This window comes from Carcharodon carcharias, chromosome 20 (assembly GCF_017639515.1).
Source record: "Carcharodon carcharias isolate sCarCar2 chromosome 20, sCarCar2.pri, whole genome shotgun sequence".
Lineage (NCBI taxonomy): Eukaryota > Metazoa > Chordata > Chondrichthyes > Lamniformes > Lamnidae > Carcharodon > Carcharodon carcharias.
This window is the reverse complement of record NC_054486.1, coordinates 86538490-86682668: the sequence shown is the minus strand read 5'-3', so window position 1 is coordinate 86682668 and position 144179 is coordinate 86538490. Positions and strand designations below refer to the sequence as shown.

Here is a 144179-nt window from a genome sequence, read left to right as displayed (position 1 = left end):
ATCAGCAAACAGCTAACATCATAGAGGGAGTGGTTTACTCATGGAGGAAATTGAGAGTTGGTTTAAAAACCTGCACATTGCCAAACGATGCACACACAAAACTGAAGATCTAACATACCTGCTGGATATTGACTGCCTAAAGGTACCTGGAGGACAAAACAATCAACTAGTTGCTGTTTCATGTTCTAACCACTGTGTCCGTGTGTACAATAAACAGACACTGACTCTAGTTCAACAGTTCCAGGGCCACTCTGCTCCTATTAGTGGCATTAGGTTTGCACAAACCAGTGACCAGTTGTTGTTCTCTGCATCGTGTGATGGAACAGTGAAGTGTTGGGATGTGCGTTCATCTAGCACAGACACAGTTCAGACTTATAAAGGATATCCTAATAACGCCTTTATCAGCTTTGATATTAGCTGTAATGATTTGGTTATCTGTGCCGGAACAGAAAAGGTTGAAGAAGATACTTTTATGGTTTTCTGGGATGCTCGAAGTGGGACAAACATGATTAGCCCTGAAGGTCGGGAACCACTTGGAGTTTATTCAGAGACTCACAACAACGACATCACCCAAGTGCGTTTTCACCCCTCAAATCCCAACATGGTGGCATCAGGGTCAACTGATGGATTGGTCAACATATTTGACATCAGCCAAGAAACAGAAGATGATGCTCTTCTTGCAACTTGCAACTCTGATTCCTCAGTCAGTTTTGTTGGCTGGTCTGGTAGGGAGCTGAAGCAGATTTTTTGCATGACCTATGACGAGGGTTTCTATCTGTGGGACCTTGCCCACCTGCACAATGAAGAGCCCATCACACTCGTGAAAATGCAGGACGCCAGAGAAAGCTTGCAGCTTGACAGTGGCAACCTGGACTACCTGATTGGGGGCTTTTACCATGAGAAAGCTGAAAAGCTGTTTGTATTAGGTGGTACACATACGGGAAAGCTTCACTTTTTAAACTGTGATGCTGGTGGCCTCACCCACCTTTACACACTGCACGACAGACACTCGGCTATAGTTCGTGCTTTTTACTGGGATTCTGAGGACCATTCTTTGCTGACATGTGGGGAAGATGCTCAGTTGTTTTTATGGAAACCAAACGCCACAGAATTAACTACAGAAAAGAAAACATCAATGAAATTTCCGTCGGATGTGCATAGAAAAATGAGAGTTCACAGCAAAAATGCTTACAAAAGCAAGAAGTAAGATGTGTAGACAACTCACACTTGCCGACAGCTGAGTTCCATTGAGATTGATTTCCGTTTTGCTGAGAGGAAAACAAATTTTCCTGTCTGTCAGGAATTCAGTCGTTCAACAGCTACTAATTGACTCCAGATCTGTATTGCTTCTAAACAATATGGCTTTAATTGGGGAAACCTAGAAAGTGAAACATAATAACATTTCTAAAAGATACAGCAAGAGCTGCCTGTTCAGAATTGGGATTTTATTCCGATGGCTCTTTTTTTTTCTTTTACTGTGGCAATATTTAAATAAACATTTTTTAGTGCCTTTGGAAGGACTAGAGAAAACATTTTGCAAATGTGGTCTATTGGAATTAATTTCTTAAGTTATATAAATTTAAAGGTATAGATGTACTGATGAAAGACTTAAAGTGAATTGTTTGGTTATAGAAGACATTGGTTTATTTTCTTTTGTAAATTGCTCTATACATTTGTGTTGAAGATTGTCACCCTGGTGTGACTTTTGTGTTCAAAATGGTCTTGTTATACACCTTTTAACTAAAACCATGTACATGTCTGGTGCTCTATTGTGCAGGCAGATCCTACATCACTGTGCTTTTAACTCTTAATCTTTCAAATATAGTTTTTCTGCACTGGAAGAGGTCAGATAAGCTGCTGATAATTTTGAGGAATGAGTGGGGTCATTTTGACTTGGGGCGAAATCAGTTTAGCTGCACATTATAATACATCTCCCGAGTTTTCATTTCTTTTGTCTAAAATGCACTTAGTAGAAGGACATTCCCTCTTTCCATTGTTTATTACAATGCTAAATTGTTTAGATACCTTTTAGATTAGGGCACTTGGAGTTGCAGCAGGGTCCTGGCATCTGTGATGTCAGACAAAGATTTTTCGAACGTTAATAAGCGTCCTATTTCTAAAAAGATTGGTTGGTGTAGTAACTATTAAAGTCTTCAAGTAAATGAGGAACAGGAATAGGTATTCAGCTCATTGAGCCATTCAGTTGAATCATGGCTGATCTGAACCTCCACTTGTTTGTTCCACATCCCTTGATATCTTTACCTAACAAAAATCTGTTGATCCCAGTCTTACATTTCAATGGACCCAACATCCACAACCTTTTGGGGGAGTGAGTTCCAGATTTCCACAACCGACTGCAGTACTTCCTAATTTCACTCCTAAATGGCCTTGCTCTAGTTTTAAGATTAAGCTTTCTTTTGGATTCCCCTACTGGAGGAAATTATTTCTCTGTACCTACTCTATCAAATCTAATTACCAATTAAACACATCAATTAAATTACTCTTCATCCATCTAAACTCCAAGGAGTACAAGCCAAATTTATTGAACCTGTCCCCATACTTTGGATTTAATGTGCTAAATTATCATTCTGTTGAATTTTTTTATTTATTGTGTCATGGAATGTGGGTATTGCTGGCAAGGCCAACATTTGTTGCCCATCCCTAGCTTCTCTTGTGACTGCAAGACAGAGTGGCTTGCTAGGCCACTTAAGAGGGCAATTAGGAGTCAACCACATTGCTGTGGGCCTGGAATCAGATGTAGGCCAGGCCAGGTAAGGACTGCAGATTTTCTTCCCTAAAAGGCATTTGTGAGCTAGATGGGTTTTTACAAGAATCGATGATAATTTCATGGTCACCATTTCTGAGACTAACTTTATATTCCAGATTTATTAATTGAATTCAAATTGCATCAGCTCCTGTGGTGGAATTTGAACCCATGTCCCCAGATCATTGGTCTGGGCTTCTGGATTACTAGTCCCATGACATTACTGCTACAACACCATGTGCCTCTTCCAAGGCTAATCAATATAACTTTGCAGAGCTTCAGTATCCAGAATTGGATGCAATGCTCCTGCTGGGGTCTGACCAAGACTTTGTAAAGCTGAAGCATCACTTGCTCACTTTGGGATTCCAAACCCCTGGCATAAAGTACAATATTCCATTCGTCTTTTTGCACTTACCATTTAGAAAATAATCTGAATTGCCTTTCTTAGATCAAAAATGAATGACCTCACTCTTCCCTAATATTGAACTCTATTTGCCATAATTTTGGCTGGTCAATTAGTCTGTGTGTCCCTTTGTAACTTTCTGCTTCTACCCACATAACCTACTGTGCTTCCTCAAGCTACCAAGCTATTTGCATATTACAGCAAGAGATGTCTCCATTTCAAGAGTTGAAGAACAATGGACTCTTGTAAGTGGTTGTATGATGTACAGTGCAGGTATTGAGTCTGTACCTTTGCTTCTGTAAATCATTAAATTTTTCTCTTAAGTTTAGCTTGGACAAATGGGCTAATAACTCAGATGTTTGATTCAAATTCTAGCCTGGTAAAGTGTGAACTTGAATTAAAATAAAACTTAATAATTTGTGGGCTGGCACTAAAAAATGACCATGAAAGTTACATGAATGTTAAAAACCTTTGGCAATGTTCTTTACGGCAGATGACTTGCCATGCCTACCTGGCTTACGTGTGACTCCTGTTCCAGACTACATGGTTGACTCTATGTCCTCGATGGACTTAAGAGTGTACAATAAATACTGCCTTTCCAGGATTACCCACATCTTAAACAAAATAGTGTTGCCATAGTCTGATTTCATGTTTAATATATTATTGAATATAAAATCCAATAAGCAATGATCAGGGTTAATTATTAGAACTGGACTATTGAGTCAATAAAATAGAAAGTAAATGTTACAGGTTTCATTTATAAGGGCCACATTCTGCTTGTTAAATCAGTTGAGTTTCAGCCTAAACATTTTGCCATGAATCATACAGCACAGGAGGAGGTCATTTGGCCTATTGTGCCTATGCTGACTCTTTGAGAGAGCTATCCAATTAGACTCTCGCCCAGCTCTTTCCACATAGCACAGGAAATTTTTCACTACAATACAATGCTGAAGCTATCCAGTGGTCTGGTCAGGCCACATTTTGAGAACTGTATTCCTTTCTGGTCACTGAGCTGCTAGGAAAATATCCAAGTCCTGAAAGCCACACAGGAAAGACAACAAGGCAGAATCACAGAATCTTTACAGTGCAGACGGTGGCCATTAGGCCCATCGAGTCTGTACTGGCTCACTGAAAGGGCAATCTCCCAATCCTAATCAGGCCCCTAGTTTCAGAGGATTGAGTTATGAGGAAATGTTACAAAAATGCAGACTTGGGCTTTGAAAAGATTTGAATGACGAATTTTATAGAGGGCTATAATTTACTGGACACAAAAATATACACCCAAATTAGCTTAGTGAATGTTTAGGTCAGGTGAGAGCACGTGGGGTAGAAAATAGGATGGGATCCAATGTTGGCAGGTTCCAGTTCCACTTGCTTAATGCTGGGAGTGGGGATGGATGCTTCTTGCAACTTTCCTATTGAATCCCAGTGTCGCAGATGGGGCCAGGAGGATAATATAATTCACAAATCCCGCCTCCATGGCCCTTCAAGTTGAAGCAGATGTACACAATGTGCCAAGGACTTAATTGTGCTTGAGTTGGGGCCCATAATGTTTTGAAGAGCCAGCTGCATTACAAGTAAACAATCACTTTGGAAATTAAATGCTTTTTTAGTTTTAAATATTTGCAAAATCTTTGCCTGGGATCACTGTAGCTCCAATTTGATAGCAGGGCCCATCAGTCAGGGTTTTGAAGTGAAAGAAGAATATAAAGAAATATGTGGGGTAAATGAAGGAATCAGCTAAGGAAAAGAAGTAAGAACAAAATGAGAAGAGAAAATGTACATTAGATTTAAAAAGTTGTTTAATGCACAAATATGTACCCACAAAGAAAAAATGCAAACCTTGTGTTATGACCAAGTATATGTAGAGGAAGCTGGTTGCTTGGGCTGTTTCAGAAATGTTATCTTGTATAAATAACATTCCTCAGAAATTTTGGATTGTGTTAGGCAGAGATCGTGACTGTGACAAGGTTGATGGGCCAAATGGCCTTTTTAAGCCTCGTGGTTTCTTATGAAACATATTATTTTGGCACTTTTTTTTCTTTTTATATATAAGCCTGTCCATAGAAAAGAGTTTCTGCTTTAATATGGTACCGTTCAGAATCTCAGAAAAGAGGTCTTGTGGCATAGTATGGATAGTGCCCCTAAGTCTGGACCAGAAGCTCTGGGTTCAATTCCCACACCAGGACTTGTTGGCCATGGAAGGAATGTTCATGACACAGTTCAACGCAGTCCAGGAATCCTTCCACAGCCTCCCCACTATTCCCAAAGGGTCCAAAAGTGTGTGTGCGTGTTATGCTTGAAAAAAAAACCTCAGGACAACCCACTATTTCACAGTCACTGAAGTACTTTTGAAGCGTTGTCATTGTGCAACCAGAATTTCCACAAAGCAAGTTTCCATAAGCAACAATGAGAAAATGACCAATCTGTTTTTAATGATGTTGTGGTCAGATAATTGGGCTTTTTGTTTATTTTTTCCTGGGACCTGGGCATCACTGGCTAGGCCAGTATTTATTGCCCATTCCTAATTTCCCTTAAGGAGGTGGTGATGAGCCACTTTTTTGAACTGCTGCAGTCCATCTGGAGCTGGTACATCCACAGAGTTCCAGGATTTTGTCCCAGCAACAGCGAAGGAACGGCTGATATAGTTTCAGGTCAGAATGGTGTGTAGCTTGGAGGGGAACTTGCAGGTGTTGGTGTTCCCATACGCCTGCTGCCCTTGTCCTTCTAAGTAGTAGAGGTCGTGAGTTTGGAAGATGCTGTCCAAGGAGCCTTGGTGAGTCTTGTAGATACTATACAATGCTGCCACTGTGTTTTGGTGGTGGAGGGAATGAATGTTTAAGGTGGTGGATGGGATGCCAATCAAGTGGGCTACTTTTTTCTGAATGGTATCAAGTTTCCTGAGTCTTGTTGGAGCTGCACTCACCTGGGCAAGGGGAGACTTCCATCACACTCCTGACATGTACCTTGTAGATGGTGGACAGGCTTTGGGGAGTTAATTGCCTCAGAATTCCCAGCTTCCAATCTGCTCTTGTATATTCATATGGCTGGTCCAGTTCAGTTTCTGGTCAATGGTAACCCCCAAGATGTTGATAGTGGTGGATTCAGCAATGATAACTCTATTGAATATCAAGGGGAGATGGTTTGATTCTCTCTTGTTGGAGATGGTCATTGCCTGGCTCTTGTGTGGTGTGGATATTAGCATGGAGAGTTTCAGTATCTGAGTAGCTATCAATGGTATTCTTCATTGTGCAATCAATAGTGAAAGTCCCCACTTCTGATCTTGCAATGGAAGGATGCAGCTAAATATGGTTGGGCCTAGGACACTACCCTGAGGAACTTCTTCAGCAATGTCCTGGGACTGAGATAATTGGCCTCCAATGACCACAACCATCTTTCTTTGTGCTAGGTGTGATTCCAACTAATGGGGAGTTTTCTTCTCATTCCCGTTGACATCAATTGTGCCAACTTGTTGCTACACTCAGTCAAATGTTCCCCTCTTGAGTTCAGCTCTTTTGTTCATGTTTGGACCAAGACTGTAACGAGGCCCTGGCAGAACTGAAACTCGGCATTAATGAACAAATTAATGCTGTGTGTATGCCACTTGATAGCATTGTCAACGATGCCTTCCACCACTTTGATCAAGGGGAGACTCATCAGGTGGTAATTGGCCCAATTGGTAAAAACAAAAAACTGCGGAAGCTGGAAATCCAAAACAAAAACAAAAATACCTGGAAAAACTCAGCAGGTCTGGCAGCATTGGCAGAGAAGAGCAAAGTTGATGTTTCGAGTCCTCATGACCCTTCAACAGAATTATGTAAAAATAGGGAAGGGGGTGAAATATAAGCTGGTTTAAGGGGGTAGGTGGGGGGGTTGTTGGGACAAGCAAGCAGTGATAGGAGGAAATAACCAAAAGATGTCATAGACAGAAGAACAAAGAGGCGTTGGAAGGTTCAACACCTTTGTTCTTTTGTCTGTGATATCTTTTGGTTATCTCCTCCTATCACTGCTTGCTTGTCGGAACAACACGGCCACCACCACCCCCCCCACCCCCCTTAAACCAGCTTATATTTCACCCCCTTCCCTATTTTTACATAGTTCTGTTGAAGGGTCATGAGGACTTGAAACATCAACTTTGCTCTTCTCCGCCGATGCTGCCAGACCCGCTGAGTTTTTCCAGGTATTTCTGTTTTTGCAATGGCCAGATTGGATTTTTCCTGCCTTTTGTGGACAGGGCATACCTATGCAATTTTCCACATTGTCAGGTAGAAGCCAGTGTTGTAGCTGTACTGGAACAGCTTGGCTAGTGGTGCGGCTAGTTCTGGAGCACCAGTCTTCAGTACTATTGCCAGAATGTTGTCAGGACCCATAGCCTTTGCAGTATCCAATACATTCAGTCATTTTTTTTAATATCACATGGAGTGAATCGAATTAGCTGAAAACTGGCATCTGTGATGGTGAGGATTTCACCTGCTTGTGTAGGCAGGTACACGTCAGGGGATGAATTGGGGAAGAAAATTTGTTGCTGCAAGCCTCTGCAGTAGGTAGCGGAAGTAGCAACCTGTGAAGCAATTGATGAGTCTTTTTAAGTTAAGGCATAGGGAGTGTAATTGATTGCTTTACAAACTATTACATTCTCTCAGGGCCATTAAAATTTAAACCCCTCCCCCCACTTCCACCAAACTTCCTAGCCATAGTAATGCAATATAGCAGGAAAACGTGTCATCCAGCATTGTATTTCTCATCACATGTGTCATAACAATGTATAACCTCTTGCCTTCATTGGCATTTCATTATAACATGCCCACCCAGCATGTTTCGAGGAAGATCTACACCAAACTTGTAAAATCCAGGATGGCCAAAGGTGATGCAACTGTAATAGAACCCCAAGCAGCAACAATGATAACATGAACTGCTAGTTCTGCAGACGTCTATGTTGATCTCACAGTCATGAGAGGACCCACAGAAGACAAAGATGTCACTTACAGCTTGGACTATTCAAATAACGAGGAATCTTATCACCAAACTAGTTCACAAAAATGCAAAAACAGCTTTCAATTGAGCAATGTCTAAAAATTGTGATTTTGGTATTGGGCTATTTTTATGAAGAATTAGAGGCATTTGCCCCGTTTCTCATTCTATCTGATCCTCCTACTCAGCTTGGGTTCTGCTATATTGATGAGATGGGGAAATCTTTCCTCTAATTTGAAATAGAAAATTCTGGAAATACAACACATCAGCCAGTAGTAAAAAAGCACGATTGGTCAGCTATTCAAATGTATACCCTCTAATGGAACTGAAGACTAAAACAAAAGCAGGCAAGTTAGTTAAGTTGGGAAACGTAGAGAAGACAGATGAGGGAGAGGATCAAATGCACAGCCACAAATAGGGCAAGGGAATAACACAGCAAGGGGCAAATGAAAATCATAACAGAGGGAACAGGGCAACTTTAAGGCTGGTATTTCTGAAAGAGAAATGCCAGTAAAGCAAACTACAAATAAAAAGGAAAAACATTCTGAAAGTGCTGGATATCTAAAATTAAAAGACGATGCTGGAAATAGTAGTGGCGCTTGTAGCCACTAGATGGTACCAACAATTCGGACGACAGTCTTAGTCTATCAAGTTGCAGTTGAAAGAAGTTCTGGAAAACATCAGGCATGAAAAACTAATGACGCCAGCAGATTTACACTTTGAGTCTATGTATTGGTTCTATTAGTGTACACTCTGGTGCTCTTTTCACTTAGGTCACCTTTACTCCTGAATTTAATATCCTGTATTCTACTGAAAACAATGTAGTACTACCCTGTCATATAAATCATTCAGCAACACAATTGAGATTCTGCAGCCTGCCCTGAAAATTGCAAGAAACGTACGAACTTAAGTGAAAATACTAGCTAGCTAATTAAAAATTCAACACAGTACAGCATCCGTTACTTTGCAAAATGTTAGGGGCACCAAGACCAGTTGTGGTGTCCCTGACTCTCCCGTGACAGTGATCAGCTAACCCAACATAGATCAGAGATGGAACCTGGACAGCTGAGCCACTCACTGGATAAGATTGCTGAGTTAATAGGGAGCGCCTTAGAGTTCAAAATTGCTACATTAGACATTGTATAAAATATATTCCAGGCTTTCAAAGAAAGTTTCACATCAGCAGAAAGCTGAGGTCAATTACACACTGGACAAACTCACTGAACCATCAGTCTCCTCAAGAACCATTTGCAATAGGTAAACATTTAGAGCTGTTAAACCAGAATTAATCATGAGAGGATTGAGGGCACATATACAGGATGTAGCACAGACAGCATTGCCATAGTACCAATCAGTGTCTGTTATCTTGGAGGCACAGCCCTCATTTATCAGCCCTTGTGATTCAGTTACAGGATTTATTTTAAAAACAAAAAACTTATTCCCTGTTGTGTTCTAGAACTGGGCAGTGTCCTGTTCCAGCCAATTACTATGGAGTTTCTGTTTTTATTGAGTGTGCAAAGTTAACCATTCTCAACAACACAGTCAGAAGCTCAGGAAGAATTGGTGGCCCCTGCTATGATGTTGTATGAGGCAGATAACTTATAGTAGTAGTTCACTGGCTTAGAGAAATTAGATTTCTTTTTCACTTTACCATTTTTTGGTGACCATAGATGCTTCATTCCGTTATCTTGCAACAAGGCAGCAAGAGTAGATACGACCTTGCCAAACATGTCATCTTTAGGTACACAAGATAGATAACTACAGTCAACAAGTGTAAGTAAATTTAAAATATTTTACATTTAATAATGTTTGTTCCTTTCTTTTAAACAAACTTTCCCAAAAACAGTTCTTGGGGACTACTAAAGTTGCAGGTTAGATGCCAGAAATTAGGTGTTTTTCATCTTTTCTTAAGAAGGCATCTCAAGGTATTACTCATCTTCAAGCTGATCTTTTCCACCTCAAAGAGTTTTGTAGCTACAAAACAGAGAATGTTGCCTCCTAAAGGATGATATGTTCAGAGTGATTCCGGCTCCATCTATTTCTTGGAGTGAGAGGGCAGAACTTTAGATTAAAAATATTTCTCCTTTCTGAGAGCATTTGTACTATTTTGCACTTGATTAAATTCTGCTTCTTGGGAGAGAAAGTCTTTGTCTTAAAATTCCTAATACAAAGATTAAAACTGCCCTAGTATATACTGTATCTGTAATTTCATAGATGGTGTGTTCACCTCTACAAAGAAAGTGTCTTTTCATTTTATGCCATTTTCTTTAGACTCAAGGGCCCCAAATTTCCTGGATCATGTTTATATAACATTATGTAAAATTTATGGCAATTTCTGTGCTGATTCTACTGATGGGAACTTAAACTGAAATTTCCCAAGTAGCTCATTTGCCTGGGTTGGAATGTAAAACCTAGCATGAAACTAGCACTAATCCAACACCACCAGTTGCCCATTTATGTGAGCATAATTGATGCTTTTATTTTAAAATGGTGAATTCCCCATAAAGCATAAAGGCTTCCTGTGTGTACCTATTGTTACAATCCCAGCTAATATTACTACTGGAGAGAGTGAAATCTGGCTTGATAGATCCTAACTTTTAGAAACTGTGGAGGTAAGTTACTGGACAAATTCACAGGAGTCTGCTGATACACTTTTAATAAAAAGAATAAAACATTTATCAAACAAGAGAAATGAACTGTATTACACCAAAAAGGTTGGAAAGATCTCAATACCAACACAAGAAAATTATTCAAATATTCACGATTCCTTCACCCTAGCTATATCTTTACTGATGCGTGCAAATTCAGAAAGATAAGATATAGACATATCTATTTTATACTCCTAATATTCAGGGTAAGTATGCGGTAGGTGTGAACCAACTGGCAAACTGTGGTCAGACACATCACACTCCAAAGACAGATATGACCAAAGCAGATTCTATGGATTTCTCAACAACCTACCCAGATGCTTGTCACGTGAATCAATCGCTCTCACTGAAACTCTGTCTTTCTTACAAGGGTTTTCAATTTCCACATTTGAAGAACTCGCCTTGGAATTCTCTCCAGAAGTCACTCCAACTTTGATGGTTTCAACAAGGATCCCCCTCCCGAGTTCCAATCTCACCTGAGATTCCTTTCCTCTAGACCTCCGCGTACACTCAAGCTTCACCCTCCAAGCACAATTTCAGATCTTCAGCTACACCAAGTAGAATACCAGTGTGCCAAAGGGTACCTTTGGCTGCCATCTCAGATCTTCAGGGCTTCTTTTGAGCCCACTTCACTTCAAGTCTGCTCCTCACAGCTCTTCTTTAACTTGGAGTGTTTTCCTCTGCTCCTTTCTCTCAACTTTCCTTAACAGGATCCGTTTCTGATCTCTGCCCTTCTCCCGTACCTGGGACTGCCTTCTGGGACCTCCTTTCTGTCCCACTCCCTTGTTTGGGATCATCGTCTTTGTTTGGGACCTTCTCTCTGTCCCCTTCCCTGTGTCCTACTTCTCAGGACAACTTGTCTTCAATGGCACTCCACTTCAGGTCACCTGACCTGAAGTTTCATGCTGTTTCACTTTTCTTCTGCGCATATGCACAGGTCCAGTTCCTGGCCTAAAGAAATAAAAAAGAATGAGCTGAGCGTGTGTGCAAGGCTGTTTCCCGGTCTGAAGACATGAAAGACACCAATTGCACACGTGCGACCATTTCCTGGCTGGCACGTATGTGAAGGTCCTGCGGGCTGCCAGGACCTGTAGTTCTTAGCTTCCAAACTCCTGATCTCCGATTTCTAGCTAAATTCCTCAGAGTTTGTCACACTGTATAATTGTTTAGTGGAGTTTATTTTTGGTAAAATCGTGATTCTTGCGTGTGTGGAATATGAAAGAAAACACTGATGCTTCGCAGCAGCAGCGCTGCTTTATTTAGTAGTCTGAGCAAGTTTGGTGCTTCATGCCAATGTGAGGATGGAAGTATGCATCAGGGTTATGACTGGGTTTGATCTCTCAGTTGTCCACCTGAGATCTCTGACATTTTATCATCAGGCATAATGGAGAGAAGCCTATTTCTGTTTTAGCCTCCCATTTCTATAAGCAACCAAAAAGGCAGTGGTTCCATTACTATGCAGAGTAACACAGATTGATTTGCATACCTTCACTGTGGTGTCAATTTGGAAATTTTGGGAAACTTCCAGCATTAGTGTAATAAAGTCATTGTTATCTTCTGAATTATTCAGAATTACCATAAGGGGAGCATCCCCAGGTCGATATATTTTCATATTTGAGTGATACTGGCTGGAAAATTTCTCAGCGCTTCTGTTTTGCTGGCATTGTTTCACTGAACTGCAGCAAGAAGCCCACTTGCACGTGCAAATGGATATACCGATGCTGCCAGACCTGCTGAGTTTTTCCAGGTAATTCTATTTTTGTTTTGGATATACTGCCACTGTTCTGGTGAAATCATTCCAACAGACTGGGAGCAGCTGTGAGGAATTACCCAGCCATTGTATTGCTGTGCTAGTGATATCACTGTCCGTGCTTTCTGCAACGGTGAACTCAGAACATCTTATCTCTACTGTTCTTGGAAGTATTGTGATCTGTGAGGAGGATACTGTAGGACATAGTCAGGTTTATGAGATCAATGGACAAATGGCAGATGAAAATTTAATGCAGAGAAGAGTGAAGTAATTTGTTTTGGTAGGAAGAACGGAGAGAGAAAATTTGCATGTGATATAAAACTTGGAAGTATAGCAAACTGAGGAGATCAGTGTAGAACTGAAAAGGAGATAGACAGGTTGGTGGAACGGGCGATCAGTGACAGATGAAATTTAATGTACAAGTGTAGGAAGAACAGAGAGAGAGAGAGAGACAATATAAATTAAAGGGCACAATTCTTATGGGAGTGCAGGATCAGAGAAACCTGTGTGTATAAATCATTGAAGGTGGTAGGACAGGTTGAGAGAGTGGCTAATAAAGCATATGGCATTCTGGGCTACATCAATAGGGATATATGAGTACAAAAGCAAAGAAGTTATGTTAAACCTATGTTTTCTTTTTAACTGTTCAGCCACAACTGGAGTATTGTGTCCACATTTGGGCACCACATTTTAGGAAGAATGTGAAGGCATTATAGAGAGTGCAGAAAGGTACATGAGAATGGTTCCAGGAATGAGGAACTTCGGTTACGTAGATAGAGATAGATTGGAGAAGTTGGGACTGTTCTCCTTGGAGAAGTGAAGGTTAAGAGCAGATCTGATAGAGGTATTCAAAATCATAAGAGAAACTGTTCCCATTTGTTCTCACCGGAGGGCACTGATTTAAGCTAATTGGCAAAAGAGGCAATGGTGACTTGAGGAAAAACTCCTAAATGTTGAGCAGCAATACTCTGTTATTGGGTAGACCAGGGCAAGTGAAGCAGTGCAGAGTGTTACCTACACTATGCAACACCCAGCACACTATGCACTGAGACTGAAAACACTTTGGTCAAGTATATTTATTGCAGGTCACAGTAAAGAAATATGGTGGGGGTGGGTCGGGCAGGGGGGTGGTGGGGCGGGGGGGAACAAGGAAAAGATCACTATCAAACTCCAGGAACCTCAGTTACATCAAACCCAGGTGACTGGATCAAATTGTGCTTATAGTTCTAAGTGTAGATCCATGTCAGCAAATCCAGGAAATTCCTATGCACTGGTCTTTTACATCGGGGTGGGGTTATGTAAATGAGTAACCAAGGTTTCGATAGACAGAAACGGTGCAAATTACTGAGAAAATTCACACACGCTGTTGTTTCAGTGTAAAATTGGCATAAGTCTGTTACAGATGAATTTCCCTATTTTACCCTCCACTAGAATTATGTTGAAAAGTTAGGAAATTCTGGGCCAAGGTATGACCCATCTATTCAGTGTACCAGAAGTGAAGAAAAAAGGCAAAATGTGACAATTTGAATTTAACAATGAATTTGAAAATGCATCTGTGTAAAGTCTTTAACTAGGCAGCAGTTGCTAAAATTTTATATGTTACAAGTAATATGAAGTATTCTGCGCAGCACCTTCCTATCCACCATTCCTGGACAGCAATCTCCGAAGTTCGAATTGAAGCACATGACCCCTATTTAAATATTTTCACGAGGCCAACAATCATTTCAGATGGCCACCTGGGATGCCAAATGAGCACTTTAAACAATGTGGTGATACTGCACAATGGGTGGAATCTCCTGGTCACGTAGAGGCAAGTTGGGAGGTGGGACTGGGAGTAAGATTGGGAATTAGTGTGTGAGGTCTTCTACCCAAAGCTTTCTGCCTCTGTGCGTTCTTGCCGGAGGTGGAAATAAATAGTTCTTTGCACTCTATGGGTACATTCATAAATATTCATATAGTTGCTATTGATAGAACTAAATGAATGCTAATGCTATATTTCGCACAGGGCTGTACTTGTTTTGACAATCTATTTGCACGTTAGAAGTTACCATATTCTCAAAACAACAAAAAAAATTGCTTGCACCAATAGTTCTACACATGGTGAAAATTATGCCGATACAAGCCATGTTTTACCATGTGGAGATTATTACTCAGTTTAGAAGTCTAACAGGAACAGAGTGGAATTTTGGCAGGCTATCAAATTTAATGCCCAGTTAACTCAACCAGTCACCATAACAAATGAATTTATACTCTTGCAAAGAATCATTATGTTGATTTGATCACTGCTTATGGCTCACAAATCAGTCATTCGTATAGACTGCACCCTGAAAAGGTTCACAATTTAATTATGGGCATTCCTAGCAGATGATTGTAGTGTTGCAAAACTATTCATAGTTATCCTTTAGATTCACTGGAACAGTTTGCATTTAGATAAAATTACTCCACAGATTGTCAGTAGCAAACAGATTTAGAACATGCAATTAAAGTATTAACCACGTACACACTGTGAATATTTTTATGCTCTAGAGTGTGGAAAAACATTTGAAGAAAAGAAATGCTCCAAGGCAATAATGGCATTAATATAATTAAGTGCATTGTGAAACCTTACTTATTTATAGTGTAACTAATTACAGTAATGTCACCAGTGGCAATCCTACTGAATAGACAGTTTCCCACAAAATTACATTGAACTTACAGGACAGAAACAGGCCATTCAGCCCCACTGGTCTATACTGGTCTTTCTGCTGCATACAAGCCTCCTCTCACCTTATTTCATCTAACCCTATCTGCATATACCCCTACTCCTTTCTCCATTATGTACTTATCTAGTTTCCCCTTAAAGGTAGCCATGCTATCTTCCCCAACTGTACAATAGGTTCCACTCATAAAACCAGTTGTAATTTCAACATACAGTGACTAATTATCTTATATTTATGGCCTCTAATTTTGGAGTCTCCCACAAGTGGAAACATCTTCTTTATACCTGCCAGTTCAAATATTAAAATTACAAAATAAAGTCTTTGTTCCTTGGCAGTGTTTGATTATACCGGCATTATTAATACACTGCACTGAGCATTGAAGCCAATTTTAACAGGCCTACCACTGTCCCAGTTGAGGCCAACTAACATAGCACAGACTGAGAGTGACCGCTTTATGACGCAGAATCTTCATTTGGCAGGAATGTGCCCACCAGCAACATACAGGCTGGGAAGTGGTGCGTAAGTGAATTTCGCTGGCTTGCTGTTCATTATGTACTGTGTCTTATGTTCCATATCAACAATATTAATCATTCTTGTAGATAGCCTGCAACTGCTTAACAAATCCTCAATTTTATGTAATATAGGATTATAATGCATCTTTGTGCGAAATCTTGAACATTGCAGGAATTGTGCAATGTATTCAGCTTTCCATTGGGAAACATGGCCTGAGCTTTCAGGTGGATTACTGTAGTTTTGGTTGAGCATTCAAAATTGAATTAATGACTTCTCTCAAGCACTTTGGAGGTAGGACAGAGAGAAAAAAAAAATGTGAGAGGTTTGCTGACGCCTAAATCTCATTGTCTGTTACAAGACACACAACCTTGTCAGCCAAAGAGCTCTAACAATGCAAGAAGATGATGTGGGTCAGATCAGAAAACTGGCAATGACCCTGACAATGTTGCCACTAGACCGTCTTTACAACAGCACAGAAGGAAGGCATTTGACTCACCATGCCTGTTGGTGGAGCTAGTCCCAATATCTCATTTTTCCCCATAACCCTGCAATTTTTTTCTCTTCGAATATTAATCTAATTCCAACCAGCCAATGCTTGCAAAACTTAGAACATATGTCTAACATTAGATGTGATTCCATGACTGGACAGCACTTACTGAACAATCCTGGGTGTGCTAAGAATTACACCAACAACCAATTTAAGATTATCAGTCGGGCTCACTGTGGCTTAATTATGCTTGCTAAAAGCTACATATATTCATACACAGGAAGCTGTCCTCTGCAGGCAATATGAATATGTACAGGCATTGCACATATTTTGAATTATACAGAAGTGTGGGGGACAACAGTTCCCTAGTTTATTCTTCATGGTAATGTCACATCCAACTTGCTAACTAACCAGGACCCTTTTCTCACGCAGGATAAATTGTTGCTCTCTTTGAAATTTGGTATTCCTGCGACTGTCCTGATGAGTGCAAGACAAAAAGCTTCAACAGCATATCTCTTTTTTCAGCAATACTCAAGTTCTGTACTACTAACTGAATATCAAATTCCCCTTTGCTTCGACCACACCTTTAGACAATGCATACCAAATCACTTGCTGTGTAAAAGAATGTCGCCACTGGTTCTTTTGCCAGTCTGTTTCCTCTGGTCACTGATGTTAGTGCTGCTGGAAACAGTTTCATCTTATTTACTCTCAATCTCAATGACTTTGAGTAGGGTCTCTTCAAAGGACTCAACTTGAAACTGTTGGATCCTCCTCCTGTGTAGATCTTCTCCTTTCATGTTTGTGCCACATGGCCTAAATGCAAAGAAGATCCAAGATATTGGATGTGTCAGGATCACATTAGTAACCTCTAATTCCCAATCCTCTAGCCGAACATAAACAGCATGGCATCATAGTTTTTGTTGGAAGAAATGTTTGTGTGTGCATCTTAAAGAGGAAAGTATGATAATGATTCCAGTTGCAAGTTAGGGCTGCAAACTGTTCTCACTGTGGTATGGTTATGCATGATAAGCAGTTGAACAACTATCCCCACCCACTTTCCAATCCCCCTTATTCCAATAATTTATAACTTTTTACAACTATATATTTTTTTCGTTTCCCTCCTATTTTTAAATTTAATTCAATCTATTGTTTTATCTCCACCTTTTAGCCCATTTCGATCCCTGCCCCCCCCCCCCCCCCCCCCCCCCCACCCCCACCTGTACTAGGGCCATCTGCAACTAGCTTGCTTCCCTTAATGCCTATTAGCACATCCTTTAGATAATATCACCACCATCAACACTCCTTTGTCCTTTTGTCTATGAAATCTTTGGCAGTCTCTTCTTGGCCTCCACCAATCACTGGCCCCCTATCGAGCTCTCCTGACCCACCCCCTTCTACCAGTTTATATTTCATCTTATTTCTATATGTCTTAGTTCTGATGAAGGGTCATACGGACTTGAAACGTCAACTGTATCCCTCTCTGCAGATGCTATCCGACCTGTTGAGTTTTTCCAGGTATTTTTGTTTTTGTTCTGGATTTCCAGCATCCACAGTATTTTGCTTTTGAACAACGATAAGGTTGTCTTGCGTTCTTTTCTTGAGGCACAAATTAATATATAACAGGTTGCCATAAAACACTTTGTGGCATGTTTCCCTTGCTGTTCTGAAAAGTGCTTTTGGGAACCCTTACTTCAGCATATAATCCCAAGTATGACAAAGTTTGTCCTCATCTGCTCCCATTCCTTTCAGTGTTGTAGATGGTATTTACTCTTTCTGGTATCTATTCTTAGATACCGTACAACACTTTTAGCTAGTTAGTTAGTTAGTTAGTTAGTTAGAGAGTCTCCTGTTCCTGTAGGCACATGAAGCAACCCATTTCTTTCATCCAATCCGGATTTTTCCTGGAATACTGTCTTTTCAGCTGGAGCAGCTTCTTCAGTGAAGTAGACTTGTACTTCATGGGTGCTTCTGCATTAGTTTGCCAGAAACAGTTTTCAGACTTTCCTCTGTTTTGACTTGCCAAAAGAAGACTGGTGTTTAAGTAGGTGTAGCAAGACAGAAGATCCTGCTTACCCACTGTTTCGGCGATAGGTGGATTGAAACTGGCAATTTGCTATAAATGATCCTAATTCCAGGAGTTTTCAGGAATGGCTTTGCTGGACACAGACAGGTGGTAATTCATTTTACTCAGTTCCAGTGGCCAGAGTCCCACCAGTGGAAAGTCCATTAATATTTGTTCCTTAAGGTAAAAGGTGTCATAATGCTGTGGAATAAATGTTTTCACTCAGTGCTTTGATTATGCCACATTGCCTAGCCTCAAGCAGATGCAAGCCTCATAATTTTAGGTAAACCGACGCAAGAACATAAGGATATTAAACACATGTTGTTAAGTCCCATATGTCTGACTTCACTTTAAACACCACTTGACAGATTTATTACTGTGTTCTCAACAGTGAAGGTGTTAGCACCCAAGAATTTTTTTTTAATAAATACAACAAACCCAGCTGAAATTCTCAGAGATTCAAGTACATCACTTTCACAGGACACAAAACTATGCCTACTTTTCTAAACAACTAGTACAACTTACTTTCCTTTGGTTTGGGATACAAAATATATAGTAATTTAAATAGAGGCACAATCATGAGCTTCAAAGTATTTTAAGATGTTACTGTCCTAGTATGATATCCCAATACTCCATCATTTTACAACAATGTCTCTCACTGCATCCTGTATTTTGCAGAGTAATTGGCCTGGACTTATTCTTTTGCATGCATTCATATTCCTAAACTGTGGGTGGAAGTATTACCTTTATTCTTTTTATAATCATAGCCACAGAAGTTTCATGAAATTTGTTGGTATTTAAATTATTTAAGAATCAGCCAATGTGATCTATTGTTATGTGACCTTGTCAAAATAGGATCACAAATTCTTCCGTCATACCTAAGAAACCTATGCACTGATTTCATTGAATGCTGCAGCTGGTCAACCAGTTATTGCCACCCAGTGTAGCACTAAGCCATGCAGACAAAAATGACATGAGTTCAATTCTTGGCCGATGCTAAGTTAGCTTAGTATCTCAGTGATCCTGGGCTAGAGAGGAGAAACGTCAGCCTGTGTCCTTGTGACTCATTTTTAGATACTGATCCTTGTTATAAAGTGAGTGTGTCAGGGAGGACAATATAAGAATCAGCACTGGTGCCCTACATAGCCAAATAGTCCTTAAATGCCCAATAACTGAGTTCACACCTAAAAGGAATGGCCACTTAGCCAAGGAGCCTAAGGCAGATGGCTCCCTTGGAACCATATTACACAAGCAAGAATCAGCATCCATAGCAGAGGACAGAAATTTGAGAACAACACTGTAACCATAGGAATGACATGAAGGCTTTGAAGAGGTTTGAAGAGAGTTCCAAGGCTGAGGGATTACAATTATATGGAAAGATGGGAGAAGCTACGGCTGTTCTCCTTAGATCAGAGAAGGTAAAGAGGACATTTGTAGAGGTGTTTAAAATCATGACGTGTTTAGATAGAATAAATAAAATTTGTCTCCAATGGTTGAAGAGCCAATAACTAGGGGGTACAGATTGAAGGTGATCGATAAAAGAACCAGAGGAGACATAAAGAAAAATGTTGTTATGCAACGACTGGTAAGGATTTGGACTGCACTGTCTAATAGGGTGGTGGAAACAGATTCAACAGTGGCCTTCAAAATGGAATTGGATAAATGCTTGAAGGAGGAAAAAACAGCATGAAAATGGGGAAAGAACTAGAGAGTGGGATTAACTGGATCGCTCTTCGAAAGAGCTGGCACAATTATTGGGCTGAATGGCCTCATTCAGTGCTGTATTATTATTATTTAGCAAATGCAAATCCCCAAAGCCAAGCGATAGCCTCCTAATTTGCTGAGTCTAAGGTGATTAGTCCTTTACTTAGTCTGGACAGAGACACTCCTCGGTTAGTGTCTTTCCAGTTTGTATGGAGGCCCTAGCGGTAAGAACCACTATCACCGTGCATTTCAAAGCTGGGATTTGTCTCAAGGAACTTGTTAGTGACTTCCTGTGTTTCCCTTTCCTTGATCCAAAGGATGTCTGCTGTTAGGTCTTGCTCAGGAAGAGTGTTCCATGTGGAATGCCAAGATGGAAGGCGGGCAGCAATTGGGTTGACCAGGCCATCATGGAGAGGCAAGCGAGATGCAGAACAGATGGTTTCAAGCAACTTGGGGGTTTTTGTCAGTTGGTGGATGTGTATGGGAGTGATGTTTGCAAGGACAGGAAGCCAGGGGAGGGTTCCAGTTAAGATGTGCATTGTTGCATTCAACTGAGTGTAAACAAGATGTGTGTGTGATGACCTTTGTTAGACAGGTGCACTGTACTCTGCTGTGGAGCATGATAGGGCAAATGCTGAGGTCTGAAGTGTTGTGGCAGCAGCATCCCATGTAAGCTTAGCAGGTTTGATTATTTAATCATTTAGTTTTAGTTAAGTCAGTGCTGTAGATTCTATGATTGTATGAACAATGCACTGAGGAACAAATGGCTACCCAACAGGAAACAGTAGAGGTTGTAAGAATATGAGAGTAGTAGTTGCAGGAGATTTTATAATCAGGGTGGTAAATAGTTTCTGGACATAAGCCAGACACCTAATTTTTTTTAGATTCATTCATGGGATGTGGGTGTTGCTGGCTCGGCCAACATTTATTGCCCATCCCTAATTGCCCTTGTTCAGGAGGCAGTTAAGAGTCAACCACATTGCTGTGGGTCTGGAGTCACATGTAGGCCAGACCAGGTAAGGACAGCAGATTTCCTTCCCTTAAGGGCATTAGTGAACCAGATGGGATTTTAACAACAATTGACAAAGGTTTCATGGTCATCATTTTTTTTTTAAATTCAAATTTCAAATTTGAAATTGGGATTTGAACCTGAGTCCCACAGCATTACTCTGAGTCTCTGGAATATCAGTTCAGTGACAATATCACTATGCTACTGCCTCCCCCCTTCAATGGTATGTCATTTACCAAATGCCAGTGTCTGGGAAGGAATATCAGCAAAGTAAGTTGAAACGAGTGAGAAAAAGACTAGTAGGATATATGAAAAGTATGAGGCAGTTACCTTAAGAGAACTCTGCATAAATATAAAAGCAAAATATAAATATACGTAGCACTGGAAATAAAACAAGTGAGCCATAAACACAAATCAGTTTAAAGAGTATGAATTAGTAGCCTGATAGAGACCTGGCTACAAGTCAGACATGATTGGGAGATAAATCTTCCAGACTATAGGATTCTTAGGAAGGTTGGAAAATTTGGGAAAGGATGGAGAGTAGCAAAATTAGTAAAATACATCCTATAGTAATGGAAAAGAATGGACTTCAGTAGGCAGTGGGAACACTGTAGATAGAGTTAAGGAACATCAGAGCAAACAAACTTTGTTAGGAATTGTCTATAGACTTCCTGATAGTAATGATGTGGTGGTGGTGGGGGTGGCATTGATGGTGGTGTATACAAACACAGATTAGGGAAGCATCTAGCAAAAACAATGTGGTTATAATGGGAGATTTTTGATTATCACATAGATTGAGAGAAGCAAAACAGATCTTTTTTAAAATTCGTTTATGGGATGTGGGCATTGCTGGCGAGGCCAGCATTGATTGTCTATCCCTAATTGCCCTTGAGAAGGTGGTGGTAAGCCGTCTTCTTGAACTGCTGCAGTCCATGTGGTGTGAGTACACCCAGAATGCTGTTAGGTAAGGAGTTCCAGGATTTTGACTCAGCGACAGTGAAGGAACAGCAATATAGTTCCAAGTCAGGATGCTGTGTGGCTTGGAGGGAATCTTGCAGGTGGTGGTGTTCCCATTGTATCTGCTGCCCTTGTCCTTCCAGGACAAGATGTTGCTCCTGGCATGCCCTCCTGCACTCTTCTTTGAATTAGTAAAGGTAACGCATTTCTAGAATATATTTAGGACAGTATTCTGCAACATTCTTTTTTTAGAACTGGAAAACCAGAATTAGTTAGCAACAGTTTAGAAGTAGTAACTATAGTATGAATTTGATATTAGTTTTGAGAAGGAGAGTCAAAGAAGAAGGTTTTTAAATTTTAGTAAGGCAAATTTCAAAGGGATGAGAAATAAATACGCTACAGTAAACTGGCTGTTAATGGGTAAATCTGTGGTACCTGAGAAGTATTTAAAGAAGTATTTAATGCCATACAAAAGGGGAACATGCTAAGAGGCAAAAGGGTCCACTTAAGTCACATTTGTCAACAAATGCAGTAAAATACAACAGCAAACTCAAAGAAAGGGTGTTTATTTGTGCTGCAACACTGGGCGAACAGTTACTGCACATGTACAGTTGCAGTCTCAGTATCAGATTCAGAGTTCCACATGAATGCATTAAAACAAATTTGTTGATGACACAAAGTTAGGTAGGAGTAAGTTTTGAAGAGGACATAAAATTCTGCAAAGGGCTTATAGATAGATTAGGTGAGTGGACAAAAATTTGGCAGATGAAATATAACGTGGGAAAATTGAGGTTGTCCACTTTGACAGGAAGAATCGAAAAGCAGCATACTATTTAAATAGAAAGAGAGTGCAGAACGCTGCAGTACAGAGTATTATGATGCAGCAGATGAAGTGTGCCAGGTGGATCAAATCCAAGAGGGAAACTTGATCACTCAGTCACAACAATTTTGCAATTTGTGTTTTATTTCGAGATACACTCCCTGAATTCAGTAGTAATAAGTACACCAAGACTCTAGAGATTTTTTACAAAACTAAATTAAACATTTATTAACAAAAGAAAAGATTTCAAGCACATACATAGGTCTACAAATTACTACTATAATATCTTAAAACCCCTAATTAATCTGGCTTCTAGTTACACCCCCGTTAAGGTGAAAAAAATAGATTTAAACAGATCCAGGCAAGTCAAAACAATACCGTGGACAATAGAATTCAAAGTGGCTTTTCCCAGCTTCAGTTTCTGTAGACAACAGTTGGAGGTGAGGAGAAATCTTTTCTCTCAGAGGGTTTTTAGCCTGTGGAATTCTCTTGCACAGAGAGCGTTGAAGGCATGGTCATTGAATATTTTTAAGACTGAGTTAGATAGATTCTTGATCTAGACAGGAAAGTAGAGCTAAGGCCACAATCAGATCAGTCATGATCTTATCAAGTAGCAGAGTAGGTTCAAGGAGCCAAATAGCCTGCTCCTGCTCCTGATTTGTATGTGCGTATGTATGTTCATATGTAAAGAAGTTGGCTTGACACAGACTAACAATAAAGTTCATTTTTAAGCCAGTCCTTAAGTTCTTGTAACTAGTCCACCTTTCATTATGTTCCCTCTGTAAAACATACTTCTGATGATTCAGTAAATGATGATATATAATCAGGAAATTTCAGTGAATAAGATTCATATTGAATTTTCACATTGGAATTCCCATGGGAAATGCTGACATTGCAGGTTTCAATGCAGTGCGAGAATATATTAAAATTTATTTTTGATTAATCCAATCTCATGACACCGACAATAATGGAAAGGTGTCAGGAGCACTTGCACATGTGCCAGCGGCAGCAATGTGGGCCAAGTGCGAATACATAACTGCTCTTGACACCTTTCCAGCCTGGTGGCAATTATACTTGAAATGAAAACACTTTTACAAATGGAACAAAAAGTGGAAATCCATCAGATCCGTTTTTAAGAAACGATCCTCACAATTTGGCTCTTTCAGCCTGATATCATTCTGGTGAATCTGGGCTGTAATCTCTCCAAGGCCAAAAACAACTTCCTGAAGTGTGGTGCCCAAAACCAATTATAAGGTCATAGATGATCATAAGAAATTAGTGCAGGAGTTCACTTAAGGAGATATTCAGTCTATTGAGTCTGCTCTGCCTTTTGATAAGATCATAACTGATCTCATTGTGGCCTTAACTCCACTTTATATGTTTCAGTAAGATCACCTCTTATTCTTACAAACTCTAAAGAGTATAGGCCCAACCTTCCCTCATAAAACAACCCCTTCATTCCAGGTATCAGCCTTCTCTGAAATGCTTCTGATGTAAGTATATCCCTCCATAAATACAGAGACCAAAACTGTACACTGTGCTCCAGGTGCAATCTCATCAAACTCTGAACAGCTGTAGCAAGTCTTCCTGACTTTTATCTTCCATCCCCCTTGCAATAAATGCCAACACTCCATGTGCCTCCCTAATTACTTGCTGCACCTGCATGCTAACCTTCTGTGATTCATGTAAGGACAGCCAGATCCCTCTGTATTGCAGCATTCTGCAGTCTCTCTCCATTTAAATAATAATCTGCTTTTCTATTCGTCCTGCCAAAGTGGACAACCTCACGTTTTGCCACATATTCCATCTGCCAATTTTGCCCATTCACTTCACCATTCTATATTTCTTTGCAGCCTCTTTGTATCCTTCTTGCAACTTGCTTTCCTACCTATTTCTCTATCATCAGCAAACTTGATTACAATGCAGTCTGTCCCTTCATCCAAGCCATTAATATAGATCATAAAAAGTTGAGGCCCCAACACTGATCCCTGCAGCACTCCACAAGTTACACTTTGCCAACCTGAAAATGAACCATTTATCCTAACTCTCTGTCTACTGTTAGTTAGCCATTCCCCTATCCATGCTAATATATCACCCCCAACATCATGAGCTCTTAACTTGTGCAGTAACCTTTTACGTGGCACCTTACTGAAATTGGAGATCAAAATACACAATATCTACTGGGTCCCTTTGATCCACCCTGCTTTTTACATCCTCAAAGAACTATAATAAATTTGTCAAATATGATTTCCATCTCACAAAACCATTTGACTCTACCTAATTGTTTTCTGGTTTTCTAAATGTCCTGCTGCTACCTCCTTAATATTGGTTTCTAGCATTCTTAGAATGACAGATGTTAGACTAACTGGCCTATAGTTTCCTGCTGTCTCCCACCATTTCTTGAATAGTGTTGTTACATTTGCACTTTTCCAATCCACTGGGACCATTGCAGAATCGAGGGAAGTTTGGCAGATTACATGCAGCCACTTACTTTAAGACCCTAGGGTACAGACCATTATGTCCAGGGATCTTAGTACCATTAATTTTCCTAGTACTTTTTCTCTAGTGATCATGATTAATTTCCTCCCTCCCTTTTGCCTCTTGATTTCCTACTATTCTTGGAGTACTTTCTGTGGTCTTCTGGTGTAAAGATAGATTTTAAAAATACTTATTCAAAGTCTCTGCATTTTCCTTGTTCCCCATTATTAATTCCCCAGTCTCACCCTCTAAGGGACCAACACTCACTTTAGCTGCCCTCTTCCTTCCTTTGTAGTTGTAGAAGCTTTAACTGCCTGCTTTTATATTTCCTGCTAGTTTCTCTCGTGCTCCAATTTCTCTCTCTTTATTTTTTTTTAGCCATCCTTTGCTGCTTTCTGAAACTTTCCCAATCTCTGGCTATCGCTGATCCTTGCAGCATTATATATATTTTCTTTCAATTTAATACCATCTTTAAATTCCTTAGTTAGCCACAGATGGTGCATCCTTTTCCTAGCGTCTTTCTTTCTCAACAGAATATATCTTTGCTGAGAGTTATGAAATATCTCCTTAAACATCTGCCACTGTTTCTCTACCGTCTTATCTTTTAACCTATTTTCCCCTTCCACTTAATTAGCCAACTCTGTCTTCATATCATTCTAGTAGAAAGACAATTGCATTATTCTAGATGGGGTCTGTGCAACTGAAGAATCATTCCCATACTTTTGTATTCCTAAAGGTAAACCATCCATTAGACTTTTTGATTACTTTTTGTATTTATCCACTACTTTTAGTGGGTCATGTATATGGACACCTAAATCTCTTTGCCTCTCCATAGTTCTTAACCTCTCACTGTAAAGGAAGTACTCCAAGTTGTCTTTCTTAGATCCAAGTGGATGGCCTCATACTTGCCGATGAGTATTGTTCGTCCTTCCGATCTCCCCAACCTTTCCAGACAACTGGTCAGCCTGGTATCAGTGTAGCTGCTAGGCTGACTTTCCCCTTTACCATGTGCATTGCCTCGTGGGGTGCAAATAGCACATCTAGCAAGCCAGTCCTGTCCTGATGGTGCAAGAGGGCCAATTTCACATGGTGTTCTTGCCTCATCAGTTGGTTTTGCTGCTTGGATTCAGAAGCAAATCAAATTCCAGGTTCATGTTCTGACCATTGTGCAGTTTTGTTCTATTCCCACCAGGTGTATTTAGAGTGTACTACAATTAAACACAAGTTTCTAAATGGGAGATTTGACCTTGCTTGTTAAACTTGTTTTGCAGCCTGTTTTGCTTATAATACCAAAATTAGTTATCATCAGTCTGGTGATAATTAGAACAGAGGTAAGAGCAACATAATAATCTGCTTCTGCCCCTCCTCACCACATTCTGAGCATACCACTCATTAAACACATTTCAGAGGTGCATAAAAACGAGTGAAATATTAAAAAATTCACTTCAAGCAACCTTTCTCACACCAACCCATGAATTTTATAAATTTTGAGTAAAATACAGCAATGTAATCTTACAGATGATGTAAATTATGTATTTAAAAGACATAAAATGATTTTTATCCTTTATAAATTGAATTCACTTTTTGAGAAACTTAAGGATGTTTTGCCCTGAGGGAACTGAGGTCTCATGATCTGATTAATGTTACAACTCTCTACCCTGCGCGGTCTGCAGTGATAGGCACACCTAAATTGAGTATGCATGGTATGTCCTCAAAAGTCATATCTTTTACCTGAGGAAGGCAGAATGTGGATGATTAGCTGTGTGAGAACCAGATTTCACAGCGAGCATGCAAACTTAAAATTCCTGTCTTGTGAGGCAGCTTTCGATCCCTTGATTGCATGAGGATGCACTGTTCAAGCTTAGCCAACCCAGTGGACAATAGCACAATATATTTGCTGTTACAAGACAATAAGATATATGAAGGTGAAGTTCCAAGCTGATACTTAAATATTAGGTTCTATAACTGCTTGTTTCAAAATACTTAACGTCTAGGAACTCCCCTGCTCTATTTCCTTTAAAACCTTCTGGAATGTTTGTTTCATAATTTTCTCTTCCTCTATAGCCTCCCCTTGCATCATACTACTTTCTCAACCTGAAAGAAAAGTCAACGATTCCTTCCACATTCCTGTATGCACTTTGAAGCTGGCCGCTAAAGAATGGGCCCTACGTCACTGACCCTATAATTTTCCCTGCTTGTTTGCACAGTTAATAATGGAGACATAGCCTGAGAAAAATTGCATTGCGTATTAATGCTATCACATTGGCCTATTAACGGAAAAAACAAGAGATCGAAAACAAAAAGCTTATATTCTTCTGACTCCGTAAAAGAAAAATTGCGAAATGTGAAGCTATTCGATTTTTTTCTGAAACTTATTTTAACATCTCAGTGGGTGAACTGCATCATAGGGGCTGGCAGTGAGGCAAACAGATCAAGCCAACCCCAGTTCCAATTCCCAATTTGTGGTGAGTTTGCTAGTCTCACCCTGTGGAATTACTATTAGTCTCATTGGTCCTGGCTTTGGAAGGAAAACTAAAATAGCCAACTTTCAAATCTTGATTGGTACCCATCATTGCTGCTGAAAGGTGCACGTTTGTCCATGAGGACAGGGTTAGGTTGGGCTGTGAAGTTTCGCCTGTTGACAGTCACTGTCCAAGCTGACATGAGTAAATTATCATATATCATCCTTCTCAGGATGGTGGCCGGTGACTAGTGAAGTTCCGCAGGGGTCAGTGTTGGGACCACAACTTTTCACTTTATACATTAATGATCTAGATGAAGAAACTGAGGGCATCCTGGCTAAGTTTGCAGATGATACAAAGATAGGTGGAGGGACAGGTAGTATTGAGGAGGCGGGGTGGCTGCAAAAGGATTTGGACAGGTTAGGAGAATGGGCAAAGAAGTGGCAGATGGAATACAACGTGGGGAAGTGTGAGCTCATGTAGTTTGGTAGGAAGAATAGAGGCATAGACTATTTTCTAAATGGGGAGAGAATTCAGAAATCTGGAGTGCAAAGGAACTTGGGAGTCCTAGTCCAGGATTCCCTTAAGGTTAACTTGCAGGTTGAGTCGGTAGTTAGGAAGGCAAATGCAATGTTGGCATTTATTTCGAGAGGACTAGAATATAAAAGCAGGGATGTGCTGCTGAGGCTTTATAAAGCTCTGGTCAGACCACATTTAGAATATTGAGAGCAATTGTGGGCCCCGTATCTCAGGAAGGATGTGCTGGCCCTGGAGAAGGTCCACAGGAGGTTCATGAGAATGATCCCAGGAATGAAAGGCTTAACATATGAGGAATGTTTGAGGACTCTGGGTCTATACTCGATGGAGTTTAGAAGGATGAGGGGGGATCTGATCGAAACTTACAGAATACTGAAAGGCCTGGATAGAGTGGATGTGGGGACGATATTTCCATTAGTAGGAGAGACTAGGACCTGAGGGCACAGCCTCAGAGTAAAGGGAAGACCTTTTAGAACAGAGATGAGGAGAAACTTCTTTAGCCAGAGAGTGGTGAATCTATAGAATTCATTGCCACAGAAGGCTGGGGAGGCCAGGTCATTGAGTGTATTTAAGACCAAGATATATAGGTTCTTGATTGGTAAGGGGATCAAAGGTTATGGGGAGAAGACGGGAGAATGGGGTTGAGAAACTTATCAGCCATAATTGAATAACGGAGCAGACTCAATGGGCCGAATGGCCTAATTTCTGCTCCTACGTCTTGTGGTCTTTTGGTCTTATGGTACCAGATGATTGCCATCACCTAAGAATTACTCTCTTCGACAAGAAAGGCTAAAGAGAGAAATTTGGAAAAAATCTGTACCTGTTTATTTGTTACCTGTTTATAATAAGTAATCTGAGGCACACATATCAGATCCTCACTGACAAGATGGGGAGCAATGAAAGTCCTAATAGCCTATCTGTTAAAACAGCCTGCTTTTACCCCTAATAACACATTTCATTTTAGAGCGATTTTAGTATAAAGGAACTTCCTCGAATCGTGCTGCCAGCCATTGCCTTAATTTTCAGTTTAGTACAGTTGATAAGTTATCTTTGTACATTAAGAAACACACCAAAATTCAATTTCAGTTTCATTGCCAATTCAGTTTACAGAATTCTTTTTCCTGCTTTGAGCTTCATGCTACCTGGACTTTTGTAAAATACTGTGCATTGGAGGTTACATCGAGGCACAGATTGGGTAAACCTTGTAGTTTTCAATTTGCAATAAGAGTTTAGCTGAAAATGAAGCTGCTGTTTTGTTTTCCCCCTTTTGCAGTGGAAGCTTTAGTTGTTTGTGGATTTGATAGAGGTATTCAAAATCATGAAGGGTCTGGACAGAGTAGATAGGGAGAAACTGCGCCCACTTATGAAAGGATCAAGAATGAGAGGGCACAGATTTAAATAATTGACAAAATAGGCAAAAGCGATATGATAAAAAAATGTTTTCACACAGCAGGTTTGGAATGCACTGCCTGAGAGTGTGGTGGAGACAGGTTCAATTGAAGCATTCAAATGGAATTAGACTGTAATCTGAATAGGAAGAATGCGCAAGGTTACAGAGAGAAGGCAGGGGAATGGCACAAAGTGAATTGCTCATTTGGAGAGCTGGTGCAGACACGATGGGCTGAATGGCTTTTTGTACTGTAACAATTCTGTGATTCTGCAGCAGTAGCAGCCGTCTCTTCAGGAGACAGTACCAAGGTAACCTCGCTGCTGCTTCACTCGGAGGCTGTCATCTGGGGGAGGTAGCAGACACATTGCACTGGGAGTAAACTCTGAATGCATGGCATATTTTGATTTCATTTTATCTTTAACCCTTACTATCAGGCTCTGTTTTTGGGTGGGGGAGTGGGAATTGCAGAGTCCAAACCTGCCAGTTGTTTTTGCTACTTCAGCCAACTTTCTGTTTTAAAGATGCACTTACAATAATATCCGGTTTTAGGCTTTTTTCAGCTAGTGCTTTCTGTGAACAGTGCAGTTGCAATGAGCATGGAGGAAGGCAGTGGGCAGTGCTCTGCCTGGGGCAGGAATGTAAACCATGTTTCCTTATAGCAAAATTATTTTCATTTAGCGCACTTTTGTTTAGCACCTTGCTTTTCAGTAACCCATTAGATTTGTTAAACGAGGGATAGCTGAAGCCCTGGGCAGAACTTTTAGTTTGTTGTGCAGGTGGGCCTGACCCAACTGCGGGTGGGCGCAGAGCTGATCGCCGCCAGCAATCAGGGCTGCACTGCCATTTTACCAATTAAGGCCCGCCCAGTGTGACGTCCGCCAGGAAGCACTATGCACTCCCTGTGCCGGGGCGGGGGGGGGGTTAGAATCCCTAAAATCGAGAGTGCAGTCTTTCGCGCATGCACAGGAAAGAGTGCACTCATCTCCCTGAGGCTAAGTGCAGCCTCAGGGAGATCGCCTCTACTTCCAAAAATATTAAAAATAGAGAAAAGAGAAATCCCTTACGTGTCCCCTCACGTGACAATATCACATGTGTTAGGACATGTTCATAATTTACATAACAACTTTATTGAAATGTTTAAAACCCTGCATGAAACCTCACCCCGCCGCTGGATGAGGTTTCATGATTTTTTCTAGTTGCCGCCGGGGCTCCTGGCCTGCCCACTGACCTTCCAGTTGGACAGGCAGGTCCTTTAATTGCTTAATTGATCCTGTCGATGGCTTCAATTGGCCACTGACAGGTCGGCGGGCGCACAGCTGATTTTGCTGCGCCCCCGCCTTCCTGAAAATTTAAATGGGGCGGGATGACGTAGGGGGTTGCCCCCGATGTCATCCCGCATCATTTTACATGTTGGCGAGCGGGCCCCCCACTCGCCGACGGTAAAATTCTGCCCCCTGTTCTTTCCCAACTGATCTTGAGTTTTGAAACTTTCAGTTAGAGAAAATAAAAGAGAAACTTGCATTTCTCGACTACCTTTCACGACATAAGGACATCCAGAAGCATTTTACAGCCAATGAAGTATGACCGAGGGATATATTGGCAGGAAGCTGGGGAGAACTCCATTGCTTACTGTCCTCCTGAAAAGGCAGATTGGACTTTGATTCAACATCTCGTCCGAAAGTGCGCTCCCACTTTGGCAGGGAGAAGCATGACTATCATCTAAATTTGTAATATCTCTGGTGGTAAATAGTATTCAGAGTTGCATATGCTCCATGAGAGATGATGGGGTAAGAAAGAATTGCCAATGAGACTATACAATAAAAGTTAATAAAAGGTAGGTGTGCTGAGTAATTTTTTTTTAAGTCTTCATTGACTCATGCATACCTCAGAAATGTCATGAGATATCATTACATGAGTACTGCTAACCTTACAGTAGTGCCATTCTTTATGCGTAAGCCTACGCAGTGAATATTGTTCAACTAATTGACAAACTCTTCATCTGGAAGTCTGGGGGCAGGATCGTCCCAAATTTGCACTAAGTGCGGTAGCGAGTGGGCAAAGCAACATTTTACCCATCGGCTGCAATGGCAGCTTTTCATGCTGTATCATTTCAAACCGGCTGCATTAATTCCCAGGAAACACGCCATTTCCATGGTGGGTGGGCTCTCATTCGCCTGCCAAGGCATCACATCGCCAGGTGCTCCATATTTAAATTCCCACCGCACACCTCTCAGTGCTTCCAGCCCACGACTGCTGCAAAGAAGACATGGCCCTGAAGGCAAAAAAACTGCAGCTCCCAGGTTCAATGGTGCATCCCTCAAGTGCCTTTTGGACACATAGGAGGCTCACCCAAAATATCCTCTACCTCTACTCTGGCTGCAGGATGGGCAGCAACCTCACTAATCTGGCTTGGAAGGTAGTGCAGCAGCCGTCAGCACCAATGCCCCGCAATAAAGGACAGCCACCCAGTGCTGGTTCATCCATTCCAGCAAGGTAATTCATTCTTCTCATCACTCTCAACTCACACTCACAAACCCATCACACATTCACATGGATCTCACACCTCAAAGGACAACATCACTAACTCACACGCACCCTCACGTCTCCATCAGGCTCATACCCTCTCGAGCTCTCGTCCTCATCCTGTCCATGGCTCCGCTCACCACACAAACATTCCATGCAGTGCCATGCGTCCTGCTCACACTCTCCATCTGTTTTCATTCAGGAGAAACCTGCTCACATCAGCAGGGAGAGGTCCCAGGCCTGGGGATTGGGGGAGAGGGGTAGTGAAGTGACCAACATTAGGCCCCTCACTCACTTTGAGGAACGTGCCGTCGCACTGACAGGTGGGGACATGGACTGTGCCTGCGATGACAGGTCGGTGGCAAACAACCTTGTAAGATCCTGCACCACATCATCCCTCCCTCAAGGCAACTGTGAGTGCTCTCTCTCCTGCTTTTGACTCTGCTGCCTTGCACTAATTAACTCTACTTCAGTTCACAGGGAGCTCTGCCAAGCGACCAACACCCTCAGCCAGCCAGTCCCTCAGCTCCATCCAGGTCCTCACCTCCAGCCAAGAGGACACCTCCTCTATTGAAGAGCCGGAAATAAGCAGCCTGAGAGCCCCATCACAGTGCTTCCCCACACCCTGCACTGCGCAGAAACACACACCTCGGTGAGACTTAGATCTAGAGCAGGCTTGGGTTCACAATCTGGTGGTCACTACATGGACACATGTCCGCAGCAGCAGGAGGCAGGTTCGTGCAAGCTCGCCGGCATTCAGGGGACTACTGGGGACCAGGCATCTGTGAGGTCCGAGTCAGATGATGAGCCTCTAGACTTGGCCTTCCAACTCATCCTGGAGAGTCAACAGAAGGCATGGGAACTTCACGCAGAGCTGTTGGATGCCCTCAGCATAGTGACTCATGAGTCAGAGGAATGTGTCTGCCTGCTCTCTGATGAAGTGGTGCCCACATATGCATGCATGGAAGTCTCCATGGGGAGGATGGCAGATGCCATGGAGACCCTGGACCAGCAGAACGCGGAGCTGCGTACAGACCTTTATTCCATCGCGGGAGCCATGGGTGAGTTCCTGCAGTGGCAATGCGAGAGTCCCTCCAGGTGCCCCTTCCCCTCAAGGAGTCAGACTGGGGCCCCTGGGCACCCGAAGGGAGGAATGGCAGCTAGACAGACCTGAGTCACCTACTCAGGAATCTCAGAATCTGTCTTCTCCCTCTGAGTCCCCTTTGCCTGTGAGCCCCTCAACCTTGTCCTCCGTCATCACAGAGGGAGCAACTGGCCAATGAGTGGTTCTGGAGGGGGAAGTGTGTTTGTGTATGTGTGTGTGTGCGCGTGTGTGGGGTGGAGGGGTGCAGGGTCTTTCAGAGCCTCATGCAAGCTCTCTCCCACGCACGCGGATCCTTCACGTATCACACTCACCTCACTGTCCTGAGCATTTTCAATGCTGCCTGCTGGGGTTCACTTTCAGTTGTCCATCTGAGCTGACCTGCAACTTCCACCACCCACTGATCACACTCCCATGCAGCACCCGATCTCGCTCACCAGGACTGTCGTTTCACTTTCCGTTTGGGCAGCATGGTCTGGATTCAGTATTTTGAACGCTCCCCCATCCTTCCCCCTCCCCCAGTCACCCGTTTCCTTTCTCCATCACCGTTGACCCCCCTGGAATCACATTCACCTCCCCTCCGTGACCTACCAGCCAGAACCCTTTTCCTTCGGGGATGTCCAGGTGAACGTGCAAGTTGCCCCCTTCCTGAAAACCCCACCTCCATCCACATTCACCTCCCTGACCTCGACCTTCCCACCCCCAAGGTTTGTGTCTACCTCTGAGTTCCAACCACCCTTGCCATCCCTTATATTGCTACCATTGAACCCTCACCCTCCCACCCTACTGTCCCACTCTGCCCTCGGTCATTCTCACAATTCCCTCATACCACGCCCACCCTCAGCTCACTCCCCAGGAGGTAGTTATGGACCCATCAGACCCCCACCTTGCATGTTCATCTTAACATCCCCTGCTCCAAACTCGTTCCCCCCCTGGAACCACACCCCCCCAGAACACCTCCCCCCCCCGACCCTAAACCCTCCCACCCCTCCCTCCCCATAATCCTCCCCTGCTTAGACCCTCCTGCTTCCTGACTGCCTCAGACACCCTTACTTCTTCCTCTACCCTTAGTTCTTCCCCACTCCTGACTCCTTCCTCCAGCCTTACCTCTCCCTCCAGCCTCACTTCTTCCTCCAACCTTACTCCTTCCCCCTTCCTGAGTCCCTCAGGCACCCTCACTCCTTCCTCCAGTTTTACTCCTTCCCCCTTCCCCACTACTTCCTCCACCTTACTCTGTCCCCTCTCCACACTTTTTCCTCTCCCCTGACTCCCTCCCCTCTAAGCACTCCTTCTTTCCCCTGGACTCACTCAGCTCTCCGTAATCCTTCCTCCCCCCTGGACTCCGTCCCCTCCCCACACATTCTTCCCCCCGGACACCATCCCCTCTCCACACTCCTTCCTCCCCCTGCACTCTCTCCCCTTTCCTTCCTCCCCATGGACTCCCTCCCCTCTCCGCAGTCCTTCCCCCTCTCCCAATTCCTTTGCTTACTCCTTCCACCCCCCTTACACCTACCTCCACAGTTGCCATCTTCTCCCCGTTATCCCCTCCCCCCATTCTCCCTCTCCCCCAACGTCCCTCTCCTCCCAACTTCACCCACCCCGACACCTTCATTCCCCCCTCAAACTCCCGCCCAACATCTTCAGTACCCCCCTCCCAATCTCACCCCCCGACACCTCTTCCTCTCCCAGTCGATCCTAGACCTTCCTCTCCCACCCCCTTGGCCATCATCTGTCGAGAGCATCAATGGCGACTTTACAACTTCTGTGAGCTGCTTCGCAGCAAAGCCCATGAGAACCCACCCAGCATGCCATGCACGTTTCTCCAGGATCCTGTTGCTGTTGGGCTCCAGTATCTTCTGCTCCTCGGATGTCCGCGATGTGAGCGAGGCCCTGACCATGAGTCCCAGCTTCTGCACGTCACAGTCGTCAAGACGTGTTCTGCACCAGCGTGTTTTCCCACCGATGTGGGCGGACAATCCTACGATGGGAACGGGCTGGGGGTATCAAGAGACTTCAGTCTCCAACTGAGCCTGTGTCTCACTACTGGCTTGACTTGTTTTTTCAGCTTCAGTCTGCTCCCAGCCACAAGTTATGTACGCATCTGCATATGATCATGCACATAACATGCTAGTGTCTCACAGCGGAGCTTGGCCTCCAATCGTCATGCAATACCCTTGCCATTGGACCATATGACTCATTGCACACTGGCTGCCATGAGCACCCCGTGTTTAAAAAAAAAAGTCATCATGGAATCCCCCACTTGTCAAATTGAAGTTTGGGACTTGGAATGTCAGGACACTGATGGAGAATCCCAACAGTCGGGGTGGGGGCTGCGGGGGGGTGATGGGAATGAGTCTGGGGGGCTGGCCTCATAATTATGTGCTGATGTATTACAATAAGGTTCCTGACGTCCGATGGTAGGCTCGCGGCCCGCCATTGACAGGCTGAGCAGACAATTGCAAACTAGTTTCACAATGTTGTGAAGCTGATTCTTTACTTTCTCGCCATATTGGCTGCTCACGCCACCAAACACGCCTGACGCCAGTCGGCACAGCAAGTCCCAGCCTGGGTCTTTTGACCTGATTACATGCATTTCCAGGAGGGTTCATCAGATAGTGATCCGATGCAGAAACCCTGACTATATAACCATAAAGGAGGCTATTAAGCTCATTGTGTCTAAACCAGCTTTGTCACAGAAAAAAAATCAAACTAACCCCGTTCTTTACTTCATCCAGCCGTAGTCGCAAAGGACCATAGACACCTCTCTCCATTAGAGAGAGACAATTTTTAGCGACCTGTGGCTTGAGAGGTGCCACTCCAAAGCTCAGGGCAAGGCAAGGAGGCATCTTAAATCCTAGGATGTCACAAAGTGCTTCACAGGCAATCAAGTACCTCTTCTGATCTCAGGAAGCTTGCTGGAAATACACATGGTTATCACAGAATTGTTACAGCGCAGAAAGAGGCCACTTGGCCCATCGTGTCTGCACCGGCTCTCCGAAAGAGCAACTCACCTCGTTCTATTCTCCTGCCTTCTCCCCATTATGTTGAGAAGGATCTTGCTTCTAATTTAACGGTCTGAGAACACCAGCCAAGTAGGCTTGCATCCATAGAATGGGACTAAGCTGTGGCAGCCTAGGCTAATTATTTATCTTCAGATTGAGAGAAGCTTTTTTTGAAATTTCATTCAGCAATCCAAAACTGGAATAATGCAATCTGTGTGATTGAAGTTCTTCCTGTATTACTTTAATCACCCAAGCAATGGCTCAATAAGTTTATTCAGTCAGGAGCTTAGGTACTTATGGACCAACATACTGAACCTGACCAAGGATTGACATTTAACATGTATTGAGTTGGCAATCTCAGCTCAGGCCCACAAACAGCTTCAGCAGTCCATGGGTTAGGGAAGTAAGTTATGAGTTATGTAAATATATGCGTCCATGTAGATGTAAAACAAACATCAAAAAAGACACTCAATCGAATATAGATGCATTTAAATTGAATCACTTGTAGATCAAGATGCTTGTGCTTTGAAAACTGAACATGCAGCTTTGGTAGAATATTATATAATTTGCATTGTATTGGTGTTGTACAAAGAACAAAGAAAAGTACAGCACAGGAACAGGCCCTTCGACCCTCCAAGCCTACGCCAATCATATTGTCTGTCAAACTAAAACATTTTGCACTTCCAGGGTCCGTATCCCTCTATTTCCATCCTATTCATGTATTTGTCAAGCTGCCTCTTAAACACCACTATTGTACCTGCTTCCACCACCTCCTCTGGCAGCGAATTCCAGACACTCACTACCCTCTGCGTAAAAAACTTGCCCTGCACATCTCCTCTAAAGTTTTCTCCTCTCACCTTAAATCTATGTCCCCTAGTAATTGACCTTTCCAGCCTGGGAAAAAGCTTCTGACTATCTACACTGTCCATGCCACTCATAATTTTGTAAACTTCTATCAAGTTGTCCCTCAATCTCCGTCGTTCTAGTGAGAACAATCTAAGTTTCTCCAACCTCTCCTCATAGCTAATAACCTCCAAACCAGGCAGCATCCTGGTAAACCTCCTCTGCACCCTCTCCAATGCCTCCATATCCTTCTGGTAATGTGGCGTCCAGAATTGCACACAATATTCCAGGAGTGGCCTAACCAAGATTCTATACAGCTGCAGCATGACTTCCCAACTTTTGTACTCAATACCCCTGCCAATGAAGGCAAGCATGCCATATGCCTTCCTGACTACCTTATCCACCTGCGTTGCCACTATCAGTGACCTGTGGACCTGTACACCCAGATCCATCTGCCCATCAATGCACTTAAGGGTTCTGCCATTTACTGTACAATTCCTTCCTGTATTAGAGCTTCCAAAATGCATGACCTCACATTTGTCCGGATTAAACTCCATCTGCCATTTCTCCGCCCAAGTCTCCAACTGATCTATATCCCGTTGTATCCTTTGACAATCCTCTTCACTATCAGCAACTCCTCCAACCTTAGTATCATCTGCAAACTTACTAATTAGCCCAGTTACATTTTCCTCAAAATCATTTACGTATACTACAAACAGCAAAGGTCCCAGCATTGATCCCTGTGGAACACCACTAGTCACAGCTCTCCATTCAGAAAAGCACCCTTCCACTTCTACCCTCTGTCTTCTATGACCAAGCCAATTCTGTATCCATCTTGCCAGCTCACCTCTGATCCTGTGCGACTTTATCTTCTGTACCAGTCTGCCATGAGGGACCTTGTCAAAGGGCTTACTGAAATCCACGTAGATAACATCCACTGCCCTTCCATTGTCGATCATCTTTGTCACTTCCTAGAAAAACTTGATCAAGTTAGTGAAACATGACCTCCCCTTCACAAAACCATGCTGCCTCTCACTAATATGCACGTTTACTTCCAAATGGTAATAAATCCTGTCACGAAGAATCTTCTCCAATAATTTGCCTACCACTGATGTAAGGCTCACCGGCCTGTAATTTCCTGGATTATCCCTGCTACCCTTCTTAAACAATGGAACAACATTGGCCATCCTCCAGTCCTCTGGGACCTCACTCGTAGCCAGTGAGGATACAAAGATTTCTGTCAAGGCCCCAGCAATCTCCTCCCTTGCCTCCCTCAGTACTCTGGGGTAGATCCCATCTGGATCTGGGGATTTATCCACCTTAATATTCTTCAAGATGCCTAACACCTCCTCTTTTTTGATCTCAACATGATCCAGGCTTTCTACACACTCTTCCCTAGACAAATCGACCGTTAAATCCTTCTCTTTGGTGAATACTGATGAGAAGTACTCATTTAGTATCTCTCCCATTTCTTCTGGCTCCACACACAGATTCCCACCTCTGTCCCTGAGTGGGCCTACCCTTTCCCTGGCTACATCTGTTCCCAGCCTTCTAGCCCTTACAAATGCTTCCCTTTTCTTTTTGACTAATCTCACAATATCCTTCGTTATCCAAGGTTCCTGAAACTTGCCATACTTGTCCTTCATCCTAGCACGAACATGCCGGTCCTGAATTCTTATCAACTGACGTTTGAAAGCCCACACATGTCAGTTATTGATTTGCCCTCAAACATCCGCCTCCAGTCTAGATTCCTCAGTTCCTGCCTAATATTGTTATAATTAGCCTTCCCCCAATTAAACACCTTAACCCGAGGACTCCTGTTATCCTTATCCACCAGTACCTTGAAACTTACTAACTTATGGTCACTTTTCCAGAAATGCTCCCCTACTGAAACTTTGACCACCTGGCTGGGTTCATTACCTAATAACAGGTCCAGTATTGCCCCTTCCCTAGTTGGAATATCTACATATTGTCTCAGGAAGCCCTCCTGGATGCACATTACAAATTCTGCACCATCCAAACCCCTAGCACTAAATGATTCCCAGTCAATATAGGGAAAGTTAAAATCACCCACCACAACAACCCTATTGCTCTTACATCTTTCCAAAATCTGCCTACATAACTGTTCCTCAATCTCCCGCTGGCAATTGGGAGGCCTATAGTAAACCCCCAACATTGTGACTGCACCCTTCCTATTCTGGAGCTCTACTCATATTGCCTCGCTGTATGAGCCCACCGAGGTGTCCTCCTGTTGTACAGCTGTGATATTCTCCTTAACCAGCGGTGCAACTCCCCCACATCTTCTACATCCCTCTCTATCCTGCCTGAAACATCTAAATCCTGGAACGTTTATCTGCCAATCCTGTCTATCCTTCAACCAAGTCTCTGTAATAGCAATAACTTCATAGTCCCATGTACTAATCCAAGCTCTAAGCTCATCTGACCTTGCCTGTTATACTTCTCTCATTGAAACAAATGCATTTCAGACCCTCCAGTTCCACTGTGTTCAGTAATTTCTCCCTGCCTTCTCTTCCTCTTAGTCCTACTGGCCATTTTCACTAGTTCCCAGTCATTTGTTTAACCTGCTGACCTAATGCCCTGGTTCCCACCCCCCTAGCTTAAACCTTCCTGAGTGACACTAGCGGACCTCGTAGCCAGGATATTGGTGCCCCTTCAGTTTAGATGCAACCCGTCCTTCTTGTACAGGTCCCACCTGCCCCGGAAGAGATCCCAATGATCCAAATATTGGAAACCCTCCCTCCTACACAATCTGTTCAGCCACATGTTTACCTGCACTATCTTCCTATTTTGAGCCTCAGTGGCATGTGGCACAGGGAGTAATCCTGAGATTACAACCCTAGAGATCCTGTTTTTTAACTTTCTGCCTAACTCCCTGAACTCCTGCTGCAGGACCTCGTCACTCTTCCTGCCTATGTTGTTAGTACTGATGTGTACTATGACCTCTGGCTGTTCTCCCTCCACCTTCAGAATGTCCTGTACCCGATCAGAGACATCCTGGACCCTGGCACCAGGGAGGCAACATACCATCCTGGTGTCTCTTTCACGACCACAGAAGCGCCTATCTGAGCTCCTGACTATAGAGTCCCCTATGACAATTGCTTTTCTGTGCTTTGACCCCCCACTGCTGAACAACAGAGTCAGCTGTGGTGCCATTGCTCTGGCTACTGCTGTTGTTTTCCCCCGATAGGCCATCCCCCCAACAGCATCCAAACCGGTGTACTTGTTAGAGAGGGGGACAGCCACAGGGGATTTCTACACTGACTGCCTGCCCCTTCTAGTGGTCACTTACCTACCTGTCTGTACCTTGGATGTGACGTCTGCAAAACTCCTGTCTATGGCGCTTTCCACCAGCTGAATGCTCCTAAGTGCATCCAACTGCTGCTCCAACCAATCCATGCGGTCTGTGAGGTGCTGCAATTGGGTACACTTCCTGCAGATGTATTTGTCCGGGACACTTGTAGTTTTGTATAGTTAACTTAACGTTTGGGTTAAAATGCACCCAGAGTTAGAAGCAGGGGAACTTAATCAGTAGAAGTGAGGATTTAGAGGGGAGAAAGAGGAATGGATTGTATGAATGGAAGGGCATAGTGAGGATCTCTCTAGGGAGCTGACTGCACAGAAGCCATCTTGGATTTATTGTTGATAGTATGTTTTTACCTATTTCTCCTGGTTTGCAACCAAAAAATCTAGGTCTGCATCATGTTTCAAGCTTGGCTTCAAACTCCTGGATTCCTCTTAACATCAAGATGATGTTTTCTGCTTTGGACTACACTGGCTATACAGTAAGACCTAAATTATTCTGTCTCTATCTTGCTGATCTCTTGTCACATTTAGAGTATCGTGGCTCAGTGCTCCCTTCCCCCATCACTGCAATGATTAAGAGACGTCAGTCTCCAACTGAGCCTGTGTTTCACTACTGGTTAGACTTGTTTTTTCAGCTTCAGTCTGTTCCAGGCCGCAAGTTACGTACGTATCTGCACATGATCATGCACATTACATGCTAATGTCTCACAGCGGAGCTTAGCCTCCAATCGTCATGCAACGCCTTTGCCATGGGACCATGCGGCTCATTGCATACTGGCCACCATGAGTGCTCCATGTTAAAAAAAAATCATGCATGGGATCCTCCACTTGTCAAAATGAAGTTTAGGATCTGGAATGTCAGGACGCTGATGGACAATCCCCAACAGTGACAGACCTAAGCACTGCACTATCATCATAGTTCTGGAACTCAGGTGCCTCAACATCGATATTGCCACCCTAAATGAGACACAGCATGCAAGAGAAGGTCAACTGAAGGCACAAGGCGGCAAGTAAACCTTTTTCTGGAAGGGTCTTCCAGACGAGGAATGATACCTCCATGAGGTGAGCTTCACCATCAAAAATATGCTTCTCTGGCGTCTCAGCAAGTCCCCCTGTGGGATAAAAGAGCACCTCATGGCAAGTGCAAGACCTCATGGCAGCACACAGTCCAAATACTAACACCTGCTCAACTTTGTCATTGTTCAAGCAAAGGACCGCAGAGATGTCCACATTACACACGCCATGACAGGTACTGATGACTGCGGGATCAATCAGTGCCTTTTCCAATCTACCATCTTCATCAGCCTGGTGTCCAGTGGAGGCAACAGAAGCAATGGTGCAAGAAAATTAACGTCGAAGACCTCGAAGTTTCCTTCTGGGTCAGTGCATCACTGCCAACTTCTCAACCTTCTGCCATCAGGAGCTACAATGTGTCCATAGTGCCTGTTGACCCTAAAGTCCACCATAACAAGTATCTGCAAAGAGGTGCTTGGTCTCTCTACCAGCAAACATTGTGACTGGTCTGATGAAAATGACCTAGAGATACAGTACTTATTCAAGCAAAAGTACAAAAGCTTTCATTGAGTGGAAACTTCACCATGGCTGAACAGAAAAGCAGCAGTCCTACAGGTGGCTGAAGTGAGTGGTACAGCATAAAACCTATGATATAAAGAAAAAATCGTAGGCAGAAAGAGTGCAACAGATCCAACAACTTACGGACACTAATGACATGCATGGTTTCTTCAGCTTAGTCATGATGATCTATTGCCCAAGCAGTCAAGGGCCCACACTGCTGAGAGTTAAGCATGGAGGAGAAGTCATCAAGGAGAGGAAGGCAGTCAGTGCTCGCTGGAGAAAACATTTTGAAGAACTTCTCGCCTTGAACATCCTCAACTCCATTCCTCAATACCCTGTCCAGCTCGGTCACATTGATCCTCCCCAGTCCAGAGCAAGGTTGAAAAGCTATGCACAGGGATTCAACATTTTAAAAACAGCAAGCCCCCTGGAGCAGATGGAAGCTCTGCTGAAATTCTGAAAAATGGTCGAGAAAAACTCCTGGCATGGCTGCACAACCTCACATCCCTCATTTGGGAAGAAGAGCACATGCTGGGGGATCTCAGGGATGCTGTTGTGATCGTGATTATTTTCAAGAGGGGAGAAAAGTCTGATTGCGGTATCCACAGTGGAATCTCCCTACTGTCTGCACAGGGATGATTAATGCAAGAATCCTCCCCAGCTGCCTCCTCCCAATGGCTGAGGAACTCCTTCCAGAGTCACAGTTCTATTTTCGCCCATCAAGAGGCACCACACACATGATCCTCACTGCGTGGCAAATTCAAGAAAAATGCAAGGAACAGCACCAACTGCAGTACATGGCTTTTTCCGACATCATGAAAGCCTTTGACTCTGTCAAACATGAAGGCTTGTGGAATATCCTCCTCAAAATTGACTGCTCTCAGAAATTTTTCACCATCCTCCACCTATTCCATGATGACATGCACGCTGTGGTCCTCACCAGTGAACCACCATAAACCATATCTCAATGAAAACTGGGGTCAAACAAGGCAATGCCAATGCACCTACTCTCTTCTCAATTTTCCTCGCTGCAATACTGCACCTCAGCTCCAGCAAATTACCCACAGGTGTGAAAATAATTTACAGAACAGATGGGAAACTGTCCAATTTACAATCCAATTTTCAATCCAAAACCAGAACCACTCCAACCTCAGCCATTGAGCTTCATTAAGCAGATGACGCTTATGTGTGGGCTCATCAGAAACTGATCTAAGTCATTGTCGACTCCTTCTAACCAACTCCCACAGCACAATACCTCCCCCCATCGATTAAGATCAATAACGAGGTCCTGGGAAAGGTGGACCATACTCCATATCTTGGGAGCCTCCCCTCAAAAGAGGCACACAAATTTGACAAAATTCATCATCGCCTGAAATGTGCCAGCTCAGCCTTTGGCTAACTGAGGTAAAGAGTATTTGAGGACCAGGGTCTCAAACTTGAGACTAAGGTCATGGTTTAGCAGGCAGCTGTAATCCCCAGGCTCCTATTTTCTTCAGAGACTTGGGCAACCTAGGGTAGACACTTCAAAGCACTGGAGAAGTACCATCAGTGGTGCCTTCGCAAGATACTCTAAATCCAGGGCAAGAAAGCGGTTTAACAGTAGGGTCCTCTTGCAAGCAAACATTCCCAAAAGGTGGTAATCACTCAAAACCAACGCTGGTGGACAGGACATGTTGTTCTTTGTTGTTCATGTGAACGGGTTTGTATGCCTGACACCACACTTGCTCTATTCGGAACTCAGTAACTGCAGGAGACTCCCAGGAGGACAGTGGAAACACTTTAGGAATGTCCTCAAAGCATCCCTGAAGAGGTCAAGGGAATCTGGCTTGCGACCAACTAAACTGGAGAAGGTTTGATTTAGGAAGGAATTGGACACATCAAAAAACTTTGTCAGGAATGTGCAGACACTAAATCAAGGCGTCGGAAGGAGTGCACAAACCTCCAAACAAACCCATCTACCTAATCCTTCAAGCATCACCTGTCCAACATGTGGCAGAGTCTACAGATTGTGCATTGGATTTATCAGCCATTTCAGATCTGGAATGAAAGCAAGTCATCCTCCATATAATTTGTATTGTATTGGTAGTGTATTGAACAACTTCTCTTTTGTACAATTTGTACTGTGTAATTTGCATTGCTCTCTCAAAACACAAGTTCCTTCTCAACTGTGACACCCATGAATGGTTCATACGGGTAATTGCTGACCCCCTCGATTATGGGAACGGCCTCTGTGAAATCAACCGAACTTGACTACCCCTCCCGCGCGCAGGCAACCTTCCCGGCGCCTTGATTGACGTTGACCGCGACCGCTCAGAATCGCAAGCGGCGTGACGTTACCTCGATTGACACAGCCGCATGACCAATGGAAAAGCGCTTCCGCCCGCTGCCGTCTCGGGCGCGGGGCGGAGTTCACCAATGGGAGGGCAGGAAAGGAGGAGCGGTGGGTGGGACTGTTGGCGTGGACCCGCCCACTTGCCCCCTCCCTTCCCCCCCCTTCCTCCTCCTCCTCCACCGGACCCGCCTCCTCCCCTCCCGCCGCACGGAGCTGGACACAACCCCATATTGGAAATGGACGCGGCTCATCGGTGCTGACACAAAAGGAAGAGGAACACAATAGAGGGGGAAAATATATATATATATGGAAAAAAAAACCACGTCCACCCAAACAGGCACAGCAAGCGCAGGGGGACAGCCGGTGTAGTCGAGGAATGTGACAGTTTATTATTTTTTTTCAATTACAAATCTTATAATCTGCTTCAAGAGGAGGAGGATCCGACCCCCAAAAAAGCCACACGCCGCCCGGTCCGCTCAGCCGGAATTTAATGGGCGCTTGAAGTGAGTGAGTAAGAGGAGAGGAGAGCAGAGCAGAGCGGGACTCCCCCCCCCCCCACCCCGTCCTTTACCCCCCTCCCCTCCCGGACCCTGACCCCCCCCCCCCCCCCCCCCTGCCTACTCTCTGGACAGTGAGTGGACACAAGGCCGGGCTCCCCTGGCAGTGAGCTCGCTCTACTCGGCGCCGGTGAGGAGGAGGTGGGTCAGCCCTGTTCACCCGGGCTGGGGGCTGGGGGCTGGGGGCAGGGGGGTGGGGGTGGTGGTGGACGGGTTGGGGGGGAGAGAGAGAAGGTGGGTGCCTGCCTCTCTGTCTCTCCCTGGGCTGTCGTTCACCGCCGCTTCCCCACTCTATACACACCACCAACCCCCCCCCCACCCCTTTTTCGAGGTGAGGTGACTCGGCTCGGTCGAGAAGGGGGGATATGTCCTCGCCCACCGTCACCACGCCAGTGGAGAAAGTAGACGGATTTTCTCGGAAGTCCGTTCGCAAGACCAAGCAGAAGCGCTCGCAGAGCTCCTCGCAGTACAAGATCCAAGGCAAAGCCGTCGACTTAAACCCCCTGCCTCTGCTGAAAGGTAAGGGCCAGGCCTGCATCATTTCGGTTTTACCCCTTTTATGTGCTTCGGTTCTGGAGGCCACTCAACGAACAGGTCGATAAATTCTGAGCAATCTTAAGCAGTGGGTGTGATCAGAGAAATAACTTTTTGTTTTGAGCTGCTGAAGGGGTTTCGATAACAAAATATAAGAAGGATGGCTGCTGTCCAAGTTCACTTGGGTGTAATTATCCAACTTGGACATTTAAACGTCAATTGGAAGAAGATTAGGAGTCTGCATTCGTCCCTCTTTCCCTTCCCAGCTCCATACTTTTATGGTTAGAGTACTTAAAGCCTCACCGATTGTTCGTTGCAAGTTTTCTGTGCGACTTGCTGTGGTGGGTATTTAAACCTGGATCATCTGTAAAAGACAAGATTGTTCCTTGCCTCCTATCCAGGTGACCCAGCGCCATTGTGTGGTTGCTAAGCTGACAATGACTTCACAGTCCATTCCCTGTTGCTGAAGTAACAAAGGTCTCTAGAGGCAATGACTTTTGTAGCTGTTTTCCTGTGGGGGTGCCAGATTTAAGTAAATGGGTTAGATATAGTTTTCATTTGCTGACTTCTGAGTTGTGTACATTTAACTAAATCAGGTGAGTTATTCTGCTGTCAGTATGCTGCATGCGCAAGTGAACATGGGTATTCTAATTGCCTTCAAAATGCAGTATTTTGCCAAATCTATAGTGGTTTGCCTCCCAAGTCACTTTCAGCTGGCTCTAGTTTAACCTAGACAACTTTCAGTATTGATGGAGCTGGGGTTCTACAGTAAGATTGGATTATTACGGTTCCCCACTGTTGATCCTTATATGAGTGAGGTGTACAGTTCTCATATCCAAGATTGTTTCCGGGAACAAAATGAAAATAAGAAAAGTAAGCCATAGATCGCATTTCATTTAAATTACATACTGCAGTGCATCATATGTAATATGTGGCTAATGAATGCCACACGTTTTCTTAAGATTACTAGTGGTACGACTACGAAAATGCTAAAGATTTTGTAAACATGATAGTTAAAATAAATTGCTTATGCTGATTGGGCAAGTACTGTTCAACAGTTGGTTGTATTTTACTTGCAATGGTGGAAATGTTGTTTGGAAGCATGGTCTACCACATTGTTACTTGGCATTACAATATTTTACTGTTTTTTAATTGCTTATTTTGAATGCTAGCATAGACATGAGAAGTTTGGCTGTCACAGTTTTGATGGAAATTAGTCTATAGCTCTTGTTTAAATTGCTGTTTTATGGTTTAAAAAAAAAACTACGTTTCCACTGTAGGCAGTTTCGATATATAGACAATAATTATTGGTTTATATTGATCTGGTATATCAAACTCATATTTTAAAAAAAAAAATTTCCTCCTTCCCCAGAGTTTACTTCGTCTTTGCGAAGGCACTAGCTTTCAGTGGGTGCTGGCTGTCCTTTAAAAAAAAATTAAAAAGAAACATTTTGTCTAAGGTGCTGTTCTACACTGCCAAATGGTGATTGCTAGTAACCTATTTATTCGTTGATGGGGAGGTGGGGAGAAGGAGGAAGTACTGTGACTGCCAAGCCAAATACTGTCGTCTTACATCCTTTCTGCTAGCTACTACTGAATAATGAGAAAGTACAAACCTGGTTGTTCTTATTTGTGTCACCCTTCTAGCCCAGGGTCACTTAAGGCCAGTTGCTACCATAATTGAGAGCACTTATTTCAGCACAGACTGACGATTGGATCTGGGACATCTTGGTTCTGTATAACTCAGAAGCGATCAAGTGTCTTTACCCAGAAAGCAATTTTTCAAATTGGGGGAAAAATGTTAGTAAAAAATGATGCAAAATAAATGTAGTAAGTGCACTTGCTGCAAACTAATTAATTAGAATAGGATTTTCCCTTTGCAGGACACTTGCTAACACGTGACTTTTTTAACCAGCAGTGCAGTACTGCCTGAACTTGAAAATCCGCAAGTGCTATTAAATATAACTTTACAATTAGTCCTTAGGAATCTTGACTTAGAAAGCATTTTCTTCACTTCAGCTCCTTCCGAAAAGCAGAACACCTCTCTGTCTTATGTTTGATTTTAGGTTTCATTGGTCCAGTTGTTGGTATGAGACAGTACAATAGTAAAGACCTCTCGAAAGTAGAGGGCATATTTCAATTGAATGCTTCGATTGACTACCAAATCATGAGTGCAGTTCGATTAATTTACATCCAACATCTGAATCCTGAAATTATTACTGCTTTAAATTCTTCATGATGATATTGATAATAAATGCACCGTAATTTTTCTCAACCAGTTAGTTTCAGTTTAGAGACCATCTAGCTTCTGAAAAGACTGATTATATTCATATTGTATAATGCTGTTCCAATTAGGCATGACATGGAAAGTGTGATGATGCACCCATCCTTCATTATAAATACAATTATAGTAATACTTTGCATGCTGTGATTTTGCAATATTCAATTTACCAAAGCATTAAAAGTAAGTGTCAACTGTTTTTCATTGCTTTCTTCTCGGTTTTTCGAACTATTTGCATGTTTAGTTGTTTTGTTTTCCCATATCCTATGTTGCTGTTCTTGTCTCCAGTCATAACTTTTCTAGGCAAAGCATATTCTTAAAGAATAATCTTATTACCGAGAAAATTCTAGGTGAAGGACAATGGATTACAGTACAGATCGGCACCAAGGCTGAAAATCATGAGACACAAAGTGAGGTATATTTAGAGTTAGTGATTAATCCTATAGGTTGTAGAAGAAAAAGGCTGAGAGGGGTAAGTAGTGGTAGGGTGATGCCAAGCCTGGCAGGTTGTAGTGGCACTGGGGTCCTGTTGTATTGTCCTTTCTGTGCACCAATTGAGATTAGCTAACTCTGCATAAACCAGAGGTGAAACTTGGCTGGTTTACACACCTGAGGCACCCGAATAACCACATCAGGAGAACCAGTGTTGAACTTTCCACCTTTCCTGCAAGAAGGATAAATTTTCTAGTACTGTGTCAGTTTGGCAGAGTGAAAATATTTAATGTACTGTTAATGTCTCCACTCTTCTTGGAATTGATTGATTGTAACTTTGCCTTAGTTATATGACATATTAGTTGGGGCATGATTACTCATAAAAAAAAATACTTTTTCTGAATTTTTCATTATCGGATTTACATAGAATAAATTTAAATCTTATTGGTTGTTTTCTTTAGCCGTGCAGTGCTTTATGATGTCAACCTGTTGTCTCCAGTTTGTGTTACACATAGGGTAGAACATGGGAGCCTCCAATTGGTCAGACCACATCTTAACTCCTGCCTTCAGTTCAGGTCACTGCACCTCAGGAAGAGTATGTTGTCCTTGAAGGGTGTGCAATGCAGATTCAGCAGAATGATACTGAGGTTTAGAGGGTTAACTTATGAGGACAGGTTGCATGAATTTGACTTATACAGCCTTTAAAGAAGATTGAGGGATGCTCTGATCCAGCTATGATATTACCCCAAACACCATGAACCCTTATCTTGCCTATTAATCTTTTGGCTGGCACCTTATCAAATGCATTTTCAAAACCCATGCATACTACTTCCACTGGTTCCCCTTTATCTACCCTACTAGTTACATCTTAAAAATACTCTTAATAAATTTGTCAGACACACAAAGAGTAAAAGTCTTGAGGGTTCACTCCCAAAATGCTGTGGCTGCTAGGACACTTAGGAGCTTTCAGCTATCTGAGATAAATTTTTGTTAGGAACAGGTATCTTGAGTGAAGGTGTAAAGATTGTGGGTGAAGAGCTGGAGAAAGTGAGTAATTTCAAGCACCTGGGGTCAATGATGGCAGAAGATGGAAGTATGGAAATTTATGCAATGGATTAGTTCTGGTTGGAGTAGTTGGAAAAGTGCAGTGGAGTGTTAATTGATAGAGAAAAGTATCACTGAAACTGAAAGGAAGAATCTACAAGGCAGTTCTGAGACTGGCCTTGTTATATAGTACAGAAACTAGGGCAACATCAAGAAGAGAGGAGCGACTGGATATTAATGAATGCAGATGCTGAGATGGATGTGTGGAGTAACGAGAAAATACAAAATCAGGAACGAGCACAACAGGGGGCCAGTGAAGATTGTGGAAGCATTGAAGAAAGTAGCTGAGAAGAGATTGAAATGATCTGTTCATCTGATATGGAGAAAGAGAGGAAATGTGGTGTGGCGAGTGATGGAGATGGAAGGAGGAGAAGAGGAATGCCTAAGACCAGATGGAAAGATATGGTGGCGAGAGACTCAAATGTAGTGAGATTGGATGATGAATGGGTGATAGAGAAGGCGATCACCCAGCATTTTGGCTGCCCCAAGTAAAACTGGAGAAGCCAGAAGAAAGTGGTATCAAGGGAAATAGAGTAAAGGAAGGTAAGTTGTAATGTAGATAAATCAAGTTCTAACTGAATGGCAGCGCAGGTTTGAGGGGCTGAATGGCATCCTCTACTTTGTGTTTCTATGTTCGCCTTTAGTCTTTTTAAAAACTCATGTCTTCTTATCAAACATTAACAGGTTTTTAGACTCAGCATAATCTATCTTTCTTGCTGTCAGCTGGATTTTAGAGGATAGTGAAAGGCAATTAAACTGATTAAACATTATGCTGCTAACCATTGGGATACCCCTTTGACATTTCAGGAAGTTTGTTTTCTGGTACCGAAATTTGTTTAATCAGTGAGGGTAGTTTTCTCATTGTAAACCATGTTCACAATGGCAGATGAAGAAATGGTCATGTTTTTTCTTCTCTCCCACCCTTGCAGAAATACTGAAATATAAAGCTTTTTGTTTTTTGCGGCCAAAGGTTAGTTAGCTGACCAAATGGGTCATTAAGCTTGCCTGCTTTCAGCTAATCAAATAGTTTAGATTTGATAATAGCCCTCAATTACAGTTCCAGAAATGAAATTTGTCTCTTAGCTTCAAAACCAGAAGTCATTCATCTTTTACAAAGGCAACATTAAGGGTTCAATCATGCAAGTAAGCAGGCCTTCACAGTGGTGCCCTATGCTGGCAAGCAACTCCATCTGCAGGCGCTGCACAATTACCTATCACAATTAAATTCTTCCTTTCTCTATTGCAAATGTAATCCTTGCACAACACTGATCAAATGAAGTAAACCACTGATGGAAAATTCTTCCTTGTTTCCCATTCCAACACCGGTGAGTGTTCTTTCAGCTGACATGCAATGCCCTCTGGTAGTCCTTTTCCCACAATTCTCAGACTTTCCACTGCCCCCCCCTTATTTCCAAATACCTAATAAACCTTCATTGCTAGCAGCCTCCCAGTACCTCACTGATGTATGAGGCAATGAGTATCAGTAGGCTACTTAACTGTGGAAGAATCACAGCCCTGTTCTCACATGTGCATACTTTCTAGCAGGAGTCAATAGCAATATGCAGTGGTAATTTGGCTTTATTTTCCCCTCACTTCACTGAGGCCTTTTTTTCATTTTCCAGATTTGGATGACACTGGCAAGGTCGCTCTTATTACTAAACCATAGTTGTCCAGATTGTGATTTTTTTTCTCTCTCTACAAATGACTAGCATGCAAGGCCTCATCTAAGGGTGTTAGCAATCAGTCCCACAATGTACACAAGAATCATGTGTCGGTCAGACTCTAGAGGAGTACCAGTTTGCCTTCACAGGTTCACTTACTTCCCTGAAGAACATTTGTGAACCAGTTTTGGATTTTATGACAATCTGACGGCTCTTAAGATTATATTTCCTTGTGCTAGGCCAAACTACCAGATACATTGAATTTCTAATTCACAACTTGCCATGGAGGGATTTGAACAGATTTGGTAGTGCAGTACTATAACCACTACATAACTATCACTGTAGATGCAACTGTCGCAGGGTAATTGTTGAAGTGGCTGCAATCAGTTAATAGCACAGACTGAAGATGAACCACAGCACCCCGCCTAGTCTTTTTGCATTGGTATCATACCATGTGGTACCTCCCCTCAAAGTCATGCCTGGAGTTTGATATCTGCAGCAGTTCTGGCTCTAGCCTGTGGAATAATAAATTCAGTTGTGACAATCACCATTGGAAAAATATATTAGATTGCCGATTGCTTGTAGCAGTATGGGGCTGTTGCAGTAAAGAAATTTACTACAAATCAATAACAAATTGACAAAAGTGAGGGAATCAAAAAGCCAACATCAGCCACCTTTGTTTTTGATGTAGCCTGCTCCGTTTTAATGGTGGGTTGCTGTTATTGATTTGTAAGTAATTTCATCCTGATTAATTTTCAGATCTCAAACAAAAAATGACGTTGTGCATTTTTGTCTATTGAGCATTTTAATAATGTCAATGCAATGGCAGGATGGAGTGATGCTCAAGGCTAATGCAGTTGGTGATTGTTTTAGGATGAGACGTGCAGTGCTAACTGAATGTATTAACTATATTAATGGTTTCAAATACCATAGCCCAATGTGATGCCTAAAATATCTGAATTGTCACTCATGTGTTGCTCTTTGGTACATTCTTGAAATGCTGTAGAAGAACAAGAATATTTATCATTGACAGCCTTGAAAATGTAATTTAATAATTTGTTTGGCATAATGTATTTAACGGATAAACAGACTGAAGGGGACTCCTAGTTTTGAATGTGACAATAACTATAGAGGAGTTTCCAATAGCATTGTCCAGGTGTATGTCATCACTTTGTGTTACTGCAAGTAATCAATGGAAAAAGGTAATTGAAAAATATTATTAATTTTTAGTATCTTTTTTATGTTTGAATTAAAAAAGCACTTCTCCAAAAAATGTTGTTTGCTTGTGTGTTGATCCTTCGATAGCGCTTGCAAACTGTAATTTGTGAGCTCACCACAGCTGCATAGCGATATCTGCCAACTAGTTACTCAAGGTTAGGTGTATTTGAAGTTTTTTCAAAAAAATAGGATCAAGTATACCTTGTGGACTTTATAAAATCATCTTTTAGTTTTTATAGAAGTGTTAATGATGCTACTAGAAGTAGATGAAATGCTGTCTTGAAACGAGTAATGTTTGTTTGAAAAATGTTTTGTAATTCATATATTCTACATCAACTATTTCTCCTGTTTAGAAACGTTTACAAAGAATGGATTATGGGGAGCAAGAAAAAGTTTTATTTGTGTGTTCTAGTTCTAGTCTCCATCCTTTAGTGCTGGCTGACTGTTTCATAGACAATGATAATGCCTTGCATAGTAAGTGGAGAAGTGGGGTGGCTGAACCTGATGCTGTGTTCATATGTATTTATTTCAATAGTGGTCACAAATAGAATGGGAATGCTGACAGAACTACTTCCCCATCTTTCCCCCTCAAATTTGTTTTATGTTGAGCATCACACCGAATCTGTGACACATAAAACAAGTCATTTGGCCCAAATAGTCTATGCCAGTATTTATACTTTGTGATAAAAACAAAAAAACTGCGGATGCTGGAAATCCAAAACAAAAACAGAATTACCTGGAAAAACTCAGCAGGTCTGGCAGCATCGGCGGAGAAGAAAAGAGTTGACGTTTCGAGTCCTCATGACCCTTCGACAGAACTTGCGTTCAAGTCCAAGAAAGAGTTGAAATATAAGCTGGTTTAAGGTGTGTGTGTGGGGGGCGGAGAGATAGAGAGACAAAGAGGTGGGGGGGGGGGGGGGGGGGGCGGTGTGGTTGTAGGGACAAACAAGCAGTGATAGAAGCAGATCATCAAAAGATGTCAACGACAATAGTACAATAGAACACATAGGTGTTAAAATTAAAGTTGGTGATATTATCTAAACGAATGTGCTAATTAAGAATGGATGGTAGGGCACTCAAGGTATAGCTCTAGTGGGTTTTTTTTTATATAATGGAAATAGGTGGGAAAAGGAAAATCTTTATAACTTATTGGAAAAAAAAGGGAAGGGGGAAACAGAAAGGGGGTGGGGATGGGGGAGGGAGCTTACGGAGCTTTAGGTCGTAAGCTCCCTCCCCCATCCCCACTCCCTTTCTGTTTCCCCCTTCCCTTTTTTTTCCAATAAGTTATAAAGATTTTCCTTTTCCCACCTATTTCCATTATATAAAAAAAAACCCACTAGAGCTATACCTTGAGTGCCCTACCATCCATTCTTAATTAGCACATTCGTTTAGATAATATCACCAACTTTAATTTTAACACCTATGTGTTCTATTGTACTATTGTCGTTGACATCTTTTGATGATCTGCTTCTATCACTGCTTGTTTGTCCCTACAACCACCCCCCCCCCCCCCCCCCCCCCCCACCTCTTTGTCTCTCTATCTCTTCGCCCCCCACACACACACCTTAAACCAGCTTATATTTCAACTCTTTCTTGGACTTGAACGCAAGTTCTGTCGAAGGGTCATGAGGACTCGAAACGTCAACTCTTCTCCGCCGATGCTGCCAGACCTGCTGAGTTTTTCCAGGTAATTCTGTTTTTGTTTTATACTTTGTGAGCCTCTTTGCCCTCTACATCTCTTCCCATTCTGCTAATCCCTCATGTATGCATCTTAAATTCTTCAATGCAGCCTGTTTTAATTACTCAGTACCACCATCTCACCACTCCCTATGTAAAGAAATTCCTAATCTTTCTTTGATCTGTTAGTGGTTGCTATATTATTTATGCTCCCTTGTTTTGGATTTGCCCACAACTTCCAATCAAATGCCTTCATATGGGTAAAGGCCCTCTATGGGGTCTGCACCCTGCTCAATTGTACCTGATAATTGCATCCACTTAAGGATGTAAATATTCTTGTAAACCTTTTCTGCACTTTCTCCAGTGCTTCAATACCCTGTTTGTAATGTTGAGATCTGAACTGCACACAGTACGCTGTGATCTAATCAGATTCCTTCCACATGATTTTAACATTAATCCCCTTTTTTTGATTTCTTTTCTGTTTTCCTCTAGAAGTAAATGTTTCTTGTATTTTGTTCTCCAATTCCAACATTTGTGCCTGTGTTCATTTTTAAATTCAGCACAGCCTGATCTAACTTTATCAGTCACCTGTGTAGCTGGTCCATTACAGTTTGTGTAATGGGAATCTCTTTAAATGCTCCTGGGATGTTTGGTGGGTCTGGTGTCTGAACTCGTGAGTTATGTGAAAGAAATTTGGGTGGCAAATTAGCTATTCCAGTATCAGTAGAACCAGAGTCAGGGTCCCACTTGAGCCAGGCACCTGAGGAAAGACAGCATATTCAAAATTCCGAGCAGTAATCAGGAATGGGACATCATGCACCAAGCCATTATGCTGGATAACTGAGCTTTGAATTGGCAATGCTCCCAAGATAATGCATGATCTTAATTGATCTAAGATATCTCCTTTGCCAATATGATAGCGTTATTTTTAAAATGTTCTTTCAAGCTTAATTTTTTCTTTGGATTTTCATCTGGTCCACCTCCCCCTCCTGCATTTTTTAAGCCAACCGTAAGAGTGGTGTAGTGCTGCCATAGGTTAATATTTGTGCGCATATGTTCTCTTCTGATAGTCTGGGTGGGATCAGAAATAACTGGAAATTCCCTTACGTCATGTTGCACTATGGGCTAGAGTATTATGCAAATGAGAAATTCCTGATTGTAAGCTTTGTGTAAAAATGTGGTGAGTACAGGAATTGTGATCACTAATCCATCAGAGGGGTGGCTTGTGAAACTTGTACATATTAAATTGATGTTAGTCAGATATTACCTAATTGAGTGTGCTGAACTGAACTGTCAGATTTCCTTTGTGGATTAAATTCTCTTACCCAGAATTACAACAGGATGTGTATTAATGTGGGCTGAGGAATATGGTAGCAAATTTGCAACTAAACTGAATTTTAGGTTTCAACAGCAAAATAAATTAAGGTAAAGTGCAAGGCGGTATTGGATGCATTTCATTTGAAAACTACCACCTTGAGAACAGCCTTCGAAGTGCTCCATGCTAGTTGCACTTAAGGTGGTCTCTTAACTGAAGCAATGGGAACCTCAGAAATATCCTAGAGACAACATTTGTGTGTCACAAAATTACAAGGTAGTAGTTTCTGTTTGCACTGTAGTTGGTTTGTATTGTTGAATATTAGAATCATTCACTAAGTATAGCATACTCCCATTGCAAGTACAATTGCCTACTGCAATTAAAAATAATTAATTATTGCCTTCACTTAAGGAGTCTGTCTTTGCTTTTAAAAAAATAAACATTTGAAAATGTGCTGTTTTTCTATTTACAGTATTAGGACGATTTTGAAGACTGATTTTAGATTGTAGTCTTAAATAGATACTGTTAAACCAAAACCTGAAGAATATAGGCTTTGAGTGAGTGAAAATTTGGCTGTAGTGTGCTGAATAAAAATTATAACAAATTTTCAGTACCTTGATCGTACGATGAATTATTGTAAGCATAATCTGAGCAAGTGAATTGGGCCCTCTGCTACATGGATGTTTTACAATGAACCAAAGTGTGTGTGTGTGTATATACACTTTGCCTCCATTTTTGTTTGCCTCTCAGTAGTGGAAGGTTGTGCTGTGGTAAGGTGCCATTGTTGCTGCCTGCTATCTGATACCAAGTCAACATTCTTCACCTGTTTTCAGGGTATTCAACTTTGGGGCACAATAATGAGCCTGATCTCACCCTTGCCCATTATCTACATATATTTTCCACTGGGGTTACTAGCTATTAATAAGGAATGCAAAACCTGGCAAGGATTTTGGTTTCCTTGCACTCCAGCTGAGATGTAATTAATTTAACACATGCTTCTGGTTTGTGTGGCTCACTGCCACATAAGGTTGTACCTTTATTCATCAGAGGAATGTGAAGATGTGTTCAGTCTGTAGTTCTTTTAACTCATTTTAGAGCTATAGATTACATAATAAAGACTTGTGGAATATTTGTATCTTAGGTGGTGTAACATGATGTAGAAATATTGGAACTGTAGTAAATGTTAAAGTATTGCATACCTTTTTGTATAAGTATTATGAATATATGTTGATAAAATAAGACTTTATTCAAAATTTTCAATTCCGTGTAGACTGTGAAATGAATATTTGCATGTATAATATGGAATTATGTTGGTAATATTCTTATGAACTGTTTATTTTCTTCACTGAAGCAGTTCTTTATTTCATTGCCTAATCTAGGATACAGAGAAATACTGTGGTGACCGTGTTCGCAGAATTGAATTTCTTGTAAAAAAATTGCAAACTCCACAATCACTAACACAAATGGAATTAGGAAATACCTGACTAACATCAATTTAATATGTACAAATTTCACAAGCCAATCCTCTCATGGGTTAGTGATCACAATTTCTGTACTGAGCACATTTTTACGCAGTGAATTTACCTCCTTTACATAATACTACACAAGCCCGCAGTGCAATATGATATAAGGGAATGGAATTTTACAGAAAGTGCTATGAGTGGATTGTCACGACTGACTGGGGATAGTGCGCTGTAATACTAAGCCCCACTGCTCCCTGAGCCATGACAAATGTGAAAAGTTTATTCAACCCACCTAATTGTTTAATTTGGGTTAACAGAATACAAGCAGAATACAGGTTTGTAAACTTAATGAGTAAATAACTTTTTATTGAACAAATTGCCTTTAACCAGTAGCAAAAGAAAGAAATATGAACTGCTAATTTCTAGTTCTATAACCTAAACTCTGCCTCATGTTAATCCCTATACACACACATACATGACACACAAGATCCACAAAAACATGGATTTTAAGGGTGGGATAAAATAGTTCAGTAGCACAAATTCTAGAGTACATGATTCGATGGGTTGATTTTGATCAATGTCTACCAAGTTCCTTTCAGTTCTTTGTTGATGATGAGGTGGCCTTCTAGCACTTTGTCTTTAGTTCACTGAGCACTTGCCTTTCAATGTTTCCAACAGTGATTTTCCCCTTTGCCTCTTGACAGAGAGAGAGCAGGTTATAGAGATATAAGGAGAAAAAGCCAGCTAGCTATTGTGGAATTACTCGAATCCTACACACACAGGAGCAAGAGGTTTTAGGCCATTTTCCTTTCAGGTGAGGAGCTAATCTGCTGCACTGCTCTCACACAGACCTTGGTCACCTGGCCAGGAGCCATTAAAAACATTGTTGTCAGGCAGTTCCCCATTAGACCAGATGCTTCCTCAGCACCATCCTGTTTTTCATGACACACTCTGTTCCAGGGCAGCAACATTGTATATAACCTCACACTGTTCCAATAGGCATGTCCTTCAAACTGCAGCCATTGTAATTTTAATCCACAGCCCAAGAGAAATAAAAAGGTATGTTCCTTACAGTATCACATACAGCATATTGGTCGAGTTGCGGGTTGCTCACTTTAATTTGTGGGCATGAAAGCTGCCCATTATACTTGTGAATTCAAGGCAGTAACAAACTGCCACAACTGGGATTTGTTTACATTTTCTATTGCATCTTCAATATTATTATAATTGTTAGAAGGCAACCAGTTTTGGACTTTAAACTCCTCACTGACATACTCCTCACTGACATGTACAATGTATGTTGAGATTTTGCAATATTAATTTTGATTAAATTTGTCTTATTAAATTTACTTGTTTCTACTTAGCATTACGAATTACCAATTAATAGATATAAGGAATGTGCTTGACCAGAAAAGACCATTGCAGTCCCAAAGTAGATCTTTAATGCAATTACTTTTAAGGTTAATTAATGATCCAACTGTCTACGTAACAAGCAAGTAATTGATATGAAATATTGTTACGAGTGGTCCACAGGTGGGGTTTCCCCAATTTATGATCCTGGACAAGGTACCCCAAATTGCTGTGCTCCTGGATGAGGAGGGATGAACAGATTCTCCTTTTTTTTCAACCCCCTTGGTTGCTTGCAACAAGGTTAAAGAGGATCCTTTCTCTTGTGGATATCTATTCCCAGTCCAAATTTACTTGTCTTAAAAGGAGCCAATTTAACCAGGCTTTATTGAGTTAGAGTGAGTTTATTAGTTATTAAACATGAGAAAAAATAATAAAACCACAGCACAGATTATAAATGAGAAATTGAGCCCAAAAATGAAAATTAATAAGTTATACGAATCAGGCTTTGGTTGGTGGAACGTTGCGCCGTTAAGTTGGGTGATTCTGGGAGAGCTGACTTTGGCAGTTGAGCAGTGGGTTTGGAGATTCTTGGTTCTGCAGGTTAACTGAAAGGAATTATCCTGTTTCCTTTTTGACTGTGCTGAAGGTAAGACAAGTCAGCAAAGCCGATCCAAGAGAGAGGGCTTTTTTTACCTGCAAACGCAGGGATGCCTAGTCGATGTTCTTCAGCTATGACCTTCACAGCACACCCTCGCACACCATGCCTGGAACACTAAAACTTGCACATGCAGGCCAGGGTTGCAGTTGATTTTTGACCCCTTTTCTTCTGTATTCCTGGAAGGGAAAAACAAACATGCCTTTCGCCTAGAAACTGTTTCCTTTCAACTCAGTTCATGTCCACAGTCTGGCCTATAACTCTCAGGAGATGGTTTCTGCTGAGGTGATAACCAACCTTCATTATCTCTGCAACCGCAGGAGATTAAGTTCAGTTTTTGCATTGCATATTTTCCTTTGAAGTGTCTCTGAATTAGGCCTTGACACCTCTTTTATATGCGATATTCCATTCTCTGGACTAGTTGGTCAAGTGTAACCCACATAGGAATTTTCCAGCAAGTGGTTACTTTACAGTTTCAGCCAGCCTTTGCTTGTATGTCCTTTTTAAAAAGCACGTCTTCCTTTAAAAAGTTCAATATACCCGTAAGTAATTCTGGCTATGGTCTGCTGTCATGGTAATATTAGCGCTATTTAGACTTTGTAAATATATTACTGTTGACCAGACTCCCAAACCATATATTTAACAGGATACATTTAGCCTATTTCAATTATTGAGCTTTGAAATTCATATTTTGCTGTTAGATGATTGCACCTTTGGTGTGTGAGCTGAGTTTTGCTTTCTCTCACATAGATGTTCTGCTGGAAATTACTTAAACTAGTAGATTATAATACTTTGTACACAGAATGTTAAAATCAGGGAAGGAGCAAATATTGAGAAACAATACAGGAGAAGTTGGACCTTTTAGGAAATAGAACTAATAGAAGGCAAATACAGCTCAGTGTAGAGTTATGTAAAATAATTAGATTTAGAGAAACCAAATTAGGGTGTTATGCCAATTGAAGTGTTCAGGTAGGAAAAGGATTTGGGGTTGTTGTGGACAAGTTCTAGTGCAAATATCTAAGCAAGACATTGGGTTGCATGAGCAGAAATATAAAATATAAACTAAAAGAGAGAATTCTATTTGAAGCATTGGTTAGACTCGGGTAATGTGGACAACAAACTATGAGGGATTTTAGATACCGTTGTGGCTTAGAAGTAGCACAGTTACCTAAGTCAGCAGCTTGTGTTCAAACCCCATTCAAAGATCTGAGCGCATAATTTAGGCTGAGATTTCATGGAAGGAGTGCTGTAATGTTGGGAGGTGTTGTTTCCAAATGTGGCATAAACCTGTCTGCCCTCATGTAGATAAAAAGATTCCAGTGACACTGTCACAAGTAGAGCAAGGGAGTTCTGTGTTCTGGGCAACACTTATCTTTCTATCGGTTATCCTTTAAAACTGGCGATGTGGGCAGTTAATTAATTGCTGTTTGTGGGACTTTGTATGTAATTTGGTTGTTGCATTTTCATAGATTGCAACAACATCTGTGCTTTAAAAATACTTTCATTGGCAGTGAAGTGTTTTGGGATACCCTGAGGCGTTGAAAGATACATAAAGAGAAGCTCTTGGTATTGAGATTGAGAGAATGTGAGTGGCAGAACAAACGTGAATTTGTATCTCCAGAATCTAGTTAAGCTTTGCATGTTCTGCAAAAGGAGATTACCTGAAAGTAGTCACCTGACATGTTTTTAAAATTAAGAGGTTAGATAAAGCAGCTAAACTAATCACATTAATGAAAGGATCACTAAGTAGTATACATCATTTTCAAATTAGGAGTAAATGGGAGCTTCAAATAGAACTGTGTTCATGAGAGGTAATAGACACATGGTCTGAGGAAGGCCTTTCAAGGAAATTGTTTTAATGGATCCAAGGAACTGATTCAAAAATAAAAACAATTTCATGTTTTTTTTTGAGAAAGAGAGGTATGATAAGTTGGGAAGTTAGGATTAAATGAATCATGAATTGTCGTTCTTAAACCTGAGATTCCATTCCACCCTGAGATTCATCCATTATGGAAGTTTGTTTCATTTGTAGCATTTACTTCTCATTAGACAGAATAAGAGGATTCTGGACTATTATGACATCTTATTAATCATGTGACAGGAAGAAAGATTTTTCCAGAAGATCATCCTTTGCTAACTGGATACAGCTTAGTTTGTGTGTATGTGTCCACCTCAGCCCTGAACAGTGCCATGGGACACCCAGGAGTGTATTTTTGTAATCGACGTAGAGGCAAATATAATTACATAATCACAGTACTAAAAAAAATAAGCTAATGCTTTTATTGAAGTTCTAAGACTGATCTTGTAACATCAATTTTCTATCATGAGTGATATTTTGAATTAGCTATTAGTACTTGTGAGCAAGAACTCTGGGATATTGGTAAAAAATAATCACGAGCCAAGGAGTTGGAGTAAGTCAGAGGCCCTTAGTGTTGGTTGCAGTTTAAAAACAGATTAAGACTTTACCGAGTAACAGTAACCTATGAAGTGATTTGGGATTGAATTTCAAATGAGCCCGTGGATTGGGTTCTGTTAATTAGATGTGTATTGATATCCACTTGTTTGAATTGCCTGATGTAATGGATGGCATAACTGCGTTTAAGAGGCCAGATGACAATTGGACCAAGTTTTGTACTGACAGAGATTGAATTTGAAGTATTTTTCCATTTTTTGATTTGCAATAGCACCGTTTTAATTTATATAAATGTATCCTTCTGTGAGTGTATTTTTTGGCATGGGGAATTAAAAGAAAGATTGTCACTTTAGTTAGGTTTCAAATTCGAAGTTTTGATTTGAATTTGTAAAACTGGTATTGTGAAAATAATCAAGCGGGGGCTGTTACTTTAAACACAATTGTGGAACTGAGAAACAGAAAGTTTGGCAATTATTTAGTTACTGTAAATCATTGAGACTATTTCTACAGCCCAATAATAGTGAACAAAGTAGAAACACTGAAAACTGATGTTCTTTCCTCCATAAACTTTGTAGGAAATCCGAATTTACCATGTTACAGCAACTTGGAAGACTGAAGTTGCAGCTGGCTGCTGAAACCATTGGAAATGGTGATAAGTGATGCTTAGACCAAGTAAATTTTTAGCATAGTGATTTAATTGCCTTCCTAGGTAACCCTATAAAGTATGCTCTTCTTATGCGTTAAGTCAGTGCTTTGGTAAATAGAAACCTACAACATCAGTTTTAATCCGGTTTTCTAGGTGTAACTGGAATTCTAAAAATAAACTGGTATCAGTTGCTTATGTTGGCTTTGTTGTTTAAAAAAAACCTTTATTAGCAACCCATGCTGCTTTCTTGATTGGATCCAGATGCTTTATTCATCATATCAGTAAATAATTATTTAAATGCTTCATTGGCACAGCCCTGTTGTGGCACATAAAAGTTGGATATTTCTAATTACATTGCTTTTCACAGAAATACCTGGTAAATTAGTGTTTCACATTTAGCAATCAAACATTCAAAACTGTTTGCTCCTATTTGATTTAATTAAAATAATTTTAATACTTAAGTGAAAAATTTTGAGAATTTGTATTTTTGAACGTTTACAGTCTAAGTCCATTTCTGTGCAAATGTCATGATTTCTGTCACTTAAAAACACAGCAAATCAAAAATGATGCATAACAATTTGTCATTTTGAAATTTCTTGCATTACTGGGAAGTGCAAGTATATTAATGTAGGTCAATTTTTTTTTTAACGCGATGTTGCTTTGTCTCACTTCAAATGCCTGGCTCAATGTTCACCCATTCCTGGACTTCTCCTGTCATTGCCATTGTTTATCTTTTTTTGTCTGTCACGGGATGTGGGCGTCACTGGCTAGGTCAGCGTTTGTTGCCCATCCCTAATTGCCCTTGAGAAGGAGGTGGTGAGCTGCCGCTTTGAACAGCAGCAGTCCATGTGGTGTAAGTACATACACCCACAGTGCCATTATGAATTTTGACCCAGCGACTTAACTGAGTGGTTTATGGGCTTCTTAGATGTCATTGGCTTCACATAAAATTTTTTCTTGCAGCTTTTTTTGTGCCTTCCTCCTTGTTGCTCAATAGCAATGGTATTTCCCTCTATGCTGACCTACCATGTAGTTCAGTTCAATAAATAACACATCAAACAAGGGGAGAAATCAGCCTTTGCAGAGAATCCAGGGTAATCTACCTGTCGAGTACAGATAGCACATCAAAACGTATCTGCACATAAGGACAGATATTGAGTCTTATTTCAGAGGGAGTCTGTAAACTACATCTCAAATAAACAGAGAGGATGCAGAATAGCACAAACAAAATAGACACAAATCAAGATATTGACAAATGATAACCTTGCAGTATTCCCAAAGGAGAGACATTTACAAAGCACCATTATCCATGTGAAAGTGGAGTTTACTTGTAGACCACAAGTGACATTAAAGATTTTAATTTTTTTTTCTATTTCTAGTAAATATTTTGATCATCAGACTCCTGGATTCTGAATAACATTTCTGGACAGAGACAGAAGTTAAAGAAACGCTTTTATTATAAAGCAAGGGCCTTTGGGCATCTCCACCCACTTTTTCCAAACTATTTTAGAGAATGTTTCGACTGTTATTCCTGAAAGGTGGTTGTGTTCGCTTTATTGATTGAGGCATATAATTATTTAAGCTTTTGAAGTATCTTGCACCGAAATCCTGTTTGCATCACAATCCAGTCCTGTGGAGTGGGTTGTAATTTGGTAGTAAAAGTACTAGAATTATGGCAGATGGGGTAAAAAAAAGCATTTTTCTACAGAACATCAAACATTGTCCCAGTCACTGGGTCTGTTGATGGCAAATTTTTTTTGAAAACAAATCCAAATTAAAGAAAAACTGATGAGATGCTATTTGGTATACCATTTATCGCTTGAACTTTGACAATGGAAAATGCATAACCATGTTGACCAATTCACTGTATGAAATTTATTCTGTTTTTTAAGCCTCAATCTTCATCTTGGGTGAATGCTTGACCACTCGAGGAAGTGATTATATCTTGGCTGCAGTTAGACTGTCTTAGGGACTTTTGTCTGCCTCAATCTTCACTTTGTTTCTTGCAAGTCTAGATTTAAATGTAATATGTTTTATGTTTAGCAAGTTACATTGTAAACCTTTTCATAGCAGCCAAATAAATTGATTTTTGATTAGTTATTGGGAAAACTGAGCCAGTTAAACATTTGCCAATGCCCACAAGCTTCACTGTGGCTTTTGTAGATTTCTGCCATATCTTTCTACTCATTGTGAACAATGCCACAGGTCTACCAATCTTCACTAACTAGTTCACTAATAGATCATTACTTGAATAATTGGTATTTTTTTTGCAGATGTAATTTGTCTTTTCCAGGAGATTTGCATGGCTGGAAGGGTATTGGCAGGAGGGGGAGAGGGGGCGGGGTGGGGGGTGCTGATGTGCAGAATTCCAGTGTGCGAGTACAGGGCCAGCTTGATGAACCTGCTGATCTTTGCCTGTTCTTATTGTGTGTTTGTGATTTTTTATGATGAGACTAAGTTTGTTTTACATTTTTATTGCATTTATAACTTAAAAGTTGTGTAGAAATTCTTTCAGCTTGTGTTGGTTCATTAAAGTTCTGAGGTTTTGAATCAAAATATCTAAAAGGGTTTTCACACATTGAAAATGAGAATGTGCTGAATATCCAGTACACTGTGTTTGAGATGCGAAAAGACACTTTATGGTGTAATATTTTAGTGGATTTGAATAAGAAACATTTGTGAATAAAATGAATTTTCAAGAAGTTAAGCTACTTTTTAAGGAGATATCTCATGAACAAAATGGAATAGTAGAAGTTGCTGAGGAACCTTCAAGAGATGGAAGAAAGATATTTAGTATGATATTGTTGAAATGTACCATACATGCCATATACTCTCATATCAAAATTTAGTTACTGAATAAAAAATAAAGTCAACATTGTGTATTGGAGCAAATCTAGTGCCCCTGTCTGACACTACCATGATCTGAAGAAATTGAAATGGAAAGACACTGGTGAGAACTCTTTGCTCTGAGATGAGAAGGGGGCGATTGTTACTGTGTTTTGTTTTTATGAACTGATCTGCTGACACAGCATTACTGTGTTGAAACATTGATGGTTGTACTTACATTTTGACTCCGGGGTATTGATACTTACCTTGTGATCTTATATCTCCAGCGAAGAAGGCTGTTTCGCTAATCTTAACGCATTGATCCAGAATAACTTGCATTTCCCATTTTGTCACCTAACTATGTTGAATGAAAGCGAGGCTTTTGGATCCAGTACCTTAGGTCATTTAGATGTTAACACATGAAGAAATTTGTTCCAATTTTTATTCTGAATCTTCCTTTCACCAGTTTTAGCCTGTGCATGTTTGTTCTGGGGTTTTGTTTCACCTAAAAGTAGTGCTACAGATTTACCTTGTTTATATCGTTAATGTTTGTATAAGGTACCCTCTCTAAAGAGCTCCACTTTTTCAACCTTGGATCATAACTTGATCCTTTGACTTCCAGGATCAGTCTCATGGTTTTTCATTGCATCTCCTCCAATGTCTCTTTGAATGTCTTAATTAAAATTGAACACTGCACTCAATGCGGCCTGATGTGGATACTGTCGTTTATTAAACGCTAAATCATCATAATTCCTTCCATTTCTGCTTTCCTTTTTTTATTGCCATAACATTTAAAGTATATGCTTAAACTTAACTTTGCTTTCAATGTGCACTACCTTGAACATGTATATTTCGAATTTCACCTGTTAGTATGTTTCAGATCTAATCCCTCTCTAGTTTTCTAGTTGCTCCTTGTTCACGCTGCAGCCCCTTCCACCCCTTTAGTTATTATCACCTGGAACTTTGACCAGTCTACATTGGGTTTCTGATTTCTTTTTCTAGTTATCTCCCCTTCACTTATGTTAATCCTGAACAATTGCTGCTGCTTTTATTTCCCTTCAGCTCATTTTATATCCATACTAAGTTTTACCTTGAATTCTCACTATTTTCGCTTGTCGTCTTATGATTTTCCATTGTTAACTTGGTGTTTTCTCAAAAATGAAAGTTTGGTCAAGCAGGATCTTTGTCTTCTGAATCCTGTTATTTATTCATAGCACTGCGGATTTTTACAGCACCTGTGTCAGCTCCGGTCATAATCTCATTCCCCATAAATTTTTAATTTTTCAAAAAATTGACATCTCTTTTAGAAGCTGTTATTGAATCTGCTACCGTTCCAAGTCTAACAACCTTCTGTGTTTAAATATAAAGAAACAAAAATATTGTAACCTCTTTCTTCAATTTCTAGTGATTATCTGAAGTTTATGCCTTCTACTTTCTGATTTCCCTCATCAAAACACCATCATTTTGAACACCTCTGATTAAGCCTCTTCAATCTTTTCTCAATGTTAAGCGCCCCAGTTTCTCTAGTATCTTGTAATTAAAGCCTGTCAGCCTTAATATCATAGTGAATCTCTTATGCACACATGGCCTTGACATCCTTCCTGAAGTAAAACACTCAAAAGTAGACACGCTATTCTAGTTGCAGCCGAACTAATTTTCAGTGGTTTAGCAGAGCCTGTTTGCTTTTGTACTTTGTTTACATAATCTTAAATGTATATAAAAATACTGCAGAAATATTAACTTACACTCACTTTTGAATTTTTTAATTTCAATCCGTGTTTTGCCCTTTAATGTATATCTTCAGCCATATCATCAGTGTAAGCATTCCCACGTTTAGAAACTTCTCATATCTCAACTATCTATCTAAGTGCCCTTTGCTGTCACCTTTACAATGCCTTTATGTTGTTTTTCCTTAATGCGGTGACCCGAATGACACAGTGCTGTGCGCTAAATTAATCATCTCCTGATATTTGTGTCCTATTCCTCAGGCTTTACAGTTCAAGATCCTGTATGCTGACTTTACTTTGCCTCAGACTATGGTGATAGCCTCAGCGATCTATCTGCCAATGTCCTTCCAAACTGCTCTTGCATCGTGTCCAGTGGAACTATGCAATTGTTCATTATCTGTTCTCAATCACCCACGTATGTATTTGTCAACATTAAATTTTCACTTGGAGAGTTGTGAATCTTTGGCATTCTGTACCTCAGAGGCCTGTGGATGCTCAGATGTTGAGGAAATTCAAGGCTGTGACTGAAGGATTTCAGGACTCTAAGGGAATCAGGGATATGGCTTTGGACAGGAAAGTGCAGTTGTTGAAGATCATATTAAATGGCAGAGCAAGCTCAAGGGGCTGTATAGCCTACTCCTGGTTCTTACGAATGACTTCTGCCGCTTTTTTTTTGCGTACAGCTTCTTAATTCACACTTTCAAACTATCCAAAGGGAATGTTATTTGTCACTATACTTTAATTGGCTAGCTCAATCTTATCTCTCATTTTAAACAGTTAATCACCTGTGTTTTGGTATTATTGTGCAGTAAATGCTTTGACAGGTAGGGCTGTGTTCATTTTGGTTTGATTGGCAGAAGAACTTTATTAGATTGGTGCTGGGATGAAAGAATTCAGTTAAGTGGCAAGAGAAACTCAGGTTGCTTTCCTAGGAACAGAAAATGTTAAGGGAGGTTTAATAGAGGTGTCCAAAATCATAAGGGTCTTGAAAGAGTAAATAAGGATAAACTATTTCTAGTGGCAGTAGGATTGATAAGCCGAGGACACTGATTTAAGATAATTGCCTAAACAATTAGAGATGATGTGAGATTTTTTTTTATGCAGAGTTATGATCTGGAATGCACTGCCTAAAGGGTAATGGGAGCAGATTCAATAGTAGCTTTCAGAAAGAATTTGGATAAATATCTTGAAGTGGAAAAGTTTGCAGGGCTGTGGGGAAGGGCAGAGGAATGGGACTAATAAGCTCTTTCAAAGAACTGGCACAGGCAAATGTTGTTCTTTGCCCTATCATTCTATGATTCTATTTATTTCCCAGCTAAGATGGTGGGAAAGAACTTGCGAGTTTCTGCTAATACAACTCTTGATGACTATTGACAGCTTTTTCAAGCTGATTGCATACATCCATTTTGCATTCCTTTTAAGTTTAGATGATTGAAAGGTGACCCTGTTGAGGTGGTCAAAATGATAACGGGACTTGATAGGGAAGGTATAGAATAACTAGTGAAGCCATTCGCAGGGTGGGGGTGAAAGAAGCACAATTTAAAAATTAGAGCCAGGCCATTCAGGAGTGAAATCAGGAAGCACTTTTTCTCACAGGCTAGTGGAAATGTGGAATTTTCTTCCAAAAGCTGTGGGTGCTGAATGAATTGAAATTTGCCAGACAGATAATAACCTTTTGTGACGTGTGTGTCAGCTTTATATGTGTGGGGTGGGGAGGGAGCCATCACAGCTGATCCATCCAATCCTGCCCACTTGCTTCACCCATGTGTAGCTGCATGCATTTTCCAAAAGCTGTTTCTGGACAGCAGTATGATTTCTCTCTCCCAACCCAGGGGCACTGAGGTTAATTGTAATGCCCTGATGAATGTCCCGTTTATGCTCACTAAAATTAGCATAGGTAGAGAATTGTGACCAACTTGATCTGTAAAAATCAGCATCTGAGGCATTGGTAGAGTTAGGCCTATTCAATTGAATGTAGGGATTAATTGAAAAATTAAGTACCTTTGGTGAGAATAGTGTTAGTTAATGTACTTTAGAGCACACTGTGGATCTGGGGTTGATTGTTGATTGAAAGTATCTCATCCTTGTATATCTGCAAAGATTGATCATTTACTGGAATGTATCTTGAAACTTTTAACTGTTGGAACAATTCATTCTAACCTTGTATAAAATTATTGTGAGGCCATATTTGAAACATTGTGTACAATTTTGGATTTTCAGCCAATAAAAGGAATGCAAGAGGATTCATAGAAGAGCACCAGTATTGTTTGCAGAAATTAGGGTTCTGAGTCATGGCACTGGATATCTCCTGTATGACTTCACTAACATATAGGCTTTCTTTAAAAAAAAGGGCTGTGGTCTAATTATTTTTATAACTTTTAAACATAAACAGAAAATCTATGATTGTCAGATTAAAGTGTAGCTTGCAGTCTTTTCTGCATACTGCAGTGGAAGCTCCTTGACTTCCGCATTGCTTTAGTACAAGCTTCTCTTATCAATGCCCAGACATTTTTTCCTTTATGTACTGTTTGATTTTCATTTCCAACATAGTGTTTGGTCATTTGTTAGCATGCCAAGTTTAACCCAGTTTCCTAATAGCTATGTGAATATAGCTCACATCTGCAACTATGACGTGAGAGGTTTGCATTTTCCTCCCATTGACTAGGTAATTCACATCCTAGTTTAGCACTATACAACCTGTCAAATCCTGATGAGCAAAATATATTTGTGTTACTAATTAATGTAGCCCCTGGTTGCTGAATTCTGGTTGAATACTGTATTTACAGTATTCTATATAAACAACTCACTGGAGGAGGAGGCGGCTCCACAAATATCCCCATCCTCAATGATAGAGGAGCCCAGCACATCAGTGCAAAAGATAAGGCTGAAGCATTTGCTACAACCTTCAGCCAGAAGTGCCGAGTGGAAAATCCATCATGGCGTCCTCTGGAGATTCCCAGCATCATAGATGCTAGTCTTTAGCCAATTTGATTCACTCCTCATGATATCAAGAAACGGCTGAAGGCACTGGATACTGCAAAGGCTATGGGCCCTGACGATATTCCAGCAATAGTACTGGAGACCTGTGCTCCAGAACTTGCAGCACCCCTAGCCCAGCTGTTCCAATACAGCTACAACACTGGCATCTACCCGGCTATTTGGAAAATTGCCCAGGTATATTCTGTACACAAAAAAAAAAGCAGGACAAATCCAACCTGGCTAATTACCGCCCCATCAGGCTACACTCCATCAGTAAAGTAATGGAAGGGGTCATCAACAGTGCTATCAAACGGCACCTGCTCACTGACGCTCAGTTTGGGTTCCGCCAGGGCCACTCGGCTCCTGACCTCATTTCAGCCTTGGTTCAAACATGGACAAAAAAGCTGAACTCCCAAGGTGAGGTGAGAGTGACAGCCCTTGACATCAAGGCCGCATTTGACAGATTGTGGCATCAAGGAGCCCTAGCATGACTGGAGTCAATGGAAATCAGGGAAAACTCTCCACTGGTTGGAGTCATACCTAGCACAAAGGAAGATGGCCGTGGTTGTCGGAGGTCAGTCATCTCAACTCCAGGGCATCACCACAGGAGTTCCTCAGGGAATGTCCTCAGCCCATCCATCTTCAGCTGCTTCATCGATGACCTTATTTCCATCAGAAGGTCAGAAGTGGGGATGTTTGCTGATGATAGCCTGATGTTCACCGTTCGTGACTCCTCATATACTGAAGCAGTCTATATCCAAATGCATCAAGACCTGCACAATGTCCAGACTTGAGCTGACAAGTGGCAAGTAACATTTGCGCCACACAAGTGTCAGGCAATGACCATCTCCAACAAGAGAGAATCCAACCATCGCCCCTTGATGTTCAATTACCACAGTTGAATCCCCCACTGTCAACATCCTGGGGGCTACCATTGACCAGAAACTGAATTGGACTAGCTATATAAATACTGTGGCTACAAGAGCACATCTGAAGCTGGGAATTGTGTGATGAGTATCCCACCTCCTGACTCCTCAAAGCCTGTCCACCACCTACAAGGCACAAGTCAGGAGTGTGATGGAATACTCCCCACTTGCCTGGGTGAGTGCAGTTCCCACAACGCTCAAGAAGTTTGACACTGTCCAGGATGACGCAGCCCACTTGATTGGCACCACACCCACAAACGTTCACTCCCCCCACCACCGGCGCACAATGGCAGCCGTGTGTACTATCTACAGGATGCACTGCAGGAATTCACCAAGGCTCCTTCAACAGCACCTTCCAAACCCATGACCACTACCATCTAGAAGGACAAGGGCAGTAGATAGATGGGAGCACCACCACCTGGAAGTTCCCCTCCAAGTCACTCACCACCCTGACTTGGAAAGCTATCACCTTTCCTTCGCTGTCGCTGGATCAAAACCCGGAACTCCCTTTTAACAGCACTGTGGGTGCACCTACACCACATGGACTGCAGCATTTCAAGAAGACAGCTCTCCACCACCTTCTCAAGGGCAACTAGGGATGGGCAATAAATGCTGGCCCAGCCAACGAAGCCCACATTCCATGAATGAATGGAAAAAAAATTTATATAAGGCTGTGAAACATGCAAAGGATGTCAGTTTCAGTTAGTGCTGAAGTTTGGAGTTGGCAGGTAGGTAAAATTGAGTAAAACCAGATAATTGCCATTCCAGCTCGAGCAAATTGTCCAACTACCGCATGGTAATTGGGACTATGTCCCACAACTGTACAGATGCTTCATAGAACGTTTGTGGGTGTGGTGCCAATCAAGTGGGCTGCGTCATCCTGGACAGTGTCAAACTTCTTGAGCGTTGTGGGAACTGCACTCACCCAGGCAAGTGGGGAGTATTCCATCACACTCCTGACTTGTGCCTTGTAGGTGGTGGACAGGCTTTGAGGAGTCAGGAGGTGGGATACTCATCACATGCTTTACTAATCTATTTTATTAAACCGTAACTTGCTATTTGTTTACTATTTGAAGTGTAGTGGGAGCCCTTACATTACTGGTGCACAACTGAAGACTTGTCAGCAATATTTTGAATCTTTTGTTAATTTATTCTCTGGATGTTGGTGTCTCATTTATTACTCATCCCTAGTTGTTCTGAAAATATGGTTGTGCGCCACCATCTTAAATCACTGCAGTTTGGGTAGTGAATTTGCTCTTGTTTTGGGGAATTTCAGGTTTTTGTTTCAATGATGATTGTAACAGAGTTATGACCTCGCACTATATTTTTATGAAATACAGATGTATGTATGCATGTACCTCTGTGTCGGACAATGACCTTTTAAGAATGACTGAAACCATGTCTGGCTCTGACCTTCGTACAATAGGAGCTAATCTAGCAGTATTGAAGAAATTTGTGCCTCATTATCTCTGAAGAGATGCTAACTATCCCTGTGGACTCCAGAGGCCAAATTCAAAGGGGATTATATAAAGGCCATCTACATTCCATAAGCCTGGCCGGACTCTGCTAGGACAAAGAGCCCTGTAACCTTCTTTGCAATTCTTAATGATTGGAATGTTAACAATCTCAGGAACTCGGACAAAGGAATATACCCACTTTGTCAAAGCCAAAGTGGAAAGGTGGGAGTCCTGTGATATAACCCCCTACCTGGAGGAGCCTGTGATATTGTCTTGAGCTGCAAAGTTCAGTCTGCCATCTTCCATTTGTTAAACCACAGGAGAAAAGGGACCCTGTCCGGGTTTGAATGCCTAGTCGCCATCTACGCTGTTTCCACTGGAACTTCTGTACCATTGCCTACTAGACTACTTTATCTCATTGTGGAAGTCAGCCCTACTGGAAACCTGAATTATCCAGGTTCAGTTTTTAGCCTGCTGATCGCTAAAGGAATACACCATTGGACTTTGATTCTGGACTCTGGAACTCAAGTGAAACAATAATTCTTTGTTCTGTGGTCTTTGCTCTGTAAGTTTATCTTTCTGCATCCCAATTTACTGCATAAATGCACTGGGGACTACGTAGTGACACCTCCCTCCTGCATTTTGAGTGTTTGCAAATAAACTAACCCGCTGAGTTTACGCTATCCCGAGTTTGTTGTGGGGCTATTAATAAAAATTGGAACACACCAAAACTGAGGGGTTGGAAGATAAATCACTACTTATAAAGGGGGAAATCAAAATTGAAACATAACTATCTCCTGTCTGTAACAATGATGAAGGAACAATGAAGCATGTCCAGATGCTGTGTGACTTAGTGTTTGTATCACCTGTTGCTCTTGTGACTTGCACCACTGAGATGGACAGGTATCAGACTTGCAGCTGAAGAAGCTTCTGGCTTATTTCTTAATGCGTTCTCAGGATGTGTGCATCCCTGACAAAGCTAGGGTTTATTGGTCACCTTTAGTTGCCCAGGTTTGATGATACCTACTGGGTTACTTCAGAGGCCAATCAAGAGCGACATTAGTGGGCCCAATTGAGTTTTTATGATCTGAAAAACCCATTGCTATTTTACTAATACTAGCTAAATACAAATTGTCACAGGCTTGGGGTTATTTGAACTTGCATTCTTTAGCTTACTAGTCCAGTAGCATAACTATGCTATGATACCCCTGCTGCTGTTCATCCTGTCGATATGCATACTTCAACTGCAGTACAGCATTGGTGGAAGGTGTTAATGGTTAGTCTAATGCATGAAGTGCAAATCAAGTGAATGCTTACTTATTGACTTGATTTGTTGATTTTTATCAAATATATTTTCAAATATTAAACTGCAAAAGGATCCTGTAATTTATAGATACATGAAATTAACGAGGAATGGAGTTTCTATCAACTGGGAGGAAGGATCGGTTTGCAAGATTCTGTCTAATCCTGGGTAGCTAGTCATACAATCAATATGTTGTTAGAAACAGCAAAACAGCATTAAAAAAAAATTCTAAACTTTGAGAAGTCTGATAATTGATGTGCTCTAGTCTTTGGAACTTTTTAAACAAAAAAGTAGCGTTGAATTAGTACAAACTGTGTGTTTAGTCAGACTTGTGCTTTCCCTTTGAGCATCTAGCTTTTTGCCCTCCGTCCTTTAACTCTTTAACTCTTGATATTTTATTTTATTTATTGCAATATTTCCTTTGCTTTTTCCCATCCTCCCTCATATCATTTTGGATTGAGGAAAACATTTTTAAGACTTGTTTTGTAATACTGATTATGAACATTGAGTTGGCTTGGAATGGATGTACTAAAGTGTCACGTTATACAATACTGTAGACCAGTTCCAGACACCAAGCAGCAAAGTGCAGAGAAACCAGTTAGGTACATTTGTAGCTATGTAATTTTATATCACCATCTTGTGGCTGAAATTGGGAACAATCATATAGGAACAGCCCTGTAAGGACTAGATGTACCGTACAGGCTTCAACAAGAAACAGTTACTTTCATTATGGAGAGCTTTTCAGGTGCTTGAACCAAGTCCTCAACAAGAAGCCCCCCCCGCCGAAGGCTCATTGGCCGGAGCCTCCAAGAACAATCACATGATCCCCGATACACAGTAGGGGAGGCTATACCTTCAGTTGCGACATTTCCCCCCCTTCAGTTTGTTTACAGTTTCTATTTACAGAGAACATTTGAATATCCAACAACATACATACCATTCAGGTGATTAAAGGTTAAGTATCTGTGAAGCCCTCCTTATTCGGTTAGAGTGGGATAGCTATACCACTTGAGGTTCTTCCACAGGATCAACATGATCAGGAACTGCAGCACCAGATACGTAATTAGAAAGTTGCAGTTCAGTATTTGGCAACTCTACAGAGACATCGGGCATGTCTATTCTAGGTCGATTTGTCACCTTAGGGATTAATGATTCAACATTAATCACAGGTGGAATAGCTGGTTGTTGGAATGTCTCTCTACCCTGAAGATGGTCCACATGTTTTTGAACAACTCAATCTTCCACTTCTGCTTGGAAGGACAAGGGGCCAGTTTCTGAGATAATTGTATCAGGAACCCAACAAGGTTCACTTCCAAAATTCCGCACGAATTCCACTATGAATATCGTGATTCAAGTTTTGATTACTTTGATTCTTCTCTATGTCCCCTCTAAGTTTGGAATCACCAGACTTGAATCTTGTACATAGGTGGCTTTTCATCATTAATTCAGACTGCATTGAACCCGTAGTTGAATGAGGCGTCATACAATAATTGAGAAGGAAATGGGGAAGTTGAGTTTCTAGAGTACTTACTGATAACCTCTGTTCCAGGTTTGAAAGTTTGCACAACTCTTTCAGCTAAACCATTTGATGAAAGATGATATGGTGCTGTTTTAATATGTCTGATTCCATTTAAACTCATCAATCTCTGCAACTCTGTACTGGTAAAGACTGTACAGTTATCAGAAATGATGACTTCCCGTAGGCCATGTTTACTAAAACATTGATGCAGCTTTTCAATAATTGCGCTGGATGTCATGATCTGACTTTAGACATATCCATACATTTAGAATGTGCATCTACGATAAAAACGTGGTACCTAACAATGGTCCTATATAATCAATCTGTAGTCTAACCTAGGGTCGATCAGGCCACCCCGTTGGATGTAGTGGAGCTGAAACGGGCAACTTCTGTTGTTGCTGACAGTGCAGACCATGCTTTCAATGTCACTGTCAATACCTGGCTACCACACATAGCTTTGCACAAGCATTTTCATCTTCGATATGCCTGGATGTGCATCGTGAAGCTCTTCCATTCTGTGTGATAACACAGCCCCCGCACAATGAGAGGCATCAAATGTTAATTCTTTGGGTTACAGTGTACCAATAAACACGATGAATGTAAAAGCTGCTTAACTTTCACAAAGTTGTCAATTCCACGACCAACGATTCTTTTTTAACAAGTGTAATGGTGCTAACAGTGTTGACAAGTTTGACAAGAAGCGGCTATAATAAATAGTTGATCATACCCCAGGAAAGACTTTGAGTTTGGTTACAGTGGATGGAGAGGGCACATCTTTGCTCACCCTAACTTTCTCTTCTATCAGATGCCACCCCATGGCATCCACCCTATGACCCAGGTAAGTAACCTCTGGTGCTTGGAATGTACATTTCTCTCTTTAATTGTATGCTGGCTTCCAAGAATAATCATAGCACCTCTCCCAGGTTGGCCAAATGTTTGGTTACAGTTGACCCCTGTGATCAGAACATATCTAGGTATGCTACCTCTTGGGAAAGTCCTTGCAAAAGACTCTCCATTGTCCTTTGGAAGATTGCACATGCAGACGATACTCCAATGGGTAGGTGAGTATATTGATAAAGACTCTTGTGCATGTTGATGGTTACGTATCTTCTAGACATGCTATCCAGCTCTAATTGTTGATAAGCATGGCTCATGTCCGGTTTTGAGTAGGATTTGTCTCCAGCTAGCTTTGCATGTAAGTAGCCTATCCTCGGGATTGGATATTCATCTGGTTTAGCTGCCTTGTTTGGTCAATTTATGGTCCCCACAAATGCGTATAGTTTGGTCAAACTTTGCTGGGACTATAGGTGCTGCCCATTCTGAAAATTAGACTGGTTGCATGATGCCTAGCATTTCTAACCAGCACAGTTCTGCATTCACCTTCTCATTTAAGGCATAAGAAATGGGTCTGGCCTTAAAGAAATGGGGTGTCGCCTGAGAGCCCATACATATTTTTACTTGCAAGCCTTTTGCTTCCCTAATTCGTCACGAGAAACACTCGTATTTCCTTAGCAGTTAAGGAATTCCTCCTGTTCTCAAGTGAAATATTTTGGACCAGTTAAGCTTGATTTTTTTGAAACCAGTCTCAATTCAGAAGACTTGGTCCTTCACTTGTCACTATTATCACTGGAAGCTTAGCAGTCTTTTGCCTATAAGACACAGGTACTGTGGTGATGCCCTTTACCTGTATAGATTCTCCATTGTATGTCTTCAGTTGAGCAATTGTCGCTCCAGATTCAGTGGCTGGGTACCTTTTATTTAGATATTTAAACGTGTGCTCTCCTATCACTTTGGTTGAGGCTCCTGTATTATTAGTGGCTTCCCATTAGCTTGGATTGTGACAGTAACAGGTTTGGTTTTTATTGCTATGATGTTGTATAGGGAATAGATGTCACTATTTAGGTTCTTTAGGTTCTATTGTATTATTCAATTCAATCATATTGGTTTGCTGCTATATGGGCTGATTTGATTTCACACAGCATTGCTTTATTAAGTGACCTTTCCTGTATCAGTAATGGCATTCTGCCTCCTTAAATCTGCAGGTGTCCAGTACATGGTCACCCCCACATCTATAACAGATTAATCTTGGGGTCGCTGCTGAAATGTTTCTATTAGGCCTTTGCATTTTTCTAACAGCGGACCTTGCCTCTTGCTTCGCTGCTGTGTCTCTGGTTTTCACACCATGCCATGTGGTAGGTTCCTGCCCTACATGAAGAACAGCACCATGTTGAACGTGTTGTAAAGCCTGTGAGCCTCCCTCAGCTCTTTCCATGCTAGTACTATTTCCATGGCGTGTTTTGAATCGATGTTGACTTTTGCGAGTAAACAGAGCTGAAGGGCATCGTTGTGAACTCCACAAACTAATCAGTCCTGCAGTATAGCATTCAGCAAGTTTCTGAAGTTGCAGTGCTCTGTCAACTGCTTCAACGTCGCTATATAGATTGCGATGGACTCTTCCTGGGGTCCTAACTCTGGAATTAAACTTAAACTCTGCATTATTACAGATGGCTTCAGATAGAAATGTGCTTTCACGAGGTCCACTAACGCATTCAAGGACTTAGAATTGGGTGCGTTTGGGGCCGTTAGTCTGCAGATGAGGCTGTATGTCTTGCTACTACATACACTCAAAAATATTGCTTTCTACTTTTCCTCCGTGGTAATTTCATTTGCTACGATATGAAAACCAAGGCACTCTACATACTTCTCCAGTCTTCCATAGTCGCGTTGTAAGGATCGATTCTGCCAAAGAGTGGTATGACTGGTGAGTATTTTCTTTTTTTCTTAAGATTTGATGTATTCACGTTAACAAGGCGAGGTGCAGCGCCAAAGTTATTTTACCCCCGTCGTCAAATGTAATGACTTGACATACTGGACAGGTTTTAACAAGAAACAGTAAACTTTATTACAGAGCTTTTCAGGTGCTACATGCTTGAACCAGGTCCTCGATAAGCCCCCACCTACCTCTCAGATTACCCGCGCTTAGGGCTCATTAGAGCTGCCAAGAACAATCACGTGACTCCTGATATACAGTAGGAGAAGCTATACCTTCAGTTACTACAAGCCCTGAGTGTGTTCTGCCATTTATTGAAATCACTGCTGATCTGTGAGCTAACTCCATATACCTTTGTCCCATATCCCTTAATACCTTTGGATGATGGAAATCTATCAATCTCAGATTGAAAATTAACATGATCTAGCATCAATTGCTGTTTGTGGAAGAATGTTCCAAATTTTACCACCCTTTGTGCATAGCAGGATTTTCTAATTTCAAACCTGAAATGACTGGCTCTAATTTTAAACCATGTCCCCAGTGCTAGACTCCAACCAGCAGAATTAGTTGCTTTCCCTTTTCCCTTTTATTGTTATAACTTAATTCTATATTTTGTTGCATCAACACCCACCGGCAAGAATAAGGAATGCTAGTTCTTAAAGGCGTTAATGGAGCGTTTACTCCTTGGTGTCTCATCTTGAATCCATTGTAGTCTTGGGTTTACTCTGTGCTCATGTCTGCATTTGTTCCCCACAGCATAATTTGGTGCGGCATAATTAGGTTATAGTATGGTTACAGCAGAGGAGGAGGCGATTCATTCTGTACTACCTGTGCTGCCTTTCTGAAGGAGCATTCACTTGGTGCCACTACTCTGCCTTCTCCCCGTTTTTCCTTTTCAGATGATAATCCAGTTCCCCTGGAATACCTCGATTGAACCTGTCTCCACCAGACACTCAGGCAATGCATTCCAGGTCCTAAACACTCACTGCTTGAAAATGTTTTTCCTCATTTCACCATTGCTTCTTTTACCAATTACCTTAAGCCTGTGCCCTCTGGTTCTCAATTCCCCTACCAATGGGAACAGTTTCTCCCTATCGACTCTGTCTAGACCCTTCATGATTTTGAATACCTCTATTAAATCTGCTCTCAACCTTCTCTGAGGAGAACAGTCCCAACTTTTCCAATTTATTGACATAACTGAAGTTCCTAATCCCTGGAACCATTCTTGTGAACGTTTTCTGCACCCTCTCTAATGCTATCACATCCGTAAAATGTGGCGCCCAGAACTGTATGCAATACTCCACTTGAGGCCGCACCAGTGTTTTATAGAGGTTTAACATAACTTTCTTGCTTTTGTACTCTATGCCCCTGTTGCTTTATTAACCAGTCCCTCGATCTGCCCTGCCACGTTCAATATTTATGCATATATACACCCAGGTTTCTCTGATCCTGCACTCTGTTAAGAATTGTGCCCTTTAATTTATGTTGCCCCTCTCTCTGTTCTTCCCACACTTCTACATTAAATTTCATCTGTCACCACCCATTCCATCAACCTGTTGATCTCCTCAAGTTCTACACTGTCCTCCTCAGTTTGCACTACTTCCAAGTTTTATATCTTTTGCGAATTTTGAAATTGTGCACCGTGCGCCAAGGTCTAGGTCATTCAGGAAGAGCAGGACTCCTAACATGACCTCTGGGGAACTCTGCTATAAATCTTCCTCCTGTCCAAAAAACAACCATTAACCACTACTCTCCTTTCTGTCAATCAGCCAATCTGGTATTCATGTTGCTAATGTCCTTTTATCCCATGAGGTCTAACTTTGCTCATAAATCTATTGTGCGGCACTTCATCAAATGCCTTCTGGAAGCCCATGAACACCACATCAACATCATTACTCTCATAAACCCTCTCTGTTAACTCATCAAAAAACTCATGCAAGTTGGTTAAACATGATTTTCCCTTAATAAACTTGTGCTGACTTTCCTTAATCAACCTGCATTTGCTCAAGTGACTATTTGTTTTGTCCTGAATTATCGTTTCTGAAACCTTGCACACCACCAAGGTTAAATTGGCAGGGGTGTAGTTCCTGGGCTTATCTTTATACCCTGTTTTGAACTAGGGTGTAACATTTGTAATTCTCCTGCACTCTGACACCGCACCTGAGTCTGAGGAAGATCAGAAAATTAAGGCTAATGCCTCTAAAGTTTCCTCTCTCACTTCGCTCAGTATCCTTGGATGCATCTCATCTAGACAAAGTGCCTTATCAACTTTAAGTACAGACAGCCCATGCATACTGCTTTATCAATTTTAAACCCTTCATGTGTCTGAAGTACCTCCTCTTTCACCATGACCTGGGCAGCAGCATCTTCCTTGGTAAAGACAGATGCAAAATGTATACAGATATGTAGAAAAAGTTCAGCAATTCTGGAGTTGATCTTTATTTAGGAGAGGTGTTGACTGCGTATCTATTTGCCATGATTTCAGAGCTGCTGGTGCAGATGCTCGCAAGAAAAAGTTATCTGACAAAGTAAATGCTGCATGGGTTTACCTTCTCCTGTTTTAGTTCCCTGCTTGGATGCTTTTTACAATACTTTTCCCACTTGACTTTTTAGTACTATTCCCTTTATATTAACTTGGTAGCAAAAATCTCCAACATAGTCATTTGTGTAGGCCCTACTTACCTATTTGTGGACATTTTGATAAGCTTTGTGCAAAAAAAAAGTATTAATATTCTATTATGTGCTGCCTGAAATTGGATAGTTTCAGTATGGTCTGTTCCTCTGTATCAATGCTGAGTTGCATATGACATAAAACTTGCTACCCTCACAGGATTTAGCATACAAGAACAATGCTAGCCCCCTGATTTTGAAATAAGTTTGACATTTAAGTGGTGGTGTGGTAAATAGTTTGCATATGAAAAGCTTTCAAATTTAGATTGAAGTACATTGAATCGCAGTTGCAAGATATGATATAATTGTCATTTTCATTTTCTCTCCCTTGTTAATAGTCTGTCACTTTTATTGCAATGATTTGAAAATTGATTTTCAATTGTCCTCATGTATTGGTTCCTTGACATTAGGCAACCAGAAAATTCATGTGATCACGAAAATGTGCTTGGGACGGCTGCACATTAGTCTTGGCCTTGTGGGTTGGATTTGTGGTTGGAAAATCCAAACTCCTTGTCTGGTCCGATCACTTTAGCTTTTATCCATTGTACAAAATCTTGTGATTGTTGTGCAAAACAAATAAATTTCTGCAAGGATTTTTTTAATGTGCAGAAACTTGTTCAGTAATGTCAGAATGAATTGTGAGGCAAGCTTTAATGAATATAAACATTGCAGGATAGTTGTATGTATTCAGACCTGCAAAGTTGTCAAGGCCTTTCAACCTACCGCTATGTAATTGATAACCTCCATGTTGGCATCATGTCTTTAGTCAATAAAGAATTAAATATGGATGAAAGTGTTCAGTAGTAATCTATGCCATCCTTATACTTTTAAACAGTCTGAACAACTATAAAATTCTCCCTTTGGTTGTGTCATAAATATCTAATGCTAGAAAAGTTGAGATTTAAAAGAGCAGTCAGCCTCATTGTTCTTCAAAGCACTCTGATTTTTTGTAAGCTACAATCAGCACTTCAATGAGCAAAGATTAAGTTAAGCAAAAATAGGTCCCAGCCTCTAAATTGTGTATGTTATCTACCAGATACTTTGTGTGGTATTTAACACTCTCTTTCCACTCTATCAAAGTCACCACCTGAGGTTTTATAGAAACATAGTAAATAGAAGCAAGAGTAGGTTATTCGGCCTTTTCGGTCTGCTCCACCATTCAATATGATCATGGCTGATCATCTATCTCAACGCCATACCGCTTGACGCCTTTGGATTCTAGAAATCTATCTGTTTTCTTCTTAAACATATTTAGTGATTTGGCCTCCACAGCCCTCTGTGGTAGAGAATTCCATAGGCTCCCCACCTTCTGAGTGAAGAAGTTTCTCTCATCTCAATCCTAAATGGCCTACCCCATATCCTGAGATTGTGATCCTTTGTCCTAGACCCCCCCAGCAGAAGAAAAATGGAAGAAAATTCATTTTGGCTAGCAAAAATACCTTGCAGCATAGGGTGTAGCGTATAACCATATTTAAACAGATCCGGAAACTTTTCAATATAATTTCCCACAATATACACATTTTAATCAAAGAATCATGAGCCTTTGCTTTAAAATCAAGGCTTTCGTATTGATATTGGGACTGAGATGCCATTTAAGTTGGAATCTGCAGTGGTTGAAAATTGCCGAGGGTCCAATTGGATTTGTTCAGAAGTTTTGTTTTCAAAAGAATTGTGCTTCATTTCCAGTTGTTCACAAGCTTAATTTTTTTTGTTTTAAGTCATGCAAAGTTGCTAATTATGACGAAAAAACTGACCAGGAAGCTGTCAGATTGTTGTAAAACTCAACTGGATTACTAATGTACTTTAGGGAAGAAAACTTGCTATTCATAACTTGTTTGCACATATAGGCTCCAGTTCCACACCAGCGTGCTTGACCAAACTGCCTTTAAAATGGTTTAGCAATACAGTCATTTCTATCAAACCATTACTTGCAGTGTTTCAAGAAGTAAGCTCATCACCATCTTCATAGGGCAATTTGGGGAATAAATGCCAGCTTAGACAGTGACTGACACCCACACCTTTAGAATAAATGAATATTAGGAAAAAAAATATGAAGTGCTGTGCAAAACAGGAGATGGTTAAATAGCAAAAGTGATATCATGACATGTGAGTACATCAAGGCATCAGACATTTGAGATGGTGAATGTGCGAATAATACAAAAGGTGCTTAATTAAGGCGGGTAGAATAGACATATGAAAAACCAGTATAGCAAAACAGGGCATAGAGTCCAGGAGCCTGGGAAATGGAAACAAAACAGGTTCGCATCAAAAATGCAGATCACTCTGCAGTAGTGTTGCTGATGACTGGCTCTGATAAGCTATGGGGATTTAGATGCTTTAACTCTAGCACTACCTCTGTGAGCAATTATGGGATCCAAACTGACTGGGTTTGTGTTTGAGATGTGTCACTAACGAGTGCTCTGTACCCCTGAAAACTGAGACTAAAGTCATGATTTAGTGGGCAGTAACTCTACCCTGTGCTTCTATATGCTTTGGAGGCTTGGACAACTTAGAGCAGACATCTCAAAATGCTGAAGAAGTGCCATCAGCGATACCTGCCCAAGATCCTTTAAATCTGGTGGCAAGAAAGGTGGTGCAACAGCAGTGTCCTCTTCCATACCCACTTGCCCAGTATTGAGGCACTAATCACTTAAAACCAGCTCCGCTGGGCAGGACATGTCATACATATGCCTGACACCAGACTCCCAAAGCAACTGCTCTACTCGGAACTTGATTGCAGCAGAAGACTCCCAGGAGGACATTGGAAATGCTTTAGGGATGTCCTTGAAGCATCCCTGCAGAGGCCAAACATCCCCAACAACTTATGGGAGTTCCTGGCTTGTGACTGACTAAAACAGGGAAGGTTAATCCAGGAAGGCACTGAACACATCAAGAGACTTCATCGGGAGCGTGCAGAGGTGAAATTGTGGTGTAGGAATGAATGCACAAACCCCCAAATACCTCAGCTGCTTGATGTTTCAAGCACCACCTTTCCCCAGTGTAGTAGAGTCTACAGATCATATACTGGCCTTATCCGCCATCATAGAACCTAATGAACTAGGGAGCAAACAAATCATCCTCGATCCGGAGGGACTGCCTAAGAAGAAAGCTTTTTATTGGACAGGCAGGACTCCTGGTGGGTGGGTGTAATTTCTCAGCAGTTTGAATTGTTACTGGGTTTCTGCACATATCAGGAACCAGATTAACCCAATGAAAAACAACAGAATTGATTTGGCAAAAAGAAAATGGTATTTTAAGTGTTCAAAGTTCAGAGGGTAAATGCACATCAGGGTGTGGCTCTGAGTCAACAAAATCCAGAAGGTCACTTAACCTTGTCTGAAGAATTAATCCCTGGAGGAGAAAATGAATTGACGCTCTTTGATATCAAAATCAGTGCCAGAACTCGTTTTAAAAATTTAGAAATAGAATGCCGTAAACAGCCTGCCATACGAACATATGAATTAAGAGTAGGCCCTTCAAGCCTGCTCCGCCATTCAGTAAGATCATGGCTGGTCTAATCTATTCTGGATACTTTGATTCTCTTGCCTAACAAGAATCTAATCTACCTCTGCCTTAAAAATATTTAATGATCCCACCTTCACTGGCTCCTGAGGCAGTGTTCCAAAGTTGCACAACCCTCTGAGAAAAAAATTCTCCTCATCTCTGTCCTATAAGGCCAACCCCTAATTTTAAGAGTGTTTTCTAATTCTGGACTCACCCAGAGGAAACACCTTTTCCACGTTCACCTTGTCAAGACCGTTCAGGATCTTTTATACTTCAATCAAGCCACCCCTTCATCCAAGTCATTAATATAAATTGTAAAAAGTTGAGGCCCCAGCACTGATCCTGTGGCACACCACTTGTTACATCTTGCCAACCAGAAAATGACCCATATATGCCTTCTGTTTCCTGTTAGCCAATCTTCTATCTGTGTCAATTGGTTGCCCCTTACACCATGAATTTTTATTTTCCACATTAACCATTGGTGTGGCACCTTATCACATGCCTTCTGGAAATCCAAGTACAGTACATCCACCAGTTCCCCTTTATCCACAGCACATGTGACTGGTTCAAAGAACTTCATTAAATTGGTGAAACATGATTTTCCTCTCAACACCATGTTGGCTTTGACTGGTTACCCTGACTTTTTCTAAGTGCCCTGCTATAATATCTTTAATAATAACTTCTAACATTTTCTCTTTGACAGATGTTAAGCTAACTAGCCTGTAGTTTCCTGCTTTCTGTCTCCCTCCCATTCTGAATAAAGGAGTTACATTTGCTATTTTCCTATCTAATAGAACCTTCCCCAAATCTGGTGAATTTTGGAAAATTAAAGCAAGCACATCAACTATCTCATTAGCCACTTCTTTTAAGACCCTAGGATGAAGCCCATCAGGTCTTATTCAGGTGTCAATTATTCATGTGTAAATGGCCATATATTCCAGTGCAGCAGGCATATCAGACTACTGGCCCTCAAGTGTGTATCCACTTACAGTAGTGGTCATTGGATAGCTATTAGAAGGAGGAATCCTGTTTAGATTTCCTCTCCTTAGCCTGGGATGGAGTCCCAATGAAGCGGACAGCATCGTCCTGGATGGTGGTAAGGTTCTTGGGTATTATTAGAATTGTACTCATCTAGGGAAATGGAGGATATTCCATCACACTCCTGACTTCTGCCTTGTAGATGGAGAGGCGGAATTTCTAGCCTCTGACCTGCTATTGTAGCCACAGTATTTCTGTGGCTGCTCCAGTTAAGTTTCTCGTCAGTGGTAACCCCAGGATGTTGATGGGGGGTTTAGCAATGGTAATGCCATTGAATTTCAAGGGGAGATTTTAGATTCTCTCTTGTTGGAGATGTCATTGCTGGCACATGTGGTGCAAATGTTACTTGCCACTTAGCAGCCCAAGCCTGAATCCTGTTCAGTTCTTGCTGCCTATGTTCATGGTCACCTTCATTATCTGAGGAGCTCCAAATGATGCTGAACATTGTGCAATCATTAGTGAGCATCCCCACCTCTGAACTTATGATGGAGGGCAGGTCACTGATATAGCAGCTGAAGATTGGTTGGATCTAGGACCCTGAGGAACACCTGCAGCAATGTCATGGAACTGAAATAATTGGCCTTCAACAACCACAACCAATCTCCTTTGTGCTAGGTATTGCTTCAGCCAGTGGAGGGTTTCCCCCTAGTCTCATTGACTTCAATTTTACTAGTTCCTCGATGTCACCTCAGTCAGATGTTGACTTGATGTCAAGGCTAGTCACTTTCACTTCCTCTGGAGTTCAGCTCTTTTGGCCATGTTTGGACCAAGGCTGAAATGAAGCCTGGAACTGAGTGGCCCTGGTAGAACCCAAATAGCATTGATGAAAAATTGCTGCTTGATCACACTGTTATTGACACCTTCCATCATTTTGTTGATGATGGAGAGCAGACTGATGGAGTGGTAATTGGTCGGATCAGATTTGTCCTGCTTTTGTGGACAGTACATACCTGGGCAATTTTTAACATTGTCAGGTAGATGCCCTGTGTTGTAGTTCTTCTGGAACAGCTTGGCTAGGGGTGCAGCTAGTTCTGGAGCACAAGTTTTTGGTGCTATAGCCAGGATGTTGTCAGGGCTAATGGTTTTGGCTGCGTTCAGTGTGCTCAGCTGTTTCTTGATATCATGTGGAGTGAATCAAGTTGACTTGACTGTGATGCCAGGAGGAAGCCAAAATGATCATCCACTTGGCAATTCTGGCTGAAGATGGCAGAAAATTCTTCCAGCCTTGTCCTTTACACTGAGATGTTGGACTACCCTATCATTCTGGCTGGAGTTGTTTGTGGAGCCTCCGCTTAGTTCACAGAATTGTTATGGTGTAGAAGGAGGCCATTTGGCCCATCGTGTCTGCACTGACGCTCTGAGCATTTTAAGTTAGAAACGGCTCTCTGTGTCCTGCCACCTTTGATGACTTATTTACACACACACCCAGGTCTCTCTTCTCCCGCACACTTTTTAGAGTTGTATCCTTTATTTTATACTGTCTCTCCATGTTCTTTGTATCATAGTGTCTCCGCATTGAACTTTATCTGCCCACTCCACCAATGTGTCAATGTCCTTTTGAAGTTCCACACTGTTCTCCTCATAGCTTACAATTCCCCCAAGTTTTGTGTTGTCCGTAAACTTTGAAATTGTCCCTTGCACACCAAGATCTAAATCATTTATATACATCAGGAAAAGCAAGGGTCCCAGTACTGACCCTGGGATTGTTTAACTGTTCACTACTATTCACAACCAGATGTGGCAGGGCTGCAGAGCTTTGATCTGATCAATTGGTTATGGGATGACTTAGCTCTCTCTGCAGAATGCTGCTTCTGCTGTCCAGCATGTAGCCGTGTTGTAGCTTCAGCAGGTTGGTACCTCTTTTTCAGGTTTGCCTAGTGCTGCTCCTGGCATACTCTTTATTGTTGGCCCCTTGGCTTGATGGTAGAGTGAGGGATATGCCAGATTTTGAGGTTTCATGTTGTGGTGGAGTACAATTCTGCATCAGATGGCCCACAATGCCTCATGGATGCCCAGTTTTCAGATGCTAGATCTGATCTGAAACTTTCCCATTTAACAATGGTGGTAGTACCGCACAATACAATAGAGCGTGTCCTCTGTGTGAAGGCAGGACTTTGTTTCCAGAAGGACTGTGTGGTGCTCACTCCTGCCCATACCGTCATTGAAAGATGTGCCTGCAATAGATTGGTGAGGATGAAGTGAAGTAGATCTTTGCTTCATGTTGGTGTTCTCACCATTTGATAACCCGCCATGGCAGCTATGTAATTCAGGGCTCAGTCAGTAATGCTGCTACCAAGCCACTCTTGGTGATGGACATTGAAATCCTCCGCCCAGAGTACATTTCTCGCCCTTGTGACCTTCAATGCTTCCATGTGGTGGTCCATATGGAAGAGTACTGATTCATCATTTGAGGGAGGGCAGTAGATTGCTATCAGGAGGTTTCCTTGCCCAGGTTTGACCCAATGCTGTGAAACTTTGTGATCCAGAGTCAAGGACTCTCAGCCATTGCCCCTCTGTGTCACTGTGACACCACCTCAGCTGGTGGGACCAGACGGTGCTGGAGGAGCCTGAGACATTGGCTGTAAGGTATGGTTCTGTCAGGCTGTTTCTTGACTAGACTGTGGGGCAGCTGTCCAAATTTTGGCATGTCCCTGAATGTCATTGAAGAGGACTTCAGGGTTGACTCGGCAGGGTGTGCCTTGGTCATATCCAGTACCTTGGTCGATACAGGATGATCCTGGTTTTATACTACTTCAACTTTTCTGTAATGGTTTGAGATAACTGAGTGTCTTGATGGACCATTTCTGAGGGCAGTTAAGAGTCAACTACACTGCTGTGATCTAGAGTCACATGTAGGCCAGAGCAGGTCAGGATGGCAGAGTTCTTTCCCTAAAGGATATTAGTGAACCAGATGGGTTTTATGACTATAAGGTAGTTACATCGTTACCACTGCTAAGAATAGCTTTTCATTCCCAGTTTATTGAATTTAAATTCCCCCAACTACTGCTGTAGGATTTGAGCTCTCTGGATTATTAGTCCAGTAACATTACCACCACACTGTCACTAATATCATTTCGCTCCTCTTCCCTGTACTTTAACATACGTTCATGTTCTCCTTCTAGTTCTTAGAACATTAAATAGTACAAACAGGATTTAGTCTTTATAAATATAATTTGTGTAGTCACTGCAGAAAATATTTTAAATCCTCTACTCAAGTGAAATTAAATATAACTCTATTGGAAGTGACTCAATTTGATTTATTTAGAGAAAGTGACTTCCTCTGGTATTTCTTGGCAGTGGGGCAATTGCATTATGAATAATACCAAGTGTTTGTATAAAATATTTTGCAGAACATTTCCAGTAAAATGTAACTTAAACTGTATGCCTTTGAAACATTTCAAGTAAAAAATAAAGCAAATTACAAAATGGTATTAAAGTAGAAATGGTCAAATAAATATGTTGCCAAACTTATTTGGAATTAAACTCCTGGCAGTGTTGGGATTTTTTTTTGGTGGAACAGTAAATTAAATTAGTTATTGCATTTAGATAAAATAAACAGAACATACTGGTTCATGGAGTAGTATGTGTAATGTAGCAGTAGTGATCTACCTAAGAGTAGGCCCCCTGTTCGTTATTCCTTGATCTCATGGCCTTGCACTTCACTCTTCAGTGTTTGTAGGAGCCTCCCATTTTCAATTTCAATGAGTGGTATGAATAGGGAAAAGAATACATGAGGTGGTTTTCCGTTGCCTTCCTCATGTCTGCTTAAAGAAAAATGGACCCTCTGCCTATAAGCAGTCATTGTCCCTCATGGTTCTATCTATTCCACCATCATAAAAAATTTGCTTGTTCCGCAATTAATCATGGACATAACCCTGAGCATAGGATCCTTATCTGGGCCTGGGCGGCTTGTAAAAGAGTAGGGCTACCATGCCGTGAGGTCTCAATGACACTGCAACCCTGGTGTATAATGTATCCATCCATATTTGTCAGTGATAGGTCATGCCCTTCCATGTTTGATAATTCAACAATATACAATGCTGTCTTAAGTCCTTGTAGTTTAGAGCTTTTGGTACTGTTAGACATCCATCACTTGATCAAATGGCATTTATGACGAAGACTGGTTATCCTACCTCTTCCATCCAGAAAAAATCTGTTATACATCAGTTCCAATTGCAGCATCCAATCTGTTACAAACAATTGGTAAGAACAGTGCTTCTTGCCTGCCTCAAGTTGTCCTGAGGGCATTGAGTGATCCACATTGTGTAGAACTAGAGTCACATATAGGCCAGACTAGACAGGGTTGGCAGTTCATTGCAGAAGTTAAACTAATTTATATTCAAACTAATTTATATTTAAACTGCCAATATGTACTGAAATTAAAGTGTAATTTGTTAACCTGCTATGAAATACAGATTGGCCCAAATCTTTCGATATGGGGAGAGACCTCCGACTCAACTTGCGTTGCTGATGTGCCTTGGGACCACGAGGAAGTCCTGATGTGTGGTACTTAAGTGCATGGTACTTTCGTGGGAAGTTTAAAAATTTCTGCTTGCCGTTTTTACCTTTCCTGGACTGCGCCGTAATTCCAGCGATAGTGGGATCAGATGGCCAGAACCATGGAGACTTGAGCTGCTTGCTTTATATTTACCCTGGTTTTTACACCGATTTTCTTAGAGATTTTCATAACAACTATTAAGCCCAGTTGGAATGTCAAAGCATGCCACCACCACCAATGTGCACCCTCAGTCCCAGCAATGTTCACACTCCTATCCACCACCCTCCCCCCCTCCCTGCCCAACCCACCCCTAGACATCAGAAGTCACTGGATGATTGGACTGTATATGAAAAGGAGGAGAAGTGATTGGGGGTGTGGGGCATGAAACAGGGAAGAGGAGTGACAGTGTCACATGGAGCCAGGAAACATGTATGGTCTGCATCTCGTACCCCCACACCACCTGCTGCCTCTTGCACCCTTCTCGCCTTCTGGAATCCCTGGCTGCTGTCTGGCCAATGGTGGAAGAATTAAAAAATCAGCATTGTCAGGAGAGTAGAGATTGAGCGTTTTCGTGAGGTGAGGGGGTGAACACAGGGGGTGTCGCAAAAACCCAACTTGTTCAAATAATATCCTTTAGGGAAGGAGATCTGGCTACCTTGCCTTCGTAGCAATATAGTTGACACTTATCTGCCCTTGCAGTTGCCCAGCAAACCACTCAGTTTAAGGACGATTAGGGAGGGCAATAAATGCTGGCTTTGCCAGTGATGTCCACGTCCCATGAATTAATGAATTTGAAAAAAGCAAGGGGCAAGTCTTCAGTTCATGACAAGAAAAGGGGGAGTGGCTGCACTGGAAATACCCTGAACAGTTTGCTTCCCGACAGTGAAGTGCCCTGCTGGAGCTGGCATTGGAAGGTGCAAAGGCTCCAGTGTAAAATAGTAAGTGGGCAATTTAAATTGCAGTTGGCGGGCGCGCTCTCTCTGATGCTGACTGGAAAATCTGGGCCAAAATATCGGAAATATACAGCCAGTTGGTTAGATTGTGAAAGAAATAGATTAGCAATATGGATACTGATTGAAATGCTGTACATTAGCAATATTTTGTTTTAGCTTTCTTAAATGTAGTTTTTGTGCTTTCATTTTCTGTTCATTTTGAACAAGTACAACTTTCTGCATTCTATTTTTGTACAGCTTGGGTGACAATATGCTGCTGTGTAGCCTGAAATTGGTGAAGAGAACATTGGCTACTGGCAGGGAGACATCACTTCAGTAGTTTGGGTTAGCATTTCCTTGGTTTTCCATTTGCCCTTTTAATTTAAAAAAAAAACCTGGATCAGATTTGAGTAAAGCTGAATGGAGTGATGATGAGTATCAACGATTGTGTAAAAGTACATGGCTAGATTCTGCCTATTTCAGAACAGGTTCCTTTGGTTTTGAGGAAGTAAGTAAATCAATGCTCATATTTTTAATCAACAGTCAATCACTATTTTGCATTTAGTCTTTCCATAAGTTTAAATAAACTGCAGTTATATTTTTTTTCAAATCCATTAAGCCAACAAAGGAGATGAAAGTTTGCACAATTAACCCTCAACTGTCTCTTCCTACCAGTTGTTGATCATGGGTAAACTGTTTAATTATGCTGTAGAAATGAATCTATGTGGCCATTGGTGACCTGCTGTGCTAATGACAGGTTGCAATCAGAGATTTCCACAATTAAGTATATTTGGGTACATTCCTGTTGTGGTACATAAGTCACTTCCACTTTGTTGTGCACAGATAATCCATTTTCAATTTTATAAATGCTTAATCTTTTTTTCCCTCAATTTTGCTAGCAAGTTGCTTCATTAAATTTTTGAAGAGGTTATGATTTTAAATATGGAAAATATCTACATGTGTTGTAAATGATTATAATTTATATTATTGGTAAATGACAATTATAGAAATACAACAATGTTTTTTAAAAATTCATTCATGGGATGTGGGCTTTGCTGGCTGGGCCAGCATTTATTGCCCATTCCTAGTTCCCCTCGAGAAGGTGGTGGTGAGCTGCCTTCTTGAACTGCTGCAGTCCATGTGGAGTAAGTGCACCTTCAGTGCTGTTAGAAGGGAGTTCCAGGATTTTGACTTGGATTTTGAAGGAACGGCAATATATTTCAAAGTCAGGATAGTGAGTGACTTGGAGGAGAACTTTCAGGTGGTGGTGTACCCATCTATCTGTTGCTCTTGTCCTTCTAGATGGTAGTGGTTGTGGGTTTGGAAGGTGCTGTCGAAGGAACCTTGGTGAGTTCCTGCAGTGCATCTAGTAGATGGTACAGGCTGCTGCTACTGTGCATGGATGGTGGGAGTCAATGTGGTGCCAATCAAGTGGGCTGCTTTCCCCTGGATGGTGTCAAGCTTCTTATGGGAGCTGCACTCATCTAGCCAAGAGGGGATTATTCCATCACACTTCTGACTTGTGCCTTGTAGATGGTGGACTGGCTTTGGGGAGTCAGGAGGTGAGCTACTTGTCTCATGATTCCTAGCCTTTGATCTGCTCTTGTAGCCACAGTATAGTCCAGTTCAGTTTCTGGTCAGTAGTAACCTCCAGGGTGTTGATAATGGTGGATTCAGTGATGGTAATGCCATTGAACATCAAGGGCGATGGTTGGAAATCTTTCTTGTTGGAGATGGTCATTGCCTGACACTTGTGTGGCAGGAATGTTACTTGCCACTTGTCAGCCCAAGCCTATATATTGTCCAGGTCTTGATGCCTTTGGACATGGACTGCTTCAGTATCTGAGGGTCATTGATGAAGCAGCTGAAGATGGTTAGGCTGAGGACACTACCCTGAGGAACTCCTGTGGTGGTGCCCTGGAGCTGAGATGACTGACCTCCAACAATCACAACTATCTTCCTTTGTTCTAGGTATGACTCCAACCAGTGGAGAGTTTTCCCACTGGTTCCCATTGACTTTAGTTTTGCTAGGGCTCCTTGATGTCAAATGCGGCCTTGATGTCAAGGGCAGTCACTCTCACCTTACCTCGGGAGTTCAGCTCTTTTGTCCATGTTTGGACCAAGGCTGTAATGAGGTCAGGAGCTGAGTGGCTCTGGTGGAACTCAAACTAGGTGTCAGTGAGCGGGCATCACTAAGCAAGTGCCACTTGATGGCACTGTTGATGAACCTTACATTACTTTACTGATGATGGAGAGTAGACTGATTGGGCGGTAATTGGCCAGCTTGGATTTGTCCTGCTTTTTGTGTACAGGACATACCTGGGCAAGGTAAATACCAGTGTTGTAGCTGTACTGGAACAGCATGGCTTGGGGCACAGTAAGTTCAGGAGCACAAGTCCTCTGTACTATTGCCAGAATATTGTCAGGGCCCATAGCCTTTGCAGTGTCCAGTGCCTTCAGCCAATTCAATTCACTCCATGTGACGGCTGAAGACTGGCATAGGTGATGCTGGGGACCACTGGAGGAGGCCAAGATAGATCATCCACTCGGCACTTCTGGCTGAAGATTGTAGCAAGTACTTCAGCCTTATCTTTTGTACTGATGTGCTGGGCTGCCCTATCGTTGAGGATGGGGATATTTGTGGAGCCGCCTCCAGTGAGTTGTTTAATTGCCCACAACCATTCATGATTGGATGTGGCAGGACTGCAGAGCTTAGATCTGATCCGTTGGTTGTGGAATCGCTTAGCATTGTCTATCACTTGCTACTTATATTGTTTGGCACGCAAGTAGTCCTGTGTTACAGCTTCACCAGGTTGCCATTTTTAGATAAGTCTGGTGCTGCTTCTGGCAAGCCCTTCTGCACTTTTCATTGAACCAGGGTTGATCCCCTGGCTTGATGGTAATAGTAGAGTGGGGGATATGCTGGGCCATGAGGTTACAGATTGTGTTCGAGTACAGTTCTGCTGCTGCTGCTCATGGCCCACATTGCCTCATGGATTGCTAGATCTGCTCGAAATCGATCCTATTTAGCATGGTGGTCGTGCCGTGGAACACGATGGAGGACATCCTCAATGGCAGGACTTTGTCTCCACAATGACTGTGCGGTGGTCACTCCTACCGATACTGTCAAGGACAGATGCATCTGCAGCAGGCAGGTTGGTGAGAATGTAGCCAAGTATGTTTTTTCCTCTTGTTGTTTCCCTCACCACCTACCGCAGACCCAATCTAGCAGCTATGTCCTTTAGAACTTGGCCAGCTCGGTCAGTAGTGCTGCTGGATATTGAGGCCCCCCACCCAGAGTACGTTCTGTGCCCTTGCCACCCTCAGTGCTTCCTCCAAGTGATGTTCAACATGGAGGAGCATTGATTCATTAGCTGAGGGAGGGTGGTATGTGATAATCAGCAGGAGGTTTCTTTGCCCATGTTTGACCTGATGCCATGAAACATCATGGGGTCCGGAGTCAATATTGAGGGAAATTCCCTCCCGACTGTATGCCACTATGCCACCATCTCTGCTGGCTCTGTCCTGCTGGTAGGCCAGGACATACCCAGGGTTGGTGATAGTGGTGTCTGGGGCATTATCCGTAAGGTATGATTCCGTGAGGATGAATGTGTTGGGCTGTTGCTTGATTGGCCTATGAGACAGCTCTCCCACTTTTGGCAGTAGCCCCCAGATGTTAGTAAGGAGGACTTGCAGGGTCGACAGGACTGAGATTGCTGTTGTCGTTTCCGGTGCCTAGGTCAATGCTGGGTGGTCCATCCAGTTTCATTCCTTTTTTGTGACTTTGTAGCAGTTTGTTACAACTGAGTGGCTTGCTAGGCCATTTCAGAGGGCATTTAAGAGTCAACCGCATTGCTGGTCCCCATGTAGGCCAGACCAGGTAAGGACGACAGATTTCCTTCCCTAGAACCAGATGGGTTTTTACAACAATCTACAATGGTCGTCATTAGACTTTTAATTTAAATTCCACCATCTGCCGTGGCAGGATTCGAATCCAGGTCCCTATGGCATTACCCTGGGATTCTGGATTATAAGTCCAGTGATAATACCACTACACCATCGCTTCTGCTAAAGTAAGTGAAATGTCATATGCAGATTCATTGGAGCTCAGATGCATTTGTTAATACTACTGTATAATAGTGAAAATTCAGCCTGTTGGCATGTTCATGTATAGATTTGAATTGATTTTAATATATGAACTGCTTCAAAAATGTATAGCTTTAAGTATGTCTCTGATTCTACACCCTGAAAAAATGTTTGAACTTGGGCTTGAATTCCAATAAAAATCTGGTTTACTTCTAGATACGTGATTTGTTTGGTTATCCTTCACCCAGAAGGCCAGCCTGTAGGGTAGAAAGCTACATTGACGGTCATAATTACCGGGAGAGAGAAGTCCCTTGTAGATAAGCTGAACAGCTACAGTTATCAGCTGTTAATCTGTTAATCTTATGTAATGAAGCATTGCTGCACAGTGCTACATAATTACTTGTTTGATGGCAGCTTTTACTTTGACTTTGTGCACTGAAATCTGTAAAAGTTAGTTCATTAATTTGCTTCCTGTTTGAATTTTATCTTGCATTCAAAGCAGGACAAATTATGGCTCATTCGTAATGTTAAAGTTGCATATTAGAATTTCAGGTAAATAAGCATAAATTGGATGGTTGATTGGCTGAGTTGCTTATAGGAATTGAATTACACTACAAAAATTTCTGAAGAAATGTTAATTTATCTTCCCCCTCCAATTTCCTCCCCAGTTTCTCCTTTCCCTCTCCTGAACGTGCCCTTGCTAAAGCCCAGATGTGATATTAACTCTCCAGTACCTTCAGCTGTGAATCTTGATTGTTTGTCATGGCAGGCCATTTGAGTTTTGTTCGGTCGTTACATACCATCCTTGCCCATGCATTTCCAGCAGGAACCACAGTCATCAGTAGGACCACATTTTCTCTCCATTCATTAACTTGGGAATACTGTAGCTACTTAGAGTGCAATACTACCTACAAGGCTGGGGTCAATTAACAATGCACAGCATGGATCAATCTTAAGACTTTGCTGGGATACACAATTTAATAATCACTGGGCAAACACCATTATCTATAGAAGGAAAGTTTTATCTAAGAGGAATTTTCTCTCTCTGTCCCCAAGTGGTAACAGTTCTCGAGGGGCCATCAACTCTCTGGTACTGATGCAGAGGAACAGGATTCGGCCAGTCAGGTCCTCAACTATTCTGCCTTTCTGTTAGTTCACGGCTAATGTGTACATTGACTCCATTTATCTGCCTGTGCGCCATGCCCCTTGATATCCTTACTGAACAAACATCTTAACCTTGAACATGTCAATTATTCACAATCTTCTGGAAGAGAGTTCTACCTTTCTACTACCCTTTATGTGAATTCCTTTAATTCACTCCTGAATAACCTAGCTCAAATTTTATCCGCTTCGTTTTGGATTGCCCCACTAGAGTAAATAATTTCTCTATCTATCCTATCAAATTGCCTTAGCGTTTTAAACATTTAATTCAAACATCTCTTAAGCTTCAAAACTCAAGGGAATACAAACCAACTTTATTGCATAGCATCTTCTCACCATTCAACCATATAACTCCTAATATTATTCCTGTGAATCTGTGTTGTAACCCCTCCAAGGACAGTGTGCTATTTCTGAGGATCTGTGCCCAAAACTGAGTTGTACTCCAGATGTATCTGACCAAGGCCCTGCACAAGTGAAGCATCACTTTTGTGTTTTAAACCCCTTGACATAAGGCCAACATACCATTAACCTTTTTGATTACTTTTTGTACCTGTGCATCAGCATTTAGTGATATGTGTTCACTGACATTCAGATCCCATTGCTTTTCCACAGCTTCTAGTCACTTCCATTAGTACTCCAATTTGCCTTTCTTGGACCTGAAGTAGATGACTCCCCCACAATGAATTCCATCTGCTGTAGTTTTTCCCATTCACTGTCTACCTATATCAAATGGTAATTCTTCATGTGCGCAATGAGCAGATTTTACAGAAATCAGAAATACAGCCTTGACGCTGTTTTCTAGCTATCTATATTGCTGTATCCTATTCATCACAATTAATGAAAAATATATATGATCCCCTTAATACTCCCCAGATTAAACATCCAGCTACTTACTCTGGCTAACAAGGAAACGTTGGTTATTTTACCTCAAAAGCTATTAAAACAGCTATTTAAAGAACCCATAGTGTGATGGCAACAAGCATTTACTGATTTGCAAACACCAGGGAATTATGTTGTAGTGCTATTGAATGTAATTAAAGATTCAGAAATGTTATTGAAACCTGTGTACAATGCATCCACGGGAATTGTAAATGAATGTTGCCATTGGTTGCACCTTATGTGATATATGTGAAAGGAATGGTTTTCAATATTAATTATGTATCCATGGAGATTTATTGATCTTTTCATCAAGCACACAAGTAGAATAATACCTAAGCTTTCAAGCAGCAGCTAATTGTGGTGAGTTATCATACATGTTCAGTAGCAATGGGACTTGCATGGTATTTTATATTTCAATGAATGTAGTCTACTTTGCTACATGTTTTGGAATAATAAGCATTAGCGTTCAAACTACTCTACAAATATTACAGATTGGGGCTCTGCTATCCAAATCCTCTTGTCCAACCATGCTGATCATGCTTCTAAAATGCCTGCCTGCACATTATGGCCAGAAACTTTGACTAAAATGGGTAATAAATTACAAGAAGTGCTGTTTATAATGAGCTGGAATTGTGCAACCCACCATGTTGGTGTAGGCATCCAATCAAGGGCGATGTGTGAAACAGGCATGAAGCCTTAGTTTTGTTGCAGTACAGTATGCTATGGACCTAACATCAGTTTGAAGCCCCTACACAATACTGGGTTATTCTGAATGCAACCAGTGCTGGGGTGGATGTGCCAGGTGTCATAGGCCATCCTTTGCGAAACTGTTGAAGGCTGCAACCAACAAGGTCAATGTTTCAAATATGCCTGCTTGAATGTGGAGCTGGGAGGAGCAAGAGTACTTCTTCTGACTCCATGTTAAACCACATGACCTGCCAAACTGGATTTAATTGTGAAAAACAAATGATTTTAAATAAGATATAAATCTTTTATAACAGTGGTTAAGTTTATGGCAAGATGCCTATTATAAGTTAAAAACAGGAAATGTTGGTAAAACGCAGGTTTGGCAGCATCTGTGGAGAGAGAAACAGGTTAATGCTTCGAGCCCATATGACTCTTCAGAGCTTTAAAAAAAAGCCCTTCAGTGTTTTTCGCTCTGAAGAAGAGTCATATGGACTTGAAACGTTAACTCTGTTTCTCACTCCACAGATGCTGCCAGACCTGCTGAGTTTTACCGGCATTTTCTGTTATTTCAAATTCCCAGCATCCACAGTATTTTGCTTTTATCTTCATGTCCATTTTAAGACTTTCTATCAAAGCTAGGTATAGGGTCGAAGTTATAGTATAAGTCACCACTTAGTTTGAAAAGAGCAAATATGAAGATTAATAATAAGTAGGTGCCACCAAGCTTTGCTTTTAAAAGCAACAGTAAAATATGGACTCCATTGTTCATCCAATTGTATTTGTAGATAGTATTTTGAGCCATTGAACATTAGCGGCATGAAATAAATTTAAATTAGGGAGGCGGTGTTGTAGTGGTAATATCACTGGACTGGTAATCTAGAGACCCAGGCTAATGCTCTGGGGACATGGGTTCAAATCCAACTACGGCAGCTGATGGAATTTCAACTCAATTAATAAAATCTGGAATTCAACTAGTCTCAGTAACGGTGACCAAGAAACCATTGATGATTTGCCGTAAAAACCCACCTGGTTCACTAATGTCCTTTAGGAAAGGAAATCTGCCATCCTTACCTGGTCTGGCTTATATGTGACTCCAGACCCACAGCAATGGGGTTGACTCTTAACTGCTCTCTGAAATTGCATAGGAGCCCCTGAGTTGCAACAAAATGCTACGGAAAAATCGATAAGGAATGAAACCAGATGGACCACCTAGCATTGACCTTGACACCAGAAATGACAATGGTACACCCAGATCTGTTGGCTCTGCAAAGTCCTCCTTACTAACATCCGTGGGGTTGTGCCAAAATTGTCTCACAGACTAGTCAAGCAACAACCTGACATAGCCTTATTCACGGAATCATACCTTACAGACCATATCCCATACACCACTGTCGTCATCCCTGAGTATGTCTGAGGACAGACCCACCAAAGATTATGGCACAGTGGGATACAGTCAGGAGGGAGTTTCCCTGGGAGTCCTCAGCATGGACTTCAGATCCCATGAAATCTCATGGCATCAGTTCAAACATGGGCAAGGAATCCTGCAGCTGATTACCACTTCTCCATTCTGTCCATCACAGTAGCCTGGTAGCGCCACTACTGACCGAGCTGGCTAAGTCCTAAAGGATGTAGTCGCTAGACTAGGTCTACGGCAGGTGGAGAGGTGGCTGGCAAGAGGGAAAAACCGACTTGACCTCATCCTCTGCAATCTGCCTGTTGCAGCTGCATCTGTCCGTGACTGTATTGGTAGGAGTGACCACTGGACGGTCCTTGTCGAGACAAAGTCCTGTCTTCACATTGAGAACACTGTCCATTGTGTTGTGTCGCATTGCCTCCTTAACTAAGTGGGATAGATTACAAATGGATCCAGGAACTCAAAACTGAGTATCTATGAGGCGCTGTGGGCCATCAGCAGGAGCAGAATTGTATTCAACCACAATCTGTAACCTCATGGCCTGGCATATCCTCCACTCTATTATTACTCTCAAGCCTGGGGACCAACCCTGGTTTAACGAAGAGTGCAGGAGGGCATGCCAGGTGCAGCATCAGGCATTACCTGAAAATGAGGTGTCAACCTGGAGAAGCTACAATACAAGACTACTTGCATGCCAAACAGTGTAAGCAGCATGCAATAGACAAGGCTAAACGATCCCACAACGAACGAATCAGATTGAAGCTTTGCTGTCCTGCCACATCCAGTCATGAATGGTGGGGCACAATTAACTGAAAGAGGAGGCTCCAAAAATTAATGCAGAAGTCAAGGCTGAAGCATTTGCTACCATCTTCAGCCAGAAGTGCTGAGTAGATGATCCATCTCATCGCCCTCCTGAGGTCCCCAGTATCACAGATGCCAATCTTCGGCCAATTTGATTCATTCCATGTGATGTCAGGAAAAGGCCAAAGGCACTGGATATTGTAAAGACTATGGGCCCTGACAATATTCCTGCAACAGCACTGAAGATTGTGCTCCAGATCTAACCATGCCTATAGCCACACTGTTCCAGTATAGCTACAACACTAGGCATCTACCTGGCAATGTGGAAAATTGCCCAGGTGTGTCCTGTCCACAAAAAGCAGGACAAATCCAGCCTGGCTAATTACCACCCCATGAGTCAAGGCTTGATCAGCAGTGATGGAAGGTGTCGGTGACGGGGCTGCCAATTGGCACTTATTCTGCTATAATCTGCTCACTGATGCTCTGCTTTGGTTTTGTCATGGCCACTTGGCTCCTGACCTCATTACAGCTTTTGCCCAAGCATGTACAATGGAGCTGAACTCCCAGAGGTGAGGTGAGAGTGACTGCTCTTGACATCAAGGCAGCATTGATTGAGTGCGGCATCAAGGAGCCCTAGCAAAACTGAAATCCGTGGAATAAGGGGGAAAACTACCTAGCTAGAAATATAAAAACAGAGTTTCTGTAGTTATTTAAAAAAGAAAAGGGTTAACAAAGTGAGCGTTGGCCTTATAGAAGGTGAGTCTGGGGAATTAATAATGGAAAATGAGATGGCAGATGAATTGAACAGGTATTTTGCATTGGTCTTCACTGTAGAGGATACAAGTGACATCACAGAAATAGCTCTAAATCAGGAATTGGAATGGAGGGAGAAACTCAGGAAAATTACAATCACCAGGGAAGTGCTACTGAGCAAAATTGCTGGAACTGCAGGCTGACAAGTCCCTAGGGCCTTAAAAGAAGTGATAGATGATGTCTGGCGCACTGACCTCTACCTCGCGGAGGCTGAGTGTCAACTCGCAGACACTTCCTCCTAACTCTCCCTGGACCATGACCCCACCACTGAACATCAAGCCATTGTTTCCAGGACTATCACTGACCTCATCTCCTCTGGAGATCTTCCTCCCACAGCTTCCAACCTGATAGTTGCCCAACCTCGGACGGCCCACTTCTACCTCCTACCCAAAATCCACAAACAGAACTGTCCCGGCAGACCGATTGTGTCAGCCTGTTCCTGCCCCATGGAACTCATTTCTCGTTATCTCGACTCCCTTCTCTCTCCCCTTGTCCAGTCCCTTCCCACCTACATCTATGATTCCTCTGACACCTTACGTCACATCAACAATTTCCAGTTCCCTGGCCCCAACTGCTTCCTCTTCACCATGGAAGTCCAATCCCTCTACACCTCCATCCCCCACCAGGATGGTCTGAGGGCCCTTAGCTTCTTCCTCGAACAGAGGCCTGAACCCCATCCCCATCCACCACCACTCTCCTCCGTCTGGCTGAACTTGTTCTCACACTGAACAATTTCTCCTTTAGCTCCTCTCACTTCCTCCAAATAAAAGGTGTGGCTATGGGTACCTGCATGGGCCCCAGCTATGCCTGTCTCTTTATGGGGTATGTGGAACATTCCTTGTTCCAGTCCTACTCTGGCCCCCTCCCGCAACTCTTTCTCCGGTACATCGATGATTACTTCGGTGCTGCTTCATGCGCTCATCGGGACCTGGAAAAATTTATTAATTTTGCTTCCAATCTCCACCCCTTCATCATTTTCACATGGTCCATCTCTGACACTTCCCTTCTCTTCCTTGACCTCTCTGTCTCAATTTCTGGTAATAGACTGTCCACCAATATCCAATACAAGCTTACCGACTCCCACAGCTACCTTGACTACAGCTCCTCACACCCCACTTCCTGTAAGGACTCCATCCCATTCTCTCAGTTCCTTCGCCTCCGTCACATCTGTTCTGATGATGCTACCTTCAAAAATAGTTCCTCTGACATGTCCTCCTCCTTCCTTAACCGAGGTTTTCCACCCACGGTCGTTGACAGGGCCCTCAACCGTGTCCGGCCCATCTCCCCCGCATCCGCCTTCACTCCTCTCCCTCCCAGAAACATGATAGGGTCCCCCTTGTCCTCACCCCACCAGCCTCTGCATTCAAAGGATCATCCTCCGCCATTTCCGCCAACTCCAGCATGATGCCACCACCAAACACATCTTCCCTTCACCTCCTCCCCCGGCGGCATTCCATAGGGATTGTTCCCTCCGGGACACCCTGGTCCATCCCTCCATCACCCCCTACTCCTCAACCCCCACCTATGGCACCTCCACATGCCCACGCAAAAGATGCAACACCTGCCCCTTCACTTCCTCTCTCCTCACCGTCCAAGGGTCCAAATACTCCTTTCAAATGAAGCAGCATTTCACTTGCATTTCCCCTAACTTAGTCTACTGCATTCGTTGCTCCCAATGCGGTCTCCTCTACATTGGAGAGACCAAACGTAAACTGGGCGACTGCTTTGCAGAACACCTACGGTCTGTCCGCAAGAAAGAGTCAAACCTCTCTGTCGCTTGCCATTTTAACACTCCACCCTGCCCTCTTGCCCACATGTCTGTCCTCGGCTTGCTGCATTGTTCCAGTGAAGCCCAATGCAAACTGGAGGAACAGCACCTCATCTTCTGACTAGGCAGTTTACAGCTTTCCGGACTGAATATTGAGTTCAACAACTTTAGATCTTGAACTCCCTCCTCCATCCCCACCCCCTTTCCGTTTCTTCCCCCTTCCTTTTGTTTTTCCAATAATTTTTATAGATTTTTCTTTTCCCACCTATTTCCATTATTTTTAAATCTTGTATGCTCTGCCAGTCTTTCCACCCCACCCCCACTAGAGCTGTACCTTGAGTGCCCAGCCATCCATTCTTAATTAGCACATTCGTTTAGATAATATCACCACCTTCAACACCTCTTTGTTCTTCTGTCTTTGACATCTTTTGATTATCTGCTCCTATCACTGCTTGCTTGTCCCTACAACCACACCCCCCCCCCCACTTTAAACCAGCTTATATTTCACCCCTCTCCTAATATTCACTCAGTTCTGTTGAAGGGTCATGAGGACTCGAAACGTCAACTCTTCTTCTCTACTGACGCTGCCAGACCTGCTGAGTTTTTCCAGGTAATTCTGTTTTTGTGATAGATGATGTGTTGGTTTTCATTTTCCAAAATTCCCTAGATTTGAGGAAGGTTCCATTAGATTGGAAAAAAATGGATGTAACTCCTTTATTCAAAAAGAGGGGGAGACAGAAAACAGGAAACTACAGGCCAGTTAGCTTACCATCTATCATAAGGAAAATGTTAGAAGATATTATTAAAGACGTTATAGATAAATTCAAGGTGATCAGGCATAGTCAACATGGTTTTGTGAGAAGGAAACCATGTTTAACCAATTTATTGGAGTTCTTTGAAGAAGTAATGTGCTGTGGATATAGGGAAACCAGTGGATATACTGTACTTGGATTTCCAGAAGGCATTTGATAAGGTGCCTCATCAAAGGTTATTGGGAAAATAGAAACTCATTGTGTAGGGGATAACTTATTGACATGGATAGAAAATTGGCTAGCTAACACGAAACAGAGTAGGCATAAATGGGGCATTTTCTGGTTGGTAAAATGTAACTTGTGGTGTGCCACAGGGTCACTGCTGGGGCCTCAAATTTTAATAATTTACATTAATGACTTGAATGAAGGGACCAAAGGTATGATTGCTAAATTTGCTGGTGATACAAAGATAAGTAGGAAAGTAAATTGTGAAGAGGGCATAGGCTATAAAGGGATATAGATAGGTTAAGTACATGGGCAAAGATCTGGCAAATGGAATATAATGTGGGTAAATATGAACTTGTCCATTTTGGCTGGAAGAATGAAAAAGCATATCATCTAAATGATGAGAGATTGCAGTACATTAATCACAGGATTAGTATACGGGTACAGCAAGTAATTAGGAAAGCTAATAGAATGTTATTGTTCATTGTTGGGGGGAATTGAATGCAAAAATAGGGAGGTTATGCTTCAGTTATATAGGGCATTGGTGAGACCACATCTGGACAGCATTGGTCTCCTTATTTAAGGAAGGATGTAAATGCATTGGCAGCAGTTCAGAGAAAGTTTACTAGACTAAAACCCGGAATGAGAGGGTTGTCTTAGAGGAAAGGTTGGTCTGGTTAGGCTCCTCTCCACTGGAGTTTAGAAGGCTCCAGAACTTTAGAAGAAGTTTCGGTGACTTGATTGAAACACGCAATATCCTAAGGGGTCTTGACAGGGCAGATGTGGAGACTATGTTTCTTCTTGTGGGAGAATCTAGAGCCAAGGATCACTGTCTAAAAATAAGAGGTAGTCCATTTAAGACATGAGAATTTTTTCATCTGAGGATTGAGAGTCTTTGGAACTCTATTCTTCAAGAGGTGGTGGAAGAAGAGTCTTTGAATATTTTTAAGCAAAAGGTAGATAGATCCTTGATAAGCAAAGGGGTCAAAGTTATCGGGGGCATGTGGAGTTGAGGTTACAATCAGATCAGCCATGATCTTATTGAATGGTAGAGCAGGCTCGAGGGGCTGAGTAGCTCCTAATTCGTATGTATATAAAACTCTCTCCAGTGGTTGGTGTCATACCTAGCATAAAGGAAGAATTTTGTGGTTGTTGGAGGTCAATCAACTCAGTCCCGGGACATTGCTGCATGAGTTTGTCAGGGTCGTATTGTAACCCTAGCCATCTTTATTTGTTTCATCAATGACTTTCCTCCATCATCGTAAGGTCAGAAGTGGCAATGTTCCTGATGATTGTACAATGTTCAGTACCATTTGCTACTCCTCAGATACTGAAATAGTTTCTGTGTCCATATGCAACAAGACCTAGACAACATTTAGTCTTGGGCTGATAAATGGCAAGAAGCATTCATGCCATACAAGTGCCAGGCAATGACCCTCTCCGAGAAGAGAAAATCTAACCATCTGCCCATGGCATTCAATGGCATTGCCATCGTGGAATCCCCCACTATCAATATCTTGGGCATTATCATTGACCAGAAGCTGAATTGGACCAGCCATATAAATACTGTGGCTACAAGAGCAGATCAAAGGTTGGGAATTCTGCAGCGAGTAACTCATCTTTTGACTCCCCAAAGCCTGCCCACCACCTGCAAGGCACAAATAAGGAGTATGACGGAATATTCCCCCCTTACCTGGATGAGTGCAGCACCAACAGCACTTGAAGCTTGACACAGTGCACAAAGCAGCCACTTTAAAACACCATAAACATTACCTCCCTCTGCCACAAATGCACAGTGGCAGCAGTGTGTACCATCTACAAGATGCACTGCAGCAATTTAATCAAAGCTGCTTCAACAGCACCTTCCAAACCTGTAACCTCTACAACCTCGAAGGACAAGGGCAGCAGATGCATGCCAACAGCGCCAACTGCAAGTTCCCCTCCAAGTTGCACACCATCCTGTCTTGGGACTACATGCCATTCCTTCACTGTCGCTGGGTCAAAATCCTGGAACTCCTTTCCTAACAGCACTGTGGGTGCACCTACACCACAAGGACTGCATCAGTTCAAGAAGGTGGCTCACTACCGCCTCATGGGCAATTGGGAATGGGCAATAAATACCGGTGTCCAGTGACACCCACATACTGTGAAAGAATAAAGAAAGAAAAGTTACATAGCATCACTTCAATACAGTCCTACCTCGATTCATTCAGGCAGGCAGTACTGGGAGCTGCTACCTGTGTGGCCCATCAACATTCTTCAATGATATCAATGGAAAACATGCACAGGTAGTGGCCTGCCTGCCCCTGGAGAATCAACATAAGTCTCTGGTGTTGCTAATGTATGATCTACAAATGCCAACAAGATTTGCAGGGATAAATTTTAGATTATATTGTGGACTGTTTTCCCCAGTTCAACTGGGCAGAGAGATTTGTTAAAATTTCCTGCGCACCACTATTTATTGAAATCAGTGTATTGGGGCTGAATGAGAAAAGGGAGAAACTAGTTCAAGGTAAAGGAGTAAAAGTACAAGCATTGTTTCAGTCTGGTGCAATGCCCATTCTGGGTTGCTTGACGATAACTGCATATTTTCTTTTGACTCAAAGTAATTTATGTTTGGTAAGGCATTTACACTTGAAAGCAGCAGTGTTAATCATGTTTTTACGTTGTCAAGTCTGCCCTCTAATGGCTGAAGTTCAAATAAAATTTATACAAATGCGTTTTTTAGGATCTCATACAGATTTTGTGTATCCCACTAGAAAGCCACTTTTGGACAACATTACCTTAATGTATTAACTGGTGATCCACTATTAATATTTTGAGCAAAGTTTGTAACAGAATGAGTCCACTTTTTGCTAGGGAGGGGGTTTGAAGAGAGAAGGTTAATCTGGAACAGTGGAACAGTATTGCAGTGGTTAAGTACTTTTTAAAGTAAGCTGGCTGTTGGTATACTTGCTGGTCTGTAGAGGTAAGATGCTCAGTATTTCATTGAGCTAAATTGTACATTACTGAAGAACAAGAAATTTAGCCTAGAATTGTTTTTACTGAGTTGCTTCTCTTTTGATTTGTTTGAATGGAATGTTAACTTTTTGCTTGCATTAATACAAGTTATATTTTGAAGTTCAAACTGTATTTATAAATTAAAATACTCTTGCTCCCAACTGGGAAAATTGCTATAATTCACACATTCTAAATTTATTGTTTCTCGCCCCTCTTCCAGACGTTTCCACGACTGAAAAGGCAGCACTCTTCCAGAAGAAATTACAACAGTGTTGCGTTGTATTTGACTTCATGGATTCATTAGGAGATCTTAAAATGAAGGAGTACAAGCGCTCTACTCTTAATGAACTGGTGGACTTTGTCGCAGTAGGTCGAGGAATCTTAACAGAACAGACATACCCTGAAGTAGTTAAAATGGTAAGCTTTGCCCTACAAACCTTAACAAGCTCTCTTTATCTGAGTCCAGCCTTTTCTACATCTTGTCCTCTCCTTGCGTAATCATTGGCAGCCATGACACCACCTATATTGGCCCCACTCTGAAATTCCCTCCCTAATCTCTGACACTAGTCATCCTCAACACCTCTTGACCAAGCTTTTGATTATCCTTCCAGATATCCCTTTTGTCTGTCGTTTTTGTCTTTATTATGTCACTCTGATCCACAGTGGAATGTTTTTCTACATAAAGATTCTGGATGCAGGATGTTCTCTCCCATTTCTGACAATATTTCAAACTCCCAACTAACTACTCTTTGGCCCGCCATACATTACAATATTGCAGCTGTCAGATCTGCTCAATTGCTTTACCACTTCAATATTTGATGCCCTTGTCTACAGTAAATCTCTTGCTCTCTTCCACCTTCACTGTTCCCACTGATATGCACCCCCCCCCCCCACTAAGCCCAAGAGGCACCAACTTGTATGAATATGGTGCTGAAGTGGTTTAGTCACTTGTTGCCTTAGCTGAATCCCATCCCTGTCCCCCACCACCTTTTCACAGAATAGTACAGCACAGAAGAAGGCTGAGCTGCCTTTTTAAGAGTAATCCAGTCAGTCCCATTCCCCACCCTTTCCCTATATCCTTGCAATAATTTTTCTGTCAAAAATTTATCCAATTCATTTTTGAAAGCAACTATGGAATCTGCATCCTTGTCACTATCAGACAGTATATTTCAAATCATGGCCACTCACTGTTTTTTAAAAAAAAGAACCAAAAACTTGTCCTCTGTTTATCAACTGTTCAGCAAGCAGAAACTCTTTTTCTTTATTTACTCTGTCTAAACCCTTCATGATTTTAATCACCCCTATCAGATTTCCTTAGTCTTTTCTGCTCTAAGCAGAGCAATCCCATCTTCCCTAGTTTATCCAAATAATTATAATACCTCGTTGATATTAATAGAGGACATTGATAGATTGAGTGGGCAAAATAGATGTAGGGAAGTGTGCATTCATCCACTGTAACCTTTAATGAACCCCAAGTAAATATCTTTGGCCCCTCGTTTCTCACCTACTTGCTGCCATTGATGACATCACTGGAAGAATTGGCATCAGGTTTCACATGTACAGTATTGGCACCCAACTCAACCTTGTGACCACTTCTCTTGACTCCCTCTACTGCTTGGTTGTTAAATAGCTTGTCAGATATCCAGTCCTGTATGAGCTACAATTTTCTCCAGTTAAACATTGAAAGGAGCAAAGTCATTATCTACAGCTTCTGCCACAAACTTTATTCAGCTACAGATTTCACCCTTTCCTTGTTTAATGTTTCAGGCTGAAACAAACTTACAATCTCAGCATCCTTTTTGATCCTGAGTTGAGTTTCTGACCCCATATTTTGTCCATTGCAAAGACCACCTACTTCCATCTCCATAATATCACCTGACTCCACTGCAGCTCAACATTTCTGCTGTTGAAACTGTCATTTGTTACACCCAGCTTCAACTATTTCATTGCTCTCTTGGCCAGCCACTCATAATTTTGCCATCCATAAATGAGCTCATTGCTCAGCTATCCGTAACCTAGCCTGTACCAAGTTCCCCTCAGCCATTACCTCGTGCTTTCTGATGTACGCCGACGGCTCGATTTTAAATGCCTCATCCTTGTGTTAAGATATCTGTATGATCTTTAAGGCAGCAGGTGGGTAGGAAGAAAATGGGGGGTGTGGAGGCAGTGGGGTTGTTCTACCTTGGGGTACCGCACCCCGATCCACAAACCGCAGCACCTGAACATAGAACCCTCTCTTCCTTCCTGCCCTTTGATTTTTTGTAAAAATCGGACTGCCCATGTCAACCATTTTATGCGTGGGTAGCGTATTATTGGGGCCAATGGCTTGGTAGCGAAACTAATTGACCCTTGATTATCTCTCTTAAAAATAGTGAGTGGGCTGCTGATTTTGGCACCCACACACCCCACCATGTTATGGTGGTGTGTGGGAAGGTGGTGGGATGGGCACCAATTGTATTTTGTGCCCCCCCCCCCCCCCCCCCCCCCCCCCATCCCTCCCGCTGAGAAAATATCCGGCGGGGGCATGTGAGCAGGCAAATCGAATATAATTTGGGCATATGTGAAATTATCCATTTGGTCAGGAATAAAAAAGAAATATATTACTTAAATGATGAGAAACTGCAGAGCCCTCAGATGCAGAGGGATCTAGGTGTCCTAGTGCATGAGTCACAAAAGGTTAATATGCAGGTACATCAGGTAAAGAAGGATAAGAAAGCTATTAGAATGTTATTGTGAGGTGAATTGAATTAAAAAGTAGAGTGGTTATGCTTCAGTTATACTGGGCATTGGTGAGACCACATCTGGAGTACTGTATAGAGTATTGGTCTCCTTATTTAAGGAAGGATGTAAATGCATTGGAAGCAGTTCAGAGAAGGTTTACATGACTAATACCGGAATGGGCCGATTGTCGAATGAGGAAAAGTTGAGCAGGCTAGGCTTGTATCTGTTGGAGTTGAGAAGAGTAAGAGGCAAATTGATTGAAGCATACAAGACCCTGAGGGGTCTTGACAAGGTGGATCTGGAATGGATGTTTCCTCTTAAGTAAGGGTTGTGCATTTAAGACACAGATGAGAAATTTTTTTGAGGATAGTGAGTCTTTGAACTCTTCCTTAAAAGGCAGTGGAAGCCAAGTCATTGAAAATTTTAAAGGCAGAACTAGATAGATTCTTGATAAACAAAGGGGTGAAAGGTTATCAGGGGTGGGCGGGAATTTGGAGTTGAGGTTGCAATCTGAACATGATCTTATTGAATGGCGGAGCAAGCTCAAGGGGCTGAGTGGCCTACTCCTGCTCCTAGCTTGAATGTACATACAATGCAGCCCTAAGTCTTTGATCAAGCTTTTAGCCACTTGTCCTAATGTTTCCTTTGACTTGGTGATAAGTTTTAGCTGGTTTAACTGCCTCTGAAATGCCCCGGGATGTTTTCCAACATTAAAGGTGCTATTTAAGTGTAAGTTGTCTAATCAGCTTATTACTGGGTTGCATAGTAAAGGCAAACTAATGGAATAAAGTAGCTTCTCTTTGTCCTTTTCTTGAAAATGCTACAGTAAGGCTTTGAGTGCCTGCAGTCCTCTGGTAACCTGTCCAAATGGTAGTGATTCATGAATAAGTTGAAACAGTAACAAAGGCAACTGGTTTCCATGGAGGACTTTACAATTGATCTCCTAACCTCATACTTGCATTTCCACTGGAGTTGATTGGATAGCATCAGGAATGAGAATTTTGTTACATTTCCATCTGCCTAGTCTGGAGTCTGAACTGAATCGGCTAATTAAACGTAGGAATTTGAACCTCTGGGTCATGGTTGATATGTGTTGATACCACCCTAAGTGATGCTTTTACATAGAGAAAACGATCAAGGTTTTTTTAAAATGTGATTTATTTGCTTTTAGAATGCTGTTCAAGTCTTGAAGGCTGTACTGAAAGGTTTGCCAATACAAGAATTTATTGTGATGTTGTCAACTGATTTGAGTTAGCATGAGTTTATTTTGTTACTTTATTGAAAACTCAAACTGCACAAATTCAATCAATACTAAATAAAAAGTAGCAATGTGTGGCAGAGTGTAACTGTTCAAAGTACAGAGCTTTCTTAGAATTATACTTCAAACTTTTAAACTGTCAAATGTTCAAGAGTATTGATACTTTTGCTTGTTCAATCTATTTACATTGGGAGATACAGCCCACATACATCTACACCTTCCCCCTACCTGTGGTCCTTTTTACAAAGACTATAGTAAACTTGTTAAAGTGTCACCTGGTGTACTGCTAATGCATGCAAACCTAAGTTAAGCATTGGTAAGTAATTGTAGTAGTGACATCAGCAGAGCCCTTTTATGTCGGTGTATCTTCCATTTAAATTAAGAGCCTAAAAGTTGACTTAACATACCTGATAATACCTTGATCAACAATGTGCATTTTGTTTCCTGTTACAATTTTTACTTCGTCCTCGCTTTTTTGCCCTTTGACATCAAAACCTAATGGGCTGCATGATGTCACTCCATTAATTCCACTTGCACTGGTGAATATTGTTGGACAGTTGCAATATTTTAAAATTATTTATACTTGGGATTTGGGCATCGGTAGAAAGACCAGCATTTATTGCCCATTCCTAGTTGCATTTTGCAAGATGGTGATGAACTAATTTGTTGAACTGCTGCAATCCATCTGATGATGGTGCTTCTGCAATGATGTGGGATTGAGTCCAAGATTTTAATCTAGTGACAATGAAGTAATGGCAATAAATGACCAAATCAGGAAGGTGTGTGACTTGAAACTGATGGTGTTTCCATGCACCCACTGTCCTTGTTTTTCTAAGTGATGGAGGCCATGGGTTTGAGAGTTGTTGCCAAAGAAGTCTTGAGACGTTGGTGCAGTGCATCCAGTAGATAATATCCAAACTGACCTTGCCTTCATCTGGACACCTATTTCTACTCTACTTTTTCCTTTCATGCAAAATTCTCTTTACATTATTTCTATTTCTCTGTTTCCTTCTTTTCACATTTTTCTGTTTCTTGGAAAATATAATGTTGAGCATGAAAACCTCTTTCTGCTGGGGGCAGGGGACAGCAATGTATTTATCTGTATTAATGTATGTTTACCTGGTTATTTTTATCTATGTAGGCACTTCAGTGCAAGAACTAAAAATCCATCAATATGTTTGATCAGATATTTGATCAAAAAACTTGAAGTTAATCTTCAGAAAACACTGAATATCTAAATATTGGTTTATGCTTTGTGTTCAATGAGCTTGCCATGTGCACTTTATTCTTGACGGTTGGACTATCTGTTGAATTGTTGCCATAATTTTCTGTATCCATCTATTGGCCCTGTGTTTGAACACAACATTAATTTTTCCAGTACTTAATACACAACTTTGAATAACAGAGAATGCTTTTGAAATAGCTGCGCAATGTGTTTTTGTCAGTACATAACACACTAATTGAAGTATATTGGATGGGGTTGAAAAGGGCGAATTTAACATTTAATTTAGTACTCTATTTTGTTATAGGTTTCTTTCAATATATTTAGGACGCTTCCACCTTCAGAGTCTTCAGAGTTTGATCCAGAAGAAGATGAACCAACGCTCGAAGCATCCTGGCCTCATTTACAGGTGAATGCTGCAAGTTCATATGTAAAATATCTGGTTAATATCCTTCAATTATTAGAAATGAAGTTTGGCCATCTGTTATACTCAAAACACGATGTTAATGGATAGGGTTTTATACTTATGACTTCTAAAATCTGCGTCCATTGGACCTGAAATTTGAATTTTAAAAAATTCTTTCATGGGTTGTGGGTATCACTGGCAAAGCCAACATTTATTGCCCATCCCTAATTGCCCTTGACCTGAGTAGCTTGCCAGGCCATTGCAGAGGATAGTTGAGAATCAACCACGTAGGCTAGACCAGATAAAGACCAGGTGGGCTTTTACAACAATTGATGATAGTTTCATGGTCATTACTGAGACTGGTGTTCAATTGTAGATTTATTAATTGAATTTAAATTCCACCAGCTGCCATGGCAGGGTTTGAACCCGTGTCCCAGCGCATTGGAATGGGCCTCTGGATTACTAGCCCAGTGACATTACCATTATGCCACCGTCTCCCCCGAATCCTTCCACCAGAACAAATTTATTAAAGATTGCAAACAGCATTAAATATATTTATTTAAAAATGATCATGGGATTTGGGTCACACTGACAGTATTTATTGTCCATCTGTAACTAATTTGAGGGCATTAAAGTCAATCTCAAAAGTGCGTGACTGGGGTTGGAGGTTATGCACAGGCCAAACCTGGCATGACTGTCAGGCCCCTCCCTATAGGACATATGTAAACCAGTTTTTTTGACAATCCAGAAACTTTCATTGTTATTTTGTCTGATATTAGCCTGCAAATTAATAAGCTGATAAATACAGTTTCCCAACTTGCCATGTTGGAATTTAAACTTATCACCTTTGAATTACTGGTACATTATCATCATCACTATCTTACCTTACCCATAAGACTTCCCTTGCCCTTCAATTTTTTTTTCAAACCCGTCCTCTTTATGGAAAGTACTTTCAACTTCCAAGTTGAACATTAATTCAAGTGAGCCTAATAATCACTTTTGGTACAATTTCAATACTGTCTGCTTTTACCACCAATATTAATTGAAGAACTTTGAAAGCATTAACATTTTCCTCATCCTACAATACAAGTCTCCTAGTAAAGTTTGATCTCGGGGACGGGGGTGTAGAATTACTAAAATTGACCATCGGAACTGGTCACAGACCTGAATGTTAACGCTTTTTTTTCACTCCACAGATGCTGCCTGATCTGAGTATTTCCAGAATTTTCTGTTTAGATTATAGATTGAGTGAGTGACCTTCAGGGACCAAATGACCTTTTCTACTCTGTGTTTTCTAATGTTCTTGTCAAGTTGTGACTAAACCAGTTCACCTCAGATTGTTTGAAATTTCCATCATCAGTCACTGGCTACATGCAGATTGTGTTTCTTTGTTTTTGTTCTAGATTTATTAGGATAGATCTATCATCCAGTGAGAGTAAATCATTGTGATAGTGGCTCTTTAAAAGTTTGGTTTTGTTTATTCGTCCTTAGGATGTGAGCATTACTGGCAAGACTAGCATCCCTAATTACCCATGAGAAGGTGGTGGTGAGCTGCTGCCTTGAACCACTGTGGTACATGTTTTGTAGGTAATCTCACAGTGCAGTGAGGGACCGAGTTCCAGGGTTTTGACAGTGAAGGAATGGTTAAGTATTTCCAGGTCAGTATGATGTTTGACCTGGGAGGGGGACTTGCAGATGGTGTGTCCCTGTGCATTTGCTGCATTTGTTCTTCTAGGTGGTAAAGGTTGTGGGTTTTGGTAGATCCTGTAAAAGGAGTCTTGGAGAGTTGCTTTACTGCAGATGATGTGCACTGCTGGCACTGTGTGCTGGTGGTGGAGGGAGTGAACCTTTAAGGTTGTGGATGACATACTGATCAAGTGGACTGTTTTCTAGTGGATGGTGTGAGACTGCTTGAATGTTGGAACTTCAGGGAATCGGGAGGTGAGTTACTCACTGTTGAATTTTCAATCTCTGATCTGCTCTTGGAGCCACAGCATTTACATGGCTGGTCCAGTTAATTTTCTTTGAATGGTAACCTCCAGTTTGTTGGTCACAGGTATGTTGGAGGAGCAATATCCTCCTGCTCCTAAAGTATTTACAAGCTGTGGTGACAGTCTATATCTGAGTTCCTTTTTCCTACTTTTGTTCTCCTGGTAGGGAAAAGTTCAAGTGTTCTCTGTACCAAAATTGATTATTATATATTGAGCCTTTATATACAGATAGGAATTGCTAACTTTGAATTATGACCATTAATTCCCCTTTCTCATGATGTGATGCATCTTTCATTAAAGCACTGAGATTTTCATTTGTGTCTATGGGTGTGTACGTGTTTACCACCTACTCTAATTAACTTCTTTTGGTGGGCAGAGGGAGAAGTGATAGTTGAAAGCAGATTCTTTCAAACCTGACTTTTTTTGATAGTTTTCTATTTAGAAGTGAGTAAGTGTTTTTTACCTTATTGTAATTTAACTCATCTCTTGCAGCTTGTATATGAATTCTTCATTCGATTTTTGGAGAGTCAAGAATTCCAACCCAGTATTGCCAAAAAATATGTAGATCAAAGGTTTATATTGCAGGTGCGTATGCACTTTTTTTGACTAGACAAGTGATAAATGGTACATTGCCATTACTTTCTCGAAACCAACTGTTTATGAAGTTAAGGAATCGAATAGTATAGCAGTATACTCCGTCAAATATTTATAAATTTGAGTACAAGTGATATGTTGAATATTTTGTAAACATTGTTCATTGTTGTGCTATTGATTTCCTTTTAAGGTTTGCATTGGCCAGTGTAAGGGCATAGGCTGTAATAGGGTTTGAATATAAGACTACCATAACTCTTGAGGAAATTGTGTTCATCAGTTTGGCATTAAGTTCTCTTTATGCCTTCCTTAAAAGTTTAATATTTTGAGTTCAAAATTTATTGCAACTTTCAAGTGTTCACAAAAATTCTTATGTGCTATTTATATTTTTGGTCTGAACACAATTTAAAGTAAGTTTAAAGATTCAAGAAGTGCAGTAATATCCCCTGACTCAGTATATTGGATTCTTCAGATGCATCTATGGTTAAAATTACCATGTAAATTTGTACGTCAAATTTTCTTGGAAGAAACTGCTCTCAAGATCCGTTTGGATTTTCTAGTTTGTAATTGGGATGAATAAAGGTAGTTCACTTGTGTAGCTGAGACTGCAGTTCAATGATATTTTGATGTGTGTCATATACCAAAGTACTCAATGTAGAATTTTCGCCAGATGATTGCAGAATTTTGCTGACAAATGAGGCCATTAAGTACATCACACCTGTACTGACTATGGAGGAACTTTGTCCTGTACCTCGTCCCTTTCTACACTTTCTTTTAATCCCGTGTCTGATATTCCTCCATTCTAGGGACTTCTCTTAAGCAGCTTATTCCTTTCAAGTTAGATTTTCACATTTTGACATACTCACTTAACTGCGTTTTGGGTTTCAAGAATTCTTTGCTGATCTGTCACTGAACACACTCCCAGTATGTCTCTGTACCACCCAGAATCTGGAGTTATCTACTCAAGTAAATTTCAAAAGTGTCAAAACCTTAATGATGTAAAATATTTACTCCCACAGTTTAATTCTAAGACTAGAAAATGCCTGATATATTACTGTGATTTGAACAACTGATCAGTGTTTGTTTATAGGGGAATGTCAATTCTTGCATTTTTAAACATTTTATTGTGCAGCCTACTGATTTGAAAGTTAACTAGAATATTGTGATATTGCAATCACTAAAATAACCTATCAGTATAGTCTTGAGATTAGTTCCTTTTGTAACCTATATGTTTAATTGAATTAAAGTACTATTAAATTTCTGAACAATCCTAGGGTTATAAAATGGTTCTTGGGAACTAAGCATGTTATTATAAAGCCTTAAGTGTTGAACTTCTGTGATGTAAATTTGAAGTTATGGTGACTGCAAAGAAAAAAAGTAAGAAGCCAAACTCCATAGTGTTTGTGATCTAGGCAGGAGTTTTACAGGAAAGTTGAAATGATTTTTTTTTTTTGGTAATTTGCAGCTTTTAGAGTTGTTCAACAGTGAGGACCCCCGAGAACGAGACTACCTGAAGACTGTCCTGCACAGAATTTATGGAAAGTTTCTTGGACTTAGAGCATTTATCCGGAAGCAAATTAACAATATTTTTCTACAGTAAGTATGTCAATGGTTGCTTCTAATGTAATTAAGCATTATGTTCGTGTTTTTTTTTTAGTGCTGGGTGAAGGAAGTTAAGGAGAGGAGCATTAGGATGCTGCCTAATGCTCAACACTGGTTTAAGATCACGGTGTCAGACTTTCCGCCACCAAAATTAACTGCCTTACACATAGCTGATAGTGCTTGCCATGAGGAAACTTGCGATAAGATATGGTTACAGAAGCTTTCAATAACTTACTGGATGAGTAACACTGAAAGGGAATCGGGACTGATTAAGATTATCCCTTGTTTAAACTGAGTGACTGCTTCTGGTGTCAGGGAGACTAATTGGTCAAGGTTCTGGGATCTGCCTGAGTTTGCATAGAAGCTCCTCCCAATCTGGTGTGACAATTTATTCAGATTCAATTTTTAAAATTCCTTGATTGTATGCAATTTTGTTACAAACTTTCTAAGTTTTTTCCCCCCAAAGTGTCATTGAAGCTTTGAAGTATTTAATTTTGAAAAATCTTTAAATGCATTCTTGGCTTTTTTAGAATCAGCAGTTGAAATTTTGAAATTTTTACATATTTGCATATTTTTATAAAGCAGTTTATGAAGTATTGTCTAGATTTCCTTGAACAATTGCTTTCCCAGGATTTTTTAAAATGATAATCCCCTTTAGCTCATGTTTTCTGTTTGGTTAATATTGCAAAGTTGAAAAGACTTTGAACCATTTCAGCTTTTGAGCTGAAAAGGCAGTTTGTTGACTATACAAGTAAGCTTACTCCCTTTGATAGGACTGTTGACACTGACAGTGATTAAAAGGGTTTCAGCACCTCATGGAATTGGGATTGTTGTCCTTGTGAGGGAAGGGAGAGACCTATGCTATCAATGCTGCAAGGAGGGAGTTTTAACCAGTAAGTTTCAAATTGAATCAGACTCTCTCTAGCCACCTTCTCTTATCCTTAATCACCCACAACCCCTATCCTTTCTAACTGTATCCTTCCTGAAACTCCCCACCATTGAATTGCTGACTGTGGCACTCTCTAACTCTCAACTCCATGGCTCTCGACCCTCCATATGTTATAATTTCTCTACAGCTACTGATGTGCTCAACATTCCCTCTGCTATTGTCCAATGTTCCCTTTAAAATTTAGCTGTTGTGCATGGCCTGTTTGTTTTTTCCCTTTTTAGTGTGCATTCACTACAAATTTTTTGCACGCTTGCGCACATAAGAAATGGAGCAGAAGTATACCACATGGCCCTTTGAACCCGCTCTGTCATGGCTGATTTTTGGCTTCAACTCCACTTGCCTGCTTGCCCCCATATTCCTTGATTTCTCAAGAGATCAAAAATCTGTTTGCCTCAGCCTTAAATATATTCACCATTGGACCATCCACAACCCTCTGGAGTAGAGAATTCCAAAGATTCACAACCCTGAGTGAGGAAATTCTTCCTCTTCTCAGTCCTAAATGATCAGGCCCTTATTTTGAGACTCTGCCTCCGTGCTCTAGATTCCCCAGCCAGGGGAAACAAGCTCTGTCTACCCTGCCAAGCCATTTGGAATCTTACATGTTTCAATGAGGTTGCCTCTCATTTTCCTAAACTCCAGAGGATATAGCCCAATTTACTCAACCTCTTACTGTAAGGCAATCCATTAGATATTGAGACCAAAATTGCATGTAGTATTACAGGTGTGGTCTCATCGAAGCCCTGTACAATTGTAGCAAGGCTTCTTTATTCTTGTGCTCCAATCCTTTTGCAGTAAAGGCCAACATACCATTGCTTTCCAAATTGCTTGCTATTCCTTGTACAAGTGTACCCAAGTCCCTCTGAACTTCAACATTTACAAGTTTGATGCCTTTTAAAAATACTCTGCTTCTCTTTTATGACCAGAGTGAATAACCTTATACTTCCCCACATTATATTCCATCTGCCACCTTGTTGCCCACTCACTTAACTTACCTATATCTCTTTGCAACCTCTGTGTACTTTTCTCAGCTTACGTTCATATCTAGCTTTGTATTGTCAGCAAACTTCAATACATTACTCTGTCCCTTTGTCTAAATCATTAACTTACAAACATACAGATTAGGAGCAGTAGGCCATTTGGCCCTTTGAACCTGCTTTGCCATTCAATAAGATCATGGCTGATCTGATTGTGGCCTCAACTCCACAATCCACCTACTCCTGATAACCTTTGAGTCCTTTGTTTGTCAAGAATCTATCTACCTCTGCCTTAAAAAAATATTCATTGACCCTGACATCACTGCTCTCTGGGTAAGAGCGTTCCAAAGATTCACGACTGTCTGAAGGAAAAAAAATTATTCTAACCTGTGTCTGAAATGGGAGACCCCTTATTTTAAACTGTATCCCATAATTCTAGCCTCTCCAACACGGGGAAACATCCTTTCGGCATCCACCTTGTCAGGTCCCCTCAGGATCTTGTATGTTTCAGTAAGGTGACCTCTCAATCTTCTAAACTCCAATGGATACAGGTCCAGCCTGTCCAACCTTTCCTCGTAAGGTAACCTCTCCATGCCCCCCCGCTCCCACCAAAGTCCCAGGTATCAGTAGAGTGAACCTTCACTGAACTGCTTCTAACATGTTTGTATCCTTTCTTAAGTAAGGAGACCAAAACTGTACTCTAGATATGGTCACACGAACTCCATGTGCAACTCTAGCAAATTCATATAGATTATAAATAGCTGAGGACCCAGCACGGATCCTTGTGGCACTCTAGAAGTCACAGCCTGCCAACTTGAAAATGCCCCCTTTACCCCTATACTTTGCTTCCTGGCTGATAACCTATCCTCTATCTATGCTATTATATTACCCCTAACTCCATGAACCTTTATTAATCTTTTGTGTGGCACCTTTTTGATGCCTTTGGAAATCCAAATATACTACATCTACTGGTTCCCCTTTATCTATCCTGCTAGTTAAATCCTCAAGAAACTAAACATTTTGTCAAACACTATTTTCCCTCTGTAAAACCATATTGACTTTATCTGATCATAGTACTAAGTGCATTATTAAGACTTAATAGATTCCAGCATCTTCCCAATGACTGCAGTCAGGCTAACTGACCTGTAGTTCCCTCTTTCCTCTTTTCTGATTGAAAAGGGAGTCAAAAGTTATGGGGACAGGAAGGAAAGTAGAGTTAAAGCCACAATCTGATCAGCCATGATCTTACTGACTTGCAGAGCAGGCTCGAGGGGCTGAATGGCCTACTCCTGTTCCTACTTCTCATGTTCTTATGTTTGTTCTTTCCCATCTTTCTTGAATAGTGGAGTTACATTTGCTAACTTCCAATATACTAGGACCAGTCTAGGAAATTTTGGAGAATCATAAACAGTGCATCCACTATCTCTGCAGTTACCTCTTTTAGAATCCTAGCATGTAGGCCATCATGTCATGGGGATTTGTCAAACTTTAGTCCCTTAAGTTTCCCCAATACTTTTTCTCTGATATTAATTGTCCTAAATTCCTCAGTTTTAACAGCCCCTTGATTACCCTCAATTTCTTTTGAAATTTCTGTCTTGTACTTTGAATACAGTATTTGTTCAATGTCTCTGCCATTTCCTCATGATTTCTCCTGTCTCTGCCTCTGAGACCAACGTTTACTTTTTAAAAAGCAAAATACTATAATTGCTGGAAATACTTAGGTCAGACAACATCAGTGGAGAGAAACAGTTAACATTTCAAGGTGACCTTTCATCAAAATATGCTTACTTTAGCTACTCTCTTCCTTTTATAAACTTGTAAAAGCTCTTACAATCTGTTTTTATTTTCCAGGCTGGTTTACTCTCATTCTATTTTTTCTTCTCTTTTTCTGATCACCAGATCTAGCTTAACCACATAAAGCTGTCTTGGGCTTCAATGCCATCTGCTAAAGCTGTCCATTGTAGGATCATTTTGGAGGATAAAGATAACCCCACACCCCATTTCTGTATTGTTAATGTCTACTTAAACCCCTCTCCCCTGACATCTCAGAAGTGTAAGGTGACCAACAGGCTGAATTTAGAGGAACTCCAGGCTCTCGGAGGGTTGTAGGGCTGAGGAAGTAGCAGAAATAAGCTGGGGCTTTCGTTTTACTCTACGGTTTTCTCAAAGGCCAGTGAGCCAAGTAACAAAATATGGTATGCTGGTCACACAAGTGTTAAGAAATTACATGTGTGACATTTCTTTTGGCTATCCAGCTAGCAATATATTGATTATATCAACATCCTGCAGATAATATCTGGTTTGAATTCACTATTTGAGAATATTAAAATGGTGCCTTTAAGTTTAAATGTTTTGCTGATGTTTGCGCATTGATATTACAAGTTTCAGTGTTCTGCATTGTTATTTCCTCATCATTTTTCCCAATGAAATTGCAGTGTTACCTGTTGTTTAAGCACATACAGTTAACTTGGTTCTCTTTGCAGATTTGTTTATGAAACAGAACATTTTAATGGTGTAGCAGAACTTCTGGAAATATTAGGAAGGTAAGCAGCCACACACTCCGATGTTTCTAATTTTTCCCCCTCTGTCTTGAAGTTGTTGAATCAAGCTGGGTTACAATTTCATAACATTCTGGTGCCTTTCCCAAGTGATTGTTCTTTGTTTAGCTCAACTGAAACAGTGCTAGTTAATTAGTTGGTTGGGGGAACATCATGACCAAGCCTTGCCAACAGCTACACAAATTCATTTTTCAGCATGGATCACTAAGCAGTGATCAGAGGTTGGAACACTAGCTGATTACTTTTTTTAACCTTCCTAGTCTAGGTGTACTGAGGAAAATCTTTATTAAAGGCATGTAAAATGTGTATATCCCTCACATTCGTGATATTGCATCTTGTTACAGATGTAAAGTAAAAGAAATTGGTTGTAGATACTTCAATGCTAAGTTCTTCTGAGCTGCAGCCAGATATTTACCAGCAGGTACATTTACCTCCTAAATGGCTTCAGGAATTTGCAAACAGCTGCAGTTAGCTGTTTTTGCTTATTTAGAACACTTCTCTGCCAGGCGTATTTGAACAGTGGCCCTAGTGGGTCAGGCGATGTTGAACATAGCTGCATCTTAATATTTAAGTACCATAATGTACTCCTGCTTGTATTACAACAATATGCATTGCTTTCTTTAGTAAATAGCTTGCATAACATATAAATAGTGCATTGTTTCAGTTTGTTTTAAGTGGCTTGCTGGCCTTCATTTCTCTTCTCTTTGCCCTCAAAAGAATCTAATCTCTTTGAGGTGGGGTTGGGAAGGAAAAAATAGGAAAGGAGAGAGAGCCATATGGACTGAAGATCCCTCAGCGAGATATCAATGCCATTCTGTAGCTGTCTTCCCAAAATTTTGTTTTAAAACTGTTGGTAGTTAAAATGAGCATTTTTACAACCTGTTATATTTTCCTGACTAGCTGTGAAAGTTGGTTTTGAAAATTTTAATGAATTAATATCATTAAGATTTTCTATTCTCTCTCTCATTCTGTTGCTCTTACTTGCCACAGTGTTGTGCATACTAGCTATAATTTTGGATGTTTAGGCGGGTGGGGCATCCTCTTATTAATTCGATCAGACAAGACAGACATCTAGGCTTGTACAATTTGATGAACCAATACCTGGTATGCTTAAAAATATGAACATTGAGTCTAACATTTGAGAATATCATTGCTGTAAATTGGGGCTGTTTCTTTTTTTAATATAGATCCTTTGTATAAAGTTCCCAGACAAAAGGTATTGTATTTGTATGTAGGCTGTAGTATTAGGTGGATAATCTTTCCTGTTTTTCTGTTGACAGTATAATAAATGGGTTTGCATTGCCTCTGAAGGCTGAACACAAACAATTTCTGGTTAAGGTTCTGCTCCCTTTGCATACTGTGAGGACTTTATCACTTTTTCATGCACAGGTAGGAATGTTGATTGGTCCATTTATATTATAATTATCTAGTACTCAATTGTTCAGCACCTACATCCAGACAGAAAATTGCTCTTATTCACACAGGAGAAAATCATCATGGATATCATCCATTTGCGAACTTTGCATCGTATATGGCAGGCATGACTATTCTCATTCCACTGTAAATTGAGCCTCCATTTTGTGATAATTTTTGACAGGAGAAAATAATTAAAACTATGAATCAAACTTTTATCCCAAATAGAGGGGGGAAGTGCATGAAATATGGCTATTTATCAATTCTTTTTGACAATCTTTTGCAATGTTTGACAACATTCTCTGACACCAAAGCTAAAACACTTGTGATCTTTAGTATGTTGTGGCTTTGGGTTTGTTCAATCGTATTTGACTCCAACTTACCCTCTGGTTATTTGGCAACAAATCTGGGTTTATTATGGATTTTTCCCAGTCATCACTTAGACAACACTTATCTTTGTTTTCCATGGTCTCATGATTTTTCAAAGTGTGATGCCTGGAGTTTATTTGGAAGGTTATTCTGGGATGTCAGAACTGGATTCTTTCAGAAAATAAACAAAATGTCATGGAGAATATTCACAGGACTGTTTCAGAATGGATGCTGAGATGGGGAAGCGTGCCATGATTTCTTTTGAGTTCCATGCAGCCTCTTCTGTCTATGAAGGGGCTGATTCCAGTGTTACAATTTTGGAATTATATAACATTGGTCCTTTTTAAGATTTTGGCCAACAGTTAAGTTATTCAGTTTTCACCATGGTTTTTAAAGTAATTTGATGTAGTCATCGTGTGACACTAATTTGAGATCAAGATCCATCAATCCTCTCACTACATCCTGCCTGTATCTTATAAAAAGCAGATCAGGGCATTAGTTGAGGATATCCCCATAATGGACTTAATCTCCACTCGGTTCGTGGCACTGCCTCAGAAGGGTGACTCATAGAACTTAGTTCACCAGCTTCAGGTTGGCATGTGGCAAGTGCATTTGAACAATGTATTCAAAACTCTTGTGTACTTTACCCAATTTTCAAATCAGCAGTTTTTCTATAAAGGTGAGGAAAAAAAGGAAGGGGCAAGTTAGAGCTGCCTGAGATTCTGCTTATCATGCGGACGAAGCACATATCCCTTTTGAAAAATACATTGTTTAAATTGCAAGCTGGGGGTCTAATTACAAGAATGTAACACTTTCTCAGTTAAACTTTGCTAATTCTAGTCTTGGCAAGAAGTGTTAATGAACTGCATTTAGTGGTGGGCCAGACTCTGTTTAGCATTCTCTGAAGTTTAATTTTGCACCTTTATTCCATCCTACCCCCACCCACACAACACCCTACGTTCCTCAACCACCGCCCCCCAATATGCCGCCTGCGCCCGGCCCTCCCACGCCCCTGGCCCTGCACCCGGCGCGCCCGAAGGACACCTTGGTTAATTGATGAGTTCCACATTATCCATGCTATGTTTATTGAAGGAAAATGAAGTTGTTTCAGAAAATGCCGCTGGATCGGTTATCAAGACTAATCAGACAGATTAATGTTTCACGTGTAGACAATTAATTATAGTTGCAATTGAGGTAAAAACTGTAGTCTCAAAAATTAGCTAGTATTTTCTTCAGAGGCTGAGACACTTGTTGCATTTACAGCGGTTTGTTTTTATTTCAAATTTACTACTTTCATTTTTTACCTTTCTAATGGTGATGTGGAGCATTTTATACATGGTCTTTTTTCACAATGAAAGCCTCTCCACCACCACCCTCCTTAAAACTTATCTCTTTTACTAAGCTTTTAGATTCCTCATACCTCCACCTGTTGCAAGGCATTGAATTTTTTCTACATGCTTCTGTAAAGCACTGGCAATGTTTCTCTACATTAAAAGTCAAATTTAATTGTTATCCTATTAAACCATTGTGTTACTGTGGAGCAATTGTGCAATTTATGGTTTTATCATTCTTCTCATAAACTTTTTAAATGTCAAAATTCCTAATTTCTCTGTCTATTTCAATGCTGTGGTTTTGGCTACGGAACAACAAACTGCAAGAGTGGGAAATGGTTAAAGTTGCGTGGATAGCAAAACCTTTCCACATATCAAGTTAAACACAAAATTAAATAATATGATCTCCTTGATATGGCTTAATTTACATTGTATTTTTCACTGGGTGGTAATTATAACTCAGGAAAATAACATGACTATCTGCCTTTCACCGCTACAGTATCACCATTTACAAGCATGGTTATAGTTAGATTTGCACAGCGAGGGAAGGCTGGAAAGAAAACAATGAAGCATTTTTATTTCAGAATTTTCACATTCTTTCACCGTATACCACCCATTTGTTTTGGTGGGCAAGTTGCATTGTCACCTCCTATAAGTGGTGGGAACTGTATTAAGGTAATAAGACCTAATACCACACTATTCAAAGATAATATCTTGCAGAAGAACCATCAAAATCCACTTTCATTTCTCCTCTTTCTCTTCTCCTTTCTTCTGTCTTTGTAAGCTCAAGGATGGGCAGGTATTTAAGGCCAAGCCTGATTGTGGTTCATGACAGATTGCCATGCTCTTAATTAATTTTCTGTGCATATTGCACAAAAATGGCTGTTGAGCCTTTTGGCTCGGATGTGATAGAATCAGTGAATATTCTCTTTTTTAAAAAGGTTGTTCTTTTTACTAGCTTTAACGGTCATTTTACTTTTCTTTAACAGTTGGCATATTGCATTGTACAGTTTCTAGAAAAAGATCCAGCATTAACTGAATCGGTACGTTTCGCTAATGTTTCTCAATTAGTGCTTTGTTTTTTAAAAAACTTTAAAGTGGGTTGACCTTAAAATATTTGCCCTGCATGTTTCTTCAGGTCATCAGGGGTTTACTAAAGTTTTGGCCAAAAACTTGCAGTCAAAAAGAGGTAAGCAAACAGTTTGAATCCACACTTTCCTGAATATATACAAAGTGGGTAGGGTGATAAAATTTTTCATAATTAATAATTACAATTACAAAAAAGAAAAGCGATTGTTCACTGTTAAGTCACTCCAGTTGCTTCCATAGCACTTTTAAGCACTTAAATGCACTGATTTAAAGTATCTTTATAATTGTGTTCTGCATATGTTTCTATTAACTTTTATCATTCCAAGGATAAGCTCCCATTTCGAAACAACTTATTGGAAAGTTTAGAATATACTTTTTTCATTCTTGGAGATCAGAATGCAGAATAAGGGATCTAATATCAAGCACTTAGATATTTATTAGGATCCCACCACAAAAAGCATTTACAATCCCATAATTACAAGAGAAAATTAAGTGAGTTAAAAGCTATGAAACAGCTACATTCATGTACCTTCTATTAAGACCTTTTGTGAGCATATTTACATGCTGTGTATATGGTTTCCTATATAGCTTGAATGCCAGCACAACATATTAATACCGATTTTGAATTTTTTATATTTTGAAGATTTGTTGTAAGAATGTGCAATTTTTTAACCAGCTTTTGCTTCTGTAAGAATGGAGCATGCAGGTAGAAGCATAGAACCATAGAATTGTTACAGCACAGAAGGAGGCCATTCAGCCTGTCGTGTCTCTGCTGGCCCTCTGAAGGAGCAAATCATCTATTACAGTATGGTTTTTTTCCCCATAGCTCTGCACATTCTTTTTTAGATAATTCAATTCCCTTTTGAAGGCCTCGATTGAACCTGCCTCCATCACACTTGGGCAGTGCGTTCCAGATCTTAACCACTCTGTGGAAAAAGCTTTTCCACATGTCACCATGCTGCTTTTGTCAGTTATCTTAAATCTGTGCCCTCTGGTTCTCAATCCTTCCACCAGTGGGAATAGTCTCTTTCCTGTCTATTCAGTCCATACCCCTCATGATTTTGAATACCTCTGTCAGATCTGTTCTCAACCTTCTCTAAGGAGAACAGTCCCAACTTCTCTAATCTACCGACATAACTGAAGTTAGTCATCCCTGCTACCACTCTTATGAATCTTTACTGCACTCTCTGTAATGCCTCCACATCCTTCCTAAAGTGTGGTGCCCAGAACTAGATGCAGTACTCTAGTTGAGGCCAAACTGGTGTTCTATGCAGGTTTAAAATGACTTTCATGTATTCTATGCAACTATTTATGTCTAGGATGCTAGACATACTATACTAGGATGCCATCTGCTTTATTAACAGCACTCTCAAAATGCCCCGCCACCTACAATAGTTTCTGTACGTAAACTGTCAGGTCCCTGTGCTCCTGCACCCCCTTTAGAATTGTACCCTTTATTTTATATTGTCTCTCTGTGTTCTTCCTCCCAAAATGAATCACTTCACATTTTTCTGCATTAAATTTCATCTGCCACTTATTTGTCCATTCTACCAACCTTTATATGCCCTTTTGATGCTCCATGCTACCCTCCTTGCAGTTCACAGTACTTCCGAGTTTTGCATTGTCTGCAGGTTTTGACGTTGTGCCTGGTATACCAAAGTCCAGATTATTAATATGTATAAAGAGGAGCAGGGATCCTAACACCCCTGAGGAACTTCACTATAAACCCTTACTCCAGCCTGTAAAACAACCATAACAACCTCTGTTAATCATACTGTTTTTCTGTTGTTCCATCAATTTCCTATCTGTATTGCTACTGTCCTTTTTATTCCATGAACTCCAACATTGCTCACAAGTTGTGTGGCATCTTATAAAATGCCTTTCAGAAATCTATGTACACTACATCAACAGCATTACCCTCATCATTCCTCTCTGTTACCTCATCAGAAACTCAAACAGTTTAGGTACACACTAGTTGCCCTTGGCAAATCTGTGCTGGCTTCCCTTAAGTAGCCTACATTTGCCTAAGTGACTATTCATTTTTATCTGAATTATCATTTCTAAAAGTTTTCTCTTCGCTGAAGTTAAATTGACTGTCCTGTAGTTGCTGGGCTTATCTTTACCACCTTTTTTGAACAAGTGTGTAACATTTGCAATTCTCCAGTCCACTGGTACCACTGCCGAGTCTAAGGAAGACTGGAAAATTATGGCCAGTGCCTCTGCACTTTTCCTCGGCATCCTTGGAAGCATCTCATCTGGTCCTGGTGTCCTCTCAACTTTAAGTACAGACAACCCATTCAGTACGACCTCCATAACAATTTTAAGCTCATCAGTGGTGCCTTGGCGGTTGGCAATTACCTTATCAGTAACACCCACCTCCCCCACCCAACTTCTTCCTAATACCATTATTAGGATTGTAACTTTGACTTCAGTTCTTTCATGTTGGTAGTTTAAATTGTTTGCTTCCTGTATATCCATAGCAACCATTATTGAAGTTTTGTCAGAAAAGCTTAACTGATTATAGCCACCAATAATTTGGCTATAATTTCCACTATTTAAAAATGTAACATGATTATCTATCACTAATTGAAATGATTGTTTTGGACAAACTGCAGCATATTGATAATTCATGCAGGTGAATGAGCATTGACCATATTAGTTCAGTTGTTGGATATTCGCTTGGATGTGAACTAAATATACAGGTTGCATACATTTAAAGCAGGAAGTGGGAGAATAGCTAGCAGTGAAATCCAGACTTAAATTGATTAAATCAATGTGCACAGTCTCTCATTTCTAATGAAAACAGATTTTGGTATGCTGTGACCAAGTTTCATGTTTTGATGTATAAAATGTTAATTTTTGTTTCCAAATTTATAATTTTTAAAGTTTTGAAGCCTTTAGTTTCTTTTTCCGTAAAGTTATATAAGCTTTGCTTCATAGAAACTTTCACGTTTTAAAAAAAAATTCATACCATTTCATAGGCTTGTGCCTTAAAATTATTTTTCTAAGATGCATACATGTCCTGGTGTCAAAATTTCCATCTGTTCCCACTTCCCCATTGCACGGTGAGATCATCTATGTTCTGTGTGTCAGGTATGATTGACGGCCAGTCATCTCTGACACTGAACCAATCATATTCCAGGTTTCCAAGTCAGAATATGGGGACAGGCATTCCTGCTTATTCGGGTCACAGCAGCACCCCAAGACTTTGACAAAATAATGATCCTGGTGAAGTAGTAAGATTGCTTATTACTTTTCTTTTCTGCATCACGAGGAGTAGAATTTTCTAAATTAACCATTTCTAGGACTATTGAATAAATCATCTGTAAACAAGTCAAATCCTTTGTGCTTGACTAGGTTGTGTTCCAGAATATAGGTTTTTGAGAGACTGTACTTAAACACTCAACCTGTTGATAAACGGTAATTTTAAACTGTTGTGCATAAGAAGTGATGACCAGGTAAAATACATATGCTCAGGTTTTACTTGGATTTGATAAAACCTATTAAAGACAAAAATTATAATTGGCAATATATAACAAAGATGGTTGTTGAAATATCAGCTCTGACAAAGGCAGAGATATGGATTCAACCACCTATAATAAACCCAAGCACAATTCACTTTTCTGTCGACTTGTGTAGGGTTGGGTTTATAATGGGTGGCCAATTCACTGCCACCTGTTTCACGCTTCTGTCAAAGTTGAAAGTTCCACCTGTTATTTTGAAATTTAAGTTTAGTTTAAGCAATATTTAGAGATCCTTTGTGCCAAGATGCATTGTGACCACAGGGTGCTATGTCCTTAGTTTTTTTTTTCAAGTTTTCTAATGAGTTACACTTTTATATTTTTCTATCACAGGTTTCAAAATAATGCAATAATAATTTCAAAATAATGTGATATTTAAAAGAATTCATGTTTCTGAACTCAGCATTTCTTTAAATAATTCTGTAATGTTAAGTGCTTCCCATCTTACATAATGCTAATTCTTATTAGTATAAATTTTTAAATTTCCTAAGAAGTAGAGAAGGTGCTTTAAATGAGCAATAAAATACGAAAATGGAATGTTTTTTTTATTGTATTGCGTTTTTGTTAATACCTGTTCAAGAGGGCAGCTCACCACCACTTTCTCAAGGGCAATTAGGGATGAGCAATAAATGCTAGCCCAGCCAGCAAAGCTGAATGAATGAATAAAAGAAAACCTAGCTCTTTCATTGATAAAACTCATTGGAATTAAATTATAGTTGGCCAACATGACAAAATGAAGACTGATTAAAAAGACACAGATGTGTTGTGAACCTTGCCAGCAAAATTTCTTATGATTGTTATACGGATTAGCAAATAAACAAAAAAATTCTCTTTTGCTCGTCTATTCAAATGTGCTCCCTGAAGACGGAAACATTATGCACAGAACAGCAGCACTTGACTTTATGTTATTGATATTTTAGAAGGAATAAAGCAATCTTTTGGAATAATTCAAAGCACTGAATAGAATGAAGGCTATGTGTTGTTCTGGGATCTCAAATGTCTCAGCTAGTACAAGTATACAATGGAACTGTGCAGGTCAGAAGATCATGAGTTTGATTCCAGGTCTGTGCTGAGGCAGTAAGGATACTATTATAATTGACCTTTTTGCTCCCAGGCTAGATGGGAAAATATCATCCAGTCAGTAACAAGTGGTGGGAAGTGAATGTTGAGTGAGGGGATTTTAGGCTCCACCTAGTCAAACAATCTGCCAAAAACATGCACATTGAAAATTGTCCACCTGGATGTAGTAACAGAGGGTTAGTTAGTGGCACTTGTAGAATGGTACCTTCAAGCGGTGGATACTTTTGGGAGGCATGGACAGGGAAGAAAATTAACACAAAGGAAAATGAGTTGATTCAAATGTACAGAATTTACAGAAATATTAACATGTTTTAAATTACATATATGTAAAGTTAAATGATTTATATTCAGGCAATTATAGAACGTGAAAATATTTTGTGTTGTGAAAATATGATGTAAATAAATGATATTATTTATGTTGCTTTATTTTAAACTAGGTCATGTTCCTTGGGGAGGTAGAGGAAATCTTGGATGTTATTGAACCTACACAGTTTGTAAAAATTCAGGACCCGCTCTTCAAACAAATTTCCAGATGTGTTTCCAGCCCCCATTTCCAGGTTAGAAGTGTTTCTTGTTTCGTGCCTTACATTAAAATATTATTCTAGTTGCACACAAAGTTCAGGGACTTTAATGTAAATTACTTCTGTAAATACAACAATAAAAAGTGCACCCGGTCTGCTAGTGCAGTAGATTAGTTGGTTGAGGGTGTCTTTTGACAAATACATGATTTATTGCTTTACTGCTATATATGTTGGATATTGGGAAAAAAAACCCTTCAAGCTTCACGTTATATTTACTGTTTCATCTTTTTAGCCAATATTTGACCCTACAAAATAATAGTTCTGTAAGATTAAGTTGTGTCATAAACAAATTGTAGCCTCCACTTTGGCCTCTTTTCCTACTGAATGTTGACATATTTCTCATCGAAAATTCATATGGTTTCTGAGTACTTTTTATATGAAGGTTTTAATGAAATACTCATAACTGAGAAAATGAATACCATGCCTCTGAATTTCTGGGCAGTGATATAATTATAGCCAAGAAAAGCCCCATCACTAAGGGAAAAAAATCAGGAGTTTTAGTAATCTTGACAAAGTTTTTCCTGAACTGCCTCCAGTAATCCTGAAACCTGGCTTCAGTCCTGGTTATGCTAGGCTTTTCAATACCAGTACATAATTATTTATACTTTCTGGCATGGTGTACAAGCATTTGAAGGCTCTGATTTTTTTTTTTAGCGGCTTAAACTGAGCTTTTGGCATTCTCTCCATTCAGTTAAAATGGTTTCCCTTATATCACAATGTCCCTAGCCCGAATTATGCACGTATCATTAAATTAGCACTGGTTGTAATAACCCAGTTAAAATAAGTGGGTAGATGCCAATCGGAAAATCCAGATTTGTGGCTATAATCCAGATTTGGGATATAATCTGCAGGAAAATGAAGGAATACCCACAGGTGAAATGTATCTATCTGTACAAAAATCAATTTTTCAAATGAGAGCTTTAATAAGAAATGGTGTGCACATTAATCTCAACATAATATTCATGCCTTCACATTGCAATGGCGTCGTGGTTATGTACATGTTAAAAATAATTCCATGGATGATGGAAGACCAGTAGCAGTCCAAATGCTGATATTTTGTTTCTGAGCTTTGTCCTCTTCACTGGTGCAAGAGCACTGGCTTTGGTATCCTGACATGTTATGGGACCAGACGAATCCTTAACCCTTTCAACCCAACGCCTCACTAAGGAGATATTTGGAGTTTACTGCCTAGTTTAGGTCCCGAAATGAATGAAGCTTAAATTGGCTCACCAAACTGATTTGCATCATGGTCCACGTTGAGTTTGAAGTTGCTGTACCAGTTCTCATTTGGGATACCCATGAGCTCGTGTGAAATAAGAAAATCTTTTTGTCAAATCATCGTAGAAGTCAGACTATAAGTCATGGACTAACTCCTATCCATTGACTACAAAATGACAACTGTCACTATTTAAATTTAGACAGAGTATACAAACAATGAATAGAAATAGTTAAGGACAGGGTTACCTAAATTGTAGTAATAAGTAATTAAGTTGCCTAACAATGAGTAAGAGGTTGTAAAAGTAATTCAATAATCTTACTGAATTCAGTATTGTTAAATCACAGTTTTATGAAATCATGGTTCAAATCAGGATCCGAGACTGAAATAAATTAGTGAAATTGATTTAGGATTAAACTCCCTAAGTATCTATCAAATTAACAGCAATGGATAAACCATTTTTTAATATATTTATTCGTTTACACTGGCTAGGCAAGCATTTATTGTCCATCCCTAATTGCTGCTGAGAAGGTTCTGGTGAGTTGCTGGCTTGAACAGCAGTCCACGTGATGTAGGTCCACCCATAGCACTGTTAGGAAGGGAGTCCCAGGGATTTTGAACCAGCGATAGTGAAAGAATGGCAGTATAGTTCCAAGTCAGGATGGTGTGTGACTTGGACAGGAAACTGTAGGTGATAGTGTTCGTGTGCATCTGCTGCCCTTGTCCTTCTAGGTGGTAGAGGTCACTGGTTTGGAAAGTCCTGTTGAAGGGGGCTTGGTGAGTTGCTGCAGTGTATCTTGTAGAGGGAGTGAATGTTGAAGGTAGTGGATGGGGCACTTATCAAATGGGCTGCTTTGACTTGGGTGGTATCGAGCTTCTGGAGTGTTGTTGGAGCTGCACTCATCCAGGCAAGTGGAGAGTATTCCATCACACTCTGACTTATGTCTTGTAGATGGTGGATAGGCTTAGGGCAGTCAGGAGATGAATTATTCACCGCAGAATTCCTAGCCTCTGACTTGCCCTTGTAGCCACAATATTTATATGGCTAGTCCAGTTCAGTTTCAGGTCAATAGTAACCCCCAAGATGTTGATAGTGGGGGAATTCCATGATAGTTATGCCATTTAATGTCAAAGGGAAATGATTAGATTCTCTCTTGTTGGAGATGGTCATTGATTGCCTGGCACTTGTGTGATGTGAATGTTACTTGCCACTTATTAGCACACCCTGAATGTTGCCCAGGTCTTGCTGAATAAGGACATGGACTGTTTCAGTATCTGAGGAGTTGCAAATGGTGCTGAACATTGTGCAATCATTAGCAAACACCCCCACTTCTGACCTTATGATGAAGCAAAGGTCATTGATGAAGCAGCTGAAGATGGTTGGGCAGATGACACTACCATATGGAAATCCTGCAGCAGTGTCCTGGGACTCAGATGATTGACCTCCAATAACCACAACCATCTTCATTTGTTCAATCTTTACATTTAAAAGTCTGTATGCAGTGGTTAACAATGCTTGCAGTGTTTATTTGAGCTTATCCTTAATGAGTCGCATGGATGAATTGATCTTTCTCCTCCGATGGGATGGTGGCATTAATGAGAAGTGATTGTGACATTAGAAAGAGATGAACTCTGGGCATGCCAGACTGACTTCCACTCCTTTAACATTGCAATATGTTTTAACAAGTGGTCCAATATACCCAGGCATGGCATATTTATGTCCTACTAATGAGCTATATCTAGCCTAAGTATTCCACCATGGGGCTTTTAGCCCAAATAAATAATGTTGCTTTGAATAAACCTCTTCCTAGTTTAAATTAGTTTTGGTTTCCCAACCATTTCCAGCATTCAATTTAACTGCTGATTTCATTGAAGCTGAAACACTATTTTGGGAACATATTTCTGATAGCTTAACATTGGTGAATCCAGTTAGTACTACAAGAACTCATCTGCCAGCCCACTGCTTCCCCATATATGCACCCATTGAGACTTGCTGTCATACTTCTTGCAGATGAAAGCGATCTGGCCAAAAATTCTTCTTGCTGCCAATTCCATCAGACTGTTCCCTCCAACCCCTGCTGATTATCTGATGCCCCAGTGAAGCACCGTAGGACATTGTTAAAGCTATACTGTGTAAATTGGAGACGATGAGGTGATTAAAATTATTTAATTGAGGATTTATTGAATAAAGCCAAAGGACCAAATGTATTGGCAAATTTTAGCCTCTAAGTATGTCTTTGGCCATTGTTTATTTATACAGATCACAAAAATCATTATTTGAATGATTAATCTGCTTAAGCAGGTCATTGAATTCCAGAAATTAATTATTTCCTTCTCCACCTGAAGAGATTCACTTGCGGTATGCTTGCATGATTCAAAAGATGTGGCACTGTCAATGAGATGTAGCTCTTCATGATTTATAGTGTAAATGAGTGCTAAATCAGTGGAGATAAAGGCTTTAATGCCTCTATGCATGTGCACCTCGCTGCATATTGATTTGTGCACAAAATTTTCCAAATTTTGGAGAAACAATAGTTCAGTTAAGTGCCAGCACTCTAGGCAGTTGTGTTCATGACTGTCCACAGTAGAGTACTGGAGACTGATCTCAGTGGAGTAAAAACGTACAGATCTGTTTTAACAGATTCTACTTTTAATAAGTGCTTTTGTTCCTGATTGTTGCATGGGAAATCACCAGTAGCTGTAACAAATCCAAAACATGTTTGGAGGGTACTCTCTAATGGAGATATCCTCTTCCTAGTGTTTGTGCTGCGTATACAGAACAATGAAAATGTTTTGGTTAAATATTGCCGAAAATCTAATTGTTCTTCCTGTCTCTTAAGGTGGCTGAGAGGGCACTGTATTACTGGAACAATGAATACATTATGAGTCTCATAGAAGAGAACTCTGCTGTGATCCTGCCAATCATGTTTCCTAGCCTATACAGAATCTCTAAAGAACATTGGAACCCGTATGTATTTTTACATTTAAATGAAAATATTACTGTTGCCTTTTGAGAGCTTCATTTTTCTGTGTACTTTATGTAGTTCAGCAATGACTCTGCCAGCATTATTCTCTTTAAACTAATACCTGAAAGCCTCCATTTTACCTTCCAATTTCATCCACCTTTCTGAATGCTCACTCTGGCAGAGTTCATAAGTGCTTAACCTTGTGTCTTGGTTAATCCTAATGTAGGTTTCATACTGAACATGGGTCCATCACTTAGACTGCCTGCTTATTTCTATCACTGCCCAGGGATAGAAGGTATTATAGCTAAATTTGCAGATGACACCAAAATAGCTGGGAAAGTAAGTTACAATGAAGAAATAAGAAATTTACAAATGGATTTGGACAGGTTAGGTGAATGGGCCAAAATTTGACAGATGGAATTTAACATGGATAAGTGTGAGGTTATCCATTTTGGTTGGAAGAATAAAAAGGCAACTTATTATTTAAATAGAGAGAAACTTCAGAATGCTTCACTGCAGAGGGATCTGGGTTTCCTCGTGCATGAATCGCTGAAAGCTAGTATGCAGGTACAGCAGGTAATAAGGAAGGCAAATGGAATTTTGGCACTTATTGCTAAAAGAGTAGAGTATAAAAATAGTGAAGTGTTGGTGCAACTGTACAAGGCATTGGTGAGACTGCACCTGGAGTACTGTGCACAGTTTTGGTCCTCTTACTTAAGGAAGGATGTAATTGCATTGAAGGTGGTTCATAGGAGGTTCACTAGATTAATTCCAGAAATGCGGGGCTTGTCTTATGAGGAGAGATTGAGCGTGGTTTAGGCCTATACTTGCTATAGTTTAGAAGGATGGGAGGAGATCTAATTGAGGTATATAAGATGCTAAAGGGGATAGACAAAGTAGACGTGGAGTGGATGTTTCCCCTTGTGGGGCAATCTAGAATGAAAGGCCATAGTTTTAGGCTAAGGGGTGGTAGACTTAAATCAGAGCTGAGGAGGAATTAATTTTCTCAAAGGGTCATGAACCTGTGGAATTCACTACCTCAGTGCAGTGGATGCCGGGACGCTGAATAAATTTAAGGAGGATATAGACAGATTTTTAATTAGTAACGGGTTGAAAGGTTATGGGGAGAGGGCGAGAAATTGGAGCTGAGGCCGAAATGAGATCAGCCATGATCGTATTGAATGGTGGGGCAGGCTCGAGGGGCTGAATTGCCTACTCTTGCCCCTAGTTCTTATGTTCTATCTCGTCCCCATGGTCACCAGACCTCTTGCCAGTATCTTCTTCACATCTCTTCCTTCCTTGCTAACAAGCATCCCATCTCCACTTCACACAAACTCCACCTCATCTAGAACTGTGCCATCTTGTAGTAAATTCAGCTTGCCTGGTGCCCCCCCCCCCCCCCCCCCCCCCCCCCAGCCATCACCCTACCATTCCAGGTCAGTTGCGCTTAGCTTCCCCTCCGCACCACTCCACAGCATATTGTACCACCCACACTTGGCAGCCTCTTCCAAATCTATTAGATTGCATACTATTCTGTTCTAATTCAAATTTATGGTGCTGAATGTCTTCTCTCCTTCAAAGGCTCTTCAAAATTTGCCACTTCAACCTCACCTTCCCAACAGTCCCTCCAACCCTTGCAGATTGTCTGATGCCCCTGTGAAGCACCCTAGGACATTGTTAAAGTTATATTGTGTAAATTGGAGATGATGAGGTCATTAAAATGATTTGAGGATTTATTTAATAAAAGCGGGGAACCAAATGTATTGCCACATTGTAGACTATAACTGTCTTTGGCCAATGATTATGCGGATCACAAAAATCATTATTTGAATGAATAGTTTGCTTAAATTTATAGCAGTTCGTGGAATTCCAAAAAGTAACTATTTCTTTCTCCGCCTGAAGAGATTCACTTGTAATATGCTTGCATGATTCAAATGATGTGTTTTCGTGAATGAAATGAAGTTCTTCCTGGTTTATAGTGTCAATGAGTGCTATATCAGTGGGGGGGGAAAAGCTTTGATGCCTTTATGCATATGCACTAGCTGTGTATTGACCTGTGCACAAAATTTTCTAAAGTTTGGAAAAACAACGGTCCAGGTAAGTGCTATTAAAATTGGCACAAGGAAATGAGAGTCTGAGGAACGGGCATAGTTGGTTTTGAGTGATGATAAAGGCTTATAGTTACCCTTTAGAAACAGCATCCTCTGTAGGAATAAAGGAGCATGCAGAAATACTGTGATGTATTTTCTGTTCCAATTTGAATAGTTATGCCATGTGTTTCATTTACTTTAGAGCAACATGTAGACACTTGTAATTTGAGTAATCGTTCACCGATTTTATCTCCCTGACTTAATTTCAATCAATTTTTTTTAAACAGAAACATTCAGTGTAAAAAATCTTCAGTAACACATTAGTTCCAATGTAGTGAAAAATGTACCCTAAGGTTGTTTTTCTATACAGATGTCTATTTTTGGATTTTGTTTGGAGCAGATCTCAGCAATACAGTTCTAGAGAGGAGCAGATAACAAATTTACTGTAGTTCTTTCTTTGATTCTGTTAAAAGCCAAAATAGCTTGAGATTATTATTTATGTTCAAAATTTGAAGGCTTAGTTACTCTGAAATTATGTATGCATGTCACAACCATGTAAAAGGTATTTCCTTAAAGTGGTCTTTGGATTATGAATGTAGCCCCCTCTGAATTTGAGTGGTTCAATCTAAAAATAACCCAGCAGAGACAAATCTTGGTATTAAAGAAGATATGTTAGTTTATTACTAAACTACTGCTGAAAGTTATTTAGGTAAAAATGGTCAAGCTATTAACTAAAATACAGATACAAAGATTAAAAGCAGATGAAGATAAAGGATACTTACAGATGAGATTTCTAATCAGTCTGAGATTTCATTGCGGGCCCTTTTCTTCATTTCCTGCTTTCTGAAGTGAAGGGGTTAAAACTTGAGGTTCGGTTTAGCAGCTATGATGGCTTCTGCATTCAACCAGCTAGAGATTGCCCTTTTCAGCTGGGCTCAGCAGGTTTTTTTAGGGGAGAGAGGTTTCCTATTTCTCACTAATTCACTGGTTATGGCACTTGTAGATTGCCTGGACTCTTTCAGCAGAACAGCAGCTGATTTCTTAATACCTTCCTCTTTGCCCTCCCTTGGCCAAGAGCCCCCTCTGATGATTTTTCTCAGAATTCTTCCTGAGACTCTGCACACAAAATGGCTGTTCTCAGGCATGCTTTATACAGTCCCAAATCTTAAAATGGCTGCTATGTTACTTTCGATGAAGCACTGTTCCACCAGGCAAAGAAGTTAGTCATGTTGAGGTCCTTTGAAGTCCCTTCCTGCCTCTTGTTCCCTCAGAAGCAAATAGGGCTTTTCATTTCTTTTAGAATTCAATGGGCATCCCTGGAGGGGTCTTTGCAATTTAATGCCTCTTTGTAGTCAGGTCTAGCAATAGGAGTTTGACTCAGTTTGACGAAACATCAGAAGGTGCCATGTTGTCTGTCCATGCTTCCATTTTGATGAAGGCTTTTAAACTCAAATGTAAAGCTTTGAAAATAAATGTGCCTTTTAAAATAGCTGTCCTTAAACTCTGTAATATAATTGCATGTTTGTGACACACATCACGAGTCATATTTTCGTGTAATCACTGGGATTTATTAATATTCTTTCAATACGGGCACAGTTTTTTCTGACGGATTTTTTAGGTGTTATTCATGTACACGTAACTTGGTTTAAACATATTTTCTAAGCATTGGTCTGTTTTGTGCAGCGCAATTGTAGCTTTAGTCTACAATGTACTGAAGGCTTTTATGGAAATGAACAGCCCTTTATTTGATGAGCTGACGGCAACCTACAAGTCAGATCGCCAGAAGTAAGATTTTAACTGCCTTTAATTTGGCTTATTTATAGATTAATGGTGGTATTGAACATAGGATTTTTAAAATTAGTTGTTTAGTAGTACAGAACTTGAGTATTGCTGAAAAGAGGGACATTTATTGTTGAAGCTTTTCGTCTTGCACTCATTAGGACAATTCACAAGAATACCAAATGTAAGGGAACAACAATTTATACTTTATATGAGGAGAGAATGCTGATTGGTTGGCAAGTGGACTCTGGTAGAGCCATTGCCATGGGGAATTCACCAGTTGATGGTAACTAACAGTTAACTGCCAAGCATTTGGGAGCCCGAAAGACTGGCAGATCATATAAAACAGCATGTCCGTTCCACTGTTTGCAACAGACAAGGTACAGACCATATCCAACTGTGCTCGCAAAATTCAGAATGTGGCATCCAACATTAGCTGTGATCCCTGATTGAACAACGTTTGCTAAATAATCCTCAGTGTGCTAAGAATTACATTGACAATCAATTTAAGATGGTCAGTTGGGTTTGCAGTGTGACGCATATGTGTGTACTAGAAGCTACACACAAAGGGCCTTGTTCTTTGCAGACAGAACACGCACACACATTCTGCTTGTTTCAGCTAAACAAAATAAATGACAGCCATTTGCTGGGCAGTGCCTTGACCAATTAGAGTTAAGCTGCCTGGTTTAAATTTCAGACAATACATGGCAGTTACCTGTCAGTAACCATCAACCGTTGCATTCTCCTTGGCAACGTCTCTACCAATGAGTCCACTTGCCAACCAATCAGCACACTCTTCTCATGTAGTATAAATTGTTGTTTTCCCCTTATATTGGTATTCTTGCAAAGTGTCCTAATGAGTGCAAGACAAAAAGCTTTGACAAAAAATGTCTTTTATCAGCAGTTTAAAATTATTACCTTAAATTAAGCACACAATGCCCATGCCCTATAGATTTTAGTGCTACCTTGTGATACAATTATAATGTGGATTTACTCAAAATTCATAGTAACAGATCTCTGAATGGAAGATTATGGAAAATAATTAATCGGAGAGCAACAATATGAAGTGAAAAAGCATGTCAGTCACTTGCTGCCTTCTATTGGCACTTGTACACAGGTGGAATATTAGGTTTTGTAATGCATTCTCATTTATGTTTGACAGTTTAGGGATTCAATGAAAATAAAGGTTGAAGTTTAATTTTATTCAACTTTAAGATAACACAAATTACTTTGTTTCCCTTCTTCAACCCCCTCCCTACATGCCTCAGGAACTGGGAAAATAGACAAGAAAACGATGAAGAGGTTTTATACCCTTTGTTTTCTTTGTTCTTGCGTTTTGACTGTTGCTATTTTGTGCTTCCTCAATTTAAAGTGATGAGGCTACCTGTTGCTTGTTTCTCCTTGGTGGCACCAGTGTCACTCTGCTCTGCAATTCAAAACTGTCAACTTTCATCCATATCGACAGCCAGATTCAAATAGGGTTCACGCCTAAGAGTGATTAGAGTGTACTTTGGACTCCTAAAAGTGGTTGAGCTACAGTAGTGGTATATTTTCATATTATTTGTTGCAGTACATTATGAAATAAAATAGTAACTTGCAGAAGGAGACTGCACAGCATAACATGGTCTTACTTTCTTTAAAATATTTTTCAGGGAAAAGAAAAAAGAAAAGGAGCGGGAAGAACTTTGGAAAAAGTTGAGGGCTCTTGAAATAAAGAAAGGTGTGATAAAAGGGATTCCATCTTAAAGAAACATGGTGCTAATATTCCCATGGTATACATTTATGTAGTAAGAGGTGGAACAACAGTTTTCTGTATTGTGCTACTTTTTAGTAGATTTCACACCTGTTTCATTATCAATGACAGTCGGTTCTGTAACAGTATTGTATATAACTTTTCTCTTCGCATTTAAATGGTATGTCAAAAAGAAGGGCGTCAGTACAAAGTATGTACAGTAGATGGATGTCTGAGAGCCCTTCTATAAATGTAGTCATTATTTTAACATTTTTCAAAAAGAAAAGAAAAAAATAATTTAACATCCTTATGGGTGCATGGAAACTCCCAAGAAGATTGCTATATCAGGACACCTGGATCGAGAGTTCCTACTCGGTGGCAGACTGCAAGAAAATATATTTTAGACTGAAGATTGTGTTCCTGCTTGACCCTGAGACTTTGCTGCATTTTAATTTATACTTAACGTGAAGTTATTTCTTAAAAGTTTGTGGAAGCTTTGTTTTTAATTTGGTGGTTTTAAACCTATTGTGGTGTTAAAATACCTCTACATACAGCGCACTGGTCGTGTAAAGGTTAGTGTCCATATGCATCAAGATGCAGTTCATAACTTTTGTACTGGTAGTAGTGTACTAAAGTACACTCTTTGCAGATATACTAGCTGTACTGTACATTAGAGAAAGTATCTGTTAAAGATACATAATTGTTTTGATAGGATACAAAACTGAGTAAGCAAGATATTTCCAATAACTAATCAAAATGTAAGTTGTTGTACAAGATCTTATTCATTAGCAGTATAAGCTACATAACCACCTGTATTTCATATTTACACCACACAATTCATACTTAAAAACTTTAACTTGAAGGTTCATGTAGAGAAATGAACACCCTTCCTAACTCCATGCACAGAACATAATTAAGTGCATTATACATTGTGTGCGAGAGTTTGCTTTGTTATGGTCAGTGCGGCATGATACAAGACTAACATTGTTGGGATTGTGTATGTGACTAATTTAATGCGTGGGGTCATCAACGCCATACACACCTCAGCATTTTTAATGAATCAGTAGGGAAATAAGCCATAATGTCTTATGGCGTAGTATGCACTGTATTGATCCAGTTGGATTGTTACACTACCAGTGTTATATTGCTCTGTGTGTTACACCACCACTGTTGATAAAGCAGCTTTTATCCCACCAGGTGTGGGAAAGTGTATGGTATAAAACTTAGTTTTTTAAAAAAAAACTTTTTTTGTAGTTTTTAATTTTACTGCAGATCAGACATACATCATCCTGCACTGTTCTCGATCTTTTTCAAGAAAACTAACTTCACGCTTCAAAAAAAAAATGACCATTAAGTTTCACAGGTTGTCCTCAATCTATTTGCTCATTGGAAAGTGTTGGAATATCAGAATAGAATCCAATCAGAAACTGTTCCTTTTAAATCAGACAGCAAGCAGAGTGTGTAAGTTTGATTTCTTTCAGCTTTGAAAAAGGCCTAGGCGGGTCAAGAAAGATACTGTCCCCATCAAGAAATATGTGCTGTTGAATAATCACTTGTTGGTTCAAATACTGATACAAGATATTTGCACTCAGCTAAAATTGGTTACTATACAGTAAATACTGTACTTCGGAATTATACCTTTAAAGGTGTTAAAGTAACCTGAGAACTGATGTAGGTATGCCACATATGGATATTTAATTTTTTTTGGATGATACGCTAAAGCAAAACATGATCTCAAACAGAAATAAGATATATTTCAGGGATGAGTGGGGGCTTGAAAGAAATGTATTACAACTTTTATAAAAGTTGACCAGTAAAACAAGTTAAGACTGTCTTAAATGGACTCCACTGTACTTTCAGAAATACTAAATGGTGAATGTGATGCATTCTAGTCAATAACCATCTTTGTTTAAGCAACCAGTGTTGCTTACTGTGCACATTGGTAGTATACGATGGTTTTTTTTACCAACAGAAAGCAGTTACTGTATTTCATGACAGATTACTGTGAACACCCTTAGGTTCATTTTTTGACCACATACTGTAAATAGGCTGTAATCAGAAGCTGATGTATTGATTGAGGAGTTTTAAAATACAAATCTTACCAATGAATTTCTTGTGTTACCTTCTTTATCATATACAATGTTACGCACTTCGTATTCTTTGTACGGAAAGTGCACTTGAGATTTTTCATGTCTTTTTCTGTCAGCAGTATTACTAAAATCCTGGCAGTGTGTAAGTTATGTACATTGTTGCATAATTGTACAGTAATGAATCAAATACATTCTGTAAATTATGTTCTTAAAACTGAGATTAACCTTCTTGCTTTGTCAAAACCATTGATTTAAAAAGTATTTTCAATGAAGTGGCATTGCATTAAACATAAAATATTAGCACCTGTATCAGTTTATGTTAAGCTGCTGTTCTCATCTAAGATCACCTCAAAAGCACCCTACACAAAAACTAGATATATATTTTCAGGGTGCCACTAATGTCAATGACAGTTTTGAGTCGGATTTTATTTAAATCAAATATCAGAATGCAAATCCAGGCGGTTTGTCCTATAACTTGTAAGTACTTCAGTGTGCCTTGTACCTACATTCTTTGCTGAAGGATGAGTTAAAAATGAATTGCTTCAATGAAAAAGAGCCATTCATATATGCAGAAAACTGAACAAAGTGTGGTTGGTTGCAACTTTATTCTCTGGTATAAATGCTAAAGAACTGATGAGATAAGTGCTCCTCAAAGAAAGCTAAATGTCATGGAACACGGTAAGTTGAGGAATAATTTTGTGAAATTACACATCAGCAAAAATTATATGATGCTCAAAGATGTGAAATTCTTCACAATTATACATTATGTAAAGTAATTTGAAATGGTGATCTCACTGGGCTGGCAACATTTTACAAAACCTAGAACTTTATCCACTTAAGTTAAAAGACAATTCATTTTTCCTTTCAATTACACTTTCTAAATAGGTAAACCTTGTTTATGGCTGCAAAACACCGCAATTGTGTCTTGATATTACTAAAATCTGATTTTAAATTTTTGAAAGAGCAGTAAGTTCACTGAAAAAGGAGTATTTGGCTTTAGACAGGTGTTTAATTTATATCTGTTGTCATTATGCATATAGTTTTAAAGCTGCTCTTCCATTAAACATTTTTAATAGGGAACAAATATTAAACATTATGATGCAACAGGTGTGGTAGAGGATGATTATAGTTGGGAGCGTTCTGTATAAATTGTTCAGTTCTGAGATATACAGTATTAAAATCAAAATTGTTAGGATTTATGTGCATAGCTGTACTGGGAAAACATTCAGACTGGTATTATAAATCTATAAATGCTAATTTGTCATCTATAATTTTTCTAAAAATGAAAGCTAATTTTAATCTAACTTCCCTACTACAGTAAAATTCCCTACTACTAAAGTTGTAGTTGCATTCCTGAGAATTGCAACTTTGTGAAACAACTTGAAGCAAATCAGATTTTCCCATTACATTCAATGTAAAAGTTGGAGTTCTACCTTCTTGGCAGAAAAATCATTAAAACATTATACCCTCCAAGTTCAAATACTGTACATTCCTAAATTCCTATATTCGTAAATGAAGCAACTTCTAAAATAAAAGAAATATGTTCTTTCTACTTGCAGTACCTCCTGCTCCCCTCCTCTCCCTCGCTGTGAGCGAGGGCTTGGATGAGGGAGGAAGTGAGGGGAGCAAGAGGAGCTGTGAATGGAAGAGCCAATGAGAAAGAGTCTTGGTGAACGGGCGAGCAGGAAGCCAGCTGAGTGGGTCACGCACACTCTGGCCCTGCTGCGAAACAACACTAAAGTGAAAGTCCCAAAGATAAATAAGTGAGCATACCGGCCACGATGCTAAGGCGAAATAATGCTGAATAAGGCGACCTTAAATGGGGACTTTCTGTGTAACACTTGAACCTTTTAATAATTAACAGTAGTTGAGCAACTTATCTGTGAATTTGGTTTAAAAAGTTCAGTAAATTTCACTCTGAAATGCTCACTAACTTTACATGTATACAAGTCCAAACACTCAAAGACTTTCATGAATCCTAGACAAAGATCCAAATGGCAGAGTGATGCAAATTCTGGTAGGTACGAAACCACACCTGAAAGCATCAGAATGTGACAGCACAAAAACTGCATGCTCTGAAATCTCCTTAATATTCCTTCCTTTCATGCAATTACGTATCTGTTTTAAGAACATATGGAATCTGCTTTAATATTGTTTTGTGACAGAGAATTCTGCATGTTGGCCTTCCCTTGAATTGTTTTTATGAATGCCTTAAAATGGTTAACATCTTGAAAACCAGTGAAAATGACCTATTTATTTGCAATCTCTTAACTTTGGAGAGTTCTATCGGGTATCCATAACTTTAACCCCCTATCCCCTTCCTACTGAAGTCAAAAGAGCTGACTTCGTTGAAGTAACTATGTAATTTATTACTGGTTTTCCAAATAGTAAGCATATGTCTTTTTCTAAAACATGCCTATTTCGGAGGGTGAAATTTCTCTATTAATTTGCTGGTTGGAACCCAAGGCAAATACAGCATATGAAAATGGAAGATGCTGGAAATGTTCAGGTCTGACAGCATCTGACCTTTCAACAGATCTGAAAAATAAACTCTTTCTCTCTCCACAAATGCCCCAAACCTGCTGAGTGTTTCCAGCATTTTCTGTTTTTATTTCCGATTTCCAGCATCTTCAGTATTTTACTGTTGGAAATACAGCATGTCTAATCAGATCAAGATTGTAATGTTTGATTATTAAGGCAACTTTATATTGATGCATTGCATATACTGAAATGGGCTGCTTTTGAATGATTAATTTTCCTTGGAGCTTACCCTGCATGCTGTTGATACTACTTGAGCTTATAGCCTCTGGGTCACTGAGAAACCTGTGGTACAATAGTACAGAAAAGGATTTATCTACTTGTAAGTAAAAGGCATTCAGAGACTCATGATGGTCACATGATTGAACTTGTGTTTCACACAAGGTTTTTGGGAACAGGAAGAAAAGCTGATGTCACAGCCTAGCTGAAACTTTTACATTTCACAAATATAAATTTAAGAAAAAGATTCTCACAACGAAGCCAAATTTTCCATGTCTGTTGTTACTGGTGTCATGGATGGGAAGCATATTATAACCTTATGTAGATTCATAGTCTTTAAGACTTAGAAAGAAACCATTCTGTCTACGATGTACCAAATTTAGAACTCACCAGAGACACTTGAGATTTAGAAATGATCTAATTCTTCAGATGTCTTTTCTGAATATGAATTGAAGGCTTGCATTGTGAATTGTCACAGCTCAGCTTAGTTTTGCTAA

The 144179-nt window shown here is 40.8% G+C and overlaps 2 protein-coding genes across 9 annotated transcripts in view; both read left to right on the top strand.

The window, feature by feature from the left end:
• wdr89 (WD repeat domain 89) overlaps positions 1 to 1530 on the top strand; it is a 2726-nt gene extending 1196 nt beyond the window's left edge. For all 3 annotated transcript variants that reach the window (XM_041215306.1, XM_041215307.1, XM_041215308.1), the window contains exon 2: positions 6 to 1530. In XM_041215306.1, the coding sequence (XP_041071240.1) occupies positions 41 to 1207 (1167 nt within the window). In that variant the 5' untranslated portion in view covers positions 6 to 40 and the 3' untranslated portion in view covers positions 1208 to 1530. The remainder of the gene's footprint in view (positions 1 to 5) is intronic.
• Positions 1531 to 45108: 43578 nt separating this feature from the next.
• On the top strand, positions 45109 to 141225 carry LOC121292435 (serine/threonine-protein phosphatase 2A 56 kDa regulatory subunit epsilon isoform). 6 transcript variants are annotated; one of them, XM_041214340.1, is made up of 14 exons: positions 45323 to 45431; positions 61591 to 61664; positions 105617 to 105813; positions 110905 to 111006; positions 113487 to 113579; positions 115051 to 115181; positions 119594 to 119653; positions 120949 to 121057; positions 123771 to 123824; positions 123920 to 123970; positions 128909 to 129028; positions 133109 to 133236; positions 137008 to 137109; positions 138756 to 141225. In XM_041214340.1, exons 2-14 carry the CDS (start codon positions 61607 to 61609, stop codon positions 138847 to 138849), a joined length of 1299 nt encoding a protein of 432 aa, XP_041070274.1. In that variant the 5' UTR covers positions 45323 to 45431; positions 61591 to 61606; the 3' UTR covers positions 138850 to 141225. The 6 variants fall into 6 exon arrangements, with proteins under 6 accessions (XP_041070272.1, XP_041070273.1, XP_041070275.1 ...); XM_041214343.1 differs by lacking the exon at positions 61591 to 61664 and adding an exon at positions 90069 to 90155 and having other exon boundaries at positions 45324 to 45431; XM_041214338.1 differs by lacking the exon at positions 61591 to 61664 and having other exon boundaries at positions 45109 to 45431.
• Positions 141226 to 144179: the final 2954 nt, after the last annotated feature.

Coding starts and splice junctions, on each gene's coding strand:
- LOC121292435 (XM_041214338.1), top strand. CDS start 45,278: ATGTCCTCGCCCACCGTCACCACGCCAGTGGAGAAAGTAGACGGATTT. Junction 115,182..119,593: donor ATTAACAATATTTTTCTACA/GTAAGTATGTCA, acceptor TTCTCTTTGCAG/ATTTGTTTATGAAACAGAAC. Junction 123,825..123,919: donor ATCCAGCATTAACTGAATCG/GTACGTTTCGCT, acceptor ATGTTTCTTCAG/GTCATCAGGGGTTTACTAAA.